Below are 140,944 nucleotides of genomic sequence, written 5' to 3'. Positions count from 1 at the left end.
AGCCGAAAGCCCAGGCAAGCGCATCGTAGGGCTTCCGCTCTGTGGCTCCGCTCCGCAAAGGATAGGTGAAGTATTATCTTTGGTCCACATTACAGGCACTGAGGCCTAACGCTGATGTGCATGAGCTCTTATGGAGAGCCAAAACCAGGTGTGGGTCAAAAACACAGAAGAGGTGCAGATCGTTCCCTTATACCTGATCTCTGTGGAGGCTTCACCATGGTTTTCAGCTCACAATGGCTAATGGAAATAACTGATCAAATAACTGAAGTGTTAACTCAGCCTAAGGTGCCATCACACGTGGCAGATTTTGTTGCAGAAATTTTGGGACTTGAAATCAGTTCTATTCAACTTGAACGGAGCTTGCAGAAATCTATGTGTCTTATCTAATCTTATGGGACGAATGTCCCTACGGACGCTCATTCCCGTTTATCTGCCAGTCTAAAATTGCAGCCGATCACCCAATGAACGAGCGAAACGCTTGTTCATCGGGTGAAACAGTCACTCGTGCTTGCAAGTAAATTCTTATTTCTGGGCAGCAGATTGTGCTCTGCTGCAGCTGTATGAGGACGAGCGATCGCAGTGACACGTAAATGCAGCGCTGCTGCACCCCCGCTGAACGAGCAGCCAGTTGTTGGGAAGGAACGCTTCCTTCCTGATAATCGGCTTCTCTTTGGGCCGTGTGAGGCTCCTTTCAGACGAGCGAGTTTTCCGCGCGGGTGCAATGCGTGACGTGAACTCATAGCACCCGCACTTAATCCTGACCCATTCATTTCAATGGGTCTGTGCACATGAGCGTTTTTTTTTTTCACGCATCAGTTCTGCGTTGCGTAACAAAAACCGGATGCAATGCGTTTTTCTACTGATGGTTGCAGGAGATGTTGTTTATAAATCTTCAGGTTTTTTTTCACACGCGTTAAAAGACGCATCAAAACTGATTGCACCTGCGCAGAAAAAAACTGAAACACTGAACCCAGGTGCAGACAAAAATGCCTGAACTCGCTTGCGAAATGGTGCGAGTTTTACTGAACGCATCCTGAGCCAATCCGTATAGTTTGTGTGAAAGCGGCCTAAACCCTTACTCAGCTGTATTATAGATGATATACCGTAATACTTCATCAATGCGTTTTTTCCTGCAGCTGCCAGTAGTACAGCGGTGTAACCTAGCAAAAATCACGGGGTGACCCTGGACCCATGTACATGGTGGAATTGACTTGGCCCAGACCGACTATCTGTCCTACCTGCAAACCATGTCTCCACCGCGCTCTCTTGTCTTCGTCTGTGTCTGACCTGCCGCCAGCTCCCAAGAGAACGGAGCAACGTTAGTGAAGAACCCGTTCCATTATCATCTAGGCTCTGTGTGCAACAACCAGGCCGCAGGGGCATGTGTGTGAGTGGCTGGATGGGGGTAGTAGTAGTAGTTGTACTCACGGTTCTGAAGCTCCTGGGCCGGCGTGCAGTGACGTGAAAGGGCTCACCATCTTCCCCTTCGGGGCACACTCCGGTTCTGGGGTTCTCCTGCCTGATGATTGTTGAGGTGACCTTGGTGTTGAAGGTTTTGAGGTGTAAGGTAGGGTCCTGGTTGCGTAGGAGGGAATGAGGAGGCAGAACAGATCTTTACTGAAGAATTCAAATGCAGACAGATCAGGACAGTTCTTAGCATGGACTGGCAGATATTCACAAATGCACTGCACAGGTAGATAATAGGCCACAATGTCTCTTTGAAGTAGCCTTTTTTATTCTGCCCTTCACTAGCCGACTCCGACATAATTCTCCAGGCGTGGGGTGTGGACACTTTACTTTAGCCAATTCAATGCGATGCAACCACAGGGCGGTTCCAATGCCAAGTGTCGGCTGAAGTGGCATAAAGCACGCTGCCGCTAGACTGTACAGCGGTGGGTACATGTTCTCTAGGGTGATGATTTCACCTCTCACTATCTGGCGGTCTAACTGAGGGACCTGCTACCTGCCAAAAAAAGGACCTACCTACTGTAACATTTGTTATCCGGCAGAGAGAATTAATCTGGGTATTTTCTGACAGTCCATGCACCAGAAAAGCTATGCGCGGGTGTAGATTGGCCCCATAAGTCACACCAGTTTGTAGCGTAAATTATAGTAAATTGGAGCCAACACCTCCACCAGAGAAGCCTTTTTCAAAACGTGGAGAGAGTGGTATGAAAATTAGAAAAGTCACATATTGCACAAAATGCAGGTTGCTCGGAAACGGAGCCAGAAAACTGGAGCCTGGGGTTAATAAATTCCCCCCATGATGATATTTTTGCACCCGGTACAGCTGATCGGCGGGGGTCCCAGGTGTCAGACCCTCACCGATCAGATACTGATGACCCGTCCTCAGGATAGGTCATCAGTGTCAAAATCTCAGAAAACCAATGTAATTCCATATGCAAATGAATGCTTCAGTGCATGAGGGTTGGAGAGGAGGCGTGGCTAACACAGGAAAGCAGAGGAAATGAGGTGCACCGAAGCCTTAATTTGCATATGGAATTAAACTCAGTTTTCTCAAAAACTGCAAATGATTTTCGCTGTATGATATTGTTTTAATCAGCAGGATCAACCCTAACAAACAGTATGCCTGGTTTAATAGGGTTCATTCTGTTGACTGGTCCTCTTTAAACAGCACAGTCACATGAGCAGGATCAACTCTACTGCCTGGTAGGGTTGATTCTGCTAATTAAAACAATACCTGTCTTGTGAAAATTGGTTGCGGCTTTCCCGAGGAAAAATACTTTTATTCTTTATGTCCATGAGAGCTTCAGAGCACTGAGGGGGCGGGGCCAGCACTGGAAAGCCGAGGAGCTGGGGTGCGCAAAGGGGCCACGCCCCGCCCCCGCGGTGCACTGAAGCCCTTCACCTGAAGATAGAAGAAATGGCTATTTTCTCAGGAAGGCTGCAACCGATTTTCACGAGACAGGATTCGTTTTAATCATCAGGATCAACCCTCCCAGACCATGTGACTGGTTTCATAGGGTTGCTCCTGCTGACAGGTGCTCTTTAAGTCATACCCCTTCTCACTAGACAGTCAACCATCCAGGTGGTTAAGAAAGTTCCAAGCAAAGTTCTGTAGAATGAGCTAAAGAGAAGCGTAATCACAGAAGAGGTCGCGGGACATTACTGAAGGTATCTGAGTCCAAGGAGAAAGGAGATTTACACCTACATCCTGACATGTGCTTGCAGAAACATGGAGCGTGCTCTTGGCATCATTGCCAGCGAGAGGCAGCTGGTGCAATTCCATGGCAGATGGACCCTGCTAAGATATAAAGAATATGAGCAGATATATATATATAACGTATATAGATAGATAGATATGAGATAGATAGATAGATAGATAGATAATAGATAGATAGATAGATAGATAGATAGATAGATATGAGATAGATAGATAGATAGATAGATAGATAGATAGATAGATAGATAACTTTTGTATATTCTTGCCTGTGTTTCCAAAACTTGTGAAATAATATTGAATAATCTGTGGAATATTGATAATCTCATGGGATTTATCCATTTTTGTGTAAATTATGTAACTTCCAGTATGTGGGTTGTGCAACTGGCACGTATATGACTCACATCAGAAATACATCTGCTCAATGTAAATACCATTTGCTGCCAGTTTTTCCGCCATCCCCTTTTCATACAGGTAAACATAAGCCTGCTACACTCCGGGGTACTGGAGGGCTGAGACGTCTTGTCCAGAATTAGAAAACCATGGCTGCTTTCTCCAAGGAACAGTGCTGCTCCTGCTCATGGCTTGTGTCTGCTATGGCAGCTCAGGTCCACTCAGGTGAATGGGTCAGAGATGCAATACCAGGGACTACCTGGGGACAGGCGTGGTGCTGTTTCTAGAAAAAAAGAAAGGACCCACGTTTTTCCAATTGCGGAAAACAATATTAAGGGGGTCATTTATTATTAGATATACACCAATTTTTGGCATATATCTGTAGCAGATTGGGTCGCAAAGGAGATTTGCGGACAATCTGCGACTTTTTTCTGCTCACACTAGGTCTAAAAAAGGGAACGTGGTTTGGGCGGGGACGGGGGCGGGCTGGCCAGCCTTTCTAATTTATCATTTTGTACACCAGTTTTAGGTGTGGAAAATTATCTAAATCTAGGCCAGCAAGGGAGGCCGGCGCCTCTACGTAACTGTGACCCATCATGCGCCAGCGTGAGGGGTATTAAAACCCTTTCAGCAATCGATTACATCCCTGGTGACCTAGGTCAGTGAAGAGGTTAAAGGGGTCGTCCCACAATTAAATATCACATTCTTTGTTAGATCATGCAATTTTTTAATTGGAATTCTTTTTAGAAAACCAACTACCAGAGCTGTACCCGGACATATCGCCTTCTTCCCCCACTAAGCCCCTCTGACATGAGCATCGTAGAATTTCATGCTCCGATGCTCTCCCTTGTCCTGTGCTGTATCGCGGAGGGCAAGGGCTTTTTCCGGAGATCCGGTTGTGTACCGGGCTCTCCATGGTTAAAGCTAGGCGGAGGCTTCTGCCTAGCAGTGAGCCCGGTGACGTCACTGGCACTAATGGGTGGGCTTTACGGGAACGAGGGAGTGTTTGGTAACAACCCTAGTGTTCAAGGGTGCCGAAAGGGTTAATGATTGCACCCACGGTGGTCTAGGCAAGAGAAGGGATAAACGGTAATATCCTTGGTGGTCTATGGCAGTGAAGGAGTTAGCTTCCTGTCCTGAAGGCTGCAGGATTCCTTCCATCTGTGGCTGTAGACCACTCAGATATGACATCACCAGCTATCAGCCAATCACAGAACAGCTCAGACGATTCTATAGGCTCTGTGATTGGCTGTTTGGGATGATGTAGTGTTTGTGTAATCTAGGAGAAACCTACGGTAAGCGCCAGCAGGATACATGTGGGCAAAATGGCTTCCTCTCACTTCTGAACCCCTTCACAAAAAGGGAGGAAGCCCACTAGAAGGTCATGCCACCCTTCTCTTCAGGGATGGGTTAGCACCAGCTGTGCCCTCTTGTCAGGGCCTGGCGGTGTGATGTGGTGCCATGAACCAGCACAAGGAGGCGATGTTGTCCATATTTTTTGCTATCGGTCTCTCATTCAGGACCTTCATATATCAGCCAGAACTGAGAGCAGCTCCAAGAGGGTCTCTCGCTCTGGAGGACCCAACACGTCCACTCAATTTATTACACAGGCAGCCCATTGATGACTCTGTAATTCTTCATTTCCCCTGTGGTGGCGCAGCAAGGGATTTGAACACTTTTTTTTACTGGGTTTCGCCATTGATCACATCAGATGTGTTTCCCAGCGGCAGGGCCACATTGCACAGCAGGTTCTCTGTCCCCCGGGTACAGAAGCCTCCTGTTCATTATAATACTGGCTAATGTTACTGTATTGTAGAGACCTCTAGTGGCAGGACGGTGCACTGCATTATTATCTGCTGCCGTGAAAGAAACCAAAAGCTGTAGAGCAGGGATCAGCAACCTCCAGGGCTCCAGCTGTTCTGAAACTACAACTCCCAGAATCCTCCTTTCACTTCTGTGGGAGTTACAAGAACAGCCGAGTAAGTTTGCATTCTGGGAGTTGTAGTTTCACAACAGCTGGAGTCCCGAAGGTTGCCGATCCCTGCTGTAGACCGTCCAGAATACATGCATCTTTATCTGCATTTCTTGCGGTGCAGTAACTCCCTCCATCCACTATGCAATGGACGGAGCTGTGTGGTTTTGGGGCCCATGTTCAGCTCTGGAGCTAATCCAAAACAATGGGCGTTGCAATGTGTCAGGCTTCGAGGCCATTGTGCAGCACGCCAGACCTGCAGGGTATAGCGAAGCGAGGTCACGGTTATGGGCAATCGTGGGTTGCTCACTGTATTGGAGAACCCTGGGCAGGCATGCGGCAGTGAATGAGAGGTAGACACAGTTCCTCTGGGGCACACTCGGTATGTAGGGACCAGGCCTGATGGTGGATGAGGTGCCCTGGATGTTACAGGTATTTTGAGTGCCTGGGGCAAGGTCCCTTTTGGAATCGTGACGCCAGTGCCTGTAACGGTGGCACACCGATTTATAGTTGGAATAAGTGAGGTACACAGGTGGTATAGTGAACCAAACGTTGCTTTACTTAACAGTCCAACTTTGTACATACAGATGGTAATACAGTCCTTTAGATCAAGTACTTCACAAGCAGGCTTTATTCCACAAGATGGCAGGTATTAATTATGCAAGATACTCAGAGGGTAAATCCACAATGTACTCAGAATCAGGTTGTACCTTTCCTCAGAAATAGTGTACGCTGTTCCTTTCTAGAACTCCTGTCTGGCTTCAATCCCAAGACCCGGATGCCTAAATGGTGGCTTAAATCCTTGGTAAATATATATCTTCCTCTCGTATTAAATCCTTGCTTTGCTTTCTATATAGCATCTGCCCATCAGTGTTACTTATCTTTGCTTGGATGATGAAGGACTGCGGGTTTCTCCCAGGAGGTTCTGTCCTTCTACTGGGGTGTCTCTACTGAGCTAATCCTAGCCTCAGGAGCTTCAGGTGGACGAAGTAACTCCTCTAGTCCCCTGGAATGAACTAACCCTCCCCTGTCTGGGCCTTCCTATATATAACCAGGGCTCTCTAGCTCCCTCTAACGTCTGGGAGGCTAAACTGCACCCTGACAGGCCTGACACCCAGATAACACAGGGAAATGCATACACATGACATTAAATGCAATCAAAACACATTAACCCCTTCTGTGCAGTGCCCACCTTTACCTAGTGGGACACTACAATTGTTTGGCTCCTGGGTGCCATAGCAGCTCCTCAGCAGCCTGAGACTGCCTCATGGGGAGCCAATGGAGTAAGGCCTCTGGCACACGGCTGTTGTGGTTCCGTTCCGTGCATTGGGGACTGCAATCTGCGGTCCCCCAATGCACGGGCATCGTCCATGCGGCGGCCGGGACAGATCCAGACCCATTCAACTTGAATGGGTCCGTGATCCGTCCGCTCTGCAAAAAGATAGAACAAGTATTTTTTTTTTGCGGAACAGAAGCACGGATCGGAACCCCATGGAAGCACTCCGTAGCGGTTCCGTGGGGTTCAGTTCCGTGCTTCCGTTCCGCACCGCATCTCCGGATTTGCGGAATGCACACAGCCGGTGCCCTGTGTATTGCGGAACCACCGTATGCGGCCTGCAATATGGCCACGGGAGCACAACGGCCGTGTGCAAGAGGCCTAAGAGAGGGAGTCCTTAACTACGTCATCTAGGGGGTTAAAACTGCCTGTTACAGCGCTGGCCAGGAAGGGAATCGGTCACCATTTGTATGAATTACCTAACAGCTCCTAGATCCAGTGATAGAAATAGTACGATCACCTTTAGGGCCCGTCCACACCACGGAACCTGCCGGTGGAATTTTGACGCGGACATCGCACCAGAATTCTGCCAGAAGCCACGCGGTGTCTGCCTCCCATTGCGTTCAATAGAAGGCAGAGCTGCAATTCATGGGTTGGTGATTTAAAGCCGCGACTGCGCCAAGAAGGGACATGTCCACAGCGTTCAAAGTGAACAATCAGCAGATTTTGGTGCGATTCTACATGAACTCTTAGGGCCAGTTCCAACGACTGATTTTGAAAAACATTCTTAAAAAAATCATCACATTTTTTTTTTACCGGTCTTTTTTTTAACCAATCTTCACTTCAATACAAAGCTGCATTTTCAGCTTGTGGTTTTTGATGTGGATCTGCGCCAAAAAACACTTGGAAAACATGTGGAATTACATGAATATGCTTTTTTTTATGCTTCCCATTTGTTTCAATAGGAGATTCAGCGCGGATTTTTCCCCACGATAGGGCGCGCTGCTTCCCATTGAAATGAATGAGAGGCTGCATTGAGGCATTTTTTGGAGCTGATTTTGAGGTGGAAACGCTCCAAAATCATTGCCAAAAAACTCAGTGTGAGGGCTCGTTCACACAAATGTGTGAAGACCGTCCGTGGGGCAGGCACATGGGGATCGCAGACCCATTCACTTGAATGGGTCCGCGATCCTTCCGTTCTGCAAAAACATAGAGCAAGTTCTATCTATTTGCAGTGCGGAAGCACGGAACGGAACCCCAGAAAGCACTCCGTAGTGTTCCGTTCTTCCGTTCCTCACCGTTCAGCATCTCCGGATTTGCGGACACATTGAAATGAATGGGTCTGCATCTGTGATGCGGAATGACCATGGAACGGTGTCCGTGTATTGCAGATCCGCAAATGCAGTCCGCCCTGAACTGGACCTTAGAATTCTTGCCTATCCACAGACTAGGTGTTAGGGCTCATGCACACGACCGTATGTATTTTGCTGTCGACCAAAAAACGGATCCGCAAAAAATACGGATGACATCCATGTGCCTTCCGTATTTTGGGGAACGGAACAGTCCTATCCTTGTCCGTAATGCGAACAATAATAGGACATGTTCTATTTTTTTGTGGAACGGAAATATGGACATACGGAAACAGAATGCACATGGAGTAGCTTCCGTTTTTTTTTTGCGGACCCGTTGAAGTGAATGGTTGAGCGTACGGTCCGCAAAAAAAACAGAACGGACACGGAAAGAAAATACGTTCGTGTGCATGAGCCCTTAGATGTCTGATCAGTGGCGGTTCAACTGCCGAGATCCTCACCGATCATCACAATGGGGGTTCTGTGTCTTCCTCTTTGGATATAGTGGCAATCGAGCGCTCTCACCACTACTCCTGCATCTCTGTGGTACCAGCGGCGTAGCTATAGGGGGTGCAGAGGTAGCAGTTGCTACTGGGCCCAGGAGCCTGAAGGGGCCCAAAGACCCTTGTGCCACATAAGACACCAGTATTATAGAAAGTGCATGCAGGTCATGTAACACCTCTGGCTGGAGGGAAGGGGTAAGGTCAAGAATGTGGCATGAAGGGGGGAGGTGCCATTTCAATTTTCGTCCATGTCAAAATCCGTGATAGGGTGGTCAGTGATTCATTCGTGAAGATATCCGTGTGTCCGTTTTTTGCTCTCCGAGTGTCACCCGTATTTCACTGGCACTGCGCAGCTAAAAATTAATTTCCACAGCATCTCCTCCTAATAGTCTGTGAAACACGGATGGCATCAGTGTTTTTCACGGGCCCATTGGCTATAAATGGGCGTGATGAATCCGTGACAAAGCAGAGCATGCTTCCCTGGTAAAATCACAGGCCTACGGACCGCGCTAAAACACGGATGTGTGAATACACACATTAAAATGAATGGGAACGTGTGCTGTCCGTGGAGAATACGTACAGCACACTTCTGTGAACCACTCACATGTGAATGAGGCTTAAAGGGGTATTCCCATCTCAGACAATGGGGGCATATCACTAGGCTATGCCCCCAATTGATAGTGTAGTGTCCCACTAGGTAGGGGTGGGCACTACACAAGGGTCAATTGGGTCACGTGTTACTCCTACTCCTAAGGGACGGTGATATTATATTTAACCATGTACTTTAATGTATTTTCTATGTGCTTTTGTGTATATTGCTCCCCTGTGACATGCATAGCAGGCCTATGAGGGTGTAGTTGGGCATCCTAGACACTAGAGGGAGATAGGGAGCCCCTAGTATAAATGTCCAGGCCCAGACAGGGAGGAGTCAGTCTGTAGTCAGGAGTCTGTGGAGACACAAGTGAGAAGGCACCAGCCAGAGATATGCTGAGGGCCTCCTCCTGACATGCAGCTGGATAGTCCTGGCTTCTAGTTGCTACCAGGAGGCTAGTGAAGAATTATAGCCTGCCTGTTGATAAAGTGAGCCACAGTAAGCTCAGAAGATTACCCCAAGAGAAGAGATGTGCCTCCTGGGAGAAACCTGCAGACACCCTCCAACCAAGCAGTGCCAGTACAACCAGCTCAGATAAGTAAGCTGATGGGCAGAGGTCCTATAAAGTGAGAGCAAGGGTCAATACGGGAGGAAGATTAACTACCAAGGACTAAAGCCAGCATTTAGGCATCCGGGCCTTGGGATCCAGCCAGCCAGAATAGCTGTGAGATAGTGCAGCCTGGTCTGTGAAGCATTAATTGTGTACCCTCCGAGTATCTTGCAAGATTATTACCTGCCATATTGTTGACAATAAGCCTGCTTGTGGAACATTGATATAAGGGACTGCATCATTATCAACTGTATGTACAAAGTTGGACTGTTTAAAGTAAAGCAACGTTTGGTTCACTATACCACCTGTGTACCTCACTTATTGCTACTGGAAACCGGTGTGCCACCGCTACAGGCACTGGCGTCACGATACTTAAAGGGACCTTGCCCCAGGCACTCAAAACACCCGCAACATCCAGGGCACCACATCCACCATCAGGCCTGGTCCCTACATACAGAGTGTGCCCCAGAGGAACTTTGTGTCAGCCTCTCCTTCACTGCCGCATGCCTGCCCAGGGTTCTCCTCAAAACAGTGAGTAACCCTCGATTGCCCATAACCGTGACCTCACTTCGCAATACCCTGCAGGTCTGGCGTGCTGCATAAATTGGCGTCACGAACAGGATACGATCATATCTGCGCCATTGTGGATTACAAAACTGTGTGCTATTATAAGCCTATAAAGTGAACAAGCCCTACTGTTTATTGAAAATTTTTGGGCCAAAGGACTGTAATAATTGCGGTGTGAAGATTATATTATTGCATGGACTGTTTTGCTGTTTATTAAGCCACCGCTTGCTGTCAGTGAATAGACAGCGTTTTGCTCAAAGATGGCCGCTTAGCTTGACTGGATTTATTGCTGCGTCATCTTCATACTTTGCTGGCGGGAAAAATTGGCGCCTTCTGCTGAAAGTGCGGGAAAGGCTGTATGTCCGCGCCACCGCCCTGTCTACAAATTAGCATGTCTGCTATAATGGACTCCGCCTCCCCTATGCTGGAGTACCTGGGGGGCGGCCTCCCGGAACAATGGGAGGGTCTGTCTACAATTATTGGTGCCGCCCTTCTCGCTCTCCAGAGAAGGATCGAGCATGTTGACCAGTGAAGACTGCTCTGAAGAGATCCAGAGCAGTGACAGACTAAATCTTCGACAGTCCACCCTCTCCAACCCTAGAAATGGAACATATCCATGCCTTCAATGCATACATTGTTCAAGTGCCATCAAAGGAGAATACTTCGCTCACCCGCACACAGGGGAAAAATTTAAAATTAACGGTTTCTTCACTTGCAATAGTAATTTCGTAGTCTATCTCTTGAAGTGCCCTTGTGGACTTGTGTATGTCGGTGAGACCTCCATGAGGATGAAAGATCGTTTTTGCAAGCACAAATCCACAATTAGAAAAAAAAATGTATTACTTCCCATTCCGTATCATTTTGAGAAACACCGACATACCATTCCCCAATTGCGCTTCCAGATAATAGAACACGTGACACTACCCCGGAGAGGAGGAGACAGACTCAAAATGCTCAAAAAACAAGAAGCCTACTGGATTCATCGCCTGCAAACCCTAGAACCAAAGGGGTTAAATCGTGACTATGACCTGAATAGTTTTCTGTAAGATATTACCTGCAGTTACCCTTTCAACATATTTCCTTTTTCTTTCTTCCACAGAAAACTTGATGCATTCCAAAATCTATGTCATTTAGTGTCTGATCAGGGCGTAAGTTCACCATCTAATATATAATGTCGAATATCTAATATTTTCTTCCCATCACGACAATGCTTTGTACTGTTTAGTATGGTGTGCTGTCTATACAGCATTTCTATTCCTGCGAATTCATTGCAGCATGTAAATTCCAGCTTTTCACACCAGTTCAATAATATGCAGCAAAATATAGCAGTGTAAAGTATGGTGTTCAGCACTGTAGTGTAACATAGTATCCAGCAACCATTCAGTATTCAATCATCACTATTATGTAAGAGTTTCTGCTATATTTTGTATCCCTAACATAATGCTTAGCATATTACTGCAGTGTAAAGCATGGAGCTTTGTGAATTTATGATATCTCTTTTTTTCCAGCGTTTTTTTTTTTTTCCAGTGGATTGTGTTTACAGTCTCCAACACTATACAACACTATAACAATGTGCATCATAATACAGCACTATAAAGCATGGTGCCCGAACCACTAATGACATTTTGCACAAAAAATTCCACTTCTATGTTGTTGTGCCCTTTGTTTACGATGTTGTCATGGCTACCTACGTCATTTCCGGCTCCATCGCGGGCTATTTAAACATGTTTATTGCTTGGAAAGATTATGTTTGATAAAGGCTCATAGCAGCCGAAACGCGTCATTTACTATTTGTATGTGACCATTAAAACTAATTGAAAATTATAACTAAAGCGAGTGCCGATCCTCTCTATACCACTGCTCTGAAGAGATGTCAGCACCGGGTGGATTAAAAACGAATCCTACTAATATTGAGCAAGAGGATGCTCCACCGGCCTACTCTCCTGGACCGGAGAGACCCACCTGCCCGCCACCGAGGACGCAGCCTGAGACCTACTATGGCTCCTGGAGAGACTTTTACCAGCCCTCATTTAAGTGGTCGGCACTTATGGCAGAGATACGGAGGCCGCGATAAAAAAGACGACCAGAACCAAGATCTATTTTGAAGAACTGGCCAAGACCGTGCACGAGCGCCACACTGACAACCAACCCCACCTGGAAAGGAGAAAGGGGTTGGTCGTGGCCTTTGATAAAGACAGAGGCTTCGGCTTCTTAAAGGATTATACTACCGGCAGGGATCTCTATGTTAACCGGAGGTCCGTCAAGCGGAGCTACCTCCCAGAACACATGCACAACCTCCGCGAGGGAGAGGAGGTGGAATTTACCCCTGCCGAGGGCCTGCGAGGCCCTTACGCCACTGCTGTGACCCGTCCCAAAAAGAAGCCGGAGGACTGGGAAGAAGACGAGGACTATACTGGCTGCGAGCGCGGACCTGAGCGCTCTCCAGAACCTGCCCATAATGCCTTTCAAGAGCGGGGCTCCTTCATTGGCCCGAACGTCTTCTGGCAACCAACAGTGGTGGAAAAGTGGGTGAGCCCGTATCCGTCCCCTGAGCTGCCCCGCCGGGAGAAGACTCTAAAAGAGTTAGAAAACTTGGAGCGATTCCATGCTACCCTGGATAACATCCGAAAAGGGAAAAGAGCAGACGCCCCATCTGAAACTGCAGCGGCTGCACCGGATGTGCCAGCTACTCTACCTGTGCCGACAGCGTCATCGGAAGACAGCGACGCTGAGCCCGAGAGCCTGGATGACCAAATCGTCCGATTAGAGGAACAGCTGTGAGGCCTGCGCCGGTTTGCTACCGCCAGGATCCGGACTACACCTAAGAAGGAGGAAAGTAGACTCCAGTACTCGGACATCGCTGGGTCTGAGGTAAGGGTACCTGTCCCTGCCAGTCGGCCACCTATAGTGTCTGCAGCTGCAGTAAGGCCCCCAAGGAGGCCCTCTTATACCGTACACACGTACACAGACCAGTGCAGCAGCCCACGATTATTATGCCTGGACCGATGCGGTCACCAACTGTAATCACCCCTAGGCCTATGGGGCCAATACCAATTAGGGGTCCTTTTATGCTGCAGTTACCTCCCAATACCGTTTTGTGGGCCCATCCGTCTGTCGAATCCCAATACAGGCCCAATTTGCAAATGGAACCAGGGAATACCACTGTTATGCCAAGTGGATTTGACATTTTCCTGTGAGTAGGCCTGCCAGGCCACTACGTGAATCCTTTTTTTTGCCAAGGGACCCTATCAAAGTGGATTAACCCTTTCAGGACAGGAGTCCTTTGTTTTGGCCCATGTTGCTGCTGCCAGTTTCCCACGGCTCAGTGGTAGTGGTCAGCCACTGAAAATACCAAAGGCATCAAGGCCATATTGTTAACAGGATTTCCTGCCTGCTTCCAGAACTAAAAAGCCAAGTTGTGCTCATTTTGTTTGCACCTTTAACCCCTTTTTAACCCCCTTTTCAGGTTGATTAAGGGACATTGCAGCACTTATTTTATACGCCATTTTTAATAATGTGAACTTTTATTGTGCTGTGATTTTTATATGCAACTTACGCTCCAAGGAAATGTGCCCAGGGATAGACTCTAATGTACGTGAGCCAATGAGATTATTGCTACTTTAAAGAAATGTGCCCAGAGATGACTCTAACGTATATGGGCCTCTGAGAAGCTGCTTTGCTATTCTGTCTTGGCAATCCTCCAGTATTTATCACTTGCACTATCTATTATAAGAAGGAAACCTGGGTACGGACTCATTTATATACCTTGAGCCTCCAATAATTGTTATTTGATGTTTGCATTTTCTATGGGACTACTGTGTTTTATTAAGGACAATTGCACTTCAATTTTATTATGGACTATCCTGGTATTTCTTGATACGCTGCACCAGGTCAGCGCCCCCTGTTCCCTATTACTATCCTGAGAGAAGAGAGCGACGCCCCTTTTCACCGTACTTGCTCCTAAGCCAGCAGAACTGCCTGATATATATATATGTATTTGCAAATGTAGATGTATGTTCCTGCTTTGCATTATTTTTGTCTTCCAGATGCAGTCTCCAGCTGGGCAGGGCCCCTTTATGTTGCACCGAGGACGGGCAACGTTGTAGCATGGGGGTATGTAGTGTCCCACTAGGTAGGGGTGGGCACTACACAAGGGTCAATTGGGTCACGTGTTACTCCTACTCCTAAGGGACAGTGATATTATATTTAACCATGTACTTTAATGTATTTTCTATGTGCTTTTGTGTATATTGCTCCCCTGTGACATGCATAGCAGGCCTATGAGGGTGTAGTTAGGCATCCTAGACACTAGAGGGAGATAGGGAGCCCCTAGTATAAATGTTCAGGCCCAGACAGGGAGGAGTCAGTCTGTAGTCAGGAGTCTGTGGAGACACAAGTGAGAAGGCACCAGCCAGAGATATGCTGAGGGCCTTATCCTGACATGCAGCTAGATAGTCCAGGCTGCTAGTTGCCACCAGGAGGCTAGTGAAGAATTATAGCCTGCCTATTGATAAAGTGAGCCACAGTTAGCTCAGAAGATTACCCCAAGAGAAGAGATGTGCCTCCTGGGAGAAACCTGCAGACACCCTCCAACCAAGCAGTGCCAGTACAACCAGCTCAGATAAGTAAGCTGATGGGCAGAGGTACTATAAATCAAGAGCAAGGGTCAATACGGGAGGAAGATTAACTACCAAGGACTAAAGCCAGCATTTAGGCATCCGGGCCTTGGGATACAGCCAGCCAGAATAGCTGTGAGATAGTGCAGCCTGGTCTGTGAAGCATTAATTGTGTACCCTCCGAGTATCTTGCAAGATTATTACCTGCCATATTGTTGACAATAAGCCTGCTTGTGGAACATTGATATAAGGGACTGCATCATCATCTGTATGTACAAAGTTGGACTGTTTAAAGTAAAGCAACGTTTGGTTCACTATACCACCTGTGTACCTCACTTATTGCTACTGGAAACCGGTGTGCCACCGTTACAGGCACTGGCGTCACCATCCTTAAAGGGACCTTGCCCCAGGCACTCAAAACACCCGCAACATCCAGGGCACCTCATCCACCATCAGGCCTGGTCCCTACATACAGAGTGTGCCCCAGAGTGTGCCCCAGAGGAACTTTGTGCCAGCCTCTCCTTCACTGCCGCATGCCTGCCCAGGGTTCTCCTCCAAACAGTGAGTAACCCTCGATTGCCCATAACCGTGACCTCACTTCACAATACCCTGCAGGTCTGGCGTGCTGCAATAGGTGAGGGTCCCACCTCTGGGACCTGCACCATCACTGAGAACGGAGCCGGGAAGGTGGTGGCCACAGGACCCTGGGTTTTCCAGGGTCCGGCCACCGCCAAGTGCTTACCCCATAGAAGTGAATGGGACCGTACCACGCTTGCGCGGCCACCACTCCCATTCATTTCTATGGGGTCGACGGAAATAGCCAGCGCTTGGCTATTTTCGGCAGCCCCGTAGAAATGAATGGAGGGCGGCTGCGCATGCGCAGTGCGCCCTCCACCACTTTCGGGGCTCTGTTCTCGATGTAGGTGCGGGTCCTAGCGATATGCCCTCATTGTCTGAGATGAAACAACCCCTATTAAGAAATACAGATTTTGCAGAATTGTTAATAGCTTAAAAATAAGGCACATGTGAAGGCGATTCATTGTGGAATCTGCTTTTCGTGTGGTTTTTGACACATTTTTTATATGGTTTTTTTAACACTTTTTTTTTTTTTATCAATGGGTGTTTACTTCAATGCAAAACTGCATTTACAGCTCATGCTTTTTGGCACAGATCCATGCCAAAAAACGCACAAAAAAACGTGCAGCTTCCCATTAAAATGAATGGAAGGCCGTTTTGAGGCGGTTTTTGGCAGCTGATTTTGAAGAGGAAACGCGTCAAAATTAGGGCCAAAAAACTCAATGTGAACGAGCCCTTAGAGACAAGGTCAGGATTTTAGTAAAACGGGCCTAAATCTTTAAATTCAAAATGTACAGTCGTGGCCAAAAGTTTTGAGAATGACACAAATATTAGTTTTCACAAAGTTTGCTGCTAAACTGCTTTTAGATCTTTGTTTCAGTTGTTTCTGTGATGTAGTGAAATATAATTACACGCACTTCATACGTTTCAAAGGCTTTTATCGACAATTACATGACATTTATGCAAAGAGTCAGTATTTGCAGTGTTGGCCCTTCTTTTTCAGGACCTCTGCAATTCGACTGGGCATGCTCTCAATCAACGTCTGGGCCAATTCCTGACTGATAGCAACCCATTCTTTCATAATCACTTCTTGGAGTTTGTCAGAATTAGTGGGTTTTTGTTTGTCCACCCGCCTCTTGAGGATTGACCACAAGTTCTCAATGGGATTAAGATCTGGGGAGTTTCCAGGCCCTGGACCCAAAAGGTCAACGTTTTGGTCCCCGAGCCACTTAGTTATCACTTTTGCCTTATGGCACGGTGCTCCATCGTGCTGGAAAATGCGTTGTTCTTCACCAAACTGTTGTTGGATTGTTGGAAGAAGTTGCTGTTGGAGGGTGTTTTGGTACCATTCTTTATTCATGGCTGTGTTTTTGGGCAAAATTGTGAGTGAGCCCACTCCCTTGGATGAGAAGCAACCCCACACATGAATGGTCTCAGGATGCTTTACTGTTGGCATGACACAGGACTGATGGTAGCGCTCACCTTTTCTTCTCCGGACAAGCCTTTTTCCAGATGCCCCAAACAATCGGAAAGAGGCTTCATCGGAGAATATGACTTTGCCCCAGTCCTCAGCAGTCCATTCACCATATTTTCTGCAGAAGATCAATCTGTCCCTGATGTTTTTTTTGGAGAGAAGTGGCTTCTTTGCTGCCCTTCTTGACACCAGGCCATCTTCCAAAAGTCTTCGCCTCACTGTGCGTGCAGATGCGCTCACGCCTGCCTGCTGCCATTCCTGAGCAAGCTCTGCACTGGTGGCACTCCGATCCCGCAGCTGAATCCTCTTTAGGAGACGATCCTGGCGCTTGCTGGACTTTCTTGGATGCCCTGAAGCCTTCTTAACAAGAATTGAACCTCTTTCCTTGAAGTTCTTGATGATCCTATAAATTGTTTATTGAGGTGCAATCTTAGTAGCCACAATATCCCTGCCTGTGAAGCCATTTTTATGCAACGCAATGATGGCTGCACGCGTTTCTTTGCAGGTCACCATGGTTAACAGTGGAAGAACAATGATTTCAAGCATCACCCTCCTTTTAACATGTCAAGTCTGCCATTTTAACCCAATCAGCCTGACATAATGATCTCCAGCCTTGTGCTCGTCAACATTCTCACCTGAGTTAACAAGACGATTACTGAAATGATCTCAGCAGGTCCTTTAATGACAGCAATGAAATGCAGTGGAAAGTTTTTTTTGGGATTAAGTAAATTTTCATGGCAAAGAAGGACTATGCAACTCATCTGATCACTCTTCATAACATTCTGGAGTATATGCAATTTGCTATTATAAAAACTTAAGCAGCAACTTTTCCAATTTCCAATATTTATCTAATTCTCAAAACTTTTGGCCACGACTGTATTTAGAGAAGGCTCTAAATACATCAGTGGACCTGATATCCACGTAATGGATATCAGGTCCACTGGACAATTAATGTAACACGGACATTCAGAGTAAGGCCCCTTTCACACGGGCCAGTATTCCGCGCGGATGCGATGCGTGAGGTGAACGCATTGCACCCGCACTGAATACCGACCCATTCATTTCTATGGGGCTGTTCACATGAGCGGTGACTTTCACGCATCACTTGTGGGTTGCGTGAAAATCGCAGCATGCTCTATATTCAGCATTTTTCACGCAACACAGGCCCATTGAAGTGAATGGGGTTGCGTGAAAATCGCAAGCATCCGCAACCAAGTGCAGATGTGGTGCGATTTTCACGCATGGTTGCTAGGAGACAGTCTATTCACTGTATTATTTTCCCTTATAACATGGTTATAAGGGAAAATAATAGCATTCTGAATACAGAATGCTTAGTAGGTGATCAATTGAGGGTTAAAAAAAAATAAAAAAAATTAACTCACCTTCTCCTCTTGTTCGCGTAGTTCCCGGTCTCTTCTTTACTTCTCAAAAGATGAACTATCGGCTAGGACCTGTGGTGACGTCAGATCACATGCTCCAATCACATGGTCCATCACCACGGTGATGTACCATGTGATTGGAGCATGTGATCTGACGTCACCAAAGGTCCTTTAGCTCACAGCTCATCATTAAAGAAGTAAAGAAGAGACCGGGAACTACACGAACAAGAGGAGAAGGTGAGTTAATTTTTTTTATTTTTTTTTAACCCTCAATTGATCACCTACTAAGCATTCTGTATTCAGAATGCTATTATTTTCCCTTATAACCATGTTATAAGGGAAAATAATAAAATCTACAGAACACCTAACCCAAGCCCGAACTTCTGTGAAGAAGTTCGGGTTTGGGTACCGAACATGCAGATTTTTCTCACGCGAGTGCAAAACGCATTACAATGTTTTGCACTCGCGCGGAAAAATCGCGGGTGTTCCCGCAACGCACCCGCACCCGCACATTTTCCCGCAACGCCCGTGTGAAAGAGGCCTAATAGAAAATAACAGAAAAATTTGAGACTCTATTCAGGAAATTTCTTCCCTAGGATTTTTCACATACTTTTATATTTTAGTGTTGCTTTTTATGGATGTTTGCAATTTTAATAATTTTAAAGTGACTATAAGTCTATATAGCATGCAAATATATGTTTAATAATATTTTATGTATATATATATTTTTTTGGTATAAATAAATTTATTATCTAGAAAAACTCTTCCATGTGTATCTGAATGTAGGTGTGCCCTACTCCTTCAATTATCTAAATCTTTAAATGTCCGGTTTAGGAGAGCCCTATCCAAATGTCCCATTAGGATGTAGGTGCAACAGGGGGAGGCCAACAACTACTCACTTTAAAAATGTGAAAATAGTTATTGTAACTAATGAATCATTATCATTTACACAGCGATGAACGTTTACCTGTTCTGCTGATTGTCATTTCACAAATCGTCCACTAGGGGCCGCGCTCCAGCCTGTACATTTGGGAGAGCGAGTGATCACATGACCGTGAGGTCATCAAAACTGCTTTCGCTTTGTTATCCCTCTAGCCATGTGATTGATCACATGATCGTGATGTCATGGCAGGTCCTTGTTCACTCAAGTGGATGGTCCTCTAGCTTTTATTATTATGTAGCATCTCCTGGGTGACTGTTGGACCCGACTACACAGGAGGCGGCGACCTCACCCTGCTGCTGTTGCTGCTGCCGGACGTGTGGCTCCTCCCCCCTCCTAGAAGACGCTCAGGTAACGCACAGCTGTCAGTGAAGGGATGTGTACTGTTACTGAATGACAATCCCCAGTATGTCACACTCTGTCAAGCAGTTGCTTACATAGCAATTCCTCCACAGTGTTATTACAGATGTAACCGCTGTGGAAGGTCTTATTGATATATGTTGTGACATGTTCAGACTCGTGCACAGCTGGATGGTTCTTTGGATGTTTATTTTTCCCATTTTATTGCATTGAACGTATTGGACTGATGTGAATGTTTAAATTATATAGAAGGTGCCCAGATGAAGAACCTCCAGATCTGCCCCCATTCGATAACCCGCCATTCAGTGTAGGATCAGGATCAGGATCCATTTACCGCTGTCCGGCTGAGAGATGTTCCAGAATAATCTGGCTTTACCCCTTGTCTAAGATAGAGATCGGATCCTCTACTGCAAACTCAAAAACTGACACAGTATTAGGCTCCTTAAAGGGGTATTCCAGTGGGTGCAAGTTATCCCCTATATACAGGATAGGGGATAACGTTCAGATCAGTGGGGGTCTTACCGCTGAGAACACCGCTGATCAAGAGAACGGGGGCCCAGTACCCCTTGCAGGCCCCCTAAAGTGACCAGAGCGGCCGCTCCATTTATTTCTATGGGAATTCCAGAGACAGGTGAGCGCTGTACTCTATCTTCAGAACTCCCATAGAAATGGATGGAGCGGCCAGGTGCATGGGCAACCGGCTGTTTCGGTCATATCAGGGGTCTGCAGGAGGTACGGGCCCCAGTTCTCGTGATTGGTGGGGGTCTTAGCAGTAGGACCCCCACCGATCTTAAAGTTATCTTGTACCAGCCGGACTGCTATGAGTTGGGACCAGTAAAGCCCCTCATGAGATCCTTCCTTTCTTCCAGTTGGGAACAGTTTTGGCCCTGCTATGACATCCTCCTTTTCGTTCCAGTTTGGACCAGTAAAGCTCCGCTATGAGATCCTTCCTTTCTTTTCAGTCGGGACCAGTAAATCCCCACTATAAGATCCTCCCTTTCTTCCATTTGGGACCAGTAAAGCCCCGCAATGAGATCCTCCCTTCTTCCAGTTGGGACCAGTAAAGCTCCGCTATGAGATCCTTCCTTTCTTCCAGTTGGGACCAGTAAAGCCCCGCTATGAGATCTGTCCTTTCTTCCAGTTGGGACCAGTAAAGCCCCGCTATGAGATCCTTCCTTTCTTCCAGTTGGGACCAGTAAAGCCCCGCTATGAGATCCTTCCTTTCTTCCAGTTGGGACCAGTAAAGCCCCGCTATGACTTCCCACCTTTCTTCCAGTTGGGACCAGTAAAGCCCCGCTATGAGATCCTTCCTTTCTTCCCATTTGAACTCAACAAAACCTTTTCACATTAAGAAAAACAGAAGATGTCACCCATTAATCCACCATATCTGAGAGATGCCGGCTGCGCTTAGTATAATGTGTCCCTGTACTCAGGATTCTTGCTGATGCAGGCATATCTAGAAGGAGATCTTTTTCCAATGTACCAAAGTCTGTGGTGGATCGCTCTAGATCAGCTCTAGGATGAAGAAGGAGCTGCTCCATTATTTCAATGGAGGTGCTAGAAGCACAGTTCCTAGATACCAGAAATTGTGAGTGATCCCTTCCTTTAGTAGAATGTCTCAACTGTACAATCTGGATCGAAAATTGACAGCAGTAGATTAAAGAGATTTTTTTCGGAGAATTATCTACCCTCGGGATCAATATCCGATCAGTGGGAGTCCAACTCCTAGCACCCTCGCCGATCAGCCGTGCATTGTATAGCAGCTGTGCTTGGTACTGCAGCCCAGGCCCATTCACTTGAATGGTACTGAGCAGCACAAAGTCCATGTGACCGATGGATGTGTGTCACAGCAATGTGGCTTCTTCAAACAAGAGTCGGACCCCCATTGATCTGATATTGATGACCTGTCCTGAGATTATACTGTATCATTAAAGGTGTCCTCTCACCTCAGTAAGTAGCATTTATTATGTAGAGAAAGTTAATACAAGGCATTTACTAATGTATTGTGATTCTCCATATTGCTCCCTTTGCTGGCTGGATTCATTTTTCCACCACATTATACACTGCTCATTTCCATGGTTACGACCACCCTGCAATCCATCAGTAATATATGCAAATGATCCTCTAGGAGCAAAGGGGGCGTTGCTGTTACACCTAGAGGCTCTGCTCTCTCTGCAACTGCCTGCGCCCTCTGCACGTTGATAGACAGGACCCGGCAGGCGTTATAATGTTTTCACTGCTTGGTCCTGTCAATCAAAGTGCAGAGGGCGCAGCAGTTGCAGAGAGAGCAGAGCCTCTAGGTGTAACAGAAACGCCCCCGTTGCTCCTAGAGGCTCATTTGCATATATTAAAACATAATTGCTGACATATATGAACATGGGGCTAACACAGATGCCTTCAACTGCCGAGCGCACATGTAACAGGCCGGCCAGTGTCATAGGGACAAATCTGCTGACAGAGGGCCTTTAAAGGGACTTATTCCTTCTGTGTGAGAGTTACAGCAAATATACAATTTCCAATTACAGAGTTTGCCATCGCTTCAACCCTCGAACACTTACATCTGAGAATTTGGGATGGACATGGCCAGCAGTCACCTGTGCCAGGAGGTCCTGAAAGTAACCCTGGAGATCATCTACCTCCTGACTGGAGAGGTGAGGAATTCTGAGAGTGATGGCCTCACTGTCACCTTATCTCATACACCCGTATTGTATAGCTTCTATATCGCTCTGCTCTCCATACACAGGACTACACCATAGTGAAGAAGGCAGAAGAAGCCATCACCATCCCTCCGCCGACCTCAGTGATACAAAAGGAGAATTATGATAAGAAGATTCTACAACTCGCCAAACAAATCACTCAGCTGATCTCTGGAGAGGTAGAACGAGCAGGAAGAGATTGTCCTACAACTTCTGAGACGTTTCCACCTGTTGGGGCAGATATACCCCAAGTGATCTCCGCGTGACCTTTACCATTATTGATTTATGACTTTATCTTTGTGTTTCTCCAGGTTCCTCTACGATGTGAGGATGTAACGGTTTATTTCTCCATGGAGGAGTGGGACTATGTAGAAGAACACAAGAGTGTGTACAAGGATATCATGATAGATGGGGACCAGCTCTCACCATTGGGTAATGTTGCATGCTGGTTATGCACCTTGCAGTCAATGGGGATTTCCTTTCTTAAAGAGGTTTTCTGGCCTACAGATATTGATGACCTATCCTCAGAATAGGTCATTAATATCAGATCGGTGGGGGGTCCAACACTCGGCACTCCCACTGATCAGCTCTTTTCAAGCAGGCCTGGTGTCGGAAACTATACGGAGCTGGAAGCAGACAGCTCCATACAATGTGTAGTGCCCGTGCCGGGATACTGCAGCTGAATTGCAGTATGCCAGCGCTGGAAACACAGTCTACATAGCTTCTGTACACTATATAGTTCCCAGCACAGCGGCTGCTTGCTCGAAACAGCTGATTGGTGGGGGTGCAGAATTTTGGACCCACAAAAATCTGACAATCATGACCTCTCCTGAGGATAGCTCAGCAATATTTGGAGCCCAGAAAACCCATTTAAATCTGCTCTCATGATTGGAGATGCATCAGAGTGGTCCATGCAAAAACTGTCTCTGTAGACCCTACATTTTCCCCACGACTCCACAACGGCACTTCCTGGAGGGTACCCGCCTCTTCAGGGACAGGAAAACAACGGAGATAAACTTATAAAAGCCCCCTCTCCTTTATCTTCGCCAGTTGTTTTCCTGTCCCTCAAAAGGCAGGTGGAGATCGACGGTGCGCAGAGCCTTTGGTAAGTTATCCCGGGTTTTTCCGGAGGGCTCCTGCAGGGGGAAGGATCCCGGAGCTTTGTTATGCTGCTCCTCCTTCCCCTATGGCGTTAGTCTGGCGTGTGCTGGCAGCCCCGGGCTCCCCACTATAGAAGAGGGCCATGTGTTGGGTATTCGGTGGCTGGGGGCATTCCCGGGCTGGGAGCGCTCCGACCCTACTTCCGGCTGCGGCCCGTTGGAACGCAGCGCTAGAGTAACGTCATCACGCTAACCGGAAGTCCTCAGGCGGCAAATTTTAAGTGGAATGTCAGCGTCCTACCGGTGAGCAGCCTGCTAGAAGAAGGATACAGTGGCATTCTCATCTGCACCACAATGTCTGCCCCTGGAGAAATTGAGTCGGCAAAAAAGACCACTGATGCCCCCAGGCCCTCCAGCCCGGTAAGCCTCTTCCCTGAGGACATTTAGATTGTCAAATTCAACTTATATGTGCATCTCTCCATCCTCATGTTTTTTTTAGGGGAGGGAGAGTCTAAGATCATCTGGAGAACCGTCACAGAAGAAAAAATGTCAAATGTGCAAAAAAAACTTTATCCGTTGCCACTAAAAAAATCTCTTTGCCCAAAATCTATAAATAGAGTGGTATCCGAGGAATCTCCGTCTATTGTGCATTGTCTGAGATCCTTAATTAAGGAACAGATTGGGGCAGCTATTGACGCAGTCTCTCCTAAGCCATCCACATCCAGAATGGTTCCTTCTGTGACTGAAGAACAGGGATCCGATCTGGATGAACAAGAGGCTTCCTCAGATACGGATTCTAGTGTATATGAGGGCTCCTCAGGTCGCCCTTTGTGTTCCATTGAAGAGACTGAGAGTTTACTTAAGAACATCAGGGCGACAATAAATATGGAAGAATCAAATGAACCTTTGACCGTCCAGGATCAGATGTTCCTAGGACTAGGGGAGAAAAAGAAACGGTTCTTCCCATTTCACTCCAGCATTAAAAATTTAATCTTGAACAAATCAAAAGATCCAAAAAAGAGACAGGCAGCATCTAGAATGTTCAAAAGGAAGTATCCCTTTGCTGAGGAGGATTCCAGCTCTTGGGATAAAGCCCCAAGAGTAGATGCTCCAGTTGCTAAAATTTCTAAAAAGTCTGCATTACCCTTTGAAGACTTGGGAATCCTTAAGGAACCGATGGATAAAAAGTGCGAATCCCTGCTTAAGAAGTCTTGGGAATCTTCTATGGCTACATTACGTCCAGGATTCTCAGCTACTTATACTGCAAGAACTCTATCATTATGGCTGACTCAATTAGAAGAGCACATTCATTCGGACATTCTAGCTTCCATCCCGATCCTGAAACAAGCTTCCAACTTCCTGGCGGATGCTTCAGCAGATGTCGTGAAATTATCTGCAAAGACCGCAGCTTTATCAAACGCCTCCCGTAGGGCAATTTGGTTAAGATCATGGAATGGAGATGCGGCATCAAAAAATAGACTTTGTGACATCCCTTGTGAAGGGGATCGTTTATTTGGAAAGACCCTGGACGATATCCTAGAAAAGGCCTCCAATAGGAAAAAGGGCTTCCCTACCGAATCAAGATTCTTCCATCAGAGACGTCTTCTCTTGCAGATACAGACTGTAGTCCAGATATTGTCATATTTTGGATGGATCATTAATCCATTAATTAAGTCAGACCTGATTCCGGATTATCGGAAGATATTCCTAGGTGTATTTCTAGATTCTCATCTAATGACCTCCTTTCTTCAGGAAAGAAAACAGGAAAAACTGATCCAAAGAGTAGGAAGGTTTCAAAGTTTACCCAAGACCTCTATAAGAGAGATCATGATGATTCTGGGTATCATGACTTCCACAATATCATCAGTGAAATGGGCCCAGGCTCACACAAGAACGCTACAGTCCTTCCTGTTACGGTCCTGGGACCGAAAACAAATATCTTTAAACAAGAAATTGGAGATTCCTTTCCATGTAAGGTGCTCTCTCTCCTGGTGGCTCAAAAAAGAGAACCTTTCCAGAGGCGTGGTATGGCGTCAGTCGGAACAACTAGTGGTCACGACAGATGCAAGCGGCCAGGGCTGGGGAGCTCACCTGAACGGCAAGACAGGTCAGGGTCTATGGCAGAAAAGCCCTATCCAGCCATCTTCCAACATGCGAGAGCTGCAGGCAGTCTGGCAAGCGCTAAAATTTTTCGCTCCATCCCTGGTCCAGAGTCATGTGAAGATACTTTCCGACAACTCGACCACAGTTGCTTACCTGAACAAACAGGGGGGAACAAGAAGTCGGCAGCGGCAGAAAAGATATTTGTTTGGGCCGAAGCAAACCTAAGATCTCTGACCACGGTCCATATAAAGGGGAAAGATTATCATCTAGCGGACTTCCTGAACAGAGAAAAACTGAGACAAGGGGAATGGAGCTTGAACCAGACAGTATGCGACCAGATTTCGGCAAGATGGGGGATGCCAGAAATCGACTTGTTTGCTTCACGAAAAAACAAGAAAGTCAGCAGGTTTTATTCCCTCTCTTACAAAGACAGCCCTCTGCAAGTGGATGCTTTAGCGCACAGGTGGCCGAAGGGTCTCCTGTACGCCTTCCCACTCTTCTCTCTAATTCCAAAAGTCCTGACAAAAACGATAGAAGAGAAGTCCCAGATAATACTAATAGCTCCGTATTGGCCCAGAAGGGCGTGGTTTCCGGTTCTCAAGTCCCTGGTAGGGGAGAATTATTGGATACTTCCCCTTCTTCCGAATCCCTACTCCAGGGTCCGTTCACCCATCCCAGCATCCATCAACTCAATCTGACAGCCTGGAAACTGAGCGTAACATCTTGAGAAAGAAGGGACTCTGGAAAGCCTTCCTGGCCTTTTGTAAGTCTTCCTGGGACCCGTTCAGGCCCCGAGACTGGGGACTAGTACTAGATTTTCTCCAATCAGGACTTGACCAAGGTCTTAGAATAAACACCTCAAAGGTACAAGTGTCAGCATTAAGTGCTTTTATGGGTGAGAAACTGGCTGAAACAGATCTGATTAAAAGGTTTCTCAAGGGCGCTAGTAGATTACACCCAAATTTCAGATCCTACGTCCCACCATGGGATTTAAATCTAGTCCTTTATGTCCTCTCGGATTCTCCCTTTGAACCCATTCGAGATTTATCTATAAGGTTTTTGACCTTTAAAACAGGTTTCTTTTTTACTAGCTATTACAACAGCTAGAAGGGTTGGGGAGCTTCAGGCCTTCTCTATTCAGCCTCCCTACCTTACAATACTGGAAGATAGAATTGTTTTAAAACATTCTCCCGAATTTATTCCTAAAGTGGTATCAAAATTTCATTGCCGTCAACAAATATATCTCCCTTCACTCTGTCCTCAGGCTACCTCTGTAGGGGAAAAGAAATTCAGTAACCTTGACGTTAGAAGATGTCTTCTTCAGTATCTGGAAATTACAAAGGACTTCAGAAGGACAAATCAGTTATTGGTCCAGTACCTGGGCACTAACCGGGGTAGAGCAGCTAGCAAGGCTTCCATAACACATTGGATTAAGTCCTGTATATCTCTATGTTACAATGAGAAAGAGATGACTCCCCCGCCTGGACTGAAAGCCCATTCTACGCCGCGAGCTATGGCTGCCTGTTGGGCAGAGGGGGCCTCTACCTCTCTTGAAGTTATTTGCAGAGCAGCGACTTGGTCGAGCCCTTCTACTTTTTATAAACATTATAAACTTGATGTGCTATCCAATAGAGATCTATCTTTTGGCAGAAAAGTTTTATCTGCCGTGGTCCCCCCTGAGTGGATTCTTTGTTATTCCTCCAGGAAGTGCTGTTGTGGAGGCGTGGGGAAAAGAGGAAATTTACTCTTACCGGTAATCGGATTTTCCCTTAGCCTCCACAACGGCACGGGGAATTCCCACCCATTTTTTTTATTTTCTTTGATTGATATTTTGTGGGCTGTTGACCCTTTTCATGTGTATTGTTATATTACTTAACCTTATTAAATGATGCATCTACCTTGGAGTTCTAGATTATTAACTGGCGAAGGTAAAGGGGTAGGGGGCTTTTATACGTTGGTCTCCGTTGTTTTCCTGTCCCTGAAGAGGCGGGTGCCTTCCAGGAAGTGCCATTGTGGAGGCTAAGGGCACTTTCACACTAGCGTTATTCCTTTCCGGCGCTGAGTTCCGTCCTAGGGGCTCAATACTGGAAAAGAACTGATCAGTTATATCCTATTGCATTGTGAATGGAGAGCAATCCCTTCAGGATGCATCAGTTCAGTCTTTTTGCCATTTCAGGACGGAGAAAATACCGCAGCATGCTGCGGTTTTATCTCCGTACAGAAAGACTGATCACTTGCTGGAATGCCGGATCCGGCATTAATTTACATTGAAGTGTATTAGTGCCGGATCCGGCATTAAGTGTTCTGGCAAAACGGATCCAGCTTTCCAGTCTGCGCATGCGCAGACCGAAAAAAATGCCAAAAAAATGTATACTGGATCCGTTTTTCCGGATGACACCAGAGAGACGGACCCTCCATTTCGATGCATTTGTCAGACGGATCCGCATCCGGATCCGTTTGACAAATGCCATCAGTTTGCATACGTTTTGACGGAACTGCCTGCCGGTATCCTCTGCCGCAAGTGTGAAAGTACCCTAAGGGAAAATCCAATTACCGGTAAGAGTAATTTTCGTCTTTCTTTGGTAGATATTGGTGCTGTATAAAAATGTCCCATAATCTGCCCATCCTTTTATTCCTTGTTGGACCATGCCGTACAGCATTTCCATATTATTAATTATATTCACTAACATTTATTAAAGGGGTTGTCTCACTTAAGCAAGTGGCATTTATCATGTAGACAAAGTCAAAGGGGTTATCTGAGAGTATAACCTGCCCCCCCCCACTGAATATACTTACCCGGCTTCCTGCACCGCTCCTAGCGGGTGACGCTAGGGAGGCCCATCCCCGTCTGCCATTGGCTGCTTCTCCCCGACAACAGTTTTCATCCGCGCATAGGGAGAAGCAGCAGTGTCGGTGCGGGGACCAGGAGCAGCGAGGGGAGCTAGGTAAGTATATTCAGTGTGGGTGGCCCGGCATATGGGGGGGCAGTTTATACTCTCGGATAACCCCTTTAATACAAGCCACTTACTAATGTTCCCAAAAAAAGAGAAAAAACATGGATCGCACATCCACAAGCTCTGCATTAATCTGTTGCTTCTCAGCACAATTACTAGTATATATCCACTAAGTACACTCACCAAGTCAACATTGCCTTCTGAGTGGGACCTACCCTAATTTGGCACAGCACCACGTGGCAACCACTGCCGCCAAACACAGCACCCACAGTCGGCGAGACGAAACAGCACCCCCGCTGTCAAACTGAGCCTCCTTGGCACTGGGCACCCACCAACCCACAGGCACAACATCAAAGCCACAGCAGCAACCACGCAGTACTGCACCATGCGAACAGATGTCTAGAACTCACTCCATGTGGTCTCAGAACTAAGGGCTCATGCACATGACCGTATCTGTTTTGCGGTCTGCAAATCGCGGATCCGCAAATCACGGATCCCAGCAGTAAGTATGCCACCGTTTTTTCCAAAATCCTGTAGAAATGTCCTGTCCTTGCAAAGTGGACAAGAATAGGACTTGTTATATCGGGGCGTGGAACGGACATAAGGATGCAGACAGCACACGGAGTGCCGTCCGCATCTTTTGCAGCCCCATTGAAATGAATGGGTCCGCATCGTCGTGTGCATTAGCCCTTAAACTGAGACCAAGTAGCCTTCAACCAATGTGCAGTCTCCTGTGCCGAATGTAATACTAATCTAGTGTGATTGTTCACTGCTCGTTTCCGTGGTTACGACCACCCTGCAATCCATCCGCAGTGGCTGTGCAGGCACATCATAGGAAAAAGCATTGGCCTCTCTGGCGGCCGAGACTGTGGGAGACACATAGGCAGGCGCATGTGCAGCAGCTCTTATCATGGCTACCTCGTATCTGCGCTGCAGCGGTGGCAGTATCTTCTGGAAACAAGCAGTGTCTAATATGATAGAAAAATTAAAGGGAGCTGGGAGAGCTGTGGCTGGAGGACCCCGGATTTCCCGGGGTCCGTCCACCACCAAGCGCTGCTCCCATAGAAGTGAATGGGAGCACACCGTGCATGCACGGCCCCTGCTCCTATTCATTTCTATGGGGCAGACTGAAATAGCCGAGACAGCGCTATATAGAAATAAATGGAGGACGGCCGCGCATGCGCAGTGCGCCCTCCGTTTATTTCCCTGCTCCGTTCTCATTGTAGGTGCGGGTGGGAACTAGCGATATGCCCCCATTGTCTGAGATGGGACAACCCCTTTAATCACACCAGCAAAGGAGCCATTATGGACAATCACAATACATTAGTGACTTGTACTTTCTCTACATGATAAATGCCATTTGCTAATTGAGACAACCCCTTTAAGACTTTTTCATGAACTTAAACTAAATGTAGATTTTTCGATATTGCAAAGACTGAAAAGTCACCTTTTTTCTTAGATCATCACTACAGTGGGAAAACCATGGAAGAGCCTGCGATCGGGTCATCCGACTATACATGGGAAAGTAAAGAAATGATACAAGAATTTCAGCTAGAGAGCCTCAATACCGCACTTCCCACCGCTGCCATATTTACGGCAGATTTGTCCTTAGATTCTAGTAAACACTCGGGACCTTCATTTGATACCTCAGATAGCATTCTTAAAAGTGATGACTTATTTACACCCCCCGAGCCTGACGAATGTGTCATCGAGAACCCGACCTGCATATCCTCTTTTCCATCAGATTTGCCTATGGATTCCCTTCCACACTGGAGATTGCCACCAGATGGCGCAGACGATATTCCTAGGAATACTAAATCGCTGGTACATCCAGAATCCGAGGATTGTGTCCTTCAGAATCCAAACTTTATTTCAGAGAGCTCACCTTATACCAACAAGAAGCCCTTCCCGTGTCCTGAGTGTGATCGATGCTTCAAGACAAAGAAAAGCCTTGCCGTACATCTAAAAACCCACACAGGGGAGAGGCCGCTGACCTGCTCCGAATGTGGGAAAAGCTTCATCCACAGGCGGAGTCTCCTGGATCACCGAAGAATCCACACCGGGGAGAAGCCGTTCCCTTGTTCTGAGTGCGGAAAGCGCTTCAGACATAAAGCCTGTGTTTTAAGACACCAGAGAATCCACACGGGGGAGAAGCCATACGGGTGTTCGGAGTGCGGGAAATTTTTTGCGGATAAAACGTCTCTTAATCGTCATCAACGAGTACATATTAGAGAGAAGCCATTTCCATGTCCTGATTGCCACGCGTTTTTTGCGCGGAAGGAATATCTCGCCGACCATAGGAAGATTCACACCAGTGAAAGACCATTTTCATGTTCTTACTGTGAGAAGAGTTTCACCCAAAAATCTACTCTTACCCAGCACCAGCACATTTGCTCTACAAGGAAATCGTCCCGTAAAAATGTAAAAAACAAAAAAAATAGGGTGGTAATAAATCATTCAAAACATTTTATAAATGAAAATGAACCCCTTAAGGACGCAGCCAGTTTTGGCGGGCTTTAGGACAAGGCGATTTTTATATTTTTATTTTTTTCATCTCCATATTTTAAAAGCCTTAATTTATTTTTCCATTGACATACTGTAGCTGTACTACAGCTTTTCTTGTGGGATTAATTTTATTTTGATTGGCAACATTTTGAGGGACATGTAATGTATAATCTTCATTAATTGTCTTTTGGGAGGGGTCAGCGATTCCGTCATTGTGTTTTGCTAACTTTAGCTTTAGAGAAGGAAAATAAGAAAAAAATATCAACCCACAATTTTATCAGGCCTCAGATCAGACATGAAAATAAATAAAACGACTTACCTCTTCTGCTCTAGATGGCGCGCTCTTCCTGCACACACCGCTCCCTGGCCTTCTGCCAGCCACTCGCTGCCAACTACGTGCACTACATTCTGATGCTATACACAGTCAGCACAACACAACGCCTGGAGAAAACTAGGGAGTGGTGGCTACGACCAGCACTAGCAGCGCTACACTCACCACCTCGCTCTTACCCCCCTGCACCTCCTGGAAGTGCTCATTAATATTTTCTTTATAAGATGCACTGCCATTTTTCTCCCATTTTTTTGGAGAGAAAAGTGCATCTTATATATCGTCTTTTGCACAATATAAACGCTTTAGAGGAGGAATTTATCACCCCCTGCACTCCAGAATTTTGCTTTTAAAGTATCACAAAACGGTGCTTTTTGGACTTTTTGGTTTATTTGAGCAAAAAAATGTTTCAACTTTTTATATTCATGCCCCATGTTGGCATGGTTATCTATGTTAGTGAGTTTCACTCTAGAGTTATCATCTGAGACTGAGGCCTCATGCACACGACTGTATTTTTCATCCTGGTCCAATACACAAAAAATGACAGCACATGGACGTCATCTGTGTGCTGTCCGCATCTGTCTATCAGCTCCTCAAATTAGAGAATATGTCCCATTCTTGTCTGTTTTTCAGACAAGGCCCAAAAGTCAGTTTTTCTCGAGTCTGTGTTAGTGAACCTTATGCCAGATTTATAAATTTTGCATATTTATGGATTTGTAAAGTGTCAGGACTATGTTCTCATCACTGGCATCTATGCCCCTTCTGATGCAACCCATTATCTTATTGGCCTTGGCAGCAGCTGCCTGACACGGTTTCTGCAGCTTAGTTTGCTGTTCACTAAAAAGTCATTTTCCATGTCAGTGTTACCCAGTGTTTTACCATTTAGTATGTACGGGTGACTTGCATTATTCCTTCCCATGTGCATAACCTTACATTTGTCAGTGTTAAACCTCGTCTGTCACTTCTCTTCCCAAGCCTCCAACATAACCAGTTCCATCTGTAGCAGTATACTGTCCTCTGTAGTGTATGTGTGTATATGTCTATATATATATATATATATATATATACACACACAGTATACTGTTTTTTGTAGTGTGTATATACACTGCCTGTCCAAAAAAAAAGTCGCCACCTGGATTTAACTAAGCAAATAGTTATGAGCCTCCTATTGGATAATTACTGCATGGGCGATTATCTTTCAGCTGGCAATAAGTTATTTAACCCCGACTGGTGCAATGAGTTGCTTCTCATTTCTTAAACAACCATCTCGAAAGACACCATCTCGTGGTCGTGGAAAAGATGTTAGTCTGTTTGAGAAGGGTCAAATCATTGGCATGCATCGAGCAGAGAAAACATCTAAGGAGATTGCAGCAACTACTAAAATTGGGTTAAGAACTGTCCAACACATTATTAAACACTGGAAGGATAGTGGGGACCCATCGTATTCGAGGAAGAAATGTGTCGGGAAAAAAATCCTGAATGATCGCGATCGGCGATCACTTAAACGTTTGGTGAAATCAAATCAAAGAAAAACAACCGTAGAACTCAGGGCTATGTTTAATAGTGAAAGTAAGAGCATTTCCACACGCACAATGCGAAGGGAACTCAAGGGATTGGGACTGAACAGCTGTGGAGCCGTAAGAAAACCACTAATCAGTGAGGCAAGCCAGAAAAAAGGCTTCAATTTGCTCGGGAGCATAAAGATTGGACTCTGGAGCAATGGAAGAAGGTCATGTGGTCTGAAGAGTCCAGATTTACCCTGTTCCAGAGTGATGGGCGCATCAGGGTAAGAAGAGAGGCAGACGAAGTGATGCCCCCATCATGCCTAGGGCCTACTGTACAAGCCTGTGGGGGCAGGGCTATGATCTGGGGTTGCTGCAGTTGGTCAGGTCTAGGTTCGGCAACAGTATGTGCTCCAAGAATGAGGTCAGCGACTACCTGAACATACTGAATGACCAGGTTATTCCATCAATGGATTTGTTCTTCCCTGATGGCATGGGCATATTCCAAGATGACAATGCCAGGATTCATCGGGCTCAAATTGTGAAAGAGTGGTTCAGGGAGCATGAGACATCATTGTCACACATGGATTGGCCACCACAGAGTCCAGACCTTAACCCCATTGAGAATCTTTGGGATGTGCTGTAGAAGGCTTTGCGCAGCAGTCAGACTCTACCATCATCAATGCAAGATCTTGGTGAAAAATGAATGCAACACTGGATGGAAATAAATCTTGTGACATTGCAGAATCTTATCGAAACAATGCCACAGCGAATGCGTGCCGGAATCAAAGCTAAAGGCGGTCCAACGAAATATCAGAGTGTGTGACCTTTTTTTTTTTTTTGGTGGCAACTTTTTTTTTTGGACAGGCAGTGTGTATATATATATAAAGAAGGGCGTATATATGTGTGTATGTATGTTCCGCGATCACTCAAAAACGCAACCATCGATATCAACGAAACTTGGTATACACATCCCTTGCTACCTGGAAAGAAATCTTGTGGGGGTCTCAGCTCTCTAGGACGTACCGTTCCTGAGATATTCCCCAAAAATGACCTGCATTATCCAATACAAGCCTGCAAGTCTTTCTCTTCATATCCCAACTGCCATACACACGGTCACATGTCCCTTATCAGCCAATAGAAGCTCGCAGGCCCTTAGTCTCCACATACACACAGTTTTAATCCAGGTTTCCATAACAACCCAGCCATTTTTCTTCACTTCTGTAGGTCAGCTTTAGGCTAGGGCTACCCGACGACATGTGTCACGCGATAATAAGTCGCACGACAGAGGGCACAACTACACTGCTACATGTGTCGCGCGACATTGATGTTGGACCAATGTCGCGCGACAATTTTTATAATGATAGTCTATGGTGTTGCACTGCGACATAGGACAGACTGCGACGCTACAGTAGCAGAAAAATCCATCTTGGGTGGATTTTTTGCAACTGAGGTGTCGCAGTCGCAGCATGTCACATGTCGCAGTGCAACACCATAGACTATCATTATAAAAATTGTAGAGACAAAATGTCGCGCAGCACATTTCATTGTGTACCCCTAGCATTAAAGGGGCAGGGCACTGTGGAGGTCACTGTTAAAGAGGCCTTTTACTGTGGATGTTACTGTTAAGGGGGCAGGCCGCTGTGGAGGTCACTGTTAAAGGGGTGGACACTGTGTGGAGGTCACTGTTAAGGGGGCAGGGGCCACTATTAAAGGGGCAACTGCGAGTGGAGGTCACTGTTAAGGCAGCGGGGTACTGTGGAGGTCACTGTTAAGGGGACAGGCTCCTGAGGAGGTCACTGTCAAGGGAGTGGGGTGCTGTGAAACTCACTGTTAAATGGGCGGCTGCTGTGAAGGTCAAAGTTAAGGGGATGGGCTGCTGTGGAGGTCCCATTTTAAAGTGTGGGGGGCAGTGTTAAGGGGTGGGGAACTGTGGAGTTCACTGTTAAAGGGGCGGGGTGCTGTAGAGGTCACTGTTATAAGGGATACTGTCAATATCTTTTAACGACACACACAAACATTAGGTGAAATATACCCGTGCGAAGACGGGTCCTTCTGCTAGTATATATATATATATATATTTATTTATTTATACAGTATACTGTCTTCTGTAGTATATATACAGTATACTGTACTGTGTGTGTGTGTGTGTATATATATATTGGGGAAAATAATTATTTTGCAAGTTTTCCCACCTACAGAGAATGGAGAGGTCTGTAATTTTTATAGTAGGTACACTTCAACTGTGAGAGACAGAATCTAAAAAAAAATCCAGAAAATCACATTGTATGATTTTTAAGTAATTCATTTGCATTTTTATTGCATGAAATAAGTATTTGATCACCTACCAATCAGCAAGAATTCTGGCTCTCACAGACCTGTTCGTTTTTTCTTTAAGAAGCCACTCTGCACCTGTATTAATTGCACCTGTTTAAACTCGTTACCCATATAAAAGACACCTGTCCACACACTTAATCAATCACACTCCAACCTCTCCACCATGGCCAAGACCAAAGAGCTGTCTAAGAACACCAGGGACAAAACTGTAGACCTGCACAAGGCTTGGTGAGTAGGCAACAACTGTTCTTGCAATTATTAGAAAATGGAAGAAACACTAGATGACTGTGAATCTTCTTCGGTCTGTGGCTCCATGCAAGATCTCGCCTCGTGGGGTAAGGATGATTCTGAGGAATCAGCCCAGAACTACACGGGAGGACTTGTTCAATGACCTGAAGAAAGCTGGGACCACAATCTTAAAGATTACCATTAGTAACACACTACGCCATCATGGATTAAAATCCTGCAGGGCACACAAGGTGCCCCTGCTCACGCCAGCACATGTCCAGGCGTGTTTGAAGTTCGCCAATGACCAACTGGATGACCCAGAGGAGACATGGTAGAAGGTCATGTGGTCAGATGAGACCAAAATATAACTTTTTGGTATCAACTCCATTCGCCGTGTTTGAAGGAAGAAGAAGGATAAGTACAACCCCAAGAACACCTTCCCAACCGTGAAGCATGGGGGTGGAAACATCATACTTTGGTGGTGCTTTTCTGCAGAGGACAGGATGGCTGCACCGTATTGAAGAGAGGATGGATGGGGCCATGTATCGTGAGATTGTAGCCAATAACCTCCTTCCCTCAGTAAGAGCATTGAAGTAAACTCCGTAAGAAGCATTTCAAGGTCCTGGAGTGGCCTAGCCAGTCTCCAGACCTGAACCCAATCTAAAATCTTTGGAGGGAGCTGAAACTCAATGTAGCCCAGCGACAGCCCCGAAACCTTAAAGATCTGGAGAAGATCTGTATGGAGGAGTAAGCCACAATCCCTGCTGCAGTGTGTGCAAACCTGGTCAAGAACTACAGGAAACGTCTGACCCCTGTTACTGCAAACAAAGGTTTCTGTATGAAATATTAAGTTCTGTTTTTCTATTGTATCGAATACTTATTTTATGCAATAAAATGCAAATTAATCATTTAAAAATCATAAAATGTGATTTTCTGGATTTTTTTTTAGATTCTGTCTCTCACAGTTGAAGTGGACCTCTCCATTCTTTGTAGGTGGGAAAACATGCAAAATCGCTAGTGTATCAAATACTTATTTTCCCCACTGTATATTAGGGTGGCCAGACGTCCGGTTTTAGGCCAGACAGTTTGGTTTTCAGGCTCCCTGTCCTCCGTCGGGCTCAGAGCGTGGACGGACACAGGGATGTCCACCCTTGCAGTAGCTGCAGCAACTGACTGAGGCTTCTCTCACCCCCAGTCAGTCACTAAAGCCGTAGACATGGCTGACTGAGGGGGAGAGAAGCTTCTCCCGGCTCATCTCCCTTCTTCCCTCTCCTCCCCCTGTTTTTTTCGCGGGAGGTGATGGGGGCGTGCCTTCATCGAGGTGTGCGTGGCCGGTGAGGTCCGAATTTCTTGGGTGAAGCCAGTAGTTACCCTACTGTATATACAGCATACTGCCCACTGTAGTATATATAGTATACTGTAGTCTGTATATGTACAGTACAGACCAAAAGTTTGGACACACCTTCTCATTCAAAGAGTTTTCTTTATTTTCATGACTATGAAAATTGTAGATTCACACTGAAGGCATCAAAACTATGAATTAACACATGTGGAATTATATACATAACAAACAAGTGTGAAACAACTGAAAATATGTCATATTCTAGGTTCTTCAAAGTAGCCACCTTTTGCTTTGATTACTGCTTTGCACACTCTTGGCATTCTCTTGATGAGCTTCAAGAGGTAGTCCCCTGAAATGGTTTTCACTTCACAGGTGTGCCCTGTCAGGTTGGGGGGATTTCTTGCCTTATAAATGGGGTTGGGACCATTGGTTGCGTTGAGGAGAAGTCAGGTGGATACACAGCTGATAGTCCTACTGAATAGACTGTTAGCATTTGTATTATGGCAAGAAAAAAGCAGCTAAGTAAAAAAAAACGAGTGGCCATCATTACTTTAAGAAATGAAGGTCAGTCAGTCAGCCGAAAAATTAGGAAAACTTTGAAAGTAAGGGCTATTTGACCATGAAGGAGAGTGATGGGGTGCTGCGCCAGATGACCTGGCCTCCACAGTCACCGGACCTGAACCCAATCGAGATGGTTTGGGGTGAGCTGGACCGCAGAGTGAAGGCAAAAGGGCCAACAAGTGCTAAGCATCTCTGGGAATTCCTTCAAGACTGTTGGAAGACCATTTCAGGTGACTACCTCTTGAAGCTCATCAATGCCAAGAGTGTGCAAAGCAGTAATCAAAGCAAAAGGTGGCTACTTTGAAGAACCTAGAATATGACATATTTTCAGTTGTTTCACATTTGTTTGTTATGTATATAATTCCACATGTGTTAATTCATAGTTTTGATGCCTTCATAGTCATGAAAATAAAGAAAACTCTTTGAATGAGAAGGTGTGTCCAAACTTTTGGTCTGTACTGTATATATATATATATATATATATATATATATATTGTAAGAAGGTACAAGGAATATATGATAGGTATGTGTCACCGAGGTTCCTGGCCTCGGTGGAGTAAGAGACAGTTTTCATGTGTCAGCAGCAGTTGCTGTGTGACACCTTGCTATCTAGTATGTAAATAGCTGATCCAGGACGGCTCTTACTGGGAGTAGTCAAAGTGCTGGGTGGGTTACTACTCCCCACGGTCCAGGCTGGGTTTTGAGAGGCCTATAAAAAAAACAGCCAGCAGTGTCAGGTGGGTGGATTACTCCTCTCTGACACTGGAGCTATGTATAACCCTGCTGAGATCTGAGGCCTGTGTGTGGGATGAAAGCTGAAGACACTCCGAGCAGGCCGCCTAAAGCCTGCAGGTGGACTTTCTGAGGCTGAACATTCAGCCGGGTGTGGATTAAACACCCAGGATCAAAGGTGAATGTTTTTCTGTATGAACTGTTTTGGATGTGAACTAACACCAATACTGAAAATGGACTGTCATACTGTGAACCTGCAACTAGTGTGAATAAACACTGCAGTTTTTGAGTTACAAATATGTCTTTGCCTCTATACTGCACCCACTTGTCCTGTCTACCAGAGCGAATCCCCACTATATATATATATGGAAAAGAGGCAGCACGCTCTCAGAAATGAACAAAAGTGGGGTTTTCTTTATTCACCCATGTGGCAAAGAAAACCACTTTTATTTATTATTGAGAGAGTGCTGCCTCTTTTCCACTTTTATATTTTGCATTACCTGTCTAGACCTGTGGGCTTACACCTTCGACCTCGACAGTATACTGTCCTCTGTAGCATATATACAGTATACTGTCCTCTTCCATGTTAATTACTTTACACAGTTTAGTATCCAGTGAAAAAAATATATATTTTACTGTGCAAGCCTTCTACAAGATAGATCATTAATAAACATATAGAAGAGAATAGGGCCCAATACTGACCCCTGAGGTACCCCACTAGTGACAGTGACCCAATCTGAGTGTGTACCGTTAATAACCACCCTCTGTTTTCTATCACTCAGCCAGTTACTTACCCACTTACAGACGTTTTCTCCCAGTCCGAGCATTCTCATTTTATATACTAACCTTTTATGTGGTACAGTGTCAAATGCTTTGGAGAAGTCCAGATATACGACATCCATTGATTCGCCGCTGTCAAGTCTAGAACTTATCTCCTCATAGAAACTGATTAAATTAGTTTGACATGACCGATCCCTCATGAAGCCATGCTGATATGATGTTATTTTCAAATTTTCATTGACGTACTCCAAGATAGCATCTCTTAGAAAACCTTAAAACAGTTTACCCACGACAGATGTTAACCACCTCAGCCCCCAGTGCTTAAACACCCTGAAAGACCAGGCCACTTTTTACACTTCTGACCTACACTACTTTCACCGTTTATTGCTCGGTCATGCAACTTACCACCCAAATGAATTTTACCTCCTTTTCTTCTCACTAATAGAGCTTTCATTTGGTGGTATTTCATTGCTGCTGACATTTTTACTTTTTTTGTTATTAATCGAAATTTAACGATTTCTTTGCAAAAAAATGACATTTTTCACTTTCAGTTGTAAAATTTTGCAAAAAAAAACGACATCCATATATAAATTTTGCTCTAAATTTATTGTTCTACATGTCTTTGATTAAAAAAAAATGTTTGGGTAAAAAAAAATGGTTTGGGTAAAAGTTATAGCGTTTACAAACTATGGTACAAAAATGTGAATTTCCGCTTTTTGAAGCAGCTCTGACTTTCTGAGCACCTGTCATGTTTCCTGAGGTTCTACAATGGCCAGACAGTACAAACACCCCACAAATGACCCCATTTCGGAAAGTACACACCCTAAGGTATTCGCTGATGGGCATAGTGAGTTCATAGAACTTTTTATTTTTTGTCACAAGTTAGCGGAAAATGATGATTTTTTTTTTTTTTTTCTTACAAAGTCTCATATTCCACTAACTTGTGACAAAAAATAAAAACTTCCATGAACTCACTATGCCCATCACGAAATACCTTGGGGTCTCTTCTTTCCAAAATGGGGTCACTTGTGGGGTAGTTATACTGCCCTGGCATTCTAGGGGCCCAAATGTGTGGTAAGGAGTTTGAAATCAAATTCTGTAAAAAATGACGAGTGAAATCCGAAAGGTGCTCTTTGGAATATGGGCCCCTTTGCCCACCTAGGCTGCAAAAAAGTGTCACACATCTGGTATCTCCGTATTCAGTAGAAGTTGGGGAATGTGTTTTGGGGTGTCATTTTCCATATACCCATGCTGGGTGAGATAAATATCTTGGTCAAATGCCAACTTTGTATAAAAAAATGGGAAAAGTTGTCTTTTGCCAAGATATTTCTCTCACCCAGCATGGGTATATGTAAAATGACACCCCAAAACACATTCCCCACCTTCTCCTGAGTACGGAGATACCAGATGTGTGACACTTTTTTGCAGCCTAGGTGGGCAAAGGGGCCCATATTCCAAAGAGCACCTTTCGGATTTCACTCGTCATTTTTTACAGAATTTGATTTCAAACTCCTTACCACACATTTGGGCCCCTAGAATGCCAGGGCAGTATAACTACCCCACAAGTGACCCCATTTTGGAAAGAAGAGACCCCAGGGTATTCGCTGATGGGCATAGTGAGTTCATGGAAGTTTTTATTTTTTGTCACAAGTTAGTGGAATATGAGACTTTGTATGAAAAAAAAAATAAAATAAAAAAATCATCATTTTCCACTAACTTGTGACAAAAAATAAAAAATTCTAGGAACTCGCCATGCCCCTCACAGAATACCTTGGGGTGTCTTCTTTCCAAAATGGGGTCACTTGTGGGGTAGTTATACTGCCCTGGCATTTTCCAGGGGCCCTAATGTGTGGTAAGTAGGTAAATGACCAGTGAAATCCGAAAGGTGCTCTTTGGAATGTGGGCCCCTTTGCCCACCTAGGCTGCAAAAAAGTGTCACACATCTGGTATCGCCGTATTCAGGAGACGTTGGGGAATGTGTTTTGGGGTGTCTTTTTACATATACCCATGCTGGGTGAGAGAAATATCTTGGCAAAAGACAACTTTTTCCATTTTTTTATACAAAGTTGGCATTTGACCAAGATATTTATCTCACCCAGCATGGGTATATGTAAAATGACACCCCAAAACACATTGCCCAACTTCTCCTGAGTACGGCGATACCAGATGTGTGACACTTTTTTGCAGCCTAGATGCGCAAAGGGGCCCAAATTCCTTTTAGGAGGGCATTTTTAGACATTTGGATACCAGACTTCTTCTCACGCTTTGGGGCCCCTAGAATGCCAGGGCAGTATAAATACCCCACATGTGACCCCATTTTGGAAAGAAGACACCCCAAGGTATTCAATGAGGGGCATGGCGAGTTCATAGAAATTTTTTTTTTTTGGCACAAGTTAGCGGAAATTGATATTTTTATTTTTTTCTCACAAAGTCTCCCGTTCCGCTAACTTGGGACAAAAATTTCAATCTTTCATGGACTCAATATGCCCCTCACGGAATACCTGGGGGTGTCTTCTTTCCGAAATGGGGTCACATGTGGGGTATTTATACTGCCCTGGCATTCTAGGGGCCCTAAAGCGTGAGAAGAAGTCTGGAATATAAATGTCTAAAAAATTTTACGCATTTGGATTCCGTGAGGGGTATGGTGAGTTCATGTGAGATTTTATTTTTTGTCACAAGTTAGTGGAATATGTGACTTTGTAAAAAAAAAAATTCCGCTAACTTGGGCCAAAAAAATGTCTGAATGGAGCCTTACAGGGGGGGGGGGGGGATCAATGACAGGGGGGTGATCAATGACAGGGGGGTGATCACCCAACTGTCATTGATCATGCCCCTGTAAGGCTGCATTCAGACGTCCGTATGATTTTTACGGATCCGATCAGTCTATCAGTGGATCCGTAAAAATCATGCGGACATCTGAATGGAGCTTTACAGGGGGGGTGATCAATGACAGGGGGGTGATCAGGGGGGTGATCAGGGAGTCTATATGGGGTGATCACCACAGTCATTGATCACTCCCCTGTAAGGCTGCATTCAGACGTCCGGATGATTTTTACGGATCCGATCAGTCTATCAGTGGATCCGTAAAAATCATGCGGACATCTGAATGGAGCTTTACAGGGGGGTGATCAATGACAGAGGGGTAATCAATGACAGGGGGGTGATCAGGGAGTCTATATGGGGTGATCACCTCCGTCATTGATCACTCCCCTGTAAGGCTGCATTCAGACGTCCGTATGATTTTTACGGATCCGATCAGTCTATCAGTGGATCCGTAAAAATCATGCGGACATCTGAATGGAGCTTTACAGGGGGGTGATCAATGACAGGGGGGTGATCAGGGAGTCTATATGGGGTGATCACCTCCGTCATTGATCACTCCCCTGTAAGGCTGCATTCGGACGTCCGTATGATTTTTACGGATCCGATCAGTCTATCAGTGGATCCGTAAAAATCATGCGGACATCTGAATGGAGCTTTACAGGGGGGTGATCAATGACAGGGGGGTAATCAATGACAGGGGGGTGATCAGGGAGTCTATATGGGGTGATCAGGGGTGATCAAGGGCTAATAAGGGGTTAATAAGTGACGGGGGGGGGGGTGTAGTGTAGTGGTGCTTGGTGCAACATATTACTGAGCTGCCTGTGTCCTCTGGTGGTCGATCCAAACAAAGGGGACCACCAGAGGACCAGGTAGCAGGTATATTAGACGCTGTTATCAAAACAGCATCTAATATACCTGTTAGGGGTTAAAAAAATCACATCTCCAGCCTGCCAGCGAACGATCGCCGCTGGCAGGCTGGAGATCCACTCGCTTACCTTCCGATCCTGTGAACGCGCGCGCCTGTGTGCGCGCGTTCACAGGAAATCTCGCGTCTCGCGAGAGGACGCACCGGCGCGTCCACCCAGAACAACAGGACCGCCGCAAAGACGCAATCCTGCGTACGGCGGTCCTGAGGAGGTTAAACTTACCGGCCTATAGTTTCCAGACTCTGATTTTGGACCCTTTTTGAATATTGGCACCACATTTGCTATACGCCAAACCTGTGGGACATTCCCTGTCAGTATAGAGTCCTTAACCCTTTCATGACCAAGGGTCATTGATGCCCCAGTGTCCAGGTCAAAATTAACAAATCTGACATGTGTCACTTTATGTGGTAATAGCTTTGGAACACTTTTACTTATCCACGCCATTCTGAGATTGTTTTCTCGTGACACATTGTACTTCATGATAGTCATATATTTGAGTCAATATATTTCATCTTTATTTATGAAAAAATCCCAAATTTACCCAAAATTTTGAAAAATTCACAATTTTCCAAATTTCAATTTCTCTGCTTCTAAAACAGAAAGTGATACCTAATAAAATATTTATTAGTTAACATTCCCCATATGTCTACTTTATGTTGGCATCATTTTGGAAATGTCACTTTATTTTTTTAGGACGTTAGAAGGCTTAGAAGTTTAGAAGCAATTCTTACAATTTTTAAGAAAATTTCCAAAACCCACTTTTTAAGGACCAGTTCAGGTCTGAAGTCCCTTTGTGGGGCTTACATAGTGGAAACCCCCATAAATGACCCCATTATAGAAACTACACCCCTCAAGTTACTCAAAACTGATTTTACAAACTTTGTTAACCCTTTAGGCGTTCCACAAGAATTAAAGGAAAATGGAGATGAAATTTAAAAATTTCACTTTTTTGGCAGATTTTCCATTTTATATATTCTTTTTCTTTAACACATTGAGGGTTAACAGCCAAACAAAACTCAATATTTATTACCCTGATTCCGCAGTTTACAGAAACACCCCACATGTGGTCGTAAACTGCTGTAAGGGCACACGGCAGGGCGCAGAAGGAAAGGAATGCCGTACGATTTTTGGAAGGTAGATTGTTCTGGATTGAGTTTCTGAACGCCATATGTTTTTTATTTTTCTGCCGATCGTCTTGTGCAGGGGCTCGTTTTTTGCAGAAAGTGTTGAGGTTTTTATTGGTACCATTTTTGGGTACATAGGATTTTTTGATCATTCATTATTACACTTTATGTGGCAAGGTGACCCAAAAATTGGCTGTTTTGGAACAGTTTTCATTTATTTATTTTTACAGCGTTCATCTGAGGAGTTGGGTCATGTGATAGTTTTATAGAGAAGATCGTTACGGATGTGGCAATACCTAATATGTATACTTTTTCTTATTTATTTAAATTTTACACAATAATAGCATTTCTGAAACCCAAAAAATGATGTTTTAGTGTCTCTATAGTCTGAGAGCCATAGCTTTTTTTTCGGGCGATTGTCTTAAATAGGGTATCATTTTTTGCGGGACGAGGTGACGGTTTGATTGGTACTATTTTGGGGGTCATAAGCCTTTTTGATCGCTTGCTGTTGCATTTTTTGTGATGTAAGGTGACAAAAATAGCTTTTTTGGCACTGTTTTTTTTATTTTATTTTTATGGTGTTTATCGGACGGGGTCCATCATGTGATATATTTATAGAGACGGTCGTTACGGACGCGGTGACACCTAATATGTGTATTTTATTTTATTTTTTTATAGGAAAAGGCAATGTCTTTTTTTATTTACATTTTTATTTATTTATTGATTTATTTTTACTTTTATTATTTTCACTTTTTTATCAGTTCCCTCTTGGATCTTGAAGATCCAGTGGGGCTGATAGTTGTAGTATACTTTGCAATGCTCTTGCATTGCAAAGTATAATACTTCCAGATTGCCTGTAGATGGCAGCACTGGACGCCTTTGCCATGGCAACCATCGGGTGCTGCAATCACAGCGCTGCAGCCCCGATGGTGGAGAGAGGGAGCTCCCTCCCTCTGTTAACCCCATGGATGCCGCAACCGCAGCATCTATAGGGTTACAGGAGAGTGTCAGCATAGAGCTGACACTCTCTGCTGATGGCGGCGGCTCAGGAATGGAGCCGCCCTCATCACACACAGAATGGGGAATCGGGGGCAGCGCTGGAAGGGATGGGGGGGTCGGGGGGTACAGACTACAATGGGGCAGCCGCAGGAGGGGCGGCTAGAAAATTCATGCAGGGGGCGGATCGCATGCCAGGAAGGAGATAGATGAGCAGGAAGGAGATCGGCACAGATCGGCGGGGCACAGATGGGGGGGCGGGGGGGGGCGCACACAGAGGGGCACCATGTACTTAGAGCGGCACAGATCGGGGGGGGGGGGAGCATGAGGAACACTATCGACTTTCAGGCTCTGATCTGCAGAGCGCAGATCTGCGCCTGAAACGGGCATTTTAACACTGCCGCGATCCGATTGGTTAGTCTGTACAGACTAACCAATCGGATCGATTGCCGGCAAGGGGCCACTCTGATTGGCCTATTGCTGGCATTACTAGACTATATGCTGTCCGTGACAGCAGCAGGACAGGGGCAGAAGCTTTAATCCAAGCGCTTTGCAGCGCTTGGATTAAAGAGCTGGCTTGACGTCTATACACGTGATAGCTGCACGCGGTATGTGCAGCTATCACGTATATATACAGATTGCGGTCGTGAAGAGGTTAAATATCAGAAATAAGGGTCTGACTATGACATTACTTAATTCCCTTAGGATACAGGGGTGTATGCCATCTGGTCCCGGGGTTTTGTCTATTCTAATCTTTTTAAGACGCAGCTCCACTTCTTCCTGGGTCAGACAGGACACTTTAAAGGGTGAATTTACTTTTACATTCTGCATTTCATTTGACAGTTTATTTTCCTCAGGGAATACGGTGGAGAAAAAATTATTTAGTAACTTCGCTTTCTCCTCATCGCTCTCTGTAACTCCTCCCTCATCACTCCTTAAAGGGCCAACTCTTTTAGGTTTACATTTTTAGGGTCAGATTTACTCTATTTCGCAGTGAGCCTCTCTGTTTCCAGCTTGGCTGCCTTCATCTGTCTACTGTCTATGTGTCAGAATAGAACTGTATTCCAGCCAAGAGCTGGTAAATTAGTGAGTTTGCAGAGCTTTTGCCTGCGGCCTGCCTCCTCCCATCCACGCCACGCTTTGCAATTGGCGAGGGCGTCTTAAAAGTGACAGTTGTGCTTAAATTTAGGGGCATTGTTAGCTCCTCTTTACACCTAACGCTCCTGTCTAGAAATGCTACTCCAGTTTTGTAGTCCACTAAGGGCTCATTCACACGACCGTGGTTTTGGTCCGCATCCGAGCCGCATTTTCTGGGGCTTGGGTGCGGACCCATTCACGTCAACGTGGCCGCAAAAGATGCGGACAGCACTCCGTGTGCTGTCCAAATCCGTTGCTCCGTTCCGTGGCCCCACAAAAATGAGTCATGTCCTATTCTTGTCCGTTTTGCGGACAAGAATAGGCATTTCTCTAATGGGCCTAATGTTCCGTTCCGCAAATTGCGGAAGGCACGCAGGTGGCATCCGTGTTTTGCGGATCCGCAAAATACGGCACGGTCGTGTGAATCAGCCCTAAACTGACGGGAGTTTGCAGCGCTAACTGTGGAGTGAAACTCATTAACATAAATAACCACGCTTAGGTGACCGGGCAAAGCAATTGCACAAATCTTCCTTTCCTCACCCTCTTAACATGGTGTGAGACGAGACTGAAATCCGTGTTTATTCTGCTGCTGATGAAGAGATGACAAAACTCAGATAAAGGCCAGTTTCAGATAAGTGTATTCAGTCCGGGAAATGCGCTCCATGTGTGTGAGCTGTATTTCCCGGACTGAACGCTGCTCCTGTGACACAAACTCACAGCATCGTAATGATTTCTAATGCTGTGTGTTCCTGCCTGACCTCGGCTGTACTGAATTGTACTCACATGATGCCTTCAAGTACAGCAGCAATCGGGCAAGAACACACAGTATTAGAAATCATAATGCATGTCACAGGAGCAGCGTTCAGTCCGGGAAAATCCCTCTGTCATTCGGAGCGTATTTCACAGACTGAATATGCTCGTCTGAAACTGGTCAAAAACACATTTTCGCATTCATATTTATTAGGGTTAGCCTCTGGTTAATTAGTGATTTGTGTAGTGTGTGCACGTGATGTCTGTTCATTTGTATAAAAAAAATATAAAAAACGTTATTTGTCTTGTCATAAGGGTGTGGACGGCCCTTAAGAGCGTCACGGATTCATACGCCATGTTATAGGCTGAAGAGATAGAAAGCACTACAGAAACGGTGTCGAAAGTGGAAATATTTAATACTAGTGATGATGTTAAGGGCTTTACATGCCACACTAGGACTTCCCGTTGCTATGCCCAGAATCGGTAAGAAACGGTAATGTGCCACTTCCATTTGATTTATAACTAACATGCCCCCCATCCCAGTATCTAGACTGTGACCACCTGTACAAAAAAAGTTTCGGAAAAGTTATCTCTGTCTAGAACCTCAAATGAGTATTACATTCATCTGTAATCCGGTTTCCTGGAAGTCTCTCTGACATCACATCCTGAGACTGACTTCCCCTGATAGGACAGGAAAAAACACAGAACATCCCCACCCTTTCCCTCCACCTCCAGTGTATTTTTAACGGATCCCCAAGGATAAAAGGGATGAATAAATTAATTGAAAAAAGAAAAATTAGGGTGGGAAACCACTAGGGAGGGATAATAGCACAGAGGATCTTGAGTCCAAATGCCATATCCTCAAAAATGTCAAGCTTGTTGTGTTTGGTGAACGTATGAGCTCTTTTCCATGTTGCAGCCCTACAAATTTGTTCTATTGAGGCAGAAGATCTTTCAGCCCAGGAAACCAATATGGCTGTTGTCGAATGTGCTTTGAGGGAAGGAGGTTCCTCTTTGCCCTTAGCTCTATAGGCTTCTACAATGGCCAATCTGATCCAATGAGAGATGGAACTCTTAGCCGCCTTCTTTCCCTTGTTTGGGCCACAAAATTTCACAAATAGTTTTTTGTTAATTCCTCTTTTTTTTTGCATCCAAATACTGTAAAACTGATCATCTTACGTCTAAGGTATGAAAGGTAGATTCTTGAACATTCTTAGCATTTGTACAAAAGGATGGAATCACAATATCCTATGACCTATGCAAGGGTGCAGCTACCTTTGGAAGAAAACTCAGGTCTAATTTGAATATCAACTTTGTCATCTAGAATTCTAAGGAAAGGTTCTTCAATAGAGAGGGTCTGTAGTTCACTAACTGGTTTGGCAGAAGATATTGCTACCAAAAATTTTTTATTAGTGAGACATTGAATCTAAAGGTTCAAATGGAGCAGAAGTCATTCCTGACAAAACCACCTTTAGGGGCAATTTTTATTTTATTATTGCATTGTACTCATTTTGAGGTAAAAAAAAAAAATTCAGTTGGTCTTTATTCAAAATTTTGAACCCTTTTCTCTGTACAGCATTGAGATTCTCTAGTAGCAGGCACTGAATTCTTACTCTGTTCCGTCAGGCAGCTCAGCTTGACGGCTCCTGGTCTCTGACCTCCTAGCTCAATTCTTATCTTACTGATAAGAATGTGGCTTAAATAAGTGTTTATGAATTAACTTTACAATCGTATGTGCCATAGTCTCCGGGTGTGAACTCTTTAGGTATTGGGATTCATACACTTAACACACAGGTTTTATAGTGGTCGGACCTCTGTCTACAATTAGGTAAGGTCAGCTGGGTTGTCTGGTTCCCTGTGCTAGAGGTACCACCCCAGTGTTACTCTATAGCCAAGCGCGGTCCTGCCACACACGGACAGAATCCTGTATGGGCAGAACTTGCCAATTCACCCAGCAGTACTTATCAACTCTTTCCTTCCAACTATACAGGGGTTAATAGTGGTGTCCCTCTTTGTGGCCAGCGCGGTTTCAGGTCTCTTCATCCCATTTATATAGTGTTATATGCTTGGAGGGTGTTTGGGCAATTAACCCTCTCTGAACCAGCAGCGGCTAAATATTACAAAGATTTTCACCATCCCCCACCCTTATCAATATATTTTTTCCCCTCTTGGCAGCGTGGGTAGCCATTACTATTTTACCTAGATTTTATATTCTCCACCCAAGAATTTTTTTTTCCAGAGAGCCACTGAAGAAGATTGTGTCTTGTTCTTCCTTGATGCTGTATAAAGGCTACTGCTGTTGCATTGTCCGAGTGTATCAAGACATGTTGATTTATTATTATTTTTTTATATTGTTCTGTGGCTTTTAGGCTCTTCTAAAACAACCCCTTTAAGTTTGAGAACTATTGCCCTAGATTCTTGGGCCACTTTCCCTGGTATGATTCCTGATTTGTATGAACTCCCCATCATGAAGCACTGGCATGATGGAGTACATTTGTTCCTGCTTCCAGTAGACTCCGTTTGTAAGGTTTTTCTTTGAGTGCCACCAATTCAGAGATCTTCTTAACTCCTTGTTAAGGTTAATTTTCTGGTCTAAAGTTGGTGGTGATCTGACCCAGCTGGATAGAATGAATTTTTGCAAGGGTCTCATGTGGAACTGAACCCACACTACCAGGATGAGAGACTAGCCAGCATTGTCTCGTTTTTTAAAACTGATGGATCTGAAGCTGTAAGGCCTTTATTTTCTGAGGTGGCAGAAATACATTTTTTGCATTGGAATCCATGAAGAATACCTAAAAAATGTATCCCGTTGTCTGGAGTCAGACTATACTTTTCCCAGTGATTGTAAGTTAGACAATCTGAACATGATCCAATAGATGTCTTCTTGTGTCTGCCACTATCAGTATGTCGTCCAGGTATGGAATGACTATTACGGATTCCTTCCTCGGTGCTGACACCACTCCTGCCATGATCTTGGTAAATATTTGTACTGCTGAAGAAATTCCAAATAGAAGACATAGGAAGTGGAAATGTTGATTAGCTCTTCTTCTGAACTACAAACCCCAGAAAATGCCTCTACTGTGGGTGAATAGGCACATGGTAGTAAGCATCTCTTAGATCTACTGTCGCCATTACTGCTCCCTGCTTTATCAGTTTTACTTCTGTCTTTATCGTTTCCATCTTGAACCTGTAATAAACAGTAAACTTGTTTCAGGTTTATTATTGTTTTGAATTGTTATGATGAGATTTTGAAGGGGAGAGACTCAACTTCTATCCGATATCCTTCCCTTTTATCCTTTTAATCCTTCCCTTATAATGTTTGATATCCACTGATCTGGTGTCACCTGTCCCCAGATGTTGACAAAAGAACTGAGTCTGCCCCCTACACGAATGGCGTCATTGCTTGTAGGAGGAAGCCTCCACCTTGTTGGGATTACATTTTTTCCCTTTCCATAACTTTATCTCCCAGGTTTGCGTTTATGCTTTTTCTCTTCTCGCTGGTCCTTTTTGCCTAAAAAAAAATGTATTTTTATCTAAAATCTATCATCAGGAAACCGTTTTTTTGTGTTTTAATGTGATTTGAATTTAAATAGTAACTAAACTTTTGTATACATTTTTGTGAACATGTCCCTAATGCCCTAATAGTTTTTGAAATACTGTATATATATTAATAATGTAATGTAATATATTTATTAATTGTTTTCGTATCTTGAATACACTTTTGCCTCCCTAAAGCACACATTTTACTGTGCGCTTAAAATCTACTTTTCTGTATAGGGAGTGCGGAGTATTTAAATAATGGGGCCGCATGGAGTAGTGGGCTCCTGCTTCTGCTTACTTCACTAAGCTAAGAGCTGACATGTGGGACTCTTAGCTTAGCAAAGCAGGCATAAGCAGGAGCCCGCTCCACTCCGTTAATCCTGGCATAGCACATGGTTACAGGGTACCCATGTGCTATGCCAGTATTTAGTAAACCTCTGGGGGGCATGGACAGGAGCAGCAATGTGTGCTCCTTTCCGTACTCCATGCGCTGCAGCCCCATTGATAAAATGTGTACTCTGTATACAGAGAAGTAGATTTTAAGCGCACAGGGTAAGTTGCGCTTCAGGACAGGTAAAGTGTATTAAAAATACAAAAAAAATGAATAAACTATATTACAAAAACTATTACGGCAGTAGGGACATGTTCACAAAAATGTATACAAAAGTTTAGTTACTCTTAATTTAATTTAAAGATTGAAGAATAAATAGGCTTACACAGGCTAAGTGATAAAAATATTTACTATATGTGATCAAATATAAGATAAAACAGACAAATCACATACAGAATAAATAATAATCATCACCTGGCCTACACAATGGGGGAGTTTCTGTCACCATGCTACCCACATAGCCAATGTCCCATGGTAATACAAGAGAGATATAGTGACCTACAACATACTACCTGAATGATGTTCCCAGAAGAGCTAAGTTCTTACTCTTAATGCACAAAGGTTTTATACCCCTCTGCTCGTAAAGATGTCCAATGTGGAGTACAGATGTCTAATCGGTTAACCCAGCGGTTCTCAACCTAGGGGTCGCGACCCCTTTGGGGGTCGATCGGCCCTTTCCGGGGGGTCGCCTGAGGCTTCCTATTGTGGGTCGCCCGCACAACGGCAGCGGCCCCTTATCCTCGCGCACAGGAAGTGATGTCCTATCACTGCCTGTGCTTGAAGGAGCCTGACGTCTGGACGGGTAAGTCGGGCCGCCTGTCTGCTGAGGTCCGAGTTTTTTCGTTAATGACACCGCCGCTGAGCACCACTGCCACCAATGATTTAATTGAGCCTGGCTAATTTTATTTTAATTATTTGGCTGAGCAAGGCTTAATTTATTTGGGGGGACATGAATCACCGCTGATTTATTTATTTGGGGGACCCTGAGCACTTCTGATTTATTTATTTGGGGGACCCTGAGCACCATTGATTTATTTATTTGGGGGACCCTGAGCACCATTGATTTATTTATTTGGGGGACCCTGAGCACCATTGATTTATTTATTTGGGGGAAACCTGATGCACCACTGATTTATTTATTTGGGGGAGACCTGAAGCCCCGCTGATTTATTTATTTGGGGGACCCTGAGCACTTCTGATTTATTTATTTGGGGGACCCTGAGCACTTCTGATTTATTTATTTGGGGGGGGACTTGAAGCACCACTGATTATTTTTTTTTTTTTTGGGGGGGGGGGGGGGTACTGTGAGCACCACTGAGTTATTTATTAGGGGGTATTTGTTGTTTATTATTTATTTTAAAGTTATTTATTTGGTTTACAAATATTTTGTATTTATGCTAAAGTTCTGTGGTTATGAATGAATACTTGTGTATTTGAATTAACATTTGGTGTATTGGTGTCTGTGCGTGTTTTTGGTGGGTCATCATAACAGTAGCAAAATTAGTTATGACGTAGCAAGGAAAAAAATGTAATGGTTGGGGGTCACCACAACATGAGGAACTGTATTAAGGGGTCACGGCTTTAGAAAGGTTGAGAACCACTGGGTTAACCAGTCTGGAATGTGGTCTAGTGGTCATTGGACACAGAACTATGGCTTTGTATATGTTAAGTAACTATGCCTAGCTCACTACATTATAAGGAATACAGAAGGTAATATAAAAATTAAAGGGGAAGAACAAATTAATTAGGTATGTCAAATGCCAATTATTTCTTGTAAAATACCCTTACAACGCATGATCCGTATGATTTCCCAGGATTTTAGCTAAGTCTTGGTCAAATACATATTGCCCATGAAAAGCAGAGATATTAATTTATTCTTTGAGGTGATAATGCCTGACCATGGTTTGAGCCAGAGTACTTGTCTGGTTGTATTTGAAAGAAATAAAGTGCAGGCTGAAAACCTAACCATTTCTTTTAAAGCATCGGCAAGAAAGCTAATAGCCGTTTTTAAAGGGGTATTCCCATCACAGACAATGGGGGCATATCGCTAGGATATGCCCTTATTGTCTGATAGGTCCGGGTCCCACCTCTGGGACCTGCACCTACAATGAGAACGGAGCGGGGAGAGCTGTGGCTGGAGGAGCTTGGTTTTTCCGGGGTATGTCCACCACTAAGCGCTGCTCCCCAATTCTTCCATAGAAGTGAATCAGAGCGCACGCGCGGCCCCTGCTCCTATTCATTTCTATGGGGCAGATGGAAATAGCCAAGCCAGTGCTCAGCTATTTTCGGCGGCCCCATAGAAATGAATGGAGGGCGGATGTGCATGCACAGTGCGCCCTCCGTTCATTTCCCTGCTCCTATCAGACAATGGGGGCATATCCTAGCGATATGCCCCCATTGTCTGTGATGGGAATACCCCTTTAATAAAGGCAGACTTTCCAGGATCTGATCTCTAGGTGTTTTATTGACTAGATGAATTTCCAGCTGCTCCAACCACAAATTGAGGGTACGGGCTAGACAAGTAGCCGCTACCCCCAGTTTTAGTAATGCTGCAGTTGCTTTACAGGATTTTTCCGCCTTCCTATTTATGGGATCTTTTAGTTGGACTGCATCTTCAAAGGGTAGAACAGTACGCTTACCTACTGGCGAATCTACCTTAGGTATTGATTCCAAATCCGCACAATCTTCTTCACTTTAAGGACACCTCCTTTTGATACCCTTAGGAAAAAAGGAATCCCACTCTGGTTTAGCCCATTCAGCCCAAATTAATGTCTCTATATTATCCATGACTGGAAAAATATTTTTTCCTGCACCGATCTTGGTTTCTTTGGAATTTCCATCTGGATATTAGCTCTGATTGCTTTGATTAGATCGTCTATATCAGTGTTCCTCAACTTCAATCCTCAGGGCCTACCTGCCGGTCACGATTTGAGAATATCGCACAAAATGAATACCTGTGGTAAGTCCTGATGTATTGACGCTAATTATATCACCTGCTCAATACTAAGGAAATCCAGGAAAATGACCGGCAGTTGGGCCCTGAGGACTGGAGTTGAGGAACACTGGTCTATATAATCCAGATTAAACAAAAAAACAAAAAAAAACTTGTAATTCTTTCTCTTAATCTGAAGAACCTAGAAAAATCTAAATCCGACAATTCCAGGTTTTCTGAATTAGAGTCACTATCCAAATGTTGGTGTAACTTAACAGAAACAGCAGAGGCCTTAGAGGTGGTGGCTAAATCCTGGGATGAAAGGGCAGGTTGTACTTTCTCTCTGACCAACATTCTGATATCTTCCAGAAAACTGGTTGATTCTCCCTTCACCACCATAGCCGAACATTCCTTACATAAAGGCTTGGAACCCGAACTTGGTGAGCGTTTAGCTCAAATCCCACACTTTCTAGGCTTAGGGTTTACAGAGGAGGATGAATCCTTGAGAGAAGGATCAGCCAATTTTCAAAGGTGTAGAAAGAGAAAATCCTGATGTCAGGTTACTCACAACACCCTGGACCTTTGTTGGTTCAGATCATGAGCCTGGTTTGGTGGGGGGCATTCATCCTTCAACAGCACCAGGCCACTGAAGAGCCTTTAGGGTGAAAAGCCACTTGCCGTTATGCAGGTTCCGCGTTTATATATACCAAATGTGCAGGTCGCGTTTCGACCCCATTCATTTCTATGGACGCCCTGCTACGTTGTGATACTTGGGCGTGAAACCTGCGCACGACCAAGATCACCATGTATTGAGTCAGCGACGGGCATTTTCTTAAAGTGACACGGCAGTCTAGCAGCGGTCTGGCGCATGTACATGAGAACCTCCCTACAGAATTCCTTCTTCTTCAGCAAGTCCTCTTACCCAGCCCTGTGACAAAGTCTGTAGTGAGACGTGAGGACCTTTTATATTGCTGGTTATGTTGAACAGGGCAGCACGGCGGCCCAGTGGTTCTGAGCGAATCCGACCAAAGACAACATCTGCATGGAGTTTGTATGTCCTCCCTGTGTCTGTGTGGGTTTCCTCCGGTTTCCTCCAACACTCCAAAAACATACTGATAGGGAACTTAGATTGTGAGCCCCATTGGGGACAAGTTGATGCTAATGTCTGTAAAGCTCTGCAGAATATGTCAAGTGCATAAAATAATACAATAATGTAAAAAAAAAACTTGCGATATATTAGTGCAAACTGATTCTTTGCGTCTGGTTTGAGCAATATATTAGCAAGAGCAATCATTTTATTTTCAGACACATTGGAACAGATTTTTTTATTTTATTTTTTTACTTGCTGTACCCCATTAAGGCTTCCCAGAAAATACATGCCACTTTAAATGGGTATTCCCATCAGGGACATTGATGGCATATCGATAGAATATGCCATCAATGTCAGATAGGTGTGGGTCCTACCTCTGGGACCCACTCTTTTCTCCAAAAAGGGGCTCCCAAAGTCAACAGAGAGCAATTCTATGGGAGTTCCAAAAATAGCTGAGCGCTGGCTATTTCCGGCAGTCTCATAGTGGTGAATAGAGAGACGGTCGGGCATGCGCAGTGCGCTCTCCATTCACATCTATGGGATTTCCCTACATAGTCAAGCACGCTCGCTCGGCTGCTTTTGGACCCAGTTCTCTAGATACCGGACGTTGATGGCGTATCCTAGCAATATGCCATCAATACCCCAGATGGGCCAACCCCTTTAGGTGCTTACAAAAGAAAAAAAGGTCTGGAGTTATTCTATGCAACTTTATCAAGCCCCCGATACATGAGATAAGAAGGCCGAAAGTGCAAAGGGCTGTGCAGTGGTATAGTATTGATGACCTATCGCCAATATTAAATCAGCAGGGGTCCCAGGACCCAAACAATCATCTGTTTGAAGGGGTCGCTGGGCCTGTGTGAGCGCGGCGCCCGCTTCAAAGTTTAACTGCACGCCGTCTCCCTTGTAGCGGGGTTGCAGAGTAATTACAACCGCTTGTCCCGTTCACTTTCCAGGAGTCGGACCTTCATCGATCTGATATTGATTACAATTACCTTCAGTGTCATTACACCTAGAGGCTCTGCTCTCTCTACAACTGCCGCCCCCTCTGTCCTTGATTGACAGGACCAGGCATGAGGATGTTTTCACTGCCTGGCCCTGTCAATCAACGTGCAGAGAGAGCCTCTAGGTGTAACGGTAACGCCCCCGTTGCTCCTAGAGGCTCATTTGCATATATTAAAACATAATCTTTCTCAGCAATGCGGGCACATATGAACACGGGAAGCAACGCAGATGCCTTCAGCTGCCAAGCGCACATGTAACAGGTCAGCCAGTGTCATAGGTACAAAACTGCTGACAGATGCCCTTTAAAGGGGTTCTGTACCTTTTTATTACTGATGGTCTTTCCTCAGGATAGGTCATCAGTATCTGATTGGCGGGGGTCTGACAGCTGTTGGAGAAGGCAGTAAAGCTCGTAGTAGTGAACGGGGCTGAGCCGCACCTAGGCCCGTGCCGTGAAATAGTCATGACTTCACTGGTCTGATGTTTCCCGCAAGCCAGTGACGTCATGAGATCTGCATCTGATTTATCAAAACTGGTGTAAAGGAAAACTGGCTTAGTTGCCAAGAGCAACCAATCGGATTCCACCTTTCATTTTGCAGAGGAGCTCTGAAAAATGAAAGGTGAAATCTGATTGGTTGCTAGGGGCAACTAAGCCAGTTTTCCTTTACACCAGCTTGGATAAATCTCCCCGAAGGAGTTTCAGCACAGATAAGCCTAGTGGAACAATATGTGCACAAATAAGATGGCTGCCACAACAATGGCCAAGTCATGTTTAAAGGGCAACTAACATTTGCGCTGCACCTTCTGATTTCATTTGCTCTGTTGGAGTGTGTGGAGTACAGCTCCCATATACTTTCTGTGGATCTGTATTCGGCATGCTCCAAAAGCCCAGCAGAGCCGCTGAAATCTGAAGGGGCAGAGTGCTGTGAGCAGTATCTGAGGTTTAGTTACCCCTTTAAGAACAGGTATAAAGATGTTTAACGCCATCGCGACCTCTGCCGTACACGTACGGCAGAAGTTAGCACTTTAAAGAGGGTGCCTGCTCGCAAGGGCAGCGGGCGCCATAGCCGACGGGTTTCTGCTGTTTCAAACAGCAAAGGCCCGTGGCGGATGTCTGCGATCAGCCATGAGGCTATCACGGTCGGCGTGGCTATCACATACGTGACACAGAGGGAGGGAACGAGGAAGACCCTGCCCAAGTGAGAGGGAAGATGGTGACCCCTGACTCACCTGGCGGCTGGCACCTGGCTGCCCTGACGTCCCTAGACGGGTTCCTCACCCGTACGCCGATCACGTGCCTAAAGCCCTGGCTTTCCCTGAGCTGAGCCCTAGGTAGTGAACAGGGCGATGGGAACACTAGTCCGCACCACTAACTCTAAGGGAAAACACCAAGGGGAGGACAGACAACACAGACTCAACATATATTCCCAGGTGGGCGACAACAGGAGACAACAATAAGCCCAACAGGGATCCGGAGGGTAGCACTCAGGAACGACAACCAGGATTAACCACTCCAGTGGGTCAGTATAGATGTCCAGGCAGGAAGCTCTATAACTGGCAACTAGAGAAGTGTGAGGGGAGAATATAAGGAGGTAGGGAGTGGCAGACAAGAAACAGCTGAGGAGGAGAAGCTACGGATCCCTGAGAGAGACAAAAAGGATAGCAAGGCAAACACAGAAAACAATCACTAAAAGACAACGTGATCTTTAGATATAGAGCGCGCAGCCACCCGCTGCGACTTCCTGACCCCGGGTATAACGGAGTCAGACGTGGCTCTTGATACCCTCGTGACAGAGGCCGATCGCAGACATTTAACCCCTGAGATGCTGCGGTTAAATGTGACCGCGTCATCCGAGCGGTGAAGGTGCAGGAGCTCCTAACCATATTAGCGTTCCCCAGCTGCCATAGGAGAAGCTGTTATATGCCTGTGATGGCTCAGTGCTTCAAGTAGGCTCCGATACCCATCACTGGTATATACCAATACAGGCCAGCAGGTGGCAGCACTGTATTGGTATACAGTGATTGGTGTGTTCTGTGATGGATATATACCTATCAAAAAATACAATTGGCAATCTAGTGATTGCTAGTTATATTCACCCAGGATGACTTTAAAAAACAAAGTTTTTAAAAATAGAAAAATTTAAAAATAAACGTTCAAATCACCCCCCATTTATCCAAAATAAAAATAAGCAATAAAAATAAATCAAAGGCATCACCGCGTCCAAAAAGGTCCATAGTATTAAAATATAACAATATTTATCCTATACGACAAATGGCGTAACAGAAAAGAATTCAAAATAGCCAATTCGCCATTTTTGTCACTTCAACTCCCTAAAAAAATGGAATAAAAAGTGATCAAAAAGTCACACGCACTACAAAATGGTATCACTGAAAAGTACAGATCACCCTGCAAAATATGAGCCCTCACACAGCTCCGAACATGTAAGTACAAAAAAGTTATAGGGGTTAGACTATGGTAACGAAAAGAAAAAATTATTTATTATTTATTTTTTTCGGTATTAAAATGCAATAAAAACTATAGAAGTATGGTATCATTGTAATTACCTGGAGAATGAAGGCAACAGGTCAATTTTTCCTAATAGAAAATGTAGAAAAAAAAACACATAACTGTGGCGAATTTTTTATTTATTTATTTTTCCAGTTTCACCCCATTTGGAATTTGTTTTCCATCTCCCCATTACATCATATACAATGTTAAATGGTGCCATTAGAAAGTACAACTTTTCCTGCAAAAAAACAAGCACTCATACGGCTACGTGAACGGAAAAATAACGTCTCTGGGAAGGCAGGGAATGAAAAACGAAAAAACGCAAAAATTGAAAATCTGGGGTTCCTTTTAAGGGTTAAATAGTAACAAACATTCAAAACAACCACTAAAGTGTATGCAGTAATAATCCTGTGTACTCCGCGTGATCTACAGCGCTGCCAGAGGTAGGACAATGAAAACTTGGAAGGGCTGGCATTGGGGACACCGTATATAGTGTTCAGGTGTCACCTAAACTTTCCACCAGTCCCATCAGCCTCAGGGCGGAGAGTCCCCACATGATGTGCAGCTGGTAGGGAGGCATCATGCACACAGTAACATTTATCAATTCTGCTAATTGTACTTTCACAGACCGTCCGCTTGGGGCCGCTCTCAAGCTACTACAGCAGCTTCACTCCTCTGCCAGAGTGACTGATCACGTGGTTGTGACGTCATCAAAGCCGCTTTCGCTTTGCTCTCCCTCTGATCATGTGACTGATCACATGATCGTGATGTCATGGCAGGTCCTGGAGCCTAGAAGTGGAAGGTCCTCTAGCTTTTACTATTATGTAGCATCTCCTGGGCGACTGTTGTAATGACCCGACTGCATAGGAGGAGGCGACCTCACCCTGCTGCTGCCGGACATGTGACTCCCCCAAAAGACGCTGCGGCTTAGGTAACGCACTGCTGTCAGTGAAGGGACGTGTACTGTTACTGAAGGACAGTTCCCAGTATGGCTATGAGATTACATAATGGGGGAGATATAGCAAACTGGTGGAAAGTAGAACTGGCTTAGTTGCCCATAGCAACCTATCAGATTCCACCTTTCATTTTCCAAAGGAGCTCTGAAAAATGAAAGGTGGAATCTGATTGGTTGCTATGGGCAACTCAGCCAGTTATCCTTTACACCAGGTTTGATCAATCTCCCCCTATGTGTATACTGGGGAATGGCTTAGATAGCAATTCCATAATATACAGATATCACCATTATTTATTGTTAGGGCTAGTTCATAGTTTTTTGCATGTTCACGTGGCAGGTTACCTTTTGCTACCACGACAAGAAAGGACACGTCTTTTCTGGGAGCGATATCCGCACGGACGGCACACCGGAACCCGCAACGTGTGTCCAGGAACCCGCAACGTGTGTCCGCTCGCAGTTTAGCCCTAGTCAGCGGGGCTACGCCAAGAGCAGATCCACCGCAGTCAGACTGAGAAGAGGTTCTGACGCGGAAAAGGCAGAAATCTGCAGTGTGAACTAGTCCTTACAACCCGGGCACGCGCATGTTAAGCGGTTGCTTGTATAGCAATTCCCATACATAATGTTATTATCAGAATTACAGGTTGAACAATCGCATAGATAACAATTCCATATGTCCTGTTATTGTAAACACTCCCTTTACATTGCCTGTAGCGGGGGAGGGGGCCAGAGATTAAATTTCCCCAATTTTCCGCTGCTGCGTCATTAGAATTGTCTCATGAACAATCATCCCGTATTATAGACTGGTAGGTTCTCTGGATGGCGCCTCCATTCTGTATTATCCCCTAGAAGTAATGCTCAACCTGTTTTTGGTTGACGCCGTGGGTCACAGTATATGCCATAAATGTCTGATAGGCGCTGGTCCCTCCTCTGGGAGGTTTCCTGACCCCTGTCCTCCTGCTGCATCCAGAGCATGAAAAGAGAGGTGGTCACACAATTCCCGTAATTCCCTGAAGTGGAGAGAGACAGTCACATCATCTGCAGAACCCCATTGTCTAGATAAGTATGGGTCCCTGCGGGGAGACTTCCTATCAGACATTTATGACGTAGAACAGGGATGCTCAACCTGCGGCCCTCCAGCTGTTGTAAAACTACAACCCCCATCATGCCCTGCTGTAGGCTGATAGCTGTAGGCTGTCCAGGCATGCTGGGAGTTGTAGTTTTGCAACAGCTGGAGGGCAGCACGTTGGGCATCCCTGACGTAGAACATTTAAAGGCTATGGACACCTCCGGGGGGGGGGGGGGGGGAATTTTTCTGATTGTATTTTACTCATTTTGGGCTAAAAATCATTTTTTCAGCTGGTTTTTAAAAAAAATGTTTAGTCATACAAGGGTTAAATTTTAGTCTGTTTGCAGGCTGTCACTTTCTGTTTACTCTGAATCTTGTCATCTGACACAAGGTATACTCATTATCTCTAGTCTCCTGACCTCATAAACACTTATTGAAACGTAGTCTTATCAATTTGATAAGAGTTGAGCTATATTGAGGGTTTATGCAGTCAGGAGATCAGAGATAAGAGCTACACATGAGCCCTCAGATGATGGGATTCAGACTAAATGACGTAGACGGCCTGCAAATAGACTAAAATGTAACCCCCGTATATCAAAAATTGCTGAAAATGTTTAATAAAGACCAACTGAAAAATGATTTTTAGCTCAAAATGAGTAAAATGCAATCTAAAAAAAATGCACCGAAGGTGTCCATAGCCTTTAAGGCACCTTTGCTTCATGAGTATCAGATGTTTTCTAAAGCACTAATCATGAGCATCCATTTAAAGGGGGTAGATGATAAATGTATGATCACTGGAAGTCCGACCACCGGGACCCCCATTGATCATGAGAACGGGGGTCCCCTGTTTGAATAGAACATTGATGTGTCTGTGGGACCACTGCTGCATTCCTTGTCTATGGGACCGAAGGAGATATCTGAGCCGTCATTAGGTATCTCCATCAGTCCCTCAGCCAGTGAATGGAGCGGTGGTCACTCAGAAGAGAAGTACACTTCCCGCTGGGTTCTCTCAAAGTTTACAACTGTTTCCTGGAGGTCCCAGCAGCAGATTCTTTTATGATCAATTTCTCTTCGCTAGACTTTTTAAAGAGATAAATTTCTTTTATGTGAGAGTTTACCTCCATTATAACAAACAATTTCCAATTACAGAGTTTACCATCACTTCCACCCTCGAACACTTACATATGAGAATTTGGGATGGACATGGCCAGCAGTCACCTGTGCCAGGAGGTCCTGAAAGTAACCCTGGAGATCATCTACCTCCTGACTGGAGAGGTGAGGAATTCTGAGAAGGTGACAGTGAGGCCATCACTATCTCATACACCCGTATTGTATAGCTTCTATATCGCTCTGCTCTCCATACACAGGACTACACCATAGCGAAGAAGGCAGAAGAAGACATCACCATCCCTCCGCCGACCTCAGTGATACAAAAGGAGAATTATGATAAGAAGATTCTACAACTCACCAACAAAATCACTCAGCTGATCTCTGGAGAGGTAGAATGAGCCGGAAGAGATTGTCCTACAACTTCTGAGACGTTTCCACCTGTTGGGGCAGATATACCCCAAGTGATCTCCGCGTGACCTTTACCATTATTGATTTATGACTTTATCTTTGTGTTTCTCCAGGTTCCTCTACGATGTGAGGATGTAACGGTTTATTTCTCCATGGAGGAGTGGGACTATGTAGAAGAACACAAGAGTGTGTACAAGGACATCTTGATGGATGGGGACCAGCTCTCACCATTGGGTAATGTTGTGTTCCGGTTATGCTCTACACTTGCAATAAATGGGAATTTCTTAAATCTATTCTCTATGTTGATCACTGAGGTCTTGAAATCTGACACTGTTTGTTCTAGGGATCGACCGATTATCGGTTTTACCGATATTATCGGCCGATATTCAGGATTTTGACAGTTATCGGTATCGGCATCTATTTTGCCGATATACTGATAACGTTTGGGGAACACAGAACGCGCTGCTGTCAGCTCTCTCCGTGTTTCCTCAGCAGCACAGGGGAGAAGGAAGCAGTGTCTCCCTCCTCCTGTGATGCTGCTGCCGCTGCCGCCAATTAAAGGAGAGAAGACAAGAGGAGGGGAGGGGCTGTGGCCACCGCTCCACCAATGAAGATAAGTCTTTCATTAATTCATATACAGGAGGCGGGAGCTGGCTGCAGAATCACATAGCCGGCTCCCGACCTCTATGAGCGGTAGCTGCGATCTGCGGTAGTTAACCACTTAGGTGCCGCGGATCGCAGCTACCGCTCATAGAGGTCGGAAGCCGGCTATGTGATTCTGCAGCCAGCTCCCGCCTCCTGTATATGAATTAATGAGAGATTTCTCTTCATTGGTGGCGCAGTGCGCCCCCCCAAGCCCCCCAGTATTAATCATTGGTGGAGCAGTGCGCCCCCCACCCCCATCCCAGTATTAAAAACATTGGTGGCGCAGTGCGCCCCCCCCACCCAAGCCCCCTCCCCAGTATTAATCATTGGTGGCAGTGGCCACAGGATCCCCTCTCCCCTGCTCCTCCGATCGGAGCCCCAGCAGTGTAATCCTGGGGCTCCGATCGGTTACCATGGCAGCCAGGACGCTACTGAAGCCCTGGCTGCCATGTTCAGCTCCATGCTGCTGTGTGCACAAAGCACAGAGCAGCAGGGACAGTGTGAGATCCTATTCACCCTGATAGAGATCTATCAGGGTGAATAAGACAAGGGTTCTAGTCCCTAAAGGGGGCTAAAAGTTAATAAAAAAACAAAACACAAAAATATTAAGTATAAATGAAAAAGAAAGATTTACAAAAAAAAAAAAAAAAAACGTTAACAATAAACATATTAATTTTCAGCAGATTTGTGTAGGAAATTATTTTTTTTTCAAAAATGAAAATTCCCAGAATATCGGTATAAATTATCTGCTATCGGCCTGAAAGTTCACAAATTATCGGAACAAACTAGGGATCGACCGATATTGATTTTTTAATCAATATCGGTCGATCCCTAGTTTGTTCCAATACTTGAGATACCTCAAAGTGGACCATACACACACTAATGCTCATTTTGTAGGTAGACGTTAGTGTATATGATGTACCCTGATCTGCCCAGTTGTGTAGGGTTTCACAGGATCATTTGACCTTTTATTTCTTGGTGGACCATATAGAAATTTACAGGGGTTGTCCAGGTTTTTTTAATTTGCTTCCCAGCCTGGAATACCTGTGGAGAAATCCATACTCACCTGCTCCCTGCTACTGTGTTCCAGTTCCCTGGCTTCCTGGCTCTCTTTGATGGTTTTTTGGTTACCATCTGTCAACTTCCACATGGACAGGGTCAAGTCCATCACTGAAGCCAATGACTGGATTCAGCGGTGAAATATCCCCAAGTGGCACGTCACTGCTGGAGTACTTGGGGAAATGTCACTGCTAAAGCCATTCATTGGCTTCAGCTGCGCATGTAGCGACTGGTGTTTTACCGTGAATTCTGAGATCTGGGAATAAAATAGGCTTGACAAGGCTTCAGTGAATAAAAGGTTAACTAAACTATGATAAAATACATAACCAATGTATGTAAAGAATAACATACAGAGTAAAGTAACAGTCACCTAGGCTGTGAACAAGCGAGCTGCCCACTGACCAGTTCCCAACATGGCATCTGAACAACGCCCATTTGATACAAAGAGCGGTGATAATCACAGGACACATATTATGCTTGACAAAGGCTATCACTAAGCCGAAACGTTGCATCTGGAATAAATTCAGTTTTTGGACATGCTGTCTCCATTTTTTATTTTTTATCATCTTTTGACATTCACATTTCTCACCATGGGTATAGCTCCTTGCTGCCACTAGGAGGCGACACTAGGCTGAAAACTGTTAGCTCCTCCCCCGCCAGCTATACCCCCTGAGGCCAGGAGAAAGCTCTCAGTTTTTAGCTTAGTGTTGTAGGAGGCAGACCCCCTGCTCTGCAGGGTGGCTGTTATTTTTTTAATTTTTTTTTTCCCTTTTAGGTTGGGGGTCCAGGGCTATTAAGAGCTTATTCCACCGCTCTGCCTCCCACAAGAAGACAAAGTGGACCAGGAGGGCTTGACCTTCCTGCTCCCCCCAGCCATGGGGCCACTTGTTCCTCCTGTCATTTGTGCCAGGGACTGAAGAGGTGGCTCTGCTGGTCCATGTCAGAAGGGTGAAGAACACAGATGAAGGCAGGTGAGTATGTCTGTCTGTGTTCTGTGTGTCAAGTCCTTCGATCAGGGCCATCCAGGGGCTGGACTCTCTATTAGGGCATGGAGATTCTCCATGAGGGGACCTGTCTGCACGGCACCACCGGCACGGGGTTGCAGGGGTTAATTCTGCACGTGCAGCGGTTTCCCCACCGGCCTCAGCGATTCGCGGGCGGCGGCGCTGCGCTTGCTGCCACCCTCCCCCCTCTTTTTCTGGTCCTGGGAGAGATCTCCCATATATATATTCTTGCTTGGCCGGGACCCCTTCTTTATCCCGGAATCCCGGCAGCGCCACAGCGTGGGGCGTGGCTTCGCTCCGTCTTTCCGTTCTTCTGCCAGGCGACTGGAGGGGGGCAGAGCCTACTTTTCCCGCCGCGCTTCCCTTCCTGCCTGCTCTCCATCCGGAAGTACCCGGCCGTGCATGCGGTTCCCAGCCTGAGAGGGACATCTTCTTGGGTCTGCTCCCTCCTCTCCAGACTGTCCAGCTCGCTGCAGACCACCTCAACCCACTGCATCCTGCTCCTGGGGACACGTCCAGCAAGGGTTAACTCTGCTCCACTTTGGTAGGACCAGCGCTGCTCTCCTCCTCTGTACCCTCTCTGGCTCCCTGACACCTGTCACATCAGACCCAGCGGATCCCGCGCCCCAGGTCCTCGGTACGGCTACCCATTATGCCTGCACTTCCCGTAATGTGAAGTTTCCTAGGGGTCAGGCGAACCCCCTCTGTGCATTATGCCAGGCCACCCAGAGCGTGCCGCCTCAGTCGCAGTTCACTGACGTGCACCCTTCTGCTGGAAGTATGGAACCGGAATGGGTCAAATCCCTGTCCCGGGCGGTGACTGACCTATCCAAGATCTCCCAATCCAACCTTTCCTTAATGGGTAGAGACGTCGTCACCTGCGCAATCTGCTCTCTCTCAGGGCGTACCATCCAGGAGCAGGCACTCCAGCAAGCGTCCCAGGGGACCCTTCGTCCTCCGAAGGGGATCTCGCAGAGTCGGATACGGATCTGGATCCGGACCGGTCATCCCATATGGCTGCCTTAGTGGACAGTCTGGTCTCGGCAATCTGGGACACCTTCCAACTTCAAGAGGAGGGCCTCTCCTCCAGTCACCAGGGAGTTTCTTTCCTGCGTACCAAGCAGACTCCTAAATCGTTCCCGGTCCACGACGACTTTTCCGTTCTCACCACTAAAGCATGGGAACAGCCAGGTTCACGTTTCCTGATCCCCCAAGCGGCTGGATCTTCTTTATCCGTTTCCCCCGGATTGGGTGGGTAAGTGGTCTTCCCCTCCAAAGGTGGACCCGCCGGTGGCTCGCCTGGCCAAGAATACCACTATTCCGCTTGCGGACGGCTCCTCTCTGCAGGACCCGGTGGACCGACGGGTTGAATCGCTTGCGAAGTCGGTCTTTTCAGCCACCGTTTCGGCACTCCGTCCCATTTTCGCTTCGGCGTGGATGGCTAAGGCGGATTCTGAATGGGCTCTGCGCTTACATCAGGACTTAGACTTGGACCTTTCCCGCACAGAACTCCAGACTCTGGTGATCCAGATTTCCCAGGCGGGGAAGTACCTTTGCGAGGCAGCTTTGGACGCGGGCTCCATGGTCGCGCGGTCCTCTGCCTTTGCCGTTTCCATTCAGCGGGAACTTTGGCTAAAGTCCTGGCAGGCTGATTCTTCTTCCAAGCGCTCCCTTCTATCTCTTCCTTTCGCTGGTTCTCGTCTTTTTGGGCCCAAACTTGACGAAATCATTTCGCCGCTTCACGGGCACCCACCCGGCGGCTCCCTCGACCGCGAGGCAGTCCACCCAGGAGCAAAGGTGGAAGCCTTCGTTCAAACCACAGCCCGCCTGGCGTTCCCGAGCGCAGCCTCAGAGCTCTTCCTCTGGCAAGCAGTCCCCAGCATGAAGGTGCACCCCAACCTTCCTGAATGGGGGGTCGGCTCCCTTATTTTCAGGAGGTTTGGCAGGCCCACATCTCAGACGCCTGGGCGCTCGAGGTGGTCACTTCGGGCTACAAGTTGGAGTTAGAATCCATTCCTCCAAACCGTTTTTTTCTGTCCCGTTCCCCCAGGGAGCCGTCTCGGGCGGGGGCCTTCTTTCAGGCGGTTCACGATCTGCTGGTCAGGGGAGTTATCTCCCCAGTTCCGGTGAGGGAGCGGTTTTCCGGTTTTTACTCCAACCTCTTCATTGTGCCCAAGAAGGAGAGAGCGGTCCGCCCGGTGTTGGACCTCAAGATGGTAAACCGTTACCTTCGAGTGCGCCGTTTTCGCATGGAGTCCCTTCGCTCCGTGATAGCTTCCTTGGCGCAAGGGAAATGGCTGACTTCCGTGGATATCCAGGACGCCTACCTACACGTCCCCATCGCGATCGCCCACCAGCGTTTTTTGCGCTTCGCGGTCCACTCGGACCACTACCAGTTTGTCGCCCTGCCGTTCCGTCTGGCAACTGCGCCGAGGGTGTTTACCAAGGTGCTCGCTCCGCCCATGGGCCTTCTTCGCTCCAGAGGCATCACCTTGCTTCTGTACCTGGACGACATTCTCATCAAAGCGTCGTCGATCCGGCAGTGCGAGGAGAGTCTTCAGATCACCTTGGACACTCTCGACCGCTTTGGGTGGATAGTGAACCTTCGGAAGTCCTCCCTGGTCCCGTCCACTCAGATTCGGTTCCTCTGTATGATTCTGGACTCCGGGGCAGCCCGGGTGCGTCTTCCAGCGGACAAGGTGAAGGACCTTCGCAGCGCGGTGCTCCGGTTGATTCGGCAGCGCACAGTTTCCATCTGGGCTTGTATGCGGGTGTTGGGTCTTATGGTGGCCTCGTTCGAGGCGGTGCCATTCACTCAATTTCGCACAGTCCTTTCAGCGAGCGATCCTCTCGGCCTGGGACAAGTCCCAGGAGTCCTTGGATCGTCGGTTTTCCCTTCCTCAACAGGTTCGGTCGAACCTCCATTGGTGGCTCTCCCCAACTCACCTGGAGGTGGGGAAGTCCTTCCTTCCGATCAGGTGGACGGTCATTACGACCGACGCCAGTTTTCAGGGTTGGGGAGGGGTCTTCGGCACTCGGACAGTCCAGGGCGTATGGTCTCCGTTGGAGTCCAGACTGTCCATCAATGTCTTGGAGCTTCGTGCGATTTTCCTCTCACTGCGCCATTGGTCTCCCCTCCTGCGGGGCCTTCATGTTCGGGTCCAGTCGGACAATGCCACAGCGGTGGCGTATGTCAACCATCAGGGGGGGACTCGCAGCTTGACCGCCATTTCGGAAGCGGCAAGGATCCTCAGGTCGGCGGAGGCCCATGTTCCGGCTCTGTCGGCGGTCCACATTCCCGGCGTTGTCAATTGGACGGCAGACTTCCTGAGCCGGACGACGATAGACCCCGGGGAATAGTCTCTCCATCCGGAAGTATTCGACGCCCTCTGTCAATCATAAGCTTTCGTGCTACTTCGCCCGCGCAAGGGATCCCGCAGCTTGCGGGGTGGACGCTCTCGTGGCGCCGTGGGACGCGTTCCGCTATGTCTTTCCGCGGTTGTCCCTCCTGCCTCGGATTCTCCGCAGGATCAAATGGGAGGGCGTTCAGACCCTGCTGATCGCTCCGGACTGGCCGCGCCGAGCATGGTATTTGGATATTGTCCTCCTACTAGGGGACGCTCCGTACCCGCTCCATCTCAGTGATCTTCTGTCGCAAGGGCCCGTCTTCCACCCGAGTTTAGATACTCTACGTTTGACGGCGTGGCTCTTGAAACCTTCCTTTTAAAGCAGCAGGGTTTTTCCGATGCGGTGGTTCGGACCCTCATTTGGGCCAGGAAACATACCTCTTCCAGGATTTATTATAGAACCTGGAAGTCCTTCCTTCGGTTCTGTGAAGAGCGGGACCTGTCTCACAGATCCTTCTCCCTGCCGGTCGTTCTGGCCTTCCTTCAGTCTGGACTGGAACTGGGCATGGCGCTCAGCTCCTTGAAGGGCCAGGTCTCGGCCCTTTCTATTTTCTTTCAACGATCCTTGGCGGGAATGGGTCCTATTAAGACCTTACTTCAGGGCGTTGCGCACACCGCTCCGCCCTACTGTCCCCCGCTACATCCGTGGGACCTCAACTTGGTATTGGGGGTTCTTCAAGTTTCTCCCTTCAAACCCCTGCGGGAGGTTTCCCTCCGCCTGCTGTCCTGGAAAGTGGCTTTCCTGGTAGCCATCACATCCATACGAAGAGTTTCAGAGCTGGCAGCTCTGTCATGCTGTGAACCATTCCTAGTCTTTCATCAGGAGAAGGTAGTCCTCCGTCCGGTCCCTTCCTTCTTACCCAAGGTAGTGTCGGCTTTTCACGTCAATGAGGACATTGTCCTGCTGTCCTTTTGTCCTGGGCCCTCCCATCCGAGAGAGGTGTCGTTACACCGTTTGGATGTGGTGCGGGCTCTGCGGATTTACCTTTCGGCCGTGGCCCCCTTTCGGCGCACGGACGCCTTGTTCGTCCTTCCGGAGGGTTCTAGGAAGGGATTGGCAGCTTTGAAGGTGACGATCTCCCGGTGGATTCGCTCCACTATTTTGGAATGTTACCGCGTTCAGGACAGGACGCCCCCTCCGGGGATCACGGCCCACTCTGCCAGGGCACTTGGGTCCTCCTGGGCTCACTTCCACCAGGTGTCGGCGGCTCAGTTGTGTAAAGCCGCGACGTGGTCTTCCCTCCACACTTTTACGAAGTTTTACAGGGTTCACACTCTCGCTTCTGCGGACGCCGCTCTGGGCCACCTGGTCTTGCAGGCTGCGGTGTGATGACTGTCACGAGGTTCTCTACCTTCTTCACTCTGTTTTGTGTTCCCTCCCCAGGTACTGCTTTGGGACGTCCCATGGTCTGTGTCCCCCAATGATAAAAGCAAGAAAAGGAGATTTTGTGAAACTCGCCTGTAAAATCTGTTTCTCGCTTGATTTATTGGGGGACACAGCACCCACCCCCGTTTGGGTCCGTTCACCGTGTGCGTTAGTTGTTGTTTTAATATCCTTCTGCTTCTCCTACTGCTTTTGCACAAACTGAGAGCTCTCTCCTGGCCGGAGGGGGTTAAGCTGGCGGGGGAGGAGAGCTAACAGTTTTCAGCCTAGTGTCGCCTCCTAGTGGCAGCAAGCAGCTATACCCATGGTCTGTGTCCCCCAATGAATAAAGCGAGAAACAGATTTTACAGGTGAGTTTCACAAAATCTCGCTATAACCCTCATGATGTCCTTAATGGAGTTGAGCTCTTTGTTATATACATAGAAGTTTTATTCTTTCTAACTTCCTGGCCCTTCCTAAAGGTCTTCAGTGTGCAGTACAGCAAATGTACAGTTACCTCAATCCTTAGGAATGTGTTCTGGTACCAGTTCTGATAGCTGTAGACCAGTAGGGGCCTATATGTTCTCTAACTCACTACATTACAAGGAATCTCACTACATTAAAAGAGTAGGAAATAATTAAAGGGAAAGAACTACAAAAAATAAACCTAGCCACACAGCCGGAGAGGAGCAGGTGAGAATGAATTTCTCCACAGGTATTCCAGGCTGGTGTACAAATCAAAACTTTACATCCCCTTTAGGGTCCATTCACACGTCCGTTTTTTCTTTCCTGATCTGTTCCGTTTTTTCAGGAACAGATCAGGACCAGATCTGGACCTATTCATTTTCAATGGGTCCTGGAAAAAATCGGACAGCACAATGTGTGCTGTCCGTTTCCGTTGTTCCGTTCCGCATGTCCGTTTAAATATAAAACATGTCCTATTCTTGTCCTGAAAAATCGGATCCTGGACCAATACAAAGTCAATGGATCCGCAAAAAACGGAAGACATTCGTATGTCATTACGTATGTCATCCGTTTTATGCGGATTCCGTTCCTGGAAATTAGGCTTCCTCCCCAGTATTAAATGTGCCCCCCTCCCTCTATATTCATTGGTGGCCAGTGCGGCAGTGCGGATTTCCAGTAAGTTTTCTACAGATCTGATTTTTCACTTCGTGAAAAACTCAGATCCGACAGTATATTCTAACACAGAGGCGTTCCCATGGTGATGGGGACGCTTCTAGTTAGAATATACTGAGAACGGTGTACATGACTGCCCCCTGCTGCCTGGCAGCACCCGATCTCTTACAGGGGGCTGTGATCTGCACAATTAACCCCTCAGGTGCTGCGCCTGAGGGGTTAATTGTGCATATCATAGCCCCCTGTAAGAGATCGGGTGCTGCCAGGCAGCAGGGGGCAGTCATGGACACCGTTCTCAGTATATTCTAACTAGAAGCGTCCCCATCACCATGGGAACGCCTCTGTGTTAGAATATACTGTCGGATTTGAGTTTTCACATGTTTCCGTTTTTTGCGGATCCGCAAAAAACGGATGACATACGGAAACATTTTCAGGAACAACGGATCCGCAAAAAACGGACCGAAAATCGGGATGTAGAAAAAAACGGACGTGTGAATGTAGCCTTAATGTAAAACGTTTTTATATAATAAAAAGATTATCTTTTCCAATATTTGGAAGATGTTGCCTAAATTTTTGAATAGTTCAAATCTTTCTTTTTTGATTTTAGGTGAACATTGCGGAAAAAACAACATAGAAAATTATGCAATTGTGTCCTCTGACTATACATGGGAAGGTGAAGAAACAGTACAAGAATTTAAAGAAGAAAACCTTAATATCCCACTTTCCACCACCGCGGCAGAGTCCTTAGATTCTCATGAACACTTCAGACCTTCTCTTGATACATCAGACAGTGATGGACTGTTCACACCTCCCGAGCCTAATGAATGCATCATCCAGAACCCAACAGGTTTATCCCAGGAAGCCCTTTTTACCTTGAATAAGACCTTTCCCTGTCCAGAATGTGGTAAATGTTTTAAATACAAAAATAGTCTTTCGATACACATTAAAACCCACACAGGGGAAAGGTCATTGTCTTGTTCTGAATGTGGGAAAAGCTTCATCCACAGGCGGAGTCTCCTGGATCACCGAAGAATCCACACCGGGGAGAAGCCGTTCCCTTGTTCTGAGTGCGGAAAGCGCTTCAGACATAAAGTCGGTCTTCTAAGCCACCAGAGAACGCACACGGGGGAGAAGCCATATGGGTGTTCGGAGTGCGGGAAATTTTTTGCAGGGAAAACGGCTCGTAATCGACATCAGCGAGTGCATACTGGAGAGAAGCCATTTTTGTGTTTTGATTGCGGCGCAAGTTACACGCGAAAAGAGTATCTGACTGAGCATCAGAAAATTCATTCCGGTGAAAGACCATTTTCATGTTCTTATTGTGAGAAGAGTTTCATCCATAAATCCACTCTTACCCAACATGAGTGCATTTGTCCTGCAAAGAAATCCTCCCGTAAGTAAATTAAAAAAAATATATACACACAGGGTGGTCCCCTCAAGTTACAATATTAATTGGTTCCAGGGCGACCATTGTATGTTGAAAACCAATGTAACTTGAGTAATCGGTTCCAAAGCCCAAAAATGTCACCCAAGATAAGCAGATAACTAAGACAGATAAAACAAGTCCTTAAAGGGATTCTGTCACCTCTTTTTACCCCATAGAGCTGCGGACATGCACAGCTAGGTTGCCGCTAGCATGTCCGCAATATACCTGTCCCATATCGCTGAGTGATTTTAGTGAGTGTAAAAAATGATTTTATATATATATATATATATATATATATATATATATATATATATATATTAGTATGTGAATTCCGGCAGCACTCACTTTAGAGAGTATATTCATAGAAAATCAACGCAGCACTCTTCTTGTAAAAAACGCAGTGTCTTTATTCACACATGTGACACAAAATAGGCAACGTTTCAATCCCCTTCCGGGTTCCTTCTCAAGCCAAGGGCACTTGGCTTGAGAGGGATCCCGGAAGGGGATTGAAACGTTGCCTTTTTTGTGTCCCATGTGTGAATAAAGACACTGCGTTTTTTACAAGAAGAGTGCTGCGTTGATTTTCTATGGATATATATATATATATTCAATATAAATCAGCCTGGTAAGTAGCCCAAGGGGCTGCACTAACTGTTCTGGAGCCCAGCCACGGCCCCCTGTGAAGGAGCCCAGCACCGCCTGTGTCTAGGAATCTCCTCCTTGCTCACGAAGTCAGATCTGCGTAATCTCGCTGTGCGCGAGCTCGGCCATGCGCAGTTCCTTCCCTGAGGCTGATGCCAGCACAGGGAAGGAACACTATGCCGGCACTGCGCATGCGCGAGCTCGCACATCGCGAGATTACGGCAATCTGACTTCGTGAGCAAGGAGGAGATTCCTGGATATAGGCAGTGCTGGGCTCCTTACCAGGCTGATTTACATATATATATAAAATAAATTTTTACACTCAATAAAACCACTCAGAGATATAGGACAGGTATATTGCGGACATGCTAGCGCCAATATAGCCGTGCATGTCCGCATCTCTATAGGGTAAAAAGAGGTGACAGAATCCCTTTAAATATAACAGTCAGGAATAGCTGCTAACTAGCAAGTAATTCAGCTATTTTACCAAAGAAGTGGCCTGGATTGGTTAGATCTAATTCTGAGACATTGTATGTTGAGTCTAGTTTCACCTTACGATGGGTCAGAAAAGACCATTGTATGTTAAAAATATTGTATCATGAGGCCATTGTATCTTGAGGGATAAATGTGTATATATACAGTACAGACCAAAAGTTTGGACACACCTTCTCATTCAAAGAGTTTTCTTTATTTTCATGACTATGAAAATTGTAGATTCACACTGAAGGCATCAAAACTATGAATTAACACATGTGGAATTATATACATAACAAACAAGTGTGAAACAACTGAAAATATGTCATATTCTAGGCTCTTCAAAGTAGCCACCTTTTGCTTTGATTACTGCTTTGCACACTCTTGGCATTCTCTTGATGAGCTTCAAGAGGTAGACCCCTGAAATGGTTTTCACTTCACAGGTGTGCCCTGTCAGGTTTAATAAGTGGGATTTCTTGCCTTATAAATGGGGTTGGGACCATCAGTTGCGTTGAGGAGAAGTCAGGTGGATACACAGCTGATAGTCCTACTGAATAGACTGTTAGAATTTGTATTATGGCAAGAAAAAAGCAGCTAAGTAAATAAAAACGAGTGGCCATCATTACTTTAAGAAATGAAGGTCAGTCAGTCAGCCGAAAAATTGGGAAAACTTTGAAAGTAAGAGCTATTTGACCATAAAGGAGAGTGATGGGTTGCTGCGCCAGATGACCTGGCCTCCACAGTCACCGGACCTGAACCCAATCGAGATGGTTTGGGGTGAGCTGGACCGCAGAGTGAAGGCAAAAGGGCCAACAAGTGCTAAGCATCTCTGGGAACTCCTTCAAGACTGTTGGAAGACCATTTCAGGGGACTACCTCTTGAAGCTCATCAAGAGAATGCCAAGAGTGTGCAAAGCAGTAATCAAAGCAAAAAAGGTGGCTACTTTGAAGAACCTAGAATATGACATATTTTCAGTTGTTTCACACTTGTTTGTTATGTATATAATTCCACATGTGTTAAATCATAGTTTTGATGCCTTCAGATTCATGAAAATAAAGAAAACTCTTTGAATGAGAAGGTGTGTCCAGACTTTTGGTCTGTACTGTATACTTTGCCAATAAATGCGTCAAAAGATAGGCAGATGCTAGAAGACAATTGTCACGTTCTGCTGGTGTTTACCTCCCAAATTTTCTAATTCCCCCTTGCACAAATATATCTCATAGGTGAACATCTGTGTGGCAGACCTTTTTTCCTCTTGTTCATAGATTCAGGAGAAATGTATAACCAGTGTAAATGTACAGACAGCTAAAGCCATGTTTCTTGATACACTGGGACAACATTAAAAAAGAAAATCCATAAACACATTTCTATATCGCACATTTCCAGATAGACTGTCTTGTATCTTTTGTTTTAAAGGGCATCTGTCAGCAGATTTGTACCTATGACCTGTTCCATGTGCACTTGGCAGCTGAAGATGCATAAATTAGAGGGGCAAAGGTTTAAAAGTAATATAAGGAAGTATTACTTTACTGAGAGAGTAGTGGATGCATGGAATAGCCTTCCTGCAGAAGTGGTAGCTGCAAATACAGTGAAGGGGTTTAAGCGTGCATGGGATAGGCATATGGCTATCCTTCATATAAGATAGGGCCAGGGACTATTCATAGGATTCAGATATATTGGGCAGACTGGATGGGCCAAATGGTTCTTATCTGCCGACACATTCTATGTTTCTAAGATATCTGTGTTGGTCCCATGTTCATATGTGCCCGCGTTGCTGAGAAAGATGAAGTTTTAATATACAGTCAGGTCCATAAATATTGGGACATGGACACAATTGTAACATTTTTGGCTCTATACACCACAACAATGGATTTAAAATGAAACAAACAAGATGTGCTTTACCTGCAGACTGTCAGCTTTAATTTGAGGGGATTTCCCTCTAAATCAGGTGAACGGTGCAGGAATTACAACAGTTTGCATATGTGCCTCCCACTTGTTAAGGAACCAAAAGTAATGGGACAGAATAATTATTATTTATCAAACTTTCACTTTTTAATACTTGGTTGCAAATCCTTTGCAGTCAATTACAGCCTGAAGTCTGTAACGCATAGACATGACCAGACGCTGGGTTTCATCCCTGGTGATGCTCTGCCAGGCCTCTACTGCAACTGCCTTCAGTTCCTGCTTGTTCTTGGGGCATTTTCCCTTCAGTTTTGTCTTCAGCAAGTGAAATGCATGCTCAATCAGATTCAGGTCAGGAGATTGACTTGGCCATTGCAGAACATTCCACTTCTTTCCCTTAAAAAACTCTATGGTTGCTTTTGCAGTATGCTTTGGGTCATTGTCCATCTGCACTGTGAAGCGCCGTCCAATGAGTTCTGAAGCATTTGGCTGAATATGAGCAGATAATATTGCCCGAAACACTTCAGAATTCATCCTGCTGCTTTTGTCAGCAAGGTCCATCTGTGGCAAGGTCCACCTAACCACAGATACGTGGACCAGTAAGCACGGCCAGGGATGCTATATCTCCCTAACTGCACACTGGGTAAATGTAGTGGCGGCTGGGCCCCAGGCGGAGAGCTGTTTGGCGCACGTCCTTCTGCCGCCAAGGATCGCAGGGCAACATTCTTTGCCTCCTGTCTCCTCCTCCTCCTACTCAGCTTCCTCCTCCTCTTCTTCCACCTGCTCATCCAGTCAGCCACACACCTTCACCACCAACTTCAGCACAGCCCGGGGTAAACGTCAGCAGGCCATTCTGAAACTCATATGTTTGGGGGACAGGCCACACACCGCGTAGGAGTTGTGGCGGGGTATTGAACAACAGACCGACGAGTGGTTGCTGCCGGTGAGCCTCAAGCCCGGCCTGGTGGTGTGCGATAATGGGCGAAATCTCGTCGCAGCTCTGGGACTAGCCGGTTTGACGCACATCCCTTGCCTGGCGCATGTGCTGAATTTGGTGGTGCAGAAGTTCATTCACAACTACCCCGACATGTCAGAGCTGCTGCATAAAGTGCGGGCCGTCTGTGCGCGCTTCCGGCATTCACCTCCTGCCGCTACTCGCCTGTCTGCGCTACAGCGTAACTTCGGCCTTCCCGCTCACCGCCTCATATGCGACGTGCCCACCAGGTGGAACTCCACCTTGCACATGCTGGACAGACTGTGCGAGCAGCAGCAGGCCATAGTGGAGTTTCAGCTGCAGCACGCACGGGTCAGTCGCACTGCGGAACAGCACCACTTCACCACCAATGACTGGGCCTCCATGCGAGACCTGTGTGCGCTGTTTCGAGTACTTCACCAACATGGCCAGTGGCGATGACGCCGTTATCAGCGTTACAATACCACTTCTATGTCTCCTTGAGGAAACACTTAGGACGATGATGGAAGAGGAGGTGGCCCAGGAGGAAGAGGAGGAAGAGGGATCATTTTTAGCACTTTCAGGCCAGTCTCTTCAAAGTGACTCAGAGGGAGGTTTTTTGCAACAGCAGAGGCCAGGTACAAATGTGGCCAGACAGGGCCCACTACTGGAGGACGAGGAGGACGAGGATGAGCAGGAGGTGGAGGAGGATGAGGATGAAGCATGTTCACAGCGGGGTGGCACCCAACGCAGCTCGGGCCCATCACTGGTGTGTGGCTGGGGGGAAACGCAGGACGATGACGATACGCCTCCCACAGAGGACAGCTTGTCTTTACCTCTGGGCAGCCTGGCACACATGAGCGACTACATGCTGCAGTGCCTGCGCAACGACAGCAGAGTTGCCCACATTTTAACGTGTGCGGACTACTGGGTTGCCACACTGCTGGATCCCCGGTACAAAGACAATGTGCCCACCTTACTTCCTGCACTGGAGCGCGATAGGAAGATGCGCGAGTACAAGCGCACGTTGGTAGACGCGCTACTGAGAGCATTCCCAAATGTCACAGGGGAACCAGTGGAAGCCCAAGGCGAAGGCAGAGGAGGAGCAAGAGGTCGCCAACGCAGCTGTGTCACGGCCAGCTCCTCTGAGGGCAGGGTTAGCATGGCAGAGATGTGGAAAAGTTTTGTCACCACGCCACAGCTAACTGCACCACCACCTGATACGGAACGTGTTAGCAGGAGGCAACATTTCACTAACATGGTGGAACAGTACCTGTGCACACCCCTCCACGTACTGACTGATGGTTCGGCCCCATTCAACTTCTGGGTCTCCAAATTGTCCACGTGGCCAGAGCTAGCCTTTGATGCCTCGGAGGTGCTGGCCTGCCCGGCGGCCAGCGTTTTGTCTGAACGTGTATTCAGCACGGCAGGGGGCGTCATTACAGACAAACGCAGCCGCCTGTCTACAGCCAATGTGGACAAGCTGACGTTCATAAAAATGAACCAGGCATGGATCCCACAGGACCTGTCCATCCCTTGTGCAGATTAGACATTAACTACCTCCCCTTAACCATATATTATTGTACTCCAGGGCACTTGATTCAATCCTCTTTTTTAAATTTTACCATTATATTGCGGGGCAACCCAAAGTTGAATGAACCTCTCCTCTGTCTGGGTGCCGGGGCCTAAATATCTGACAGTGGCCTGTTCCAGTTTTGGGTGACGTGAAGCCTGATTCTCTGCTATGACGTGAAGCCTGATTCTCTGCTATGGGACCTCTCTCCAATTGATATTGGTTAATTTTTATTTATTTTATTTTTATTCATTTCCCTATCCACATTTGTTTGCAGGGGATTTACCTACATTTTTCTGCCTTTTGCAGCCCTCTAGCTCTTTCCTGGGCTGTTTTACAGCCTTTTTAGTGCTGAAAAGTTCGGGTCACCATTGACTTCAATGGGGTTCGGGTTCGGGGCGAAGTTCGAGTCGAGTTCGGATCCCGAACCCGAACATTTCCGGTAAGTTCGGCTGAACTTCTTCTCGAACCCGAACATCCAGGTGTTCGCTCAACTCTATTCCAGAACTGTGAAGGCTTTTTTAGATGTCGTTTGGCAAACTCTAATCTGGCCTTCCTGTTTTTGAGGCTCACCAATGGTTTACATCTTGTGGTGAACCCCCTGTATTCACTTTGGTGAAGTCTTCTCTTGATTGTTGACTCTGACACACATACACCTACCTTCTGGAGAGTGTTCTTGATCTGGCCAACTGTTGTGAAGGGTGTTTTCTTCCCCAGGGAAATAATTCTTCGGTCATCCACCACAGTTGTTTTCCGTGGTCTTCCAGGTCTTTTGGTGTTGCTGAGCTCACCGGTGCGTTCCTTCTTTTTAACCCCTTAAGGACACAGGACGTACCGGTACGCCCTATTTCCTGAGTCCTTAAGGACACAGGACGTACCGGTACGTCCTAACTTTAAATAGGCATTCCGGCGCCCCAGGGGTTAATCTGAACAGGATGCCAGCTGAAATCATTCAGCCGGCATCCTGTCACAACGCCAGGGGGGGTCATGTGACCCCCCCCCATGTCGGCGATCGCAGCAAACCGCAGGTCAATTCAGACCTGCGGTTTGCTGCGCTTTTTGCAGTTTCTGATCCCCGCGGGGATCAGAAACTTTAGAGTGCCTAAAATCAAGATTTTGCACCCCCCCCTGCACCCCTGCACGATTTGATGCCGGCGGGTGGTGCAGGGGGGGTGTCGCAGGCGGTGGGGGCGTTGCGGGAGGCGGGATCGCGATCCCCCGCCCGCCTCCCCTTGAAAATTCGTTGGCTTCTAGTGGGTATACCAGGGTTCCAGCACATTGCTGACACCCTGGTATAAACGGCTGACATCTGTGCAGATGTCAGCCGTTTAACCCTTTCCATACCGCGGTCCGTACGGACCGCGGTATGGAAAAGGTTAACTGTCAGGGTCAAGGGGCTCCCTCCCTCTCCCATCGGGGGGCTGCTGTGCCTTTGCAGCCCCCCGATGGAGAGGGAGAGAGCCCCCCGAAGCCCCGTACTCACCCTTCCCCGTCTGCGAAGTTGTGGCAGACGGGGAAGGTTCCCATGGCAACAGGACGCCTGCTCAGGCGTCCTGCTGTCCATGGTGCTGAACAGATCTATGCTAAAAGCATAGATCTGTTCAGTGTAAGTAAAATACAGTACAGAACAATATATATTGTACTGTACTGTATTATACAGACATCAGACCCACTGGATCTTCAAGAACCAAGTGGGTCTGGGTCAAAAAAATGTAAACAAAAAAGGTGAAAAAAGTTAAGATAAAAAAAAAACATTTATCACTGAATAAAAATAAATAAATACACTACACATATTAGGTATCGCCGCGTCCGTAACGACCTGATCTATAAAACGGTCATGTTACTTTCCCCGCATGGTGAACGCCATAAAAATAAAAAAATAAAAAGTATGAGAAAATTTTAATTTTGCCCACCTTACTTCCCAAAAAAGGTAATAAAAGTGATGAAAAAAGTCGCATGTACGCCAAAATAGTACCAATCAAACCGTCATCTCATCCCGCAAAAAATTAGACCCTACTCAAGATAATCGCCCAAAAACTGAAAAAACTATGGCTCTTAGACTATGGAAACACTAAAACATGATTTTTTTTGTTTCAAAAATGAAATCATTGTGTAAAACTTACATAAATAAAAATAAAGTATACATATTAGGTATCGCCGCGTCCGTATCGACCGACTCTATAAAAATATCACATGACCTAACCCCTCAGGTGACCACCGTAAAAAAATAAAAATAAAAACGGTGTAAAAAAAGCCATTTTTTGCCATCTTACGTCACAAGAAGTGTAATAGCAAGCGATCAAAAAGTCATATGCACCCCAAAATAGTGCCAATCAAACCGGCATCTCATTCCGCAAAAAATTAGACCCTACTCAAGATAATCGCCCAAAAACTGAAAAAACTATGGCTCTTAGACCATGGAGACACTAAATTTTTTTTGGGGTTTTAAAAATGAAGTTATTGTATAAAACTTACATAAATAAAAAAAATTGTATACATATTAGGTATCGCCGCGTCCGTGACAACCTTCTCTATAAAATTACCACATGATCTAACCTGTCAGATGAATGTTGTAAATAAAAAAAATAAAAAACGTGCCAAAAAAGCTATTTCTTGTTCCCTTGCCGCAAAAAAGTGTAATATAGAGCAACCAAAAATCATATGTACCCTAAACTAGTACCAACAATACTGCCACCCTATTCCGTACTTTCTAAAATGGGGTCACTTTTTTGGAGTTTCTACTCTAGGGGTGCATCAGGGGGGCTTCAAATGGGACATGGTGTCAAAAAAAAAGTCTAGCAAAATCTGCCTTCCAAAAACCGTATGGCGTTCCTTTCCCTCTGCGCCCTGCCGTGTGCCCGTACAGCAGTTTACGACCACATATGGGGCATTTCTGTAACTACAGAATCAGGGCCATAAATAATGAGTTTGGTTTGGCTGTTAACCCTTGCTTTGTAACTGGAAAAAAAATATTAAAATGGAAAATCTGCCAAAAAAGTGAAATTTTGAAATTGTATCTCTATTTTCCATTAAATCTTGTGCAACACCTAAAGGGTTAACAAAGTTTGTAAAATCAGTTTTGAATACCTTGAGGGGTGTAGTTTCTTAGATGGGGTCACTTTTATGGAGTTTCTACTCTAGGGGTGCATCAGGGGGGCTTCAAATGGGACATGGTGTCAAAAAACCAGTCCAGCAAAATCTGGCTTCCAAAAACCATACGGCGCACCTTTCACTCTACGCCCCGCTGTGAGGCCGTACAGTAGTTTACGGCCACATATGGGGTGTTTCTGTAAACGGCAGAGTCAGGGCAATAAAGATACAGTCTTGTTTGGCTGTTAACCCTTGCTTTGTTAGTGGAAAAAATGGGTTAAAATGGAAAATTAGGCAAAAATATGAAATTCGCAAATTTCATCCCCATTTGCCAATAACTCTTGTGCAACACCTAAAGGGTTAACGAAGTTTGTAAAATCAGTTTTGAATACCTTGAGGGGTGTAGTTTATAGAATGGGGTCATTTTTGGGCGGTTTCTATTATGTAAACCTCGCAAAGTGACTTCAGACCTGAACTGGTCCCTAAAAATTGGGTTTTTGTAAATTTCTGAAAAATTTCAAGATTTGCTTCTAAACTTATTCTAAGCCTTGTAACATCCCCAAAAAATAAAATATCATTCCCAAAATAATTTAAACATGAAGTAGACATATGGGGAATGTTAAGTCATCACAATTTTTGGGGGTATTACTATGTATTACAGAAGTAGAGAAACTGAAACTTTGAAATTTGCAAATTTTTCAAATTTTTTGGTAAAATAGGTATTTTTTTATGCAAAAAAATTAACTTTTTTGACCCAATTTTAGCAGTGTCATGAAGTACAATATGTGACGAAAAAACTATCTCAGAATGACCTGGATAAGTCAAAGTGTTTTAAAGTTATCACCACTTAAAGTGACACTGGTCAGATTTGCAAAAAATGGCCTGGTCCTTAAGGTGAAATAAGGCTGTGTCCTTAAGGGGTTAAGAATGTTCCAAACAGTTGTTTTGGCCGCGCCTAATGTTTTTGCTATCTCTCTGATGGGTTTGTTGTGTTTTTTCAGCCTAATGATGGCTTGCTTCACTGACGGTGACAGCTCTTTGGATCTCATCTTGAAAGTTGACAGATTCCAGATGCAAATAGCAGACTTGAAATGAACTCTGGACCTTTTATTTGTAATTGGGATAATGAGGGAATAACACACACCTGGCCATGGACCAGCTGAGAAGCCAATTGTCCCATTACTTTTGGTCCCTTAACAAGTGGGAGGCACATATGCAAACTGTTGTAATTCCTGCACCGTTCACCTGATTCGGATGTAAATACCCTCAAATTAAAGCTGACAGTCTGCAGTTAAAGCACATCTTGTTCGTTTCATTTCAAATCCATTGTGGTGGTGTATAGAGCCAAAAATGTTAGAATTGTGTCGGTGTCCCAATATTTATGGACCTGACTGTATGCAAATGAGCCTCTAGGAGCAACGGGGGCGTTGCCATTACACCTAGAGGCTCTGCTCTCTCTGCAACTGCTGCACCTTCTGCACTTCTAAAACGTCATCACATCACTGCCTGACCCTGTCATTTAAAGTGCAAGGGCGCCGCAGTTGCAGAGAGAGCAGAGCCTCTAAGTGTAAAGGCAACTCCCCTCATTTGCATATATTTAAACATCACTTTTCACATGGGACCAACACAGATGTCTTCAGCTGCCGAGTGCACATGTAACAGGTCAGCCGGTGTCATAGGTACAAAACTGCTGATAGATGCTCTCTAAGTTCAAAGGCTTTCAGTATAAGAAAAACATGGCTGCTTTCTTCCAGAAATGAGGCCACACCTCTCCGTGGGTTGTGTCTCAAACTGTGGACAAGGGTGGCAGTGTCTTTGAAAGAAAGCAGCCATATTTTTTCTAATCCTACTCAACCCCTGTACTTAGTAAGTTGATGCATTTTGTAGAATTGAACATCACTATATGTTTCTTTTATTTCTATCAGAACAAGACAAGAAAACTACAGAGAATCGTGAAATTGTGTCTCCTGAACGTTTAAATGACAATAAAGCAATCGCACAGGAAGTTCAAGAAGTAATCCCCAGTATCCCACTACTCTACGCAGCTACATTTACTTCCGATTTGTACTGGAGATCTCCATCGGATATTATTGACCACATCCCTCACAGTACTGAATTGCTGGTGCACCCTAAATCCGATGAATGTGTCCTCCCGGCTCCAACCTTTATCTCCGAGAACACGGTTTACACTGTTAAAAAGGCCTTTCCATGTCCTGAATGCCAAAAATGCTTCAAACTGAAGAAAAGCCTTTCTATACATATGAAAACCCACACCGGGGAGAGACCGCTCGTGTGCTCCGAATGTGGCAAAAGCTTCATCCATAAGCGGAGTCTCCTGGATCACCGAAGGATTCACACCGGCGAGAAGCCGTTTCCTTGTTCCGAGTGTGGAAAATGCTTCAGACACAAAGTCGGTCTTCTAAGCCACCAGAGAACCCACACCGGGGAGAAGCCATATGGGTGCTCGGAGTGTGGGAAACATTTTGCTGGGAAAACGTCTCTTGTTTGCCACCAGAGAACTCACACGGGAGAGAAGCCTTTTTCGTGTTCAGATTGTGGCGTGAATTTCTCGCGGAAAGAATACGTTAATGAGCATCAGAAAATTCATACCGGGGAAAAACCATTTTCCTGCTCCTACTGCGGGAATAGCTTCACTCATAAATCCTCTCTCCTTCACCATCAGTTTATTTGCCCGGCAAAGAATATCCTTTGATGACAGAAGATAGTTTTGTGATGGACTTTATGTATACAGTATTATTCGTATCCGAAACTGCAACGGAGGGTTTTTACGCACTACATGATATTAGTTAAAGGGGTTGTCCACTTTCTTGCTACTTGTGACCAATGTGTATGTATGATGACTATATCGCAATAACTCATATAGCCAATGTTGATATTCTGTGTCGTTTGCTATATTTTTTATACGCCATGTCCCCTTGTTAGGTAAATCTTCTTGTGCCGTCAACACAGAGGTCCTGTCCATAAGGTGGCCGCTAATGGAAGGTCACGTGACCGGCCAAATCACCTCCATGGGATGTTTTCTCTGTTCAGACACACTGCACCTGCACTAAACTCCCGCCATTTCAAGAGGAGCTGGCAGGTGCAGTGTATCTGAACAGAGGAGACATCGCAAGGAGGTGATTTGCCTGATCACATGACCCTCCGTCGGCAGCCATTTTGTGGACAGGACCTCTGTGTGGACAGCACAAAAGACTTGGCAAACAATGGGGCATACCTTATGAAATATAGAAAATGGCACAGAATTTCTACAAAGACCATATTACTAAGTGCCATGTAATCATCTTACGAGCACATTGGTCAACAGTAACTAAATTGTGGCCAACCCCTTTAAATGCATACACTAGGCAAAGCAAAGAAGAGCTCAGTGCCCAGAAGATCTACCTCACCGCCTACAGAGTCTGTCCGCTCCTAGGATAGATGGTCCTGCTCCACTCCCTTGTGTCCCAAGCACCTGACCAAACATTCATTAATTCCCCTTCCATGTTACAGCCATGTCCTTGCAACCTTATCTTTCATGTTCCTTAGTGTCTGGTACAGGTCCTGCAGGTCTTGTATCAGGTGTCCCCCCGGGTAGTGCTTCATTTACCCATCAGAGATAAGTCTTCCTACTTAAAGAGGACCTCTCACCTCTCGTGCCATTAAATCTGTTATTCCTGCTAGAAGTTATGAAGGAATTGCTAGCAGTTTGCAGTGGTCCAGATGGGTGTTACCAGTTTGAGTGCACTGATTGGATAGTGTCAGACTGTGCAGGGACACAACCCCAACTGGTAACGCCCATCTGGCCCTTCATTGCAAATTGCTAGTAATTGATTCATATCTTTTAGCAGGAAACGAAGATGAATGGCACAGCATAGAGTCATAAGAACAGATGCTTCAGAATCGTTATTACATGGGGAATGCAAGTAGTTGTTAAAACAAGCATGTCAGGAGAGGGGAGAGATCCTCTTTTATACACGTAATCTAAGACTACTTTCACATCTGGGCTCACTGATTCGGCAGTATGTTGCGGCAGAGGAACAGACTGTCGGCTTTGAACGGATAGTGCCATTCACCACTGGACCCCATTGACCTGCCAGGTTTTAGCTGGACAAAAACGAATGCATGCAGCGGTATTTGCTCGTCATGCTGTAAACCGTCCGGATCCCATTATAGTCATTAGGGTCCTGCGGTCAACTGCAGTACTAGGCTATGGCGGATACGGGTGAAATAAGGTAGTCTGTTCCTCCGCCATAACAGACGACCAGATCAGGTAGCGCAGATGTGAACGCACCTTAAGACTGACCATACATTTTAAATGGCTGTTGTCCGTATGCCATTTTTTCCAACCTCTACACATGTATCCTGCCAGGAGGTGTGTGCTCAATAGGGACAGTAGATTACGCCACTGCTAGACACCTTGGGTGGTAGCATATATTTCTAGGAAAAAAGGATTGTACATACTGAAATTGAACAGCCCAGTCGTTCTCTTCATCAACATTGCCATCAGGATAGAGACATGAGATCGTTTTCTGGTCCTGTCACAATGGTCAGGTTCAGGAAACCTATATCTGATATGTATAACTATAGTAAGTGCTGAGATCCTGATCTGATACATCACATCGTGCGCAGGCTTCTCTGGGGTTACGTGTAAGTAGAAAAGGAATCTGAACGCGAGAACAAGGGGGCATGATCTGAAATTAGTTGGAGGGGAAGATCAGAAAGAAATGTCAAAAAATATTATTTATGCAACAAAAAAAGAAAGGAACACATCAAGCCAAACTAAGGATGCACTCCGAGAATTCTAACTTTATTGGGTCAATTTTAAAAACACTAAAAACATTCCACAGCAGAAAAACAAACAACCCGGGGTTATTTACCCTGCTGTGGAGAAAGCCCCCACAAAACGCAGCAACAATCAAATCCCGTGCAAGGGAAAGCTTTTTTGTTGTTGCATGCCTGGTGTCTGTTACGTGCCGGACAGCACCCATAGGACATTTTTTATTAGGTGGTGCCTGCCCCATCTTCATTTAAACAGAAAATATTATTTTACTGAAAGAGTGGTAGATGCTTGGACCAGACTTCCAGCAGATGTGGTTGCTGCCTGGGATACACACATATCTATGTAACTTCTTATTCATTATTGGCGATGATGTGTCCATGTGCGTATCTTCTATCTTCATACCAATTTCCTGCCACACTACAAAAATTGACTGATGGCGACTTTTTATGAAATCAGCCCTAATATGTCTCTGTGATAGGGACATTAGATTGTAAGCCTTACCAGGTACAGGGACTGCTCTGAGTGATCTGTGTATACAGCACTGTAGAATATGTTGGTGCTACTTAAATCCTATTTTTATTCACTATTCATAGGTTGACCATTCTTATTATAAATGACCCAAAGTACATTCTTAAAAGGGCATCTGTCAGCAGTTTTGTCCCTATGACACTGGCTGACCTGTTACATGTGCACTTGGCAGCTGAAGACATCTGTGTTGGTCCCATGTTCATATGTGCCCGCATTGCTGAGAAAAATCATGTTTTAATATATGCAAATGAGCCTCTAAGAGCAACGGGGGCGTTACCATTACACCTAGAGACTCTGCTCTCTCTTCAACTGCTGCACCCTCTGCACTTTGATTGACAGGACCTGGCAGTGTAAACTTCATCACGTCTGGCCCTGTCAATCAAAGTGCAGAGGGAGTGGCAGTTACAGAGAGAGCAGAGCCTTTAGGTGTAACAGTAACGCCCCCGTTGCTCCTAGGGGCTCATTTGCATGTATTAAAACATCATTATTCTCAGCAATGCGGGCACATATGAACTGAAGGTATCTGTGTTGGTCCCATGTTCATATGCGCCCGCATTGCTGAGAATAATGATGTTTTAATACATGCAAATGAGCCTCTAGGGGCAACAGGGGCGTTACTGTTACACCCAAAGGCTCTGCTCTCTCTGTAACTGCCACTCCCTCTGCACTTTGATTGACAGGGCCAGACGTGATGAAGTTTACACTGCCAGGTCCTGTCAATCAAAGTGCAGCAGTTGCAGAGAGAGCAGAGCCTCTAGGCAGGGATCTCAAGTCTCCCGGACGATCAGGGAGTCTCCCGCTATTAGATCCCGGAAAGGTTTACTGATAGTAGAGCAGAGAGATAAGAGAAGTGACAGGACACAGAGTTTAGATTACAGGTTTAATTAACCCTTTATGGTCAAATTGGCTTCTCAAGGAGATATATATGTTAAAGGCATCCCTTCTTCTGTCTCATTCAGTAGCTATAGAACTATTGAGAGAGATGTATTTTTTTTAAATACATTTACACATTTAACCCTCCATTTTAATTATATTATTTACCCCAGTGTTAAATTCACACCCCCTGGATGCTTGTTTTTTTCCTACAGTGGGGTAGATAATTACACACAGGGTTTTAAAGAATAAATTTCCTGACTCAGACCAAGAGCCGACTCAGCGAGTCAGCAAGTGAATCCAAGCTTCCGTCATCAGCGCATGCGCATTGCGCAACCTAAGCTTCGGTTCACTTGCTCAGCGAATGTCAGCTCAGCGAATGAACCGAAGATTCAATTCATGAATCAGTTCATGTGAAAGATCCGAACTTCCCATCTCTAGTTTACTCGCAGTAAACCTTTCCGGCAACCTGTAGCAGTGTCCCCTTCTCGGCACGTGCGCACAGTGCAAGAGGAGGCCGATGCCAGCAGTCCGCAACGGCGCATCAGGCTGAGCCTGTAAGCACGCGCGGGATCTCAAAGCGGGAGGAGGGGGAGGGAGGGAAAGGCGGCACTGAGGAGTAGAAGGCGGCGCTGGGCACGAACGGCGATACGTGCGGCCGGGCACCATGCATCCACAGACCTCCCCTGCTTGGGCACCTTAATTCAATGATTGACAGGTTAGTAAAACCTGTTTTTCCGCAGAATAAAGCCACAAATAGCTTTTATAAGGCCACCTTAGAAATCAGAATGCTGCCCTGGACATGAGCAGATGTTTAGCTCACAGGGCTTATAGGTGGGGACAGAATCCCTTTAATCATATACATAAATATGATAATTTGTGGCAGGGTGATGAGCCCAGTCCTCCACACCATAGAGCAAAGTGTGCAGATACTGCATATGTTTGGAAAATGTAATAAAAAGTTCGTGAAAGAAAAAAAAAAAGCTCCCTGAAATTTGTTTTTGCAGGTTGGGATGTCTGCTCTAGGTGTAATGGTAATGCCCCCGTTGCTCCTAGAGGCTCATTTGCATATATCATAACATCATTTTTCTCAGCAATGCGGGGGGCACATATGAACATGGGACCAACACAGACGCCTTCAGCTGCCAAGTGCACATGTAACAGGTCAGACAGTGTCATAGGGACAAAACTGCTGACAGATGCCGTATAACAAATCACTACTTTCTACACAAGTAAGCGTTCACATCTGCATTGGAGACTCAGTTCGGGGCCTCCATCACAGTTTCCGGAGAGAAATGTCCTTGACGCAGGAATTTTTTTCTCCACTAAAAAAAATGGACTCCCGAATGGATCCCATTTGGTTCAATTATGTGCACACCTGGCACTTCCATCATTTTCGTTGCTCTGCTCCTGGAACTGAGCAGAACAATGGAAATCAATTTTGCTTGTGTAAATTTCCCTTTGTAAAGAATCACAATTTTAAAACAGTTTTCATAAATCTTCCTAATAGATCAGGAGTGATTTCCCATGCATTCCCTTTCCATGCCTTTATTATCAATTTAGTTAACTTTTTTTTAAAGGGGTTATGTCACTTCAGCAAATGACATTTATCATGTAGAGAAAGTTAAAAGGCAAACACTTATACTATGCTTTCAGATCAATTGAAACAGTACATTCTCATAGTGACTAGTAGGATGGCCAGAGGTCCGGTTTTAGGCCGGACAGTCTGGCTTTCTGACCCTCTGTCCTCCATCCGGCGCAGGGCCTCGACGGACCTAGGGGTGTCCTTTTTAACAGCTCGCGCTCAGACAACAGCACTGTGCTGTCTAAGCATGAGCTGCAGAGATTAAGTCACCCCCTGTAGCTGACCTGAAGTTGGTTTTGCATTTAATCTTTTAAGTCTCGGTCGGCTGTGTGTGGCCTAACAGGATTGGGGCGTGCTTTAGTGGAGTCGGGGGTGGGGTTGTAAAGTCCGACTTTAGGGTGGTCTGAGTGGCCACCCTAGTGACTAGTTGGGACATGGTGAGTATAAATGAAATATTCACCTGTTTTCTCCCCTGTATTTTGCTGTTCTGAGCTCTGGTCCTCACAACCGCTCTTTGTTTTCCTGCCTGCAGTGGCGACGTTCTGTGCACACAGGTGACTGCTGCAGCCAATGACTGCACCCATGCACTGCGGAGGCCAGTGATTGGCTGCAGTAGTGACCTGTGTGCAAAGAGCAGCAACACTGCAGCCTAGAAGATGGTGTCAGCAGGAGGACCAGAGCTCAGCACTGGATGAAGCAGGGGAGAAAAATGGGTGAGTATCTGTAAAAAAAAAAAAAAAAAAGTACCTGTCTGGGCTCCAGCGGCGCGATCCTCAGCCTTGGCACAGCCGCACTGGGGGAGATGTGCTGCTGAGCCACACCCCTTGGTGACGCAACAGCGTCCTTAGTAACAGGATGCAATGCTCTGTTTCTCCCCACAGCGGGTGTGTGCTAGAGGAGACTAGCAGTGGGCTGATTGCTCAGCTGCTCTATTACTATGTGCTAGTGATTCTGACTAATGGAGCGCCAAGTCATAGACCTATCAGGTTCTGATCCAGGGACTCTGTGCTCTATTTAAAACCCTTCCTGGCCATACACCAGTGCCAGTGATAGTCTCTGACTCACTAGCTGTGTTCCTTGTTCCTGTGCTTATTGGATTGCTTGTTCCTCTGACCCCAGCTTGTATTCTGACCATTCTTTGTCTCTCGTTTGGTACTGCGTTGTCAGGCTGTTTCTGATTTTGGCTTGTCTTCTGACCACTCTCTGTCTCTTTGGTTCTGCTTAGCTTGTCAGGTTCTGACCCATTTACGTACGACTCTGGTATTGTGATTGTTGTTTGTCAGTCTGCACTTAAATAGCGTAGGGACCGTTGACCAGTTGGGATTAGCTATCTAGGGCTTGTACTGCAAGTAGTTAGGGAAAGCGGGCTGGGTTCTAGCCTTAGGGCTCACTGTCCTTGTCTGCCCCTTCCTACAGTCGTAAGAGTAGCCATTCATATTTTAGTTTAGGCCTTTTACAGGGCTTGCCCGAGTTTTGATTTAACTCAAACAGCCTCTTTAAGGTTTGAGAGGACAGAAATGTCAAAGACATAGTCGCTTACTACTTGGGTCTGTATTGAAATACTTTCAATGGTCTTCCATGAACTGCAATTTTGGAAACCTACTTTATAGGTAAACAATAAAAAATGAGTGACTATTAAGAACAACTTGGAGAATGCATTGATTCTAGAGGTAGTAATGGCAGATACAGAGAGCAGTTTTAAAAAAGACTAGACCCATCTTAAAAAGCAAACACAAGAATGTTGTGTGCAACCATTTGGAACAAAATTTATAATTGCTACACAAATTAAGTTTTACAAAGGATATTTAAAAAACCAGTTACAATCTCAATAAAAAATAAATAATCTACAAGTTTAATAACGGAACAATAAGTCCAACAAATTAATATAAGGAATGTATGCAGTAGATTGTCCTTATTACATCTGTATTTGTGTCATTGGAGACTGTGGGGTACAGTAATGGGCACCGTACATGCCCCTTCTTTCGTCTTTATCTAGTAATCATGCTGTAAGATGAGGTAAACCTTTCAAAGTAATTAACGACACAATCCAAATATCTGCAGGAGGAGCATGAAGAGATTGATGATGTCCACATAAATGTTCAGAGCAGCAAAGATGTATTCCTCGGGGCTGATTGAGTAACGGTGCTTTCCACCTGTGATTAACTGCGTGTCCACAACCAAGTACTGGAAAGAAAACAGCGTTAGAAGTTATCAAAGTGCTAAAACTAAGAAGATATGTTACAAAGCAGGTGTAAACCTCCACTGTTCTGTGCCTGTGTCCTCATGAAAACATATCCTTCCACTATGGTATACTTCTACTTGGTACAAGGCCCGGAGGGATGCTGTGCTTTATACCAAGTAGACTCCACATCATTTCTAGCAAAATTAAGAAAAGCAAAACGATATTTAATTGGTTGTTATGGATTCCAATGGCCCCATGATAACATTGGGCTGCAGAACAAGGGGTGTTATAGGAGAAAGCAGGCTGAAGAATATTTTTTTTTACAGATATTCATTTTTTGGTATTTTCCCATTAATTGTAAAATCAGAGAAATAAATGTAACTTACCATTCCAAAAATGAAGGTCCCAATGCATGCATAGACAATATTTAGCCACTGTAAAAGCAAACACAAGAGTCAGCAAAAGCCAATTATCTAGTCTGCCTTAATAAGATGTTTGATCTGCCTGTCATTGCCCCAATCAGTGGGGGCAATGACCATGCAGCTGCTATGGGGTCCGTGGGGAAAAGGGTCCTGCAGTGGAGGATAGGCCCCCTCCCCTAATTATACTAATTAGGTCCAGCTCCAGTATAGTATCCCTAACATCAGTGGAGAAAGCTTGATGATGTCATCACATGTCCTGTACATCTAGTAAAGGAACTGCACAAAGAATGGTGTAGTTCCTAGGTTAGATAGGAGCATCTGCCAGGACCTGTGATGACTTCATCTTCAGCATCACAGGTACCGTACATCCAGTAAAGGAACTGCACAGAGCATGGTGTAGTTCCCTGGTTTGATAGGAGCATCTGCCAGAACCTATGATGACATCATCATCATGACAGGTCCTGTATATCTAGTAAAAGAACTGCAGAGCATCATTACAGGTCCTTCAACCCCCAACAGCACAGAAGAGGAGCTCTCCATTGAGACTAGAATGGAGTGGTAAGAGGAGGTCCCCTTCCTTTCTCTTAATTGTCCCCCCATTCCCTATATTTATTAATATCTCATATATATATATATATATATATATATATATATATATAGTACTGCAGACAATTACAACCTCTATTACCTCATGTACCTCACATAGTGACCATAATATATAACTGACCACATATATCTGTACACACTGCACTATTATACCTTGTATGTCTCACATATCAGTACACGGCTCCGTCCTATCTCTCACCATTTCCACGGTGAGATGAGACTAAGCACTGGCCCTTGGTGGCTGGGCTTACGGACACGGCTGTTACAGAACCACCCGTAGCTTGTTTTCCTAGTAGCTCCCATTCACTACAATAGGAGTTTCAGAAATAGCGGAGCGCTGGCCTGCTCAGCCGGTCCACCTAGTGCCCTTGCTTAGTCCCATCTCACCATGGAAATGGTGAAATGGAACAACCCCTTTAATACATGTGGCACACAACATCTGCGCTAGAATTTTGTTTCAGTTTGTGCCACAGTCCTGACACGTTTTCATTAGTAGATCTGCCCCAATGCTTTGTTGTTGTACTTACCAATGACCTGAAAATGGCAGCTAATATGCCAAAAGACAGCAAAACCAAAAGAGCAACCATAAGACCACCTGACAGGATGGTGAAGTCCCACTAGAAGATAAAAAGGTATGAATAAGGACAAAATACAGGAGAAAATATTTTAGTAAACTGAAGCAGTGATTATAGGGCTCTAAATTGGAGAAACATTTGAGATCTACCTCTGTGTATCAAAGCTATTTTTGGTTGTTATAATTGTTTTTTTCCCTTTTAACTATTACCTTTTTTATTATTGCATAATACTAATTTTTAGCTAAAAATAATTTTTTTAATTGGTCTCTATTAAAAATTTTGAACCACTGTCTTTGCGTAGCCTTCAGTTTCTCTAGTAGCAGAATCTCAATTTTCACTCTGTTCCGTCAGGCAGCTCAGCTGATCTCTCTGGTTTCGGACCTTGGAAACACTCATTATAGCTCAATTCTTATGTTACGGATATGAATGTGGCATAACTAAGTGTTTATGACCTTTTTAGTAATTTAGAGATAAGGGGGGAGATTTATCAAAACTGGTGTAAAGGAAAACTGGCTTAGTTGCCCCTAGAAACCAATCACATTTCACCTTTCATTTTCCAAAGAAGCTCTGAAAAATGAAAGGTGGAATCTGATTGGTTGCTACAAAGTGAAAGTAAAAAGTAATATTCACACAGGTAGAACAGTTAACCCTTTGTGACAGAACGGCTCAAAAGTTTTAATACAGACCAATGGAAAAAATTATTTTTAGCACAAAATGAGTAAAATGCAATCATAAAAAAAATATGCCCCTGCAGGTGTATATAGCCTTTAAGCTCCACTGATAGTATTGATTGGGTAAGATGATGTATTGTGACTATCCCTCCCATGTATTGCCATGAGGTGTCAACCATGTTCCAAAGAACTGGTCAATGGGGGCTCCCCATTGTTGATGGCTAAATGATTGTTACTTACTTTATTATCTCTCTCTCTAATATATATATATATATATATATATATATATATATATCAGTACAGACTAAAAGTTTGGACACACCTTCTCATTCAAAGAGTTTTCTTTATTTTCATGACTATGAAGGCATCAAAACTATGAATTAACACATGTGGAATTATATACATAACAAACAAGTGTGAAACAACTGAAAATATGTCATATTCTAGGTTCTTCAAAGTAGCCACCTTTTGCTTTGATTACTGCTTTGTACACTCTTGGCATTCTCTTGATGAGCTTCAAGAGGTAGTCCCCTGAAATGGTCTTCCAACAGTCTTGAAGGAGTTCCCAGAGATGCTTAGCACTTGTTGGCCCTTTTGCCTTCACTCTGCGGTCCAGCTCACCCCAAACCATCTCGATTGGGTTCAGGTCCGGTGACTGTGGAGGCCAGGTCATCTGGCGCAGCACCCCATCACTCTCCTTCATGGTCAAATAGCCCTTACTTTCAAAGTTTTCCCAATTTTTCGGCTGACTGACTGACCTTCATTTCTTAAAGTAATGATGGCCACTCGTTTTTCTTTACTTAGCTGCTTTTTTCTTGCCATAATACAAATTCTAACAGTCTATTCAGTAGGACTATCAGCTGTGTATCCACCTGACTTCTCCTCAACGCAACTGATGGTCCCAACCCCATTTATAAGGCAAGAAATCCCACTTATTAAACCTGACAGGGCACACCTGTGAAGTGAAAACCATTTCAGGGGACTACCTCTTGAAGCTCATCAAGAGAATGCCAAGAGTGTGCAAAGCAGTAATCAAAGCAAAAGGTGGCTACTTTGAAGAACCTAGAATATGACATATTTTCAGTTGTTTCACACTTGTTTGTTATGTATATAATTCCACATGTGTTAATTCATTGTTTTGATGCCTTCAGTGTCAAATCTACAATTTTCATAGTCATGAAAATAAAGATAACTCTTTGAATGAGAAGGTGTGTCCAAACTTTTGGTCTGTACTGTATATAGATCCAGAAAAAGAGCGGCACTCCGGTAAGATAAAAGTAAGTGATTCCTTTATTCACCCATACAGTGCAACGTTTCGGCTCCAAGAAATGAGCATTTTCCAAGGCTTGAAAAAGGCTCATTTCTTGGAGCCGAAACGTTGCACTGTATGGGTGAATAAAGGAATCACTTACTTTTATCTTACCGGAGTGCCGCTCTTTTTCTGGATCCATTGGTTGGGGTAAGAAGTCCATTCCCCCTGAACGTGCACCCGTTTTTCTTTGATATAGATATATATATATATATATATATATATATATATATATATATATATATATATATATATATATATATATATATATATATATATATGGTGGATATAAAAAGTCTACACACCCCTGTTAAAAAGAAAACTAAAAAAATACTAAAATAATGTGGTTGCATAAGTGTGCACACCCTCTTATAACTGGGAATGTAGCTGTGTTCAGAATTAAGCAATCACATTCCAAATCATGTAAAATAGGAGTCAGCATACACCGGCCATCATGTAAAGTGCCTCTGATTAACCCCAAATAAAGTTCAGCCGCTCTAGTTGGTCTTTCCTGAAATTTTCTTAGTCGCATGCCACAGCAAAAGCCATGGTCCACAGAGAGCTTCCAAAGCATCAGAGGGATCTTATTGTTAAAAGGCATCAGTCAGGAGAAGGGGACAAAAGAATTTCCAAGGCATTAGATCTACCATGGAACACAGTGAAGACAGTCATCATCAGGTGGAGAAAATAGGGCACAACAGTGACATTACCAAGAACTGGACGTCCCTCCAAAATTGATGAAAAGACGAGAAGAAAACTGGTCTGGGAGGCGACCAAGAGGCCTACAGCAACATTAAAGGAGCTGCAGGAATATCTGGCAGGTACTGGCTGTGTGGTACATGTGACAGCAATCTCCCGTATTCTTCATATGTCTGGGCTATGGGTAAGAGTGGCAAGACGAAAGCCTTTTCTTACGAAGAAAAACATCTAAGCCAAGCTACATTTTGCAAAAACACATCTGAAGTCTCCCAAAAGCATGTGGGAAAAGGTGTTATGGTCTGATGAAACCAAAAACACTGCACATCACCAAATGAACACCATACCACAGTGAAGCATGGTGGTGGCAGCATCATGCCAAGGGGCTGTTTTTCTTCAGCTGGAACTGGGGCCTTAGTTAAGCTAGAGGGAATTTATGAACAGTTCCAAATACCAGTCAATATTGGCACAAAACCTTCAGGCTTCTGCTAGAAGGCTGAACATGAAGAGGAACTTCATCTTTCAGCAGGACAACGACCCAAAGCATACATCCAAATCAACAAAGGAATGGCTTCATCAGAAGAAGATTGAAAATCTGTGGGGTGATCTGAAGAGGGCTGTGCACAGGAGATGCCCTCGCAATCTGACAGATTTGGAGTGTTTTTGCAAAGAAGAGTGGGCAAATCTTGCCAAGTCAAAATGTGCCATGCTAATAGACTCATACCCCAAAAGACTGAGTGCTGTAATAAAATAAAAAGGTGCTTCAACAAAGTATTAGTTTAAGGGTCTGCACACTTATGCAACCATATTATTTTATTTTTATATTTTTTCTTCCCTCTACCTAAAAGATTTCAGTTTATTTTTCAATTGAGTTGTGCAGTTTATAGGTCACATTAAAGGTGGAAAAAGTTCTGAAATGATTTACCTTTGTCTCATTTTTTTTTACAGCACAGAAACCTGACATTTTAAGAGGGGTGTGTAGACTTTTTATATCCACTGTATGTATATATACGTGTGTATTTTATCACTTCTTAGTGAACCCTTTCTACAATAAGCCTTGTTATTCCCGTATCTCATGGGAGAGCAACCTCTATTAGTGCTCAACTAGCAATATTGGCTATAGTATGACTATAGTATGTCTAGGCGGAGCTCCGGACTTTATATTTGTGACCGGGCTTCATATCTGGATATTAGGAGACGTACATGCTCCGGCGATCACGTGATACGCTGGTGCAATGTTAGGCATCCATTTGTGTTGTGGGAATTCCCATTCCGTCTGGGCATGCTCACAACACATGCGGTGGCCATCTTTAATGTGGGTATTTGATTTAGTGGACTTACAGATATCCACAAAGCCTGGGAATCATCACAATATTTATTGTAACGTCTTCCCGCACAGCAGATGTGTGAGTGGAAGCTTGGAGATCACGTGCTATGGTGGGATAGGACTTGGCGCTTTACAATCATGGCGTTCTCTGCATCATGCTGCGCCTGACATTTAGGTGACCCGTTCAAGGAGATTCATGGATTTTTTTGGTTTGTGAAGGTATATATAGACAACCATCTCACTGCCCCTCACTTCCCCTGACGAAGCCATTGGGCAAAACGCGTTGCATAAGTGAGGGAGACTGGTATGGCAGAGATACTTTGGGTATGCACATGGCTCACAATCTAATCTTATTGTTAGATCTAGGATTATTTTACTATATTGATTACATTATTTTTTCTTTGTGAAATATGATGTACAGTCATGGCCAAAAGTTTTGAGAATTACATAAATATTGGAAATTGGAAAAGTTGCTGCTTAAGTTTTTATAATAGCAATTTGCATATACTCCAGAATGTTATGAAGAGTGATCAGATGAATTGCATAGTCCTTCTTTGCCATGAAAATTAACTTCATCTCAAAAAAACTTTCCACTGCATTTCATTGCTGTCATTAAAGGACCTGCTGAGATCATTTCAGTAATCGTCTTGTTAACTCAGGTAAGAATGTTGACGAGCACAAGGCTGGAGATCATTATGTCAGGCTGATTGGGTTAAAATGGCAGACTTGACCTGTTAAAAGGAGGGTGATGCTTGAAATAATTGTTAACCATGGTGACCTGCAAAGAAACGCGTGCAGCCATCATTGCGTTGCATAAAAATGGCTTCACAGGCAAGGATATTGTGGCTACTAAGATTGTACCTCAATCAACAATTTATAGGATCATCAAGAACTTCAAGGAAAGAGGTTCAATTCTTGTTAAGAAGGCTTCAGGGTGTCCAAGAAAGTCCAGCAAGCGCCAGGATCGTCTCCTAAAGAGGATTCAGCTTCAGGATCGGAGTGCCACCAGTGCAGAGCTTGCTCAGGAATGGCAGCAGGCAGGTGTGAGCTCATTTGCACGCACAGTGAGGCGAAGACTTTTGGAGGATGGCCTGGTGTCGAGAAGGGCAGCAAAGAAGCCACTTCTCTCCAAAAAAAACATCAGGGACAGATTGATCTTCTGCAGAAAATATGGTGAATGGACTGCTGAGGACTGGGGCAAAGTCATATTCTCTGATGAAGCCTCTTTCCGATTGTTTGGGGCATCAGGAAAAAGGCTTGTCTGGAGAAGAAAAGGTGAGCGCTACCATCAGTCCTGTGTCATGCCAACAGTAAAGCATCCTGAGACCATTCATGTGTGGGGTTGCTTCTCATCCAAGGGAGTGGGCTCACTCACAATTTTGCCCAAAAACACAGCCATGAATAAAGAATGGTACCAAAACACCCTCCAACAGCAACTTCTTCCAACAATCCAACAACAGTTTGGTGAAGAACAATGCATTTTCCAGCACGATGGAGCACCGTGCCATAAGGCAAAAGTGATAACTAAGTGGCTCGGGGACCAAAGCGTTTACATTTTGGGTCCATGGCCTGGAAACTCCCCAGATCTTCATCCCATTGAGAACTTGTGGTCAATCTTCAAGAGGCGGGTGGACAAACAAAAACCCACTAATTCTGACAAACTCCAAGAAGTGATTATGAAAGAATGGGTTGCTATCAGTCAGGAATTGGCCCAGAAGTTGACAGGCATGCCCAGTCGAATTGCAGAGGTCCTGAAAAAGAAGGGCCAACACTGCAAATACTGACTCTTTGCATAAATGTCATGTAATTGTCGATAAAAGCCTTTGAAACGTATGAAGTGCGTGTAATTATATTTCACTACATCACAGAAACAACTGAAACAAAGATCTAAAAGCAGTTTAGCAGCAAACTTCGTGAAAACTAATATTTGTGTCATTCTCAAAACTTTTGGCCACGACTGTACTTACTTGCCACTATGGCGTTTGCCTGCTCTGATATATAGAGCCCTATTGCTAGCCTTTTCTAGTGGTCCCTCTTGTAATGTGGACCCTTATGTATGGTTTAATTGTATTTATATGATATGAAATAAAGGTTTTTGATACTTTATGATCGTTTTGGACTTCGAATGGTCTGGGTGCACACATGTTTATTGTAGGAGTTGTGACTGATTGGGTAAGATGATGTATTCTGACTATCTCTCTCATGTATTACCATGATGTGTCGACCATGTTCCAAAGAACTGGTCAATGGGTCTCCCCATTGTTGATGGCTAAATGATTGTTACTTAAAATTTTTATCACTTCTTAGTGAACCCTTTCTACATTAAGCCTTGTTATTCCTTTATCTCAGAATTCACGGGAGAGCAACCTCTATTAGACAGTGCTCAACTACCAATATAGGCTGATAGGAGAAGATCCCACCAGCAGGCCTCAGAGATGAACTCATCATCGGGGGATCCCTTAGGCCCCTTTCACACGAGTGAGTATTCCGCGCGGATGCGATGTGGGAGGTGAACGCATTGCACCCGCACTGAATACTGACCCATTCATTTCTATGGGGCTGTGCACACGAGCGGTGATTTTCACGCATCACTTTTGCGTTGCGTGAAAATCGCAGCATGCTCCTCTTTGTGCGTTTTTCACGTAACGCAGGCCCCATAGAAATGAATGGGGTTGCGTGAAAATCGCAAGCATCCGCAAGCAAGTGCGGATGCGGTGCGATTTTCACGCACGGTTGCTAGGAGACGATCGGGATGGAGACCCGAACCTTATTATTTTCCCTTATAACATGGTTATAAGGGAAAATAATAGCATTCTGAATACAGAATGCTAAGTAAAACAGGGCTGGAGGGGTTAAAAATAAATAAAAAATCATTTAACTCACCTTAATCCACTTGCTCGCGATGCCCGGTATCTGCGTCTGACTCTTTTACTGTATAGGACCTGTGGAGAGCATTAACTATAGTTTAAGGACCTGGGATGACGTCACTCCAGTCATCACATGGTACGTCACATGATCTTTTACCATGGTGAATCACCATGGAAAAAGATCATGTGACGTACCATGTGATGACCGGAGTGACGTCATCCCAGGTCCTTAAACTATAGTTAATGCTCTCCACAGGTCCTATACAGTAAAAGACTCAGACGGAGATGCCGGGCATCGCGAGCAAGTGGATTAAGGTGAGTTAAATGATTATTTTTTTTTTTTTAACCCCTCCAGCCCTGTTTTACTTAGCATTCTGTTTTCAGAATGCTATTATTTTCCCTTATAACCATGTTATAAGGGAAAATAATACTATTTACAGAACACCGATCCCAAGCCCGAACTTCTGTGAAGAAGTTCGGGTTTGGGTACCAGACACGCGCGATTTTTCTCACGCGAGTGCAAAACGCATTACAATGTTTTGCACTCACGCGGAAAAATCGCGGGTGTTCCCGCAACGCACCCGCACATTTTTCCGCAACGCCCGTGTGAAAGAGGCCTTGCAATGCTTTATCCAAACACAACAACTTCTTTAAAGTATGGTCTAGAGCAGTAGTGATGGTGAACCTTTGAGAGAGCGAGTGCCCAAACTGCAACCCAAAACCCACTTATTTATCGCAAAGTGCCAACACGGCAATTTCACCTGAATACCAATATAGTACATCTTCCATGTACTTTATAATTTAGCTATAACACCCTGCCTACATTTATTGTGCTGTTCATAGTGCACCCTGCACTGATGAAGGGCAGGAAAAGTCTAAGGCATATTGGTACACCATAGACTTTTTCCAGGGTGCGGGTGCCCAGAGAGAGAGCTCTGAGTGCCGCCTCTGGCACCCGTGCCATAGGTTCGCCTCCACTGGTCTAGAAGTTTGCTGACTGGATTAGCACAGGCAATTATAGGACAGTGATAAATGGTAATATTAGGACCTCCCAATATAAACAATGTCTTACCTTTGTTTGCAAAGCAAAAATAGTCAGACCCAAAGTGACAAGTATGGTGGCTCCGGTGGCCCACATCACGGCATCAGCATCAAAGAACCTGGGGACAAGGTATGAAATCTTGTAAGCAACTGCACATATGCTTTAAAGAGTAACTCTTAAGCCAAAATGGGTTTCAAAGTAAGCATTACTGCCATGTAGAATAGGAGTCCCGAAATATAACTATACCTTTCTTGTGAAAATCCACTCCTCTAATTCTGAGAAATGCTTCTTTTTATTTTTATGCAAATAAGGATGGGCGGGGCTATATGTTTGGTACACCATCGCTCCGCCAGACATGCCAACCAGTGCTATTCCCCTCTTATTTGAGTGACAGTCCCTAACATCTCCAAGCTGGTAGCAATGAAGCAAAGGAGGCCTAGGGCATCGAAAAAGGTGGTCCTGCCCATGGTGCACCAAAAACCTTAATCACATAAAATAAAAAGAAGCCTGTCTCAGGATTAGAGGACCAGATTTTTACAAGAAAGGTATGGTTATGTTTTAGGACAATAAAGGAATATTCTCCAGCATCCGTCAGTATTGGTCGTCTTTATTGTAGATCGGCATAACAGTACATGCTTCAATCTTCACCACCCTCCACCACAGGTTAACATGTTTCAAACTTGGAAGTTCTTGTTTTAGGACACCTTCCCTACAGGGTGGTATGCTTATTTCAAAACCGATTTTGGAGGTGACAGACCCCTACCACCTCCACTTATAGGCTTCATTAGTTTGTAACTTTTCATGGAACCTTTCATAAATTCCCCTCATAGTATTTTTTGCATTTTTTGTGTGTGTTTCTCACATTTTGGAGGTGGTTTTTAATGCATCCAGATGTTACTAGTCTATAGTGGATTTTATAATAATTAACTACTGATATGCTGTTTTTAGCACATTTGCACAGTGTGCTGTAGGCATGACGTTTCTGAGCAGTTTTCCATTAGTCATCTCTGTGGGAGTGGAAAAACTCTGTATGGGGGGGGGGGGGGACTGTAAAAACTCATGGTTTGTTTTTATCACAAAAATAAAAAACTGCATGAAAAATCCTATATGTGAATGAACACTAAGGGAATACTGTAGTTGTCAGAACCTGGGGAGCTCACGGCAGGAGGCTAAGGTTGAGCCTCAGATTTTTGCTTGCCATGGTGTGCAATGTGTGCCGACCCGCCACAAGTCACACGTCGCAGTCAGCGTCCAAAACGGCTGTGAGCGAGCCCTTAAGGGTAAAATCTGATGTAGTAATAAATGAGGTATATGAAGAACTCACGCTGCAAGCGATCCAAGCAAACAGCCTTCAAACACAGTCTGTAAAAACAAGGAGAGACAGAGTTACTAACACGCCAAACATATAGGTGGGGGGCAAATAAGGGGACCCTGAGGGAATTCAAGTGAGCTGCTCAACTATGAGAGAACTCTGATACTTAGGGCTCATTCACACAAACATATTTTGCGTGCCGCATACGGTCCGTATACGGAACTATCCATTTCAATGGGTCCGCAAAAGATGCGGACAGCACTCTGTGTGCTGTCCGCATCCATTGCAACGTTCCGTGGCCCCGCAAAAATTATTTTGTCCGTTTTGCGGACAAGAATAGGCATTTCTATAATAGGCCTCCTGTTCCGTTCCGGAAATTGCGGAAGGTACACGGGCGCCATCCATGTTTTTACGGACCGCAAAAAACGTCACGGTCATGTGAACGAGCCCTTAAAGGGGTTGTCCGACCCCTGTAACAATTGTAGTTATGTGCCTGAATCTGTTCTGATTAAAGAAAACAGAGAAGCACTTACCTGGTCACCATTGCTCTATATATTGAGGGTCCCCTCTCCGCTGCTTCAGGTCCCCTGTGTGACCGAAGTGTGATGCCCCATCTGTCGTCACATGGACTGCTGTAGACATTCAGTGGCCTCAATATGTCACCACTGAGTGAATAGCTGCATCGGTGCAAGCGACAATGGATGTGAGGGCAGACCTAAAGAGACTGGAAGCAACGTGAATGGGACCCTTGGTGCTGGTGACTAGGTATGTGACGTTCTTTCTTTAGGCAGAGCAGATTTCAGCACATAACTACAATTAAGGTGGGGGCGGTGGACAACCCCTTTAAAGAGACTCAAACTACTATAAGATCTGCCAAGAGGTGACAATTTTTTTTTTGGAGAAAACACGACAGAGGGGAATTTATTATCCTGACACGGCAGTTTTCTGGTGTAGAAAAGTCATACATTTTGGTGCAACTCACATTTTGTGTCAAAGTTTGCCACCCTTGCCACTTTCTTAAAAAAATTAATAAAAGAAAAAAAAAATGGGTGGGAGGGATGTTGTGTTGGTGGGACCTCCACAGGCCAACACATTTAAAGGGGTTCTCTGGGAATGGCTTCAAATGGCTAGCATCAACCTGTTCTAGAATGTGGGCAGGACTGGTTGCCTCCACTTGCAGAGTTGCCTGGGGGTTGAGGGGGTGAGGCCTCACTAAAGGGTCGGACTGGCCCACCAGAGTACCAGAGGATCCTCTATTGGGCCCAAGCTCTGACAATAATGGACCCCTAATAAAACAGGGCCCTTAAGGCCCTATATCCATGGAGGGTGGGCCCTCAGAATCATTTTGTCTGGTGGACCCAAGGAACTTCAGAACGACACTGCCTCACAACAGATGGTAATGATGTGATCCTGCCTACGATATACCATCATGGCTGAGCAGCCTGACAGGAACACTCACCAATGTGTAGTAAATGCAAGTGGCAGGGCATGGTGAGTAGTGAGGCCTCATCCCCTCACCCCTAGTCAGCTCTAAAAGGGGAGGCAACCAGTCCTACTCACATTCTAGAACAGGGTGCTGGCGGGATTTTTAAATCATTCCTGGAGAACCCCTTTAACAATACGTGTGCCAGAAATATGCATGGAACTTGCTCCCAAAATTATTAAGAGGCATGCCTCTAAGAGAGGACCGTACACCAGTGGGGTTTCTAATTAAGACTGGGGTCAGAAATACTAGTCTTAATATATCCCCCCCAAAATGTAGATTATTTCCTTTCCACTATTCAAAGTCTGTGGAGTCTGATGGTGATAACCAAACGCTGTATTTGGCTATCCACGTAAGTCCCATAGTCTTTGAATGGAGAAGCAGCGCTCATGCTCTACCTGTGCTTCATTCAAGCTCCCCTCGGTGCAGTTATACACTGAAGAGTGATCGGATAGTTAGACTCTATCCTGTGGGAAAACCTATTTAAAGGGGATTTTAAAATTGATGGCCTATCCTCAATATCTGATCATCGGGGGTCAACACCTGGCACGCCCACTGATCAGCTGTTACTTAGTATAGCTCCACTGCTGGATGTGCACAGCTCCATCTGTTATGTAGTGGACAGAGCTGGTTACTGCAGCATTCCCATTAGTGGGAGCAGCGCTCCAGCAACTTGCTCCAGCTACTCAATGGATGAAGCAGCCTAGTTCCTGCGCCTGAGCTATTTTGGAGCAGCTGCTTGGTGGGGGTGCGGGGTTTCAGACCGCCATCGATCAGATATTGATGGCCGATCTAGAGGATAGGCTATCAATGTCAAAATCCTGAAATACCTTTTTAAGGGTTCTTTTAATGATAAGCATTGCCGACATTGAACTTACAAAGATTCCAAGGAGTATGAAGTTTAATGGAACTCTCCGACGAGCCTGGTCACAGCAAGCAAGCACCATAATCAGAATGAAAGTACTAGGTCTGTAGGAAGAAACACAGCAGAACATGAGATGAAGGGGATATGATGATATGCCGAGAAAAAATATTTACAGGGTTGGTATCACTAGCAACAAAACACGGGCCTCCTAGTCATGCTCTACATTGCCAAGCTGAAGGTGGGGGATAGACAAGGGCCCATACATACCAAAACAGTATGTAGCAAGCGCTTAAGCTCCCCCTAGTGGTGGCAGATGTAACAATATATCTGGGCGTAATAATTATTAAGAAGTTAATCAGGAACAGGGCATGGTGTTACAAAGTGGACATTCACTTATCAGTCATCTGTTTATTGCCTCCAAATATTAATAGTAATTGGAGGTCAAGGTTCTCTAGAAGTTTAATATTAATACCCATTCCTTAGGGTAGGCCATGAATAATATAGTTGCCAACAGTCCCGAATTTACAAGGACTGTCCTTAATTCAGAGACGGTCCCGACTAAATCCAGGTAGAAAATAAGCCCAACCCCTAAGTGGATGTTCCCTGCAGATTTTGGGGCATTTCCGAAAATGGGGTGTAAGTGCCCCAAATGTTCCTACAAGAATGTTGGTAAATGTGCCATAACTCCAAAGTTTGCTGAATGTAGGTGGTGTCACGGTACTTTAGTGGGACCAAGGGTGCAGTACCAGGCTCCGTCACAACCATGTGTATGGCGCTCGGCCGGTATTAACAATAAAGGGGGTTGCGTTCCCATCATTGAGCTTGTCGGTTGGATGTCAAAAGTTGAAACCTAAAAATCTAATATTGCTGACCTATCCTAAAGAGCGCCATCCCCCTTTCTTCTCTGGTAATCCAGAATTGGGAAGAATTCATATCATTTAGGTGGATGTCAAGAATCTTATAAAAATGGAGATAGTAATGATCACGGACAAATACTACTTGAGTTCAAGTCTGAGAATGAGATGTTCCACTACAGGCCACCAGGGGACACTGTTCCATTTCAATCTATGTGACATTTACTTTTACTAAATTAAAAATCAATCACTGCAATCACTATAGGCACACACAAAAAAAATAGAAATAAATACTTACAGAAGGGCGTATGCAAGATAAGGATTTTGCCATGTCCACTGCCTCAGTGTTTGCCTAATAGGAAACAGATTACGAGAAAAATCATAAAAAAAAGAATTGGTGCAAGATCGTCACATATACGGTTGGATTATTACCTATGAATCTATATAGGCACCCTATAGGAACACCAGTGTATTCACAATAGACAACTGGTATAAATACATTGATAACTCTATACAGCTCTAAATCACCGTTTCCCATCACATATTACAAGACTTTCTGCCTGCAACCTCCACTAGAGGGGGCTCAATGCCAAAAAATGCATACAGCTACGGTTGATATCAATGGAAGCTGCAAAGAATCTCTCCCTAGTGATGGCTGCAGGGAAAATGCCATGAATCTTTTGTTGGGAGCAGGAGAAGCAGTTCAGCTCTGGACCCCGCTTATCACAGTCACTATGGCTTAACTTCTTACTTTTTTATAATAATTGCCTATTAGCCACACTTGCCAGCTCTGGGAGGCTAGATGTTCTGGCGTGTGTTGCGTGCCACCATACATTTTTTCTGTGTGTGGCAATGCCCCCTTTTTCAAACCATGCCCTCTTTTAGAGAAGGCTACATCCCTTATGTGAAGCAGTATGACACCCTCAATGTCTGTTTGGAAGACTCAGCGCCCACTAACTCCCATTCGAGACTCAGCACCCCGAAACTCCCATTGGGAGGGACTGTACAGTCAACCAGTGTAACTTTTTAAGGGAGATCAACCCCAGTAAACAACTGGAACCAAGTCCATAGATGACACACATACATATATAGCTATTTAGTTACATACAACCGAATTTAATAGAAATCAGCTTACCAAAATGTAAACATGAACACGAGTCCAAAAGTTATTACCAGCTGGATGGTCAGTGTGATGTAGACCTTTCGGATAAAGGCTGGGACACAGCAAAATACAAGTCAATATTTGATATAACTGTGAGATGATGAACAGGCAGGTACTACAAGGCCTACAATTATAAGAGTTCCTTTAGTGGCCATCAGGGGGCAGCATTCCACTACAATTTATATGAGATCTTTACCATTAGTGGAGAGAGTAAGGCTACTTTCACATTAGCGTTAGCCCAAGTGTGCCGCCAGAAGTCCTCTCCCGCCCTATTCACTATAATTGGGACGGACGGAAGATGCGGCCGCAGCACGGCAAACATGCCAAGAGGCGACCGGACAAAAACTGCAGCATGTGGACTTCCAGCGGCACACATGGGCTAGCCAGGGGCGGATTGGCCATAGACCTTACAGGGAAGCTTCCCGGTGGGCCGATTTTTTGGGGGATGTATTTTGTGATAGACTGTGGTATCTGGCTCTGTTGGGGTAGTATAATGTGCCACAATATGATATTTCTGGCCCTGCCTTCCATCAGTTTGGACCTAACTACATAATGGGGCCACTTTTAAGCCTCATGCACACGTCCGTGGATACCGGCCTGGATTTCTTCTGAGTGCAGGAGCGCACGGCGTCATTGGTTGCTATGACGCCGTGCGCTTCCTGCTGCCGCCGCAGTGCAGTAGTGCACTGGTATGATATATACCAGTGCAATACTGTACTGCGGCGGCAGCATAAAGCGCACGGCGTCATAGCAACCAATGACGCCGTGCGCTCCTGCACTCAGAAGAAATCCAGGCCGGTATCACACGGTCCGTGTTCCACGGACGTGTGCATGAGGCTTTAGTTTTTCTCCAGGGCCACTTTAAGTTCCCAGTCCGCCCCTGGGGCTAGCATTAGTACGGATCCGGCAGGCTGTTCCCAGGGGTGCACCTAACCTTTCTGCTGCCTGAGGTGAAAACTGAAATGGCGCCCCAACCCTCCATTGTCAATTTCTTAACCTAACCCCTTCTCTCCAGTCTCTGGTAAAGACATACTTGGAAAACATTACATACAGCTCTACTAATCATACAGGGTACTACAGCCCCACATACTGTGCCCATTGTGCTTCCCAATACTATACTGCAGGAAAATCCCCCTTCTACCCTTGCCCCTACCTGGTGCTGCCTGAGGCAATTGCCTCACCTCGCCTCATTGGTGGTGCACCCCTGGCTGTTCCCCTGCCAGACACTGCTGACGCTAATGTGAAAGTAGCCTAACACATGAAAATTCCGGAGACGCGGAACGGAGTCACGTGGTGTTTCTTTCCGTTGTTCCGCACCACAAATAAATATGACATGTCATATTTTTTTGGGGTGCAGACAGACCACGGACCCATTCAAGTTGAATGGGTCCGGCCCGCTGCACGGATGTTGTCCGTGCATTGGGGACCGCAATTGCGGTCTCCAATGCACGAAACGGCCGCACAACGGCCGTGTGCATGAGGCCTTATCCCCATGCATTCTGAATGGAAAGCATTCCGTTCAGGATGCATCAGGATGTCTTCAGTTTAGTCCCTCTTACGGTTATTTGGCCGGAGAAAATATCACAGCATGCTGCGGTATTTTCTCAGTCCAAAATTCCGGAACACTTGCCGGAATGCCGGATCCGGCACCAAGTGTTTCGGCAAAACGGATTTGCCCATGCGCAAACCTTTAATAATGCAAATAAAAATAAATACCGGATCCGTTTTTCCGGATGACATAGGAGAGACGGATCCGGTGTCTCAATGCATTTGTTAGACGGATCCGCATCCGTCTACAAATGCTATCTGTTTGCACACGTTTGCACACTTTCACACTTGCGGCAGAGGATTCCGGCAGGCAGTTCCGTCGCTGGAACTGCCTGCCGGATTCGTCAAAACGTATGCAAACTGATCGAATTTGTCAGACAGATCAGGATCCTGATCCGTATGACAAATGCATTGAAATGCCGGATCCGTCTCTCCGGTGTCATTCGGAAAAACTGATCCGGCATAAATTTTTTTCAAATTTTTTGCGGTCTGAGCATGCGCAGACACCAATGCCGGGTCCGGCATTAATGCATGTCAATGGGAAAAAATGCCGGTATTATCTGCGTCCTGAAAAGTCAAAAAGACTGAACTGAAGACATCCTGATGCATACTGACCAGATTGCTCTCCATTCAGAATGCATTAGGATGAAACTGATCAGTTCTTTTCCGATATTGAGCCCCTAGGACGGAACTCAATGCCGGAAAACAATGATGCTACTGTGAAAGTACCCTTAGCTGGAATGTAGCTATCCTGTAAGTCAATGTTTGACCTTTTAGAGCAGAGAATCTTGGCACTTTTTTACTGATGACGTAACCTCTGGATAGGTTGTCAGTATCTGATCGGTGGGGGTCCAACAGTAGTGTTGTGGCCTTCTCTCAGGTCACCAAGCACAGCGTCGTACATTGTATAGTGGCTGTGCTTGGTATTGTAGCTCAGCCCCATACATTTGAATGGGACTGAGCTGCTCCTAGGCCACGGGACCGATGAACGTGTCATCACTGGCTTAGGGAAGGCTGATAGAGAAGGCCACGGCACTACTGCAAGCACTGGTAACTTCTCAAACAGCAGAATAGCAGGGTCTCTGGATTTCTGCGTCTCGGACCCCCACTGGATCAGATAGATGACCTATCTGATAAATTGATAAACCCCTTTAACTGGTGAGAGGCATTTGTCAGGATCATGGGGGTACTACTTCTTCTTGTGGAAAGTGCCTAGTAGGTGTAAGGAGTCTTATAGGTCTCTGGGAAAAAGGTATGCAAATGATCTCTCTTTCCAAAAAGAAAAGAAACAAAGAAAACTCCTATAAGTCAATGTTTGAACTTTTAATCAAGCCTTGAGACATAATTTAGGATTGTAGCCAAGCCAGTACTTCATCTGCAGACAGTGGTTTTGGGGTGATTGTCCCTCATCAGTGCAGAGCAGAGAGAACTGGCTCAACTGGGCTTTCCTTCCAGTGGTGGTCTGTACATATCAACAGTATAGGGGGGGGGGGCTCCATTTCTGGTACCCAATTACCAGTAATGACATCATGAGCAATTACCACCTATCTACTGGATTAGTGGGAGTCCGACAGATGGGACAACTACTAATTAGCAGAATAGGGCACCTTAAGTCCTCTTTTCCTCCATTGCAAGGCTGTGGCCAGGAGGAGTCGAATGGAGCAAAGGTTTGCATGCCCCCCGCTGCTTCGTTTAAAGTCTATGGCACTGGGCACATGGGATATATCCGTCCCCTACTGAAAGTGAACCTGACCAAGCAAAATCAGGACCTCTGACATGCTGGATTATGGGATATTCTGATGGTTCAAAATTTGACACCTACCTAGAGAAAATGCACTTATAGGGAGTCATTTATGAATGTTGGCGTATATCTTTCACAGATTCGGTGGCAAAGAGGATTTGCGGCCAAATCTGCAACTTCTTCCCCATTAGGGATGAGCAAACTTCGGGTTTACGCTGAATTGCGTTATGGATTCTGTTACCACAGACCATAACGCAATTTAAGATATTCCATTATACATTCCGTCATAATAGAAGTCTATGGCCAGCATAACGGATCCGTCCGGTTTCCGTTACGCAGGAGAGACACATGGAGAGACGCAGGGTTATTAAGAGCAGCGCCTAAAAAGCTGGTCTTAATAAATTACCCCAATAGTTTCTATGGAAAAAAATTTATTACGCTTGTGGCCAGGGCAAATTTTGAGTTATGCCATGTGGGCCCTATCATTTCTGTCTTGACCCCTGAATATTTGTACGTGTTCTGGAATTCAATATTGCACCTGAATAAAGGACTATAAAGGAATCTTATATAAGAGCCTAACATTGACCTATTGGTTAAACATTAGCTGTGGGAAGAAGGATTGTTATCTGCTCCCATTCTCACATGTAAGGTGTCAAACTAAGAGTCACTGCCAGAAGAGATCTGAATGGGGCTGAGCTGAAATACCAGATATGGCCCATGGACAGGAGTGGCGATGTTTCTGGGAGAAAAACAAACAAAAAAAGGCCCTCTTAATTACGCATATCTCACCTGTAGAAGAAACTTCTCAAAGTTGCGTGGACCAGCCACCTAGTTACGTGAGGCACCTCTTTTGGAAATCCTGCATCCGCCAACATCACGCCAGGTTTCCGGTTTGGGCTATAGAGGAAATGTCATTTCCCAGGACAGAGGAGGTCCTGTGGACAGGCCCAAAACCAATCATATCCCTGGTGCATGCGCAAACTCCTGAATCCACCTCATCTGCACATGCACCAGGGAAATAAATAGTTCTGGTCTCCTTCACAGCATCTTCCTTGTCTTGGGTTGAGGAAGTGACATCCCATCCATAGCCCAGACCATAAACCTGGTAAGAGACTTGACGTCGGGATTTTCAGTAGACCAGGTTCCCGAGCAGCCAATCCACACAACTTCGTAATAAAGTGAAGCAAAAATGGGACAAATATACCGACACTTTGGTCAAATTAGAACCCTGGACCCCGTTGCTGCAAGGCAACGGCCTCCAAGCTGCTTGAAGAGGTTACGAAGGCAGGAAATCACCAACATGTGGGCCCCCTTGCAATTTCTGACCATTTGGGTGTGCGGATGCCGACACTAGCCAAGTGTATTAGGAAAATTTTCAAAGTTGAGGGCATCTGCCCTTGTGATAAATGCACCGTATAACAGTAGTGTCCATCCTATGGCTCTTTAGATGTGTTGAAAAACTACTACCCCCAGCATGTAAGACCACAAAAAATGCAAAACTCCAATTGCTCACTCGGTGGTCTCAACGGCAGGAATGGAGATAGCGGTGGTGACTTTTCTTTTGGGATTTTCTTACCTCTTCTGACTGCACGTTCAGAGAATGGGTTGATATCCTCAATCCCGGCCGTGTACTCCGGTGGCATTTCTACCTCTGGTTTGGGACCACCTTCACCAAGGAAACCATAATGAGGCTGGTCAGGAGGAGGAGGGTAGGCGCTATAACCTGGCGCACCCACCAGTGCGGGGTTTTGTTCACTGTATGGTGGTGCAGCTGGCATGTAGGTGGAGGAGTATGGTGGCGCCTGTGGAGGGTAGGCTGGGTTTTGAACCGCTTGTACATAACTCATCGGTAGATTATCATAGTCGCTGTGGGGACCGCTCTTCTGCATTTTTTTTCTTATGTCTGGAATAGACGCAAACTGGGTTAATGGAGGGTAAAAACAAGTCAAACCATCAAACTTGCACCCATCTTTTGGGTAGACCTATTTGTCAGCAGCCATTTTATGTTGGATAAAACTAGAACTAGTACACCAGACAGACTCATACCTCCCGACTGAATCACACAAGTTTATAGCCCTAGATTCCTAAAGAAACGCCCGCTCACTGACTAATTTGCACCCCCCCCCATCCCCCTTATGACCTCATGGCCGATCTGCAAAAGAGATAGAACATGTCCTATTCTTGTCCGTTTTGCGGACAAGGATGGGCATTGTTACAATGGATCCGCAAAAAAAAAAAAGATGCAAAACAGATGTCACATGGACGTCATCCATATTTTTTTGCGGATCCGTGTTTTGTGGACCTCAAAATACATACTGTGGTGCCCTTAGGCCTCATGCACACGACCGTATGTATTTTCCGTATTTTGCAGAACGGAACAACTGGCCCCTAATAGAACAGTATTATACTTGGCCGTAATGCAGACAATAATAGGACATGTTCTATTTTTTTTGCGGAATCGAAATACAGACATACGGAAACGAAATGCACACAGAGTAACTTCAGTTTTTTTTGCGGACCCATTGAAATGCAAAAAAAATGGTTCAATGGTTCCGCAAAAAAAACGGAATGTGTTCCGTATGCATTCCGTTTCCATATTTCCGTTTTTCCGTTCCGTTGAAAGATAGAACATATTTGTCCGCAAATCACGTTCCGTGGCTCCATTAAAGTCAATGGGTCCGCAAAAACCGGAACACATATGGAAATGCATCCGTATGTCTTCCGTATCTGTTCCGTTTTTGCTGAACCATCTATTGAAAATGTTATGCCCAGCCCATTTTTTCTATGTAATTACTGTATATGCCATACGGAAAAACGGAACGGAAAAACGGAACAGAAACGGAAACACAACGGAACTCAAAAATGGAACAACGTATCCGTGAAAAACGGACTGCAAAAAACTATAAAAGCCATACGTTCGTGTGAACTAGGCCTTAGTCAGTGATTTTCATCAGTTATTGTGAGCCAAAACCAGGAGTGAAGCCTGCACAGACATGAGGTATAAGGCTGGGTTCACACTTGAGCGTTTTACAGCGCATTCAAACGCGCTGTAAAACGCTCAACACATGAAAACCAATGCTTCCCTATGGCCCTGGTTCTCACTTGAGCGTTTTACAGCGCGTTTTGAACGCGCTGAAAAACGCCCTACGCTCAAACAAGTTCTTGAGCTTCTTTGGGGCGTTTTGACGCGCGTTTGTGGCCATAGGACACTGCAGTCAATCACACAAACGCGCGTCGAACGCGCGTTTACTATTGCAAAAAACACGCATAAAAACGCACGACAAAAACGCGCGTTAAACGCGCATATCAAATACGCTCAGGTCTGAACCCAGCCTTAGGGAAAGACCTGCTCCTGTTCTGGGTTTAGAGCCGCACCTTGTTTTGGCTCAAAATCACTGATGGAAATCACTGACCGAACACTGTGGGAGATTTATCAAAACTGGTGTAAAGGAAAACTGACCTTAGTTGCCCATAGCAACCAATCAGAGTCCACCTTTCATTTTTCAGAGCTTCTTTGGAAAAGGAAAGGTGGAATCTGATTGGTTGCTTTGGGCAACTAAGGCCAGTTTTCCTTTACACCAGTTTTGATAAATCTCCCCCACTGACTGTGTGAATGAGGCATTACAGACAAAACCTTGGGGGGCAAGTAACATAAAAAATTATGACATTGCTGATTTCTCCTATAACTGGGGTTGACATTATTCGCCCAGTATCGGACTTGGGTTCCTTGTGCCCACCAGAGGAAATTATTCTCAGGGCAAAAACCCCAAATCATCAATAACGTCTAATAGGTTTCAAAGCCCCTTTTCAGACGAGCGAGTGTCACACTCCGGACTCGCAGCGTGAGTATGAGACAGCTCCCATCCTGACCTCCCAGCACTTCTGGGGTCGCATAGTATTATATTGATTTATGATGCTATATAACCCTTACAATTCTGGAATGTATTGAATAAAGCCTTATGCACACGGCCGTCGTGTGGCCGTTCCGTGCATTGGGGACCGCAATTTGCGGTCCCCAATGCACGGGCAACATCCGTGACGGATCAAGACCCATTCAACATGATCGGGTCCGTGATCCTTCTGCACTGTAAAAAAATAAAACACGTTCTATTGTTTTGCTGTGCGGAGGCACGGACAGAAACACCACGGAAGCACTCCGTAGTGTTTCTGTTGGATTCCATGCCTCCGTTCCACACCGCAGCTCCGGATTCAAGTGAATAGGTCCGCAGTGAATAGGTCCGTGATGTGGGGAGCACACAGCCGGTGCCCGCATATCGCGGACCCGCTGTTTGCGGGCTGCAATATGGCAACGGCCAGGTGCATGAGGCCTAACACTGACAGCATTATGTCAGTGTTATCCAATACATTCCAGACCTCTAAGGGTTACATAGCATCATAAATCAATATAATGCTATGCGACCCCGTCAGTGCCGGGAGGTCAGGATGGGAGCTGCTGCAGACACATGCTGAAAAGTCTGGAGCATGGAACTCGCTGGTCTGAAAGGGGCCAAAGAAATAAAGTAGACCCTGGTGTCTAGTGATTATCTCCAAAAGCAGCTCCAAATGTTTTTTTTTTTCTTTTCTCCTGGACTTTGGGGCCACTATGGTATCAGAGCCGCAGTGTTTTTTTGTCCAGCCGCATATTATAGTGAATGGTGCCGGGCGGACTTCTGGCAGCTCACGAGTGTACACTGTAGTACGGATCTAGCAGACTGTTCCCCTGCCGGAACAGCCTGCGGGACCGAGTAAACGCCGGTGTGAAACAGGCCTTACTGCAGACTGCTGGCTATTCATTCATAACTTCTAGTACAAATAATAGAGGAATGGCACAACATAGAGCCATAAGAAGCTGCAGAATTGTTATTACATGGGGAGTGCAAGTAGTCAATAAAACAGACCTGTCCGGAGAGGGGAGAGGTCCTCTGTAACTAATTGACATAACCTGGTATGGCTACCACATGATCGCCAAAAATATTGATGAAGTCGTTTATAAAATCTTGATGAGGTTGTACCGGCAGGAGTGCGGGTGTAAGGCACAGCCATGTTCTGACCACAATTACAGTGACCAGAGATACCTGCAGACTAACCCCTTAGATGCCTGAGTGTTTGACAAGGGGTTCCCTCTGTCAGCCTATCGGCAGCACATATAACCCTGGCACTAAGCATGTAACAGCACTAGAAAGAGTATAGTGAGCGCCGGAGGCGTCGGGATCTTCTATCTTCAGCAGGACCTGCGCTGACGTCACCGCGCTCACCACGTGGTCATCAAAGGTCCTTTTGCAGGTCCTCAAAGAAGAAGAAAGAAGACGATGCAGACTGCGCGATCAAGTGGATGAGGTGAGTTAATTTTTTTTAGTTTTTAACCCCTCAATCGACATTTTAGTAAGAATTCTGTATTAAGAATGCTATTATTTTCCCTTATAACAATGTTATAAGGGAAAATAATAAAATCTACAGAACACCGATCCCAAGACGAACTTCAGTAAAGAAGTCTGGGTACCACATTTAGTTTTTTATCACGCGCGTGCAAAACGCATTGCACCCGCGTGATAAAAACTGAACAACGCAATCGCAGTCAAAACTGACTGAAATTGCGTGCGCCCTCGCGTGGGTTTCCCGCAATGCACCCGGGACGCATCCGGAGCAAATTCGGGACGCCCGCGTGAAAGAGGCCTAAAGGAATTTTAACAAAAATGGTGCTAAAACTACAACCAGACCTGCAAAAAACAATGCCATCATTGGAACTGTCTGCTCCCGCTGACCGCATTTGTTTCAGACCGGCTCCCGGCACAGGTAAGGACTTACCTGTGCATCGCCGGACTTGTGAGTTAAGATGGCAGCCCGCATGTGTTCGCGGGCGAACACAGCGAACTGGCCATCACTGCATACAATCATTATATTGCTTCTGCTATAGACTTACGAGTTCAGCCTATGGTAAAATTGCTGCGTTCCTTTTAAAGGGGTTCTCCAGGATTAGAAACATATAGCTACTTTATTCCAAAAACAGCACCACCCCTGTCCATGGGTTGTATCTGGTATTGCAGCTCAACTCCATTGAAGCGAATGATGCTGAGCTGTAATACCAGACAGAACCTATGGACAAGTGTGGTGCTGTATTTGGAAGAAAGCAGTCATCTTTTTCTAGTCCTGGACAACCCCTTTAAGCACTGCAGGACTTTATATGAAGTTTGCTATTGCAGGCCTGGGTGCCTCACTCGTTCGTCGCAGGGGGGGCTGCTCATTCAATGGGAGCAGTACGCTTCCAGTAAAAGACCATTCAGATGCCGTGGTCCCAATACTAATAATATGGTAATACTACAAATAATAATATTATACTACTACTAACAGTAATAAAATAATAATAATAATAATAATAATAATATAGTGATACTACAAATAATAATATAATAATACTACTAACAATAATACTAATATACTAGTACTACTTCTAAGGGCTCATGCACCCAAACATATTTACTTTCCATGTCCGTTCAGTTTTTTTTGTGAACTGTATACGGAACCATTCATTTCAATGAGTCTGCAAAAAAAATGGAAGTTACTCCGTGCGCATTCCGTTTCCGTATGTCCGTTCCGCAAAAAAATAGAACACGTCCTATTATTGTCCACATCACGGACAAGGATAGGACTGTTCTATTAGAGGCCAGCTGTTCCGTTCTACAAAATACGAAATGCACACAGAAATCATCCGTATTTTTTTGCGGATCCGTATTTTGCGCACCGCAAAATACATACGGTCGTGAGCATAAGCCCTAATAATAATATGAGGCCTCGTGCATTGCAAACGACTGTGTGCCGGCCATGCCCATGCTGCGGATCATAAATTGCGGTCTGCAATGCACAGGCACCGACCGCGTGCTCGCTGTCTGACGGCGTGGACCCATTGACTTGAATGGGGTCTGCGATTCACATCCGGCGGTCCGCGCTGCAAAAAAGTAGTGCATGCAGTATTTTTGCGGCGCGGAGGCACGGACATAAAACTACGGAGTGCTTCCGTGGGCTTCCTTATCCGTGTCTCCGTTCCGCACCATATCTTCCGGATTGCGGACCCATTCAAGTTAATGGGTCTCCATCCGTGATACGGAGCGCACACGGTCGATGCCCGTCTATTGTGGACCTGCTGTTTGCGGGCCACAATACAGGCACGGACCTGCTATGGTCATGTGCATGAGGACTAATACTGCTACTAACAATAATAATAAAATACTACTACTACTACTAATAATAATAATAATATAGTAATACTACAAATAATAATACTACATACAATAATACTAATATACTGCTACTAATAATATAATACTACTAACAATAATAATACAATACTAACAATAATATTATTATAATAATACTACTACAAATAATGTAATACTAAAAATAATAACATAATACTAGTAATAATATAGTAATACTACAAATAATAATGTAATACTAAAAATAGTTAAATACTACTACTACTACTACTACTACTACTAATAATAATAATAACAATAATATAGTAATACTACAAATAATAATATAATACTATTAACAATAATACTAATATACTAATAAAATAATAATGCTACTAACAGTAATAATATACTACAAATAATATGTTGCTACTACTACTAATAATTATAATAACAACCATAGTACAAATATAATAATATGTAGAAAAGAGCAGAGATTTGTCACTTACAGAGATTCGCCTCGCTGGTGCCTTAGATTCTCAGTGCCGGGCAGTGTCAGTCGTCATTGTTCGCACTGCGCTATTAATCGCAGTCTGTGGCGGTGTCAAAGTTCGTTAACCTTTTATGGAGCAGCCGTGATGTCATTGGAGCGGGATGTTTGCACAAGGCCCAGATAAGAGCGTGGTGATGGCACCGTCACATTACACACAGTCCCTGCATGGATTCAGCCTTCAGTAGTAAGGAAATAGAAACTTTATGGCGGGATTTTGTTTATTTCTGCTACTGAACTTGAATACAAATCAAGGTAAGTCATTTAGGGTGTGCAGCTTAGGCTACTTTCACACTGGCATTTTGGTTTCCGTTTGTAAGATCCGTTCAGGGATCTCACAAGCGGTCCAAAACGGATCAGTTTTGCCCTAATGCATTCTGAATGGAAAAGGATCCGCTCAGACATGTGATGCGGAGCCAAACGGATCCGTTCTGACAAACAATGTAAGTCAATGGGGACGGATCTGTTTTCTCTGACACAATCTAGCACAATAGAAAACGGATCCGTCCTCCATTGACTTTCAATGGTTTTTAAGACGGATCCGTTTTGGCTATGTTACAGATAATACAAACATATCCGTTCTGAACGGATGCAGACGGTTGCATTATCTGAACGGATCCGTCTGTGCAGAACCAAGATGGATCCGCACCAAACGCGAGTGTGAAAGTAGCCTAAATCACTTAAAGGGAACCTGTCACCTGGATTTTTGGTATACAGCTGAGGACATGGGCTGCTAGATGGCCGCTAACACATCCGCAATACCCAGTCCCCATAGCTCTCTGTGTCAAAAAAACGATTTTATAGATATGTAAATGAACCTTAGAGGAGTCCTGTCTCCTCCATGATTCAGAGATGAGTCCAGCGTTCTCTGCCCACTGTGAAGGAGCCCCGACGTCACAAAGCTAGAGCGCAGTAATCTCACGATGTGCGAGCTAGCACATGCGCAGTTCGTTCCCTGAGGCTGATGCCAGCACAGGGAAGGAACACTATGCCAACACTGCGCATGCGCGAGCTCGCGCATCGCAAGATTACGGCGCTCTAGCTTTGTGACGTCGGGGAGAAAGGAGGAGATTCGGAGGCTGCGGGGCGGTGCTGGGCTCCTTCACAGTGGGCGTGGCTGGAATCCGGAAACGTTAGTAGCCTCATTTACATATATATATAATCGGGTTTTTTTTACACAATAAAAGCACACAGAGCTATGGGGACTGGGTATTGCGGATGTGCTAGCGGTGATCTAGCAACCCATGTCCTCAGCTCTATACCTAAAATCCAGGTGACAGGTTCCCTTTAACCACCTCAGGACCGCCGTACGCAGGATTGCGTCTTTGCGGCGGTCCTGTTGTTCTGGGTGGACGCGCCGGTGCGTCCTCTCGCGAGACGCGAGATTTCCTGTGAACGCGCGCACACAGGCGCGCGCGTTCACAGGATCGGAAGGTAAGCGAGTGGATCTCCAGCCTGCCAGCGGCGATCGTTCGCTGGCAGGCTGGAGATGTGATTTTTTTTAACCCCTAACAGGTATATTAGACGCTGTTTTGATAACAGCGTCTAATATACCTGCTACCTGGTCCTCTGATGGTCCCCTTTGTTTGGATCGACCACCAGAGGACACAGGCAGCTCAGTAATATGTTGCACCAAGCACCACTACACTACACCCCCCCCCCCCCCCCGTCACTTATTAACCCCTTATTAGCCCTTGATCACCCTGATCACCCCATATAGACTCCCTGATCACCCCCTGTCATTGATCACCCCCCTGTCATTGATCACCCCCCTGTAAAGCTCCATTCAGATGTCCGCATGATTTTTACGGATCCACTGATAGACTGATCGGATCCGTAAAAATCATACGGACGTCTGAATGCAGCCTTACAGGGGAGTGATAAATGACGGAGGTGATCACCCCATCTAGACTCCCTGATCACCCCCCTGTCATTGATCACCCCCCTGTAAAGCTCCATTCAGATGTCCGCATGATTTTTACGGATAGACTGATCGGATCCGTAAAAATCATACGGACGTCTGAATGCAGCCTTACAGGGGGAGTGATCAATGACTGTGGTGATCACCCCATATAGACTCCCTGATCACCCCCCTGTCATTGATTACCCCTCTGTCATTGATCACCCCCCTGTAAAGCTCCATTCAGATGTCCGCATGATTTTACGGATCCACTGATAGACTGATCGGATCCGTAAAAATCATACGGACGTCTGAATGCAGCCTTACAGGGGAGTGATCAATGACTGTGGTGATCACCCCATATAGACTCCCTGATCACCCCCCTGTCATTGATTACCCCTCTGTCATTGATCACCCCCCTGTAAAGCTCCATTCAGATGTCCGCATGATTTTTACGGATCCACTGATAGACTGATCGGATCCGTAAAAATCATACGGACGTCTGAATGCAGCCTTACAGGGGAGTGATCAATGACTGTGGTGATCACCCCATATAGACTCCCTGATCACCCCCCTGTCATTGATTACCCCTCTGTCATTGATCACCCCCCTGTAAAGCTCCATTCAGATGTCCGCATGATTTTTACGGATCCACTGATAGACTGATCGGATCCGTAAAAATCATACGGACGTCTGAATGCAGCCTTACAGGGGAGTGATCAATGACAGTTGGGTGATCACCCCATATAGACTCCCTGATCACCCCCCTGTCATTGATCACCCCCCCTATCATTGATCACCCCCCTGTCATTGATCCCCCCCCCCCCTCTGTAAGGCTGCATTCAGTCTTTTTTTTGGCCCAAGTTAGCGGAATTTTTTTTTTTTTCTTACAAAGTCTCATATTCCACTAACTTGTGACAAAAAATAAAATCTCACATGAACCACCCATACCCCTCACGGAATCCAAATGCGTAAAATTTTTTAGACATTTATATTCCAGACTTCTTCTCACGCTTTAGGGCCCCTAGAATGCCAGGGCAGTATAAATACCCCACATGTGACCCCATTTCGGAAAGAAGACACCCCCAGGTATTCCGTGAGGGGCATATTGAGTCCATGAAAGATTGAAATTTTTTGACACAAGTTAGCGGAATATGAGACTTTGTAAGAAAAAAATTATAATTTCCGCTAACTTGTGCCAAAAAAAAAAAATTTCTATGAACTCGCCCATGCCCCTCATTGAATACTTTGGGGTGTCTTCTTTCCAAAATGGGGTCACATGTGGGGTATTTATACTGCCCTGGCATTCTAGGGGCCCCAAAGCGTGAGAAGAAGTCTGGTATCCAATGTCTAAAAATGCCCTCCTAAAGGAATTTGGGCCCCTTTGCGCATCTAGGCTGCAAAAAAGTGTCACACATCTGGTATCGCCGTACTCAGGAGAAGTTGGGGAATGTGTTTTGGGTGTCATTTTACATATACCCATGCTGGGTGAGATAAATATCTTGGTCAAATGCCAACTTTGTATAAAAAAATGGAAAAAGTTGTCTTTTGCCAAGATATTTCTCTCACCCAGCATGGGTATATGTAAAAAGACACCCCAAAACACATTCCCCAACGTCTCCTGAATACGGCGATACCAGATGTGTGACACTTTTTTGCAGCCTAGGTGGGCAAAGGGGCCCACATTCCAAAGAGCACCTTTCGGATTTCACTGGTCATTTACCTACTTACCACACATTAGGGCCCCTGGAAAATGCCAGGGCAGTATAACTACCCACAAGTGACCCATTTTGGAAAGAAGAACACCCCAAGGTATTCCGTGAGGGGCATGGCGAGTTCCTAGAATTTTTTATTTTTTGTCACAAGTTAGTGGAAAATGATTTTTTTTTTTTTTCATACAAAGTCTCATATTCCACTAACTTGTGACAAAAAATAAAAACTTCCATGAACTCACTATGCCCATCAGCGAATACCTTGGGGTCTCTTCTTTCCAAAATGGGGTCACTTGTGGGGTAGTTATACTGCCCTGGCATTCTAGGGGCCCAAATGTGTGGTAAGGAGTTTGAAATCAAATTCTGTAAAAAATGACGAGTGAAAATCCGAAAGGTGCTCTTTGGAATATGGGCCCCTTTGCCCACCTAGGCTGCAAAAAAGTGTCACACATCTGGTATCTCCGTACTCAGGAGAAGGTGGAGAATGTGTTTTGGGGTGTCATTTTACATATCCCCATGCTGGGTGAGAGAAATATCTTGGCAAAAGACAACTTTTCCCATTTTTTTATACAAAGTTGGCATTTGACCAAGATATTTATCTCACCCAGCATGGGTATATGTAAAAAGACACCCCCAAAACACATTCCCCAACGTCTCCTGAATACGGCGATACCAGATGTGTGACACTTTTTTGCAGCCTAGGTGGGCAAAGGGGCCCATATTCCAAAGAGCACCTTTCGGATTTCACTCGTCATTTTTTACAGAATTTGATTTCAAACTCCTTACCACACATTTTGGGCCCCTAGAATGCCAGGGCAGTATAACTACCCCACAAGTGACCCCATTTTGGAAAGAAGAGACCCCAAGGTATTTCGTGATGGGCATAGTGAGTTCATGGAAGTTTTTATTTTTTGTCACAAGTTAGTGGAATATGAGACTTTGTAAGAAAAAAAAAAAAAAGAAAAAAATCATCATTTTCCGCTAACTTGTGACAAAAATAAAAAGTTCTATGAACTCACTATGCCCATCAGCGAATACCTTAGGGTGTGTATTTTCCGAAATGGGGTCATTTGTGGGGTGTTTGTACTGTCTGGCCATTGTAGAACCTCAGGAACATGACAGGTGCTCAGAAAGTCAGAGCTGCTTCAAAAAGCGGAAATTCACATTTTTGTACCATAGTTTGTAAACGCTATAACTTTTACCCAAACCATTTTTTTTTTACCCAAACATTTTTTTTTAATCAAAGACATGTAGAACAATAAATTTAGAGCAAAATTTATATATGGATGTCGTTTTTTTTGCAAAATTTTACAACTGAAAGTGAAAAATGTCATTTTTTTGCAAAAAAATCGTTAAATTTCGATTAATAACAAAAAAAGTAAAAATGTCAGCAGCAATGAAATTACCACCAAATGAAAGCTCTATTAGTGAGAAGAAAAGGAGGTAAAATTCATTTGGGTGGTAAGTTGCATGACCGAGCAATAAACGGTGAAAGTAGGGTAGGTCAGAAGTGTAAAAAGTGGCCTGGTCTTTCAGGGTGTTTAAGCACTGGGGGCTGAGGTGGTTAACTAGCAACCCCCTGAAATGTTGAGATTCTGCAGTTGCGGCCACTTGCTAGTCGCACTGTGACCCCATTTACTTCAATGGCTGTTCTGCTACACTGCGATGGTTGGTCGCATGATCACTGATGTTTACACCAGTCTGGAATCCATTGGCGCCATTAATGGATCCTGTATTTCCATTAGGCCGCCTTTACACACAGGGCCAACTGTCTAAAATTAAAACTGCCTTTGTTGCCCATAGCAACCAATCACAGCACAGCTCTCATTGTCAAAAGCACTGTAAGAAATGAAAGGTGCGCTGTGATTGGTTGCCATGGGCAACAAAGAAAAGGTTTATTTTAGACATCAAAAAATGCCATAATGGGGGGAGATTTATCAAGACCCGTGTTTTCAAAGTCGGTGTTGATATCCCCCCTATGCTGCTTTAGGATATGCTTTATTTAGGACAAGGCGCACGCCTCATCATAAATTAAAGGGGTTTTCTGTGACTTTACAACTGATGACCCATCCTCTGGATAGGTCATCGGTGTCTGATCAGTGAAGGTCCAACACACCTGAGGCCACTGCCGATCCCCGCCGCTGTTTGAGAAGGCACTGGCGCTGCGGTCTTCTCTCTGCTCAGCAAGCACAGCGCCGTACATTCTATAGTGGCCGTGCTTGGTATCACAGCTCAGTCCCGTTCACTTCAATAGGGCTGAGCTGCACCTAGGTCATGTGACTGATGAATGTGACATCACTGGCCTAGGGAAAGCTACTGCGCCGCTGCCTTCTCAAACAGCTGATCGGCAGGAGTCTTGGGTGTCGGACCCCCACAGATCAGATACTGATAGCCTGTCCAGAGCATAAAAGTCTTGCAAAAACCTTTTAAGCGCATTCTCCGGCAGTCTGTGTGCCCTATGAACTGCCGTAGACCAGGAAACTGGCATAAATGATGATAAATCTGCCAACACCACACCTCTGCCATGGCCCCTTTTTTGGAAAGTGGAGAGGGATGCAATAAAACACCATTGGCACAAAAATGTTTGTCCAAATGGATTTTTAAAAAGTTGCAAAGTCCCACAGATAAGGGGAAAAAAAACATACCTAGGACATGCTGCGTTTTGTTAAAGCCACAAAAAACTATGCAAAACACCATTAAAATGCTTTGTCTGTAGTGAAGTTTAGAATTCATTATAAAGTGTAAAGTAATTTGCTGCCACAAAATGCAAAAATAAAATAAAATGTATCTGTGAAGCGCCACCTGCTGTTTGTTTTTTCCCCTTATTTCTTGTCCACCTCACTGAGCTGGTGTCGCACACGCCCAGTTTAAATCTTCAACTGCCACCAGCCATATTTTCTGTTAGATGCTGTGGCAGTTACAGGGAGAGAGCTGCAGCAGAAAGGACACACCCCCTGAGCTGCAGCAGAAAGGACACACCCCCTGAGCTGCAGCAGAAAGGACACACCCCCTGAGCTGCCAGGCTGAAATAAATCTAGCAGAACAATTGGAGCAATGAATGTGGAGATCTCTGGATCCATGTGAGGTACAGGGCTGGTCCTAGCTTTGTTAGAAAGAGATTATTATGTATTATACGATGTCTGATTTTCATGTTTACATCAATTATGGGATAACCCCATATCACGGCTGGAGAGCAAAAATGAAATTGAGTGAATATTAAAACAGCTCTGGGGACAATTCCGCTTAAAGGGGTTATCCCATGAGTAATGTAAAAAATGACATCATATAGTACATGACAATCTCTAATAAAGCTAGGACCAGCCCTGTACCTCACATGGGTCCGGAGATCTCCCCATTCATTGCTCCAATTGTTCTGCTAGATTTATTTCAAGCTGACATCTTAGGAGGCGTGCACTTTCTCAGGGGGGTGCGTCCTTTCTGCTGCAGTTGGTGGCAGTTTAAGGATGGAACTGAATGTATGTCAACCTCAGTGAGCTGGACAGAGAAAATAGAAAAAGAGCAAACAGCAGGTGGCGCTATACAGATTTCAGTGAATAACTCAGTGGCTATATGGAATTTTTAATTACATGCAATTTCAAAAGTATTCAGATCCAGGTTCTGGTTTGAAAAATGTAGAATATTGTTTGGTGGGACAACCCCTTTAACTCGTTTATTTAAACCAAAACAATGATTAGATGGTTACAACACAGTGTATTATGACATCATACCAGTCATTTTTGTAGTAATATAGATGAATGAATATATTACAGATACAGTTTACATCACTGCCTGTAACAGAAGAATACGGGACATGGTGCCAATACAACTGGCTATCTTGTCAGCACATTGCTGATAATACAGAAACATATAAACCTTGGGAAGATATGTAACGCCCTGCAAGGGGGCATTACCACGCTTTTTACCCCTTCGCTATCCTTAATGGTGAACCTGTATCATCTTGTATAGCTATTCCTAGATCCTGCACACTGTGTACTCATTTTAATATTACTGGTTATGTCATGCTATATCCTGGTTCACCAGTAGGTGCAGCAACACGTGGCAGTTCTGGTTAGCAGAGGGTGGAACCTCTATTTCATCTCTCTTGCTCCCTCTAGGGAGGAGATTAGTTAGGAGTGAGTTCCAGCCTACCACTCCTGGGGAGAGGTTGTGTGTCCAGCTCTTCCCCTGCTGGGGAAGGAAGCAGGCCTTAATCTGTCTGTAGGTTCTAAGTGGTTGCATGTCCCCTCCTGGGCTTGCATTGCCTAAAGCCAAGCTAAGTAAGCTTGAAGCCAGGAAGAGGTTTTCCTAGGATTACAGTGAGAGACAGACTACAGAAAAGTTAGAAGTTGCAGCAGAAAGCAAGCTGAAGGAAAAGATTCCTATTTAATATTGCTGACATAGCACAGCTGAGAAAGCGACTCACTAAAGGTACAGCATAGAGAAGTTTGTTGCAGAAGTGTTTGCCTGCCAAGTCAATGCTAAAACCTATTGGAAATCAAGACGAGTTCTGTGAATTGTGTTGGAACACGTTTATTCAAGTAAAGCTGCATTGGAACTACACTTAACAAAAATAAAAACGCAACACTTTCAGTTTTGCTCCCATTTTGCATGAGCTGAACTCAAAGATCTGAAACATTTTCTACTCACACCAAAGACCCATTACTCTCAATATTGTTCACAAATCTGTCTAAATCTGTGTCAGTGAGCGCTTCTTTGCAGAGATAATCCATCCCACCTCACAGGTGTGGCATATCAAGGTGCTGATTAGACAGCATGAATATTGCACAGGTGTGCCTTAGACTGCCCACAATAAAAGTCCACTCTGAAATGTGCAGTTTGATCACACAGCACAATGCCACAGATGTCGCAACGTTTTAGGGATCGTGCAATTTGCATTGCTGACTGCAGAATGTCTACCAGAGCTGTTGCCCGTGCAATGATGTTCATTTCTCTACCATAAGCCATCTCTAAAGGTGTTTCAGAGAATTTGGCAGTACATCCAATCGGCCTTACAACCGCAGCCCATGTGTAACCACACCAGCCCAGGACCTCCACATCCAGCATGTTCACCATCAGGATCGTCTGAGACCAGCCACCCGGACAGCTGCAGCAACAATCGGTTTGCATAACCAAAGAATTTCTGCACAAACTGCATGCTCGTCGTCCTCATCGGGGTCTGGACCTGACTGCAGTTCGTCATCCTAACCAACTTGAATGGGCAAATGCTCACATTCAATGGCATCTGGCATGTTGGAGAGGCGTTCTGTTCACGGATGAGTCCTGGTTTTCACGGTTCAGGGCAGATGGCGGACAGCGTGTGTGGCGTTGTGTGGGTGAGCGGTTTGCTGACGTCAACGTTGTGGATTGAGTGGCCCATGGTGGCGGTGGGGTTATAGTATGGGCAGGCGTATGTTATGGACAACCAACACAGGTGCATTTTATTGATGGCATTTTGAATGCACAGAGATACCGTGACGAGATCCTGAGGCCCATTGTTGTGCCATTCACCCACGACCATCACCTCATGTTGCAGCATGATAATGCACGGCCCCATATTGCAAGGATTTGTACACAATTCCTGGAAGCTGAAAACATCCCAGTTCTTGCATGGCCAGCATACTCACCGACATGTCACAGGTGTTTTCGATGCTCTGGATCGGCGTATACGACAGCGTGTTCCAGTTCCTGCAAATATTCTGCAAACTTCGCACAGCTATAGAAGAGGAGTGGACCAGCATTCCACAGGCCACAATCAACAACCTGATCAACTCTATGCGACGGAGATGTGTTGCACTGCATGAGGCAAATGCCACACCAGATACTGACTGGTTTTCTGACCCTCCCAGTAAGGCAAAACTGTGCACATTTCAGAGTGGCCTTTTATTGTGGGCAGTCTAAGGCACACCTGTGCAATATTCATGCTGTCTAATCAGCACCTTGATATGCCACACCTGTGAGGTGGGATGGATTATCTCGGCAAAGGAGAAGTCTCAATAACACAGATTCAGACAGATTTGTGAACAATATTTGAGAGTAATGGGTCTTTTGTGTATGTAGAAAATGTTTCAGATCTTTGAGTTCAGCTCATGCAGAAAAGGGAGCAAAACCGAAAGTGTTGCGTTTATATTTTTGTTCAGTGTATATACAAAGTCTGGACTCAGTTCTTTCATCATACCTTCCAAGTTAATCACCCCTTTTTGCACTGCTACGGGCGACCATGTCTGGGATCCAAGCATATGCAGGAGGAGCCCCGTGACACGTGATTATAACATCTACAGGGACATTGTAGGTCACTATACACACTCTGGCAATCCTACATCTGGGTACCAACACCACTATACTTAAAGGGGAATCCATGTCCTCGTTGCTTCAATGCAACTGGCGTCACGACAACTTGCTCTAACAGAGGGGACATATATCGAAAAACCTCTTAAAGGGTAAGGGATAATATCTGAAACATATAACTTAAAACATAAACTTATTCTCTGAAATTTGCATCTACACATAATGGAAATTTGACCCTGAATTTTCTACAATTGGGACTACATTTAACATTTAAATTACGTTTTCATATTCTAAGCAATTAAACTTTAAAGGGGTATTCCCATCTGAGACAATGGGGGCATATCGCTAGGACATGTCCCCATTGTCTGATAGGTGCGGGTCCCACCTCTGGGACCCGCACCTACACCGAGAATGGAGCGGGGAGGTGTGGCTGGAAAAACTGTTTTTATCCGGATGCATTGTGTTTTTTCACTGATGTTGCTAGGAGATGTAGATTGTTATTCTTCACGTGAAAAACGCATCAAAAACTGATTGCACCCGGGCAGAAATAACTTAAACACTGAACGCAATCGCCGAGAAAACTACATGAACTTGTGTGCAAAATCATCAGTTTTTCCTGAACAGATCCTAACACAATCAGTATCGCTCGTGTGAAGGAGGCCTGAAGCTATAAACTAAAACGGAGAACACACCAATATGGCAGATACGTCCACAGTCCCTCCTGTAAACATATGAATAAATTGACCACTGGGTGTTCCTATTCCCCTCATCTATAGGACATGTCCTTGTTTAATCTCTGATTGGACAGTATCTGAGTGTGTAGGGACATGCCCCACTTACCATGTGACTATGGTAATATCCAGTTGTCAATTTGCTCATACATTCCCAAGAGTTATAGCAGAGGCAAAATGCTGAATTATAAAGAAAGATGTTCCAGAATTAGACAGGAGAGCTCATAGTTCCTCTTTAAGGTCCGGTCTGGATTCTCAAACCTTCTTACTCCAATAAGATTGCCAGAGTCAAGAACAGTGCTCCCAAAAAGCTTCAGTGTGCTTAGTCAGGAGAGTGATCAGCAAAACCCCAGCTTTACAGACCCTGCTGCAGGTGAGGGACTACAGCTCAGACACCCATCACCTAGTTCACCTTCAGGCCAGTCTAACTCCAAGCCTATATCACACAGTGAACACCTATATCCACAACTGCAAGTGCAATTTAATTGCCACAAATCCAAGCCTCCATATCTTATCACCTGGTGGCAGAAACTGCACGTTGTACTTTATACTGCTGGATGTGCCACAAGTTATATTTTGCATTAAGTATAGAGAGAAAAAATACTGGGATGAGGTTTTTTCTACTTTACAAAAGGAGTCCCTAACGAATTATAATCCGGGGATTCTGACAGTGATTTGGGATAGACTCGTCTGAAATTGAAGGTCTCACGTCAGGGTTAGACGGTTTTGGATGGGTGGATTGATGGTGGCTAAGGCTATATTGGTCAAGTATTGGGGCTCTGTCTCCCCGCCCTCGATCAGGGAGTGGGCTTTATACCTTCAACAAATTAGAATTTATGAAGATATTGAAAGAAAGCGGAGAGTTACACGCATAACTACGAAGTGATATGCATGATATTCAAATCTTAATTCGGTGTGGACGACAGCCAATGGGGAGGGTGGGGTGGGATATATATATATCTAGAATTTCTATTATCTTAGGTGTGAACTTAAGTTGACGCATATAATACATCTATAATGAAGGTATGATTGATATACTACTGTACTTCAATGTGGTTCAATATTTGTTTTATGTATTAATATTTTTGACTTTCTAAAATAAAAAATTATAAATTAAAAAAAAAAAAAAAAAAAGTATAGAGAGACTTTTTTATGTTGACTTCTTGCCTGATTCTTCAAACCACCTTTCCACTGCACCAGTCACCAAGGAGCAATGGCCTGAGGAAGTACATTGTCAGGGCCACTACTACTCTCATCTTCTACACCAGCTCCTCAGGGGCTCGCTGCACATACATTTGTTGTGAATGGGGAAAAAGCCATGGCCAAGGGAAATCATACCTATTTTAAAATTGTGCTTTTTGTACAGTCTTATGTGTGCACTCTCCGGTATCAGCCAACTTGAGTTACTTGTGAGGCAGGTTCTCATATACACCAAACACCACTACACCTGTAAGTAGTGCATACCTTCTAACCGTCCTGTAGCCAGCAAGTACTGTCCCCAGCAGGCGCGATGCAGTGACATCATCGCGCCTGCAGGGCTAAATAACAGAGTGCTCAGCCAGGGAAAAGAAGATCATCCCTCAACCTGTGCACAGAAGGTGCAATAACCTGATTTCATCGTGCCTGGGAAGAGCAGGATGTTCTTCATTGCCGGGGAAGGGGGTGAGGTGAGTGTTCATTTTTATTTAACTAACAATATAGTTTCACTGCTGTGAGGGGGCATTGTGCTGTGTGTGGGACACTAAGGGGGCATATCTACTGTGTGGGGGCAATCAGGGACATATCCACAGTTGTGGGGTCATCACTACTGTTAGGAGCACTAATGATCACTACATTTTGAGGGCATTCAGGGGGGCATTGAGCAAAGTAACTAGAATCGGCTCTGAGTGGGTCCTGCAAAGCTGCCTTAATACATATAACTTGCCTGTAAAAGAGGTTTGTAATATACCGTACCTACCTACCATCCTTAATTGCATGGATCACCACTTGGGGACTTAGTCACGTGACGCTCCGAGTTTCCGGCCTGACAATAGACGAGGTGTACTTCTGCTGTGGATGGGGCCAAGTCATTGCTCTCGCCTGTCGCATATATAAACTCCTAAATAAAACATATGGGGCAGCATTTATTAAGACCGGCGTTTTAGACCGGCCTCTCTGTAACTTTGGCGCATCCAGCGCCAGTTCTAAATGTAAGACAGCTTCCTTGCTGTCTTACATTTAGACCTTTTAACTGAGATGGTAAATAGACCTGGCATGAGCGGGGAGAAGTCGCAGTAACTAGGGGTGCACCGAAATTTCGGCAGCCGAAAATATCGGCCGAAAATGCACCTAATCCACTTCGGCCGATATTGTTACATATCGGCCGAAAATATGGGGTGTGGGATTTGTCACCCACCATCTGCGGGCGGGCGCCGGGCGGGCGGTTTACTTTGTCACTGCATCTTTATTTTACCTTACAATCGTGAGGCTCTAGTAACTAACAACTCTGCAGGCAGAGCGGAGGCCGGCGTAACGTCACTTACTCACGTGACGCGCCTGCTCCGCCTCCTTCATTCATAAAGTGGGCGGAGCAGGTGCGTCACGTGAGTAAGTGACGTTACGCCGCCCTCCGCTCTGCCTGCAGAGTTGTTACCGGAGCGTCACGATTGTAAGGTAAAATAAAGATGCAGTAAGTGATGCTGTGAGCAGCAGGGCCGGGGCTGTTATGGGTAGGGGGATCGGTCTATGGCACTGCTATGGGGAGGGGGGATCTGTGCACTGTTATGGGGAAAGGGATCTGTGCACTGTTATGGGGAAAGGGATCTGTGCACTGTTATGGGAAAAGGGATCTGTGCACTGTTATGCCGATAACAGTGCACATATCCCCTTTCCATAACAGTGCACAGATCCCCCTCTCCATAACAGCGCCACCCACAGATCCCCCTCTCCATAACAGCGCCACCCACAGATCCCCCTCTCCATAACAGCGCCACCCACAGATCCCCCTCTCCATAACAGCGCCACCCACAGATCCCCCTCTCCATAACAGCGCCACCCACAGATCCCCCTCTCCATAACAGCGCCACCCACAGATCCCCCTCTCCATAACAGCGCCACCCACAGATCCCCCTCTCCATAACAGAGCCACCCACAGATCCCCCTCTCCATAACAGCGCCACCCACAGATCCCCCTCTCCATAACAGCGCCACCCACAGATCCCCCTCTCCATAACAGCGCCACCCACAGATCCCCCTCTCCATAACAGAGCCACCCACAGATCCCCCTCCCCATAACAGCGCCACCCACAGATCCCCCTCTCCATAACAGCGCCACCCACAGATGAATTTCATTCATGAAAAAGAATTATTAATAAAATCATTTAAAAAAAAGTATTTTAAAAGTATTTGGGCAAAAAGGCAGTTTCGGTTTCGGTTTCGGTTTTCGGTCAAGGGCATCCTGAATTTTCGGTTTCGGACCAGAATTTTCATTTCGGTGCACCCCTAGCAGTAACTGTTGCGCCGCAATCTGCACACGTGACATAAATGAATCCCATCTGCACACGTGACAGGGTGAGGGATAGTTGTGACCATGTCCACAGCCGCTCTTTCGGTTTCCTACAGTGTCACTGTATACAATGTCAATGTATAATACTGTTGAGAGGACCTGACAATGAAATCTTTTAGTCCTCCTCCTGGGGTGGGCCCCTTCTGAGTTTGTTTCCCAAAGCAGCCGCTTTCCCTTTAGCTACGCCCCTGGATGTCCCATCCATAGTCCCAGATGGAAACTCTGTAAAGGATGTGACATTGGCGAAAGCAGAATTTTCAGAAGAGGAGCGTCACATGACTGGGTTTTCCGGCGGCCAATCCATGCAACATCAAGTATATTACAAACGTTCTTTTACAGACGAGTTGTGTGTACTGTAATTAAGGTGGGTTGGCAGGATCCGCTTTAATACAGCATGAGATGTAGGCTGCCACAAGGGCAGAGACATGAGCACTGAATTATACAATCATACAACACAGATCCACGGGATCCTGAAGTGAAGACTGGGGGGTCAGGACAGTGACTTTCGGGGCTTCTGTATGGTGGCCACGGAGGTCAAGACTAACCCTAGCATCCAGCAAGGCCCTAGCTTTGATTTCCCTCTCCTTATTGGTCAGCCCCCTTTGTAGGGAGTTTTTTTTTTTTGCTCCTACTTTCAGTGTTAGTTTCTTCAGCACAAAGTGCATTGCAGCTTCAGCCTTTCAAGGTGACAATCCATCTTCCCATAGTTTAGGCATCTTCCCATAGTTTATGTTTTAAAAATATCAGTTTGTTATTATTTAAAAAATAAATAAATTATAATAAAAAGAAAAATTATATAAAAAAAAAAGATTTGAATGCAAAAATACATATATTGATACTATTTTCTATATTGTACTGTTTTGTCACCGCTTTATTTTGGCGGGTTGTGAGGCCAGAACTTATGGAGTTTCGGGAGTTAATACTGAGATGTGGTACCCCATGGGTTCATCTCTCGGTTGGAGACTCTTGGAAGTTGGGTTATAACATCGTGCCGGCAGCGGCTCGCTGCGGCAGGCATACCGTTTTCACGATTTATGTGTTGTTATTATTCAATAAAGCTGTGGCCAGTTTAAATCCCACATGGTATATCTGCTTGTTCTTTCGGTTGCGCCTCAGCTTTAGTAAAATCCAGTAAGCAATATAAGTATTGGCTTTTGCTATTGCCTGTATGTGATGCACCCAATTCTGCAGTCATGAATGATGATTTGGGGGCAGGGAGTAATATTCCAGCTTCATGGTTTCATTGATTCACATAACTGATTGGATTTGCCAGCAGAAACTCACCACGCCTAAGATATCACCACGCCTAAGATACGTTCTATGTTCAGTGATATGTAATGGTCATTGCACAATGTCACCTAAACCATGACTATGAATATTTCTGCAGATCTGATAAAATAAGGGGAATTCCAGTAAAAAAAAGCAAACATCCGGAAAATTATGTAATTTTTCATATCACTGTGTGGTTGTCCAGGATTGGAAAAACATGGCTGCTTTGGTCCAAAAATAGTGCCACGCCTGTCCTTGTGTTATATGTAGTATTGCAACTCAGCACCATTAACTTTAGTGGAGCTGCACTGTAATACTAGACAGAACCTATGAACTGGAGGTGGCGCTGTTTTGTAACTGCCATGGGCGGACATACTTATGTGTAATCTCTGCAGCAATACAGGGGCCCGGTGGGCTGTAATCCAGTGCTAGGCTCTATAATGTTTTTCAGGGCTTGTTCTGCCTGCCACACTGTTCCTTTTGCAGAAGTCACACCCCTTACACAGCTACTCTTCATTTTAGCCAGGCAGAGAATGCTGGGATTTGTTAGCAAATGCAGCAGGGAACTGAAGAAAACAGGAAGTTCTGCTTGTAAACATCCTGCCCGGATGCAGTGATGCTGAGATTCTGCTTGTAAACATCTTGCCAGGATGCAGGGATGCTGAGATTCTGCTTGTAAACATCCTGCCAGGATGCAGTGATGCTAAGATTCTGCTTGCAAACATCCTGCCAGGATGCAGTGATGCTGAGATTCTGCTTGTAAACATCCTGCCAGGATGAAGTGATGCTGAGATTCTGCTTGTAAACAACCTGCCAGGATGCAGTGATGCTGAGATTCTTCTTGTAAACATCCTGCCAGGATGCAGTGATGCTGAGATTCTTCTTGTAAACATCCTGCTAGGATGAAGTGATGCTGAGATTCTGCTTGTAAACAACCTGCCAGGATGCAGTGATGCTGAGATTCTGCTTGTAAACATCCTGCCAGGATGCAGTGATGGTGAGATTCTTCTTGTAAACATGAAATGCAGGTATATGGAGGGAGGGGTATGCAATGTTTGGGATACCTGGGCAGATTTAAAAAAATCATTATGTAACTGTAAAATCCCTTTAATAGGTACAACAAATAGAGATGGCGTTGCGGTTCGCCCGGCGGTCGTTTTGCGGCGAACTTTGCGTGTTCGCGATTTGCCGAACATGTGAACATACGGAGATATTTGCGCCCACCATATTCTTTTACATTGTGAAGAACTTTGACCCATGACACATCCATCAGGTGGCACAGGACAGCCAATTGAGACGTTTCAGCACATGGACATACTCCCTCACCTTATAAATAAACCTGATCTGGCCGCCATTTTACATTCAGTGTTTTGCCAGTGTAGGGAGAGGTTGCTGTGTGGAGCAGGGACAGGCTGTTAGGGACACCAAACGCTTTCTAATAGGGCCACAAAAGTCTTTTTAAGGACTAGTATAGGTGTGCTATCGATAGGTGTAATACACAGAGGGGTGCGATATACTTATAATATACTTTTATAATGAGTCAAAAACACATAGATCTTTACAGTGATCACCTGGAAGTCAGGGGCCTAGAGGCTTACTAGGGCCATTTTTATATAGGGTAAGGTTCCGGGCGGGGTCATAGTAACATTTGTCCATCCAGTTCGACCTGTAATCCTGCAAGTTGATCCAGAGGAAGGCAAAAAAAAAAACCTGTGAGGTAGAAGCCAATTTTCCTCACTTTAGGGGAATAAAAAATTCCTTCCCGACTCCAATCAGGCAATCAGAATAACTCCCTGGATCAACGACCCCTCTCTAGTAGCTATATCCTGTTATATTATTACACTCCAGAAACACATCCAGGCCCCTCTTGAATTCCTTTATTGTACTCACCATCACCACCTCCTCAGGCAGAGAGCTCCATAGTCTCACTGCTCTTACCGTAAAGAATCCTCTTCTATGTTTGTGTACAAACCTTCTTTCCTCCAGACGCAGAGGATGTCCCCTCGTCACAGTCACAGTCCTGGGGATAAATAGATGATGGGAGAGATCTCTGTACTGACCCCTGATATATTTATACATAGTAATTAGATCTCCCCTCAGTCGTCTTTTTTCTAAAGTGAATAACCCTAATTTTGATAATCTTTCAGGGTACTGTAGTTGCCCCATTCCAGTTATTACTTTAGTTGCCCTCCTTTGGACCCTCTCCAGCTCTGCTATGTCTGCCTTGTTCACAGGAGCCCAGAACTGTACACAGTACTCCATGTGTGGTCTGACTAATGATTTGTAAAGTGGTAGGACTATGTTCTCATCACGGGCATCTATGCCCCCTTTTTTTTTTATCAACTATGTTTTTATTGACATCAAAACAGTAGTTACATCTTACATTAGATCAGATAAAATAAGAATGATAAAGGAGTTCGCAGACTCCAATACAACAGTGTCAGACATTTACAGAGTATATCATATGCATAAGGACAGTCTCTTTTCTCTCAGACAACTGGTACTTATACTGACCAATGTAAGTATTGAGTTACATATGCATCAACATAATCAGTGGAAACCAAATACTCTACGGACTATTAGTGTTCGGTTTAAGTGCTACAATAATGAGATTTGGTATAGAAGAGCTTCAAAAGTGGAGAATGAAATAAAAACTATAGTGGAAGAGAAAGAAAGAAAGAAAGAAGGAGAAATTAGGGATGTGAAGGGGGGGGGGGGGTCGTCATGAAATCGACTAATAGCGTACCAGTTCAGTTTCCGAATTTATCACTTATTTCCCATGCCATAGGGGGATGATATCCATGGAGCCCAAACTAGAAGGTATTTGTGGTGAGATCTGGATGATCTGCTACACATCTCTTCGAATCTACATATTTGTCCTACTTTCTCCAACCATTGATCTAATGTGGGAGGTGAGGTATCTAGTCATCTCAGGGGGATCAGAGACCTGGCTGCCACCAACATATGGGTTGTTAAATTTGAGGCAGAAGGTCTATAATTTTCCGAGACACCATTCAACAGAGCTATAATAGGGGTTAAATACAAGTGTTTATCTCTGAATTCATTTATCACTCGTTCCACATCACTCCAAAAGGGTCTAATCTCAGAGCAAGACCACCATATATGGGTGAGTGTGCCAATCTGTGTCTTACATCTCCAACATAGGTTTGTGGGCGACAATCCGTGTGTATAAAGGAATTCAGGGGTCTTATACCATCTTGAGGTAACCTTATATTGAGTCTCTTGCAACCGAACACACCTGGAGTAACCATGAGAGTTTTGAAGTATATGGTTTTTATCTGCATTTGAGAGCGTGATGCTTAATTCCTTTTCCCAAGAGGCGATGAACCCCGGAACGCCAGTGTCCGTAGCTTCCCTGCATATGTGCAATAGTTTTGACAATTTCCTCTCGCGACATTCAGGTCTGGATATGGATAGCTCAAAATCTGTCTTTTCCCTTAAAGGGAAGAAACTGCCAATAAACTCTTTGCAACAGCTATTGAAGTGAGCAATGTGCAGAAATGTGAGTGAAAAGTTTAATAGGTATTCTTTTAGATTCGCCAGGTCAGGAACCACTTCGCCCGCAAGGAACTCCCCAACCGGCATGTGACTGAAATGTTCCCACATTGGCTCGAAGGATGGTGAGTCTCTCCCCACAACCACAGGTATCAGGCTTGCCGGAAGTAATGGTGAAGTAGAAGGGGCTATATGTGGGGAGAGTGAGTGCCAGGTTTGTGAGGGCCCTCTAATCAGCAAGTCCTCTTTGGATTTGTTAATTCAGTTACGATGTTTGGGGGGTAGCCATAGATCCTTGAGAGCACGCCCTTTCAAAGTGTCTGACATCTCTGTTTTGTTTGGGTTATAATCCTGAGGAAAGGCCAGAGTCAACCATCGTCCCAGTTGTATAGCTTTATAAGTGGTCTGGACATCAGGCAGTCCAAGTCCACCTCTGTCCTTAGTTTTGATTAGTAGTGAGTGAGCTAAACGCGGCTTCTTCTGTTTCCACAAGTATCTCGAGAAGGTAGTTTTCACAGCTTTGAAGAAGGACTGCGGGAGAACAATTGGGAGCATCTGTAGTTTATAGGTTATCTTGGGGATTACATACGTTTGTATAACATTTTTCCTTTCTATCCATGATATTAGAGGGATGTCATAATCTGCCAAGGTTGATTTTATTTCCTCTAATAGGGGCTTAAAGTTGGTATCATATAATTTAGATAATTTGGACGGGATATGGACCCCTAGGTATTTAATAGTTGACGTAGCCCATGTAAACGGGGAGCTATTTTTGAGTAGCTCTACACGTCGTCTGTCAAGTGTTATGTTTAAAATCTCCGATTTTGACACGTTCACCTTGAAGTTTGAAGCATCACTAAAGCTATCGAATATCTGCACTAACTCCGGAAGACCCTTTTAAGGATCCGAAAGGAGGAATAGCAAGTCGTCTGCGAACGCTAACATCTTAAGCTCACCCTTAAGTGGACGGATTCCACTGATGATGGGGTTTTGTCTAACGCTTTGTAACAAAGCTTCCATCGCTATGATGAAAAGTGAGGGAGACAGTGGACACCCTTGGCGTGTGCCATTAGTGATTAAGAAGGGGGCAGAAAGGTGTTAGTTTACTATTATGGAGGCTGATGGTTGGGAGTATAAGGTAAATATCGCGTCCAAAAAAGGGATTGGGAATCCCACCTTGAGAAGGACAGATTTCAGGAACGCCCAGCTCACCCTATCAAATGCCTTCTCGGCATCTACACAAAGAAGGACCATCGGGACATTTGACAAGTGAACATGTTGTATTGCTGAAAGAAGTTTAGCGGTGTTAGCTCTGCCTTCCCTACCAGGGACAAATCCTGACTGTTCCTCCCCGATCAGATGCGGGAGAAGCACTTTAATCCTAATCGAGAGGAGTTTTGCCCAAATTTTGATATCTAGGTTGAGGAGTGAAATAGGTCTATAACTTCCACAGTCCACAGGGTTCTTACCCTCCTTAGCAATAAGTGTGATGTGTGCCTCTTGCGACTGTTTTGGTAGGGATTCTCCTCTCATTAGGGATTCACATAATTTGGTGAGCTAGGGTATCAAGATTGTATTGAACTTTTTGTAATAAAGCAGAGGCAAACCATCAGGTCCGGGGCTCTTGCCCGGGGGGAAGGACGAAACAACCGCTCGTACCTCCTCCTCGGTTACTGGGGCTAAAAGCGAACTAGCCATTGCCTGGTCTTTCGTCTGGGAGGGTTTCGTCTGGGGGGGACTCCTGTTCTAGGTTGTATAAGGCTGAATAGTATTGACGGAATGCCTCAGCCATCTCCAGGGGAGATGAGGTCATCAACCCTGATGTTTTCTTAATTCCATGGATGTGTTGCTTTGATCTTTCCTTTTTTAGGAGGGAGGACATAAGTTTCCCACCTTTATTCCCGTGCGCGTATAACTTATATCTATAGTGCAGGTATGCCTTTGCTGACTTATTCTGAAGGGCCGAAATAAGTTTTTCTCTCAGTATTTTTAGTTCGGATTGTGTACTAAGTAATCTGGTACGTTTGTGCTCCTTCTCTAACTCTGCTATCTGGTTTAACAAGGTGTCTACTTCTTTTTGCCTATCCTTTTTTAGTTTTGAACCCCAGGAAATAAAAATACCTCTTATAAAAGCTTTGTGGGCCTCCCATACATACGGTATTGAAGGTCCTGAGTCATTGTTATATTTAAAGTAGTCTGCTAGCTGGGATTCAACATCTGCCGAAGCAGCAACGTTCTCCAGAATACATTCTCTAAGTCTCCAACGGCACATTTTTTTCAGTAGATCTGTCAAATCAAGGGATAAATGTACTGGGGCGTGATCTGAGATGGAGATGACCGAGATACCTGTGGTTGTAATACACGGAAGGAGCGACTTATGTACTAGTAAATAGTCAAGTCGTTGGTGAGAATTGTGCACCTGCGAGAAGAAGGAGTAGTCACGGGCGGAGGGGTTCCAGGTACGCCAGGCATCTAAAAGAGAAAGATCAGACAATTTAGAGCGTAATTTAGCTAATGCTGGAGGTAGACGATCTGGCGGTAGATGAGTCTAGCAAAGGATTGAGTAGTGTGTTGAGATCTCCGCCTAGTATGATTGGTCCTTCTGCAAATAGCTGAAGTGTTTCCAGCGCCTTCAGCAGCCAGGGTACTTGGTCCTGGTTGGGAGCATATATGTTTGCTAACGTGATTTTTGTTGTGTATATCTGAGCCCTTAAAAAAAGTAGACGACCTTCGGAGTCAGTGTACTGACCTGTGACTTTTAGTGGCAAAGATTTGTGTATGGCAATTGACACGCCTTTAGAGGCGGAGGAAGGGTGACATGAGTGAAACCAACTATTGAATGATTTCATAGGCAATTTGGGTATTTTAGTCTGCTTAAAATGTGTCTCCTGTAGGAAAACTATAGAGGCTTTCAATTTCTTAGCAATATCTAGAACATAGTACCGCTTGTTAGGAGTATTCAATCCTCTAACGTTAAAGGAAACTATTCCTAGGCCGCTCATGATCTTTCTGCTTCTTATCCCCCTGAAATGGCAGATAATGAGTAGTTGGGCTTCGTAATAGTGTGGGGGGGGGGGGGGGGGTGGATCAGCGACTTACTACTAAAGGTGTTCCGGGTTTTTAGAGGAGCGACCAAAAATTGTGGCTTCCCACTACGTATCACAAAGAGACACTCAATGCGGTGTTGGGCGAGTGGGGAAGAGATAAGGGTAGGTACTAGGGATGGTGATGTAAGGAAGAGATAGAAAGAATAAAAAGAATAATAAAAAGAAAAAAGAAAGGTTTACACAGTAGAGGATGAAGAAAAAATTTGCAATCGGCAAATTGTAACTTGACCTAGAGAGGTCAGATAGGAGCTGCTTTTATCTTCAACCGGTATATTTGTTCAGAAATGAGGGGGGGGGGGGGGTCGGTCAAATTTAGTTTATGTGCCTTGACCTGTGGCACACACTCATATAGCGCTACAACTAGGGGCAGATCCCTAGAATATGGGTTCAGTGCCATTTATGGCTTAATGAGAGAGGGGATATCTTAGCAAGTTTAAAGTTGAAGTAACCTTCTGATAAGAGCCTTGTAAACTTCTCTTGCTCCACTTGTCAATCTAACTGATCTTAATGTGCAGCTGAGCACATTGCCCCTAAATTTGCATTTATTTGTGACTCAACTAATGCAGCTGGGTTATAGTTTTAAGGGGCCTCACCAGACAGCATCTAACTAACCATATAAACTCTGGAGAACATCTCTGCACATTTAATATTACAAACAAATGCACATTAATTAGTACCAAACAGTGCAACCTCTGTCGTGTTTCCACTGTAGCTCATCAGGATCCCTATATTAGGGTAGCTGGTGAGGTTCAGCGTGTGGGTAGCTCTCACTAGAAGAGAGAGGCAGTTTTTTTATGAGATAAATAAATAAAGGTAGGCCACTCAGTGAACATTTCTGGAGCGTTAACTACCACTCGGCAACCAAACAGCAGCCATGAGGGGTAATAAAAAGAAAAAACAACAGTTTGCAAATTAACCAGCATAAAACTATCAGGTGACCTCCACTGCAGTATATTATCTGTCTATATATTAGAACTATACATACCACCCCATATGATCTATAACAGGGTGAAGAGGGTGTAGGAAGGGGGGGGGGAGAAGGGGAGGGGGGGGAAGACAGGGTAGAAAATTGTGTTTCAGCGTAACATTATAATACTGTACGTGATTCGGCACTGTAAGGGTGGATGGCTCTGCTCCTTCTGTAGGCAGCCTGCAGGTTAAGCGTCCTCCTGAAAACAGTTTAGGCCACTTCTTGGGTAACTTCTTGAGTGTTCATCACAAGAGTGGGAAAAGATAGAGAGGTATAACTCGTCGTCGCTCTTTTCAGCGATGTGGTGCAGATGTGGCTCCTCTGTAAGGCTTGGGTCTCTGAGGCTTAGGTCGCGTCACAGTGGTCCACTCTTCTCTTGTAGGTAAGGAGGGTAAGGCCTCTACATCCATTTCAAGCGACCAGGAAGGTATGTCGATCTGGGCCATCTCCAGCTTCTGCCAGGCTTCTTCAAGGTCCGAGGGAGTTTTTATGATAATGCGTTTATTTTCTTTAAGGATCGACAATCCGAAAGGAAATAGCCATGAATACTGCAAGTCTCTTGCTCTAAGTTGGTCTAGCAGCGGCTTTAGTATTCTGCGTTTCCGCAGTGTGGACAGTGCTATGTCCTGATAAAGGGCCACCTCTGCTTCTCCATAATGTATTGGGGCTTGCTCCCTTGCACTTTGTAGTATAAGAGCAGTGTCCACATATGATAGCAATCCACGCGCGCTCTGGGCCTAGCAGGCCGGCAAATATTTCTAAAGCCACCTTGGGGAGAGCGTCTCTTGTCCAGGATTCAGGGAGCCCTTTAAATCTTATGTTTCTCCTACGGCTCCTGTTCTCCTGATCTTCTATCAGGGTGAGGGCAGTATTTACATGTACCTCTAGTTGGTTCGATCTGGCAGCGAGGGTCTCTGCGTGAGAGGTAAGGCTGAGGCATTTATTCTCCAAGGCCTCTGTACGGGTGCCTATGGCTTGAAGATCCGCTTTAATATCAGCTAGATCGTCTCTCACCGGCTGAAGTGCCTGCCGCAAAGTCTCTTTCAAGACCGCTGCTGTGAGAACCTGTTCTCTGTTCGTTTCCTCGTCGTCACTCGAGGGTCTCTCCTCTTCCCGCTCTGGCTGCGCCATCTTGGAGGGAGACGCGGGGATTTGTTTGTGTCGTTTTTCGAAGAAATCGGCAACATCCCCCTTGTTTGCAGACGGTTTACCAGGAGCTCTGCTTTCCCCCTGCTGAAAACGTCCAACTTTGCCCATCTTCAAGCTAAAAATAGGGTATTCCGGGCTATATGAGTGTGTGTGAGGCGGGAGAGCTCAGACTCACACAGCCATTCCAGTCCGCGGTCAGGCTCCGCC

The 140,944-nt window shown here is 45.2% G+C and overlaps 3 protein-coding genes across 4 annotated transcripts; 2 read left to right on the top strand and 1 right to left on the bottom strand.

Moving 5' to 3' along the window:
- The first annotated feature begins 19,654 nt into the window (after positions 1–19,654).
- Positions 19,655–83,396, top strand: LOC121000627 (gastrula zinc finger protein XlCGF26.1-like). Of its 2 annotated transcripts, none has more exons than XM_040431191.1 (6): positions 19,655–19,779; positions 61,344–61,469; positions 61,562–61,693; positions 61,826–61,946; positions 70,935–71,720; positions 82,312–83,396. In XM_040431191.1, exons 2-6 carry the CDS (start codon positions 61,392–61,394, stop codon positions 83,097–83,099), a joined length of 1,905 nt encoding a protein of 634 aa, XP_040287125.1. In that variant the 5' UTR covers positions 19,655–19,779; positions 61,344–61,391; the 3' UTR covers positions 83,100–83,396. The 2 variants fall into 2 exon arrangements, with proteins under 2 accessions (XP_040287125.1, XP_040287126.1); XM_040431192.1 differs by lacking the exon at positions 19,655–19,779 and adding an exon at positions 58,966–59,104.
- Positions 23,996–31,666, top strand: LOC121000629 (gastrula zinc finger protein XlCGF8.2DB-like). The gene is made up of 2 exons (XM_040431193.1): positions 23,996–24,004; positions 30,101–31,666. The coding sequence occupies exon 2, from the start codon at positions 30,124–30,126 to the stop codon at positions 31,159–31,161; it is 1,038 nt and encodes a 345-aa protein (XP_040287127.1). The 5' UTR covers positions 23,996–24,004; positions 30,101–30,123; the 3' UTR covers positions 31,162–31,666.
- Positions 83,397–89,130: 5,734 nt separating the features above from the next.
- Positions 89,131–116,642, bottom strand: LOC121001888 (protein lifeguard 1-like). The gene is made up of 10 exons (XM_040433124.1): positions 116,514–116,642; positions 110,391–110,717; positions 105,499–105,577; positions 104,662–104,715; positions 103,523–103,613; positions 101,174–101,211; positions 99,880–99,967; positions 91,890–91,979; positions 90,721–90,768; positions 89,131–90,336 (listed from the first exon to the last, which is right to left on the bottom strand). Exons 2-10 carry the CDS (start codon positions 110,701–110,703, stop codon positions 90,187–90,189), a joined length of 951 nt encoding a protein of 316 aa, XP_040289058.1. The 5' UTR covers positions 110,704–110,717; positions 116,514–116,642; the 3' UTR covers positions 89,131–90,186.
- Between the last annotated feature and the right edge of the window lie 24,302 nt (positions 116,643–140,944).

This window comes from Bufo bufo, chromosome 5 (assembly GCF_905171765.1).
Source record: "Bufo bufo chromosome 5, aBufBuf1.1, whole genome shotgun sequence".
In the NCBI taxonomy this organism is placed as follows: domain Eukaryota; kingdom Metazoa; phylum Chordata; class Amphibia; order Anura; family Bufonidae; genus Bufo; species Bufo bufo.
The sequence above is the reverse complement of the archived record's forward strand: the minus strand, read 5'-3'. Positions and strand labels throughout refer to the sequence as shown.

Bases quoted from the DNA above. Each gene is read 5' to 3' on its own strand.
- LOC121000627 (XM_040431191.1), top strand. From the start codon at position 61,392: ATGGACATGGCCAGCAGTCACCTGTGCCAGGAGGTCCTGAAAGTAACC. The intron at 61,947-70,934 runs GTAATGTTGTGT...TTTTGATTTTAG, and splicing joins GGACCAGCTCTCACCATTGG to GTGAACATTGCGGAAAAAAC. The intron at 71,721-82,311 runs GTAAGTAAATTA...TATTTCTATCAG, and splicing joins TCCTGCAAAGAAATCCTCCC to AACAAGACAAGAAAACTACA.
- LOC121000629 (XM_040431193.1), top strand. From the start codon at position 30,124: ATGGAAGAGCCTGCGATCGGGTCATCCGACTATACATGGGAAAGTAAA.
- LOC121001888 (XM_040433124.1), bottom strand. From the start codon at position 110,703: ATGCAGAAGAGCGGTCCCCACAGCGACTATGATAATCTACCGATGAGT. The intron at 101,212-103,522 runs GTAAGTTCAATG...TTGTTTTTACAG, and splicing joins TCATACTCCTTGGAATCTTT to ACTGTGTTTGAAGGCTGTTT. The intron at 90,769-91,889 runs GTAAGTACAACA...TTGCTTTTACAG, and splicing joins CTGCCATTTTCAGGTCATTG to TGGCTAAATATTGTCTATGC.